The sequence below is a fragment of the Panicum virgatum genome, chromosome 1K (genome assembly GCF_016808335.1).
Source record: "Panicum virgatum strain AP13 chromosome 1K, P.virgatum_v5, whole genome shotgun sequence".
Classification (NCBI taxonomy): domain Eukaryota; kingdom Viridiplantae; phylum Streptophyta; class Magnoliopsida; order Poales; family Poaceae; genus Panicum; species Panicum virgatum.
The window spans coordinates 1,414,344-1,551,365 of NC_053136.1; the positions used below are offsets into that span (position 1 = coordinate 1,414,344).

General features: G+C 46.3%; 12 protein-coding genes, 1 long non-coding RNA gene and 3 pseudogenes across 21 annotated transcripts; 9 read left to right on the top strand and 7 right to left on the bottom strand.

The window, feature by feature from the left end:
* Nucleotides 1–11,756: 11,756 nt before the first annotated feature.
* On the top strand, nt 11,757–20,108 carry LOC120647645. The gene is made up of 5 exons (XM_039924521.1): nt 11,757–11,822; nt 11,941–12,160; nt 12,328–12,398; nt 12,481–12,575; nt 19,662–20,108. Exons 1-5 carry the CDS (start codon nt 11,757–11,759, stop codon nt 19,813–19,815), a joined length of 606 nt encoding a protein of 201 aa, XP_039780455.1. The 3' UTR covers nt 19,816–20,108.
* Nucleotides 20,109–23,824: 3,716 nt separating this feature from the next.
* Nucleotides 23,825–29,300, top strand: LOC120699408 (glutamate receptor 3.1-like). 3 transcript variants are annotated; one of them, XM_039983487.1, is made up of 8 exons: nt 23,829–23,985; nt 25,268–25,612; nt 25,715–26,827; nt 26,984–27,063; nt 27,155–27,432; nt 27,808–27,839; nt 27,924–28,330; nt 28,602–29,300. In XM_039983487.1, the coding sequence occupies exons 2-8, from the start codon at nt 25,348–25,350 to the stop codon at nt 29,073–29,075; spliced, it is 2,649 nt and encodes an 882-aa protein (XP_039839421.1). In that variant the 5' UTR covers nt 23,829–23,985; nt 25,268–25,347; the 3' UTR covers nt 29,076–29,300. The 3 variants fall into 3 exon arrangements, with proteins under 3 accessions (XP_039839356.1, XP_039839421.1, XP_039839482.1); XM_039983422.1 differs by having other exon boundaries at nt 23,825–23,985; nt 25,715–27,063; XM_039983548.1 differs by lacking the exon at nt 23,829–23,985 and having other exon boundaries at nt 25,723–27,063.
* Nucleotides 29,301–29,689: 389 nt separating this feature from the next.
* LOC120699871 (peptidyl-prolyl cis-trans isomerase FKBP18, chloroplastic-like) lies at nt 29,690–31,287 on the top strand. The gene is made up of 6 exons (XM_039984005.1): nt 29,690–30,000; nt 30,168–30,238; nt 30,325–30,411; nt 30,509–30,658; nt 30,768–30,827; nt 30,915–31,287. Exons 1-6 carry the CDS (start codon nt 29,760–29,762, stop codon nt 30,975–30,977), a joined length of 672 nt encoding a protein of 223 aa, XP_039839939.1. The 5' UTR covers nt 29,690–29,759; the 3' UTR covers nt 30,978–31,287.
* On the bottom strand, nt 31,197–35,319 carry LOC120699599 (UTP--glucose-1-phosphate uridylyltransferase-like). 2 transcript variants are annotated; one of them, XM_039983637.1, is made up of 22 exons: nt 35,215–35,319; nt 35,018–35,128; nt 34,840–34,887; nt 34,616–34,707; nt 34,455–34,545; nt 34,283–34,343; nt 34,113–34,190; nt 33,991–34,041; nt 33,814–33,887; nt 33,644–33,716; nt 33,496–33,553; nt 33,359–33,405; nt 33,215–33,280; nt 33,011–33,043; nt 32,853–32,905; nt 32,707–32,782; nt 32,537–32,593; nt 32,373–32,456; nt 32,193–32,291; nt 31,996–32,100; nt 31,704–31,775; nt 31,197–31,397 (listed from the first exon to the last, which is right to left on the bottom strand). In XM_039983637.1, the coding sequence occupies exons 2-22, from the start codon at nt 35,074–35,076 to the stop codon at nt 31,371–31,373; spliced, it is 1,404 nt and encodes a 467-aa protein (XP_039839571.1). In that variant the 5' UTR covers nt 35,077–35,128; nt 35,215–35,319; the 3' UTR covers nt 31,197–31,370. The 2 variants fall into 2 exon arrangements, with proteins under 2 accessions (XP_039839571.1, XP_039839637.1); XM_039983703.1 differs by lacking the exon at nt 35,215–35,319 and having other exon boundaries at nt 35,018–35,171.
* A 1,346-nt stretch (nt 35,320–36,665) lies between these two features.
* LOC120699804 (autophagy protein 5-like) lies at nt 36,666–40,163 on the bottom strand. Its single transcript, XM_039983905.1, has 8 exons — nt 39,837–40,163; nt 38,926–39,050; nt 38,727–38,793; nt 38,051–38,140; nt 37,881–37,968; nt 37,619–37,762; nt 37,282–37,413; nt 36,666–37,176 (listed from the first exon to the last, which is right to left on the bottom strand). Exons 1-8 carry the CDS (start codon nt 39,969–39,971, stop codon nt 36,854–36,856), a joined length of 1,104 nt encoding a protein of 367 aa, XP_039839839.1. The 5' UTR covers nt 39,972–40,163; the 3' UTR covers nt 36,666–36,853.
* A 419-nt stretch (nt 40,164–40,582) lies between these two features.
* LOC120699723 lies at nt 40,583–42,536 on the bottom strand (annotated as a pseudogene).
* Nucleotides 42,537–50,355: 7,819 nt separating this feature from the next.
* Nucleotides 50,356–54,408, top strand: LOC120699945 (probable serine/threonine-protein kinase PIX13). Its single transcript, XM_039984095.1, has 6 exons — nt 50,356–50,652; nt 51,121–51,497; nt 52,184–52,319; nt 52,581–52,717; nt 52,800–52,923; nt 53,692–54,408. Exons 1-6 carry the CDS (start codon nt 50,586–50,588, stop codon nt 54,165–54,167), a joined length of 1,317 nt encoding a protein of 438 aa, XP_039840029.1. The 5' UTR covers nt 50,356–50,585; the 3' UTR covers nt 54,168–54,408.
* A 1,281-nt stretch (nt 54,409–55,689) lies between these two features.
* On the top strand, nt 55,690–59,548 carry LOC120700020 (sialyltransferase-like protein 4). Of its 2 annotated transcripts, XM_039984207.1 has the most exons (12): nt 55,690–55,872; nt 55,982–56,055; nt 56,701–56,790; nt 57,037–57,114; nt 57,382–57,482; nt 57,574–57,766; nt 57,844–57,934; nt 58,019–58,083; nt 58,174–58,334; nt 58,418–58,499; nt 58,633–58,742; nt 58,942–59,548. In XM_039984207.1, the coding sequence occupies exons 1-12, from the start codon at nt 55,764–55,766 to the stop codon at nt 59,135–59,137; spliced, it is 1,350 nt and encodes a 449-aa protein (XP_039840141.1). In that variant the 5' UTR covers nt 55,690–55,763; the 3' UTR covers nt 59,138–59,548. The 2 variants fall into 2 exon arrangements, with proteins under 2 accessions (XP_039840141.1, XP_039840216.1); XM_039984282.1 differs by lacking the exon at nt 55,690–55,872 and having other exon boundaries at nt 55,985–56,110; nt 58,942–59,424.
* Nucleotides 59,549–60,524: 976 nt separating this feature from the next.
* LOC120647655 lies at nt 60,525–66,125 on the top strand (annotated as a pseudogene).
* Nucleotides 66,126–86,727: 20,602 nt separating this feature from the next.
* Nucleotides 86,728–89,169, bottom strand: LOC120700151. The gene is made up of 3 exons (XR_005685791.1): nt 88,736–89,169; nt 87,731–87,967; nt 86,728–87,596 (listed from the first exon to the last, which is right to left on the bottom strand). It is a non-coding gene; the product is annotated as an uncharacterized LOC120700151 (long non-coding RNA).
* A 2,358-nt stretch (nt 89,170–91,527) lies between these two features.
* Nucleotides 91,528–92,824, top strand: LOC120647665 (annotated as a pseudogene).
* Nucleotides 92,825–103,143: 10,319 nt separating this feature from the next.
* On the bottom strand, nt 103,144–106,868 carry LOC120700202 (AUGMIN subunit 4-like). The gene is made up of 13 exons (XM_039984451.1): nt 106,664–106,868; nt 106,524–106,571; nt 106,352–106,441; nt 105,785–106,138; nt 105,470–105,569; nt 105,264–105,309; nt 104,946–105,039; nt 104,757–104,828; nt 104,584–104,642; nt 104,371–104,439; nt 104,184–104,235; nt 103,538–103,615; nt 103,144–103,463 (listed from the first exon to the last, which is right to left on the bottom strand). Exons 1-13 carry the CDS (start codon nt 106,799–106,801, stop codon nt 103,386–103,388), a joined length of 1,278 nt encoding a protein of 425 aa, XP_039840385.1. The 5' UTR covers nt 106,802–106,868; the 3' UTR covers nt 103,144–103,385.
* A 948-nt stretch (nt 106,869–107,816) lies between these two features.
* On the bottom strand, nt 107,817–110,962 carry LOC120700280 (uncharacterized protein At5g43822-like). Of its 3 annotated transcripts, XR_005685883.1 has the most exons (8): nt 110,620–110,961; nt 109,930–110,115; nt 109,477–109,595; nt 109,194–109,370; nt 108,721–108,768; nt 108,469–108,533; nt 108,195–108,362; nt 107,817–108,159 (listed from the first exon to the last, which is right to left on the bottom strand). XR_005685883.1 is itself a non-coding variant. In XM_039984619.1 (7 exons), exons 2-6 carry the CDS (start codon nt 110,059–110,061, stop codon nt 108,461–108,463), a joined length of 549 nt encoding a protein of 182 aa, XP_039840553.1. In that variant the 5' UTR covers nt 110,062–110,115; nt 110,620–110,962; the 3' UTR covers nt 107,817–108,362; nt 108,460. The 3 variants fall into 3 exon arrangements, 2 of the variants coding, with proteins under 2 accessions (XP_039840553.1, XP_039840473.1); XM_039984619.1 differs by having other exon boundaries at nt 107,817–108,362; nt 108,460–108,533; nt 110,620–110,962; XM_039984539.1 differs by having other exon boundaries at nt 107,817–108,362.
* Nucleotides 110,963–114,225: 3,263 nt separating this feature from the next.
* Nucleotides 114,226–116,747, top strand: LOC120700451 (probable acyl-activating enzyme 1, peroxisomal). Its single transcript, XM_039984735.1, has 2 exons — nt 114,226–114,759; nt 115,132–116,747. The coding sequence occupies exons 1-2, from the start codon at nt 114,550–114,552 to the stop codon at nt 116,599–116,601; spliced, it is 1,680 nt and encodes a 559-aa protein (XP_039840669.1). The 5' UTR covers nt 114,226–114,549; the 3' UTR covers nt 116,602–116,747.
* A 1,314-nt stretch (nt 116,748–118,061) lies between these two features.
* On the top strand, nt 118,062–123,573 carry LOC120700533 (carboxypeptidase A1-like). The gene is made up of 11 exons (XM_039984814.1): nt 118,062–118,333; nt 119,021–119,078; nt 119,173–119,283; nt 119,566–119,703; nt 120,504–120,573; nt 120,659–120,714; nt 121,406–121,531; nt 122,293–122,432; nt 122,557–122,629; nt 122,712–122,786; nt 122,868–123,573. Exons 1-11 carry the CDS (start codon nt 118,206–118,208, stop codon nt 123,180–123,182), a joined length of 1,290 nt encoding a protein of 429 aa, XP_039840748.1. The 5' UTR covers nt 118,062–118,205; the 3' UTR covers nt 123,183–123,573.
* A 1,665-nt stretch (nt 123,574–125,238) lies between these two features.
* On the bottom strand, nt 125,239–129,257 carry LOC120700626. 3 transcript variants are annotated; one of them, XR_005685950.1, is made up of 3 exons: nt 128,680–129,257; nt 128,256–128,589; nt 125,239–126,710 (listed from the first exon to the last, which is right to left on the bottom strand). XR_005685950.1 is itself a non-coding variant. In XM_039984904.1 (3 exons), the coding sequence occupies exons 1-3, from the start codon at nt 128,405–128,407 to the stop codon at nt 126,600–126,602; spliced, it is 318 nt and encodes a 105-aa protein (XP_039840838.1). In that variant the 5' UTR covers nt 128,408–128,670; the 3' UTR covers nt 125,239–126,599. The 3 variants fall into 3 exon arrangements, 1 of the variants encoding a protein (XP_039840838.1); XM_039984904.1 differs by lacking the exon at nt 128,680–129,257 and adding an exon at nt 128,090–128,144 and having other exon boundaries at nt 128,256–128,670; XR_005685947.1 differs by lacking the exon at nt 128,680–129,257 and having other exon boundaries at nt 128,256–128,668.
* Nucleotides 129,258–137,022: the final 7,765 nt, after the last annotated feature.

Here is a 137,022-nt window from a genome sequence, read left to right on the forward strand (position 1 = left end):
GATCAATTAAAAGGAGCCAAGTACTTTTCCAAGATTGACCTAAGGTCCGGATATTTTCAGCTCAAGATTAGGGAAAGCGACATCCCGAAGACAGCCTTTGTCACCCGATACAGACAGTTTGAGTTCACAGTGATGTCCTTTGGACTGACAAATGCACCTGCTTATTTCATGAACCTCATGAACAAAGTGTTTATGGACGAACTAGATAAGTTTGTCGTAGTCTTCATTGACGACATACTTATTTACTCGAAGAGCATTCAGGAGCACGAGCAGCACCTGAGGGTAGTTTTGGAAAAACTGAGAATGCATAGGCTATACGCCAAATTCAGCAAGTGTGAATTTTGGCTGGAGAAAGTAGCCTTCCTTGGTCATATTTTGACCGCAGAAGGAGTGGCAGTAGACCCCGAGAAGGTCGAAGCAGTATCCAACTGGCAGCCGCCGACCAATGTGAGTGAGATCAGGAGTTTCCTTGGATTAGCTGGGTATTATCGGAGATTCATTGAGGGATTTTCTAAGATAGCCCGGCCCATGACAGAGCTGCTCAAGAAAGAGAAGAAGTTCACCTGGACGGAGTCGTGTGAAAGAAGCTTCCAGGAGTTGAAGCGAAAATTGACGACAGCCCCAGTGCTAACTCTGCCGGATATTCATCGGGATTTCGTCATCTATTGTGATGCATCCCGACAAGGATTGGGTTGTGTACTGATGCAGGATGGGAAAGTCGTTGCATATGCTTCCCGTCAGCTCAGGACTCATGAGCAAAATTACCCGACCCATGACCTAGAACTTGCAGCCGTAGTGCACGCACTTAAGATCTGGAGGCATTATTTGATTGGAAATAAGTGTGAAATCTTCACCGACCATAAAAGTCTGAAGTATATCTTCACCTAGCCGGACTTGAACTTGAGGCAAAGAAGATGGCTAGAATTAGTCAAAGATTATAATCTAGAAATCCATTATCACCCTGGTAAAGCAAATGTAGTAGCTGATGCCCTAAGTCGGAAGTCCTACGAGCCCAAGAATGACCATTTACAAAAAGAAATGGCACGATTGAATGTGCACGTTGTCCCTCGAGGCTTCAGCCAAGTGCTGAACGTTCAATCCATTCTAGAAGAAAGAATCAGGAAAGCCCAGAGATCGGACAAGGGACTGATGGAAATCCGGAGGCAAACCGGAGAAAATAAGGCCCCAGACTTTCGAGTTGATAATAAGGGAACGTTGTGGTATAAAGACAGGATTTGTGTGCCCCAGAAAGGAAATTTCAGGCAGATAATCATGGATGAAGCCCACAACTCAGCCTACTCAATTCACCCAGGATCCACCAAAATGTACATGGACATAAAACAGAAGTATTGGTGGAATGGGATGAAGGCCGATATTGCACGATTTGTCGCCTGTTGTGATACTTGCCAGAGAATCAAAGCTGAACACCAGAAGCCGGCAGGATTACTGCAACCCCTACCCATCCCTGTGTGGAAATGGGATGAAGTAGGAATGGACTTTGTGGCGGGCTTGCCCAGAACCCAGAAAGGACATGACTCCATATGGGTAATAGTGGATCGTCTTACTAAATCAGCTCACTTCATACCCGTACGGACCAACTATGACGGAGAGAAGCTAGCTAAGCTCTATATAGAGAACATAGTAAAATTGCATGGTGTGCCCAGCCGAATCGTTTCAGATAGAGGGACCCAGTTCACCTCAAGATTTTGGAAGAGTTTGCATAAAGCCATGGGCACCAAGCTAGACTTTAGTTCCGCGTATCATCCGCAGACGGATGGTCAGACGGAAAGGGTGAATCAGATTATGGAAGATATGCTGAGAGCGTGTGTCCTCACTTATGGCAAAGATTGGGAACAAAGCTTACCCTATGCCGAGTTCTCATACAACAACGGGTACCAAGCAAGCTTGGGCATGTCACCGTTTGAAGCTCTCTACGGAAGAAAATGCAGAACCCCTCTGATGTGGTCAGAAGTTGGAGAACGTGCCCTAGTCGGCCCCGCACTCATAAAGGAAGCAGAGGAAAGAGTCGCCGAGATTCGAGAAAAGCTAAAAGCAGCCCAATCCCGACAAAAGAGCTACGCCGACAAGAAAAGACGCGAAATAAGTTTCAATCCAGGAGATTTTGTGTATCTCAAGGTATCACCCATTCGAGGGACCCGAAGATTCCAAGTACAAGGAAAATTGGCCCCTCGGTATATTGGACCATACCGAGTTTTGAAGAAAGTTGGAGCGGTAGCATACCGTTTGGAGCTACCAGAAGAAATGTCGGATATACACCCAGTATTCCATGTCTCGCAGTTGAGAAGGTGTTTGAGGATACCCGAAGTGGAACATGTGCCGGTTGAAACAATAGATCTGCAGCCAGACCTGCGATATCAGGAAGTACCGGTCAAGATTCTAGACACCGTCACCAGGAGGACCAGAAACTCCGAAGTACGAATTTGCAGAGTTCAGTGGAGCAGACACGGAGTAAAAGAAGCTACGTGGGAACGCGAAGATGCTCTGAAGAAGGAATTTCCCCACCTATTTAGGAACCAGTCGAATCTCGAGGACGAGATTCATTTTAAGTGGGGTAGGTTTGTAACATCCCAAAAATCTAACAAAATTAAATCACGCGCTAATCCTTGTTTTGTCGTTGAGCTCGATCCCTTCTTGTTTCATCTTCCGCCTGACTTCCCGATTCCCCAAAGACCCGACACCCGTATTCGACACCCTGTTTCCCCTCGACCTGCGCGTCGCGCTCTCGCGCGCCCCGGACGCCAAGCGTGGCCGACCGGCTCTGCGATCAGCGCCGTGATCCCGGCACGGATCCCTCCCTCCCCCTTCTTTTTCCTTCCCTTTTCCCTCCTTTTCTTTTTCTTTTTTTTCCCCATTTTCTTTCTCTTTTCTTTTCTTTTCTTTTCCTTCTTTTTCCTTCTTTTCCCTTTCCCTCTTCTCTCTCCTCTTCCTTTCTTCTCTGCCGCTCGCGCCTGGCCCGCGCCTTCTCCTCCTGCCCCCCCTCTCTGCGCTGGCCCGCTCCCGAGCACGCCCCGCGCGCCGCTCGCCGCGCACACCAAGCTCGCCCCCGACCTCGCCCACGGCCACGCGCACCCCGGCACGTCGCCACGCAGTGCACGCGCCGCCCTGCAGCGGCTCGGCGCGCACCGGCCCGCGCCCCGCGCAGTTCGCCTTCGCCCCGCTCCCGGCCGCTGCACGCACCCACCCGCGCCCGCTGCGACGCGCGCCCCGCCGCCTGGACCCGCTCGCCTGCGCCCTGCTGCACCCGAGCCGCTCCAGCGCCGCCAGCCCGTGCGCGTCACGCCACGGCCGACCGCCGTTGACGCTGCACAGCAGCGTCGACCGCGGCACAGAGCCGCCTGCAGCGGTCGCCGCCTGGCCGTGGTGTCACTTCGCCTCGCCGCTCCGGTTCTGCGCCCCGTTGACGCCTCACCAGTGCCCCCCCCCCCCGCGCCGTGCCGTCGCATCACCATGGTGAGCCTCGCCGTGCCTCTAACGCCGCCGACAGGCCTGCCCCGCCGGCCACCACCCTGCTCCCACCGCCACCGCCTTGGCCGCCTATAAAGGGGGCCAAGGAGCACCCCCCGGCGCTCCCACGAACCGCAGTGCCACCGCCCCACGCCCCCTCTCCGCAACCCTGCACAGCCGCCGCCGCTCACTCACCCTTGCCGCTGCTGTCTTTCGTGGCCGGACCGCCACGCTCCACCCCGGCGCAAGGTGAGGCCGGGGATCGGTTCGCCTCCCCGCCCTCTCTCTTTTCCCCTTGATCCGGGCCGCCGGCGAACCCCTGGCCGCCGGGATTTGGCCGGCGCAGAGGCCCCCTCCCCCTCCTCTGTTCCCCACCGACGGGAGGAGGAAGAAGGGGCAAATTTGCCCCAAACCCCCTCCTTTCCCTCTTATTTGGTTAAGAGTCCCCCCCTTTTAACCAATTTGCAAAGTAAACCCTGCCCTTTTACCTAATTCCAAAATAAGCCCCCTTCCATGTAAACTTAATTACAAATAAAACCCTGACTCTTTTTAATTAACCCAAGAAACTTCTAAAATATAAACCAAGCCCTTACTTACTTAATTATAATTACAATTAGGTCCCTGAACCCCTGTTTAGGGCCTAAACGCTCCCCTGACCTATCATTTTATGTGCCTAACGACCCCGGATTAACCTAAAATTTTACCCCGCCTCTCCTAGCTCAGTTGCGGCCATACCACTCAGAAACCATCCAAAAATAATACTCTATGCTCTATATTTCATGTGTTCCCGTTTCGAGCTCGACGACAAATCTTTGTCTTCTGTGTTTTGATTGTGTGCCTGTTTGTGTGCGCTGTAGACCACGGAGCGAACGAAGGAGAACCCGTTGACGAGCAGTGCTGTGAGCAGGTGAACGAGGACCCGTTCCGCGACCCCGAGCCCGAAGGACAGGACTTCCCCGAAGGCTGCGAAGACGGCAAGTTCAATCCCATCCTTTGATGCATGTTTCTATCCTAGTTTTTATAAACACAACCCAATGGCCTGTTTTATAAAGTTGCATATGTTTTACTTGCGTGAAAACACGGTTGGATAGCCACCCCTTGACTTGTGATGACCATTCCTTGACCACCTAGATTAATGTCTGATTTTGCTTGGACGTTAATCGATATTAGAACGCTCAGGACTTTACTCATAATATGATTTATTTGATAAAGAAAATGTGTGCGTGTGGGAAGGGATAAAATGTGGATTTCGAAAGATGAGTATGGACGGGATGGACGGCATTTCTGTGTGATTTGCCGATTGGTGTGCTTGTGCCTGTGTGGCAGAGCAAGGAGGGAGATATCCATCTTGTCGTGTCTAAGGACCGAGTTGGTGTGTCATCTCACCTAACTCCACTTTCGTGCAAACCACTCGACCGTTGAATGGGCAACGGCGTAGCATAAATCCCACTAGTTGGTGTGGTAGCCATCAGGAGAGCTGAGAGCAACGGGTGACTAAGGAAAAGGGATAAGCCCCGAGTGACTTATGCCCGGTTATACCTAAGTGAACGGTCAATGACCCCTTGGTGCGTCCCGTGATGGCTAGTCAGACTTAGCTATGGTGGGTAATGGCTATGTTGGGATCTACACCGACACGACGGTGTTCGAGTTGTGGTATCCTACTTGTGGGTAAAGTTGCACACCTCTGCAGAGTTAAGAATCTATTCGAATAGTCCGTGCCCACGGTATTGGGCGAGTTATGGTGTGGTCACATAACTAGTGTTTCTTTGGGATGGGCTGGTGTGAGTTGTTTTGGAATTGGTTCCGGCAGTTGTGCCGTGTGCTACGACGGACGGGGAGTCCGGTAGCAGTTTTAAAACCTGAACTCTGTGTTACTGCAAAAACTGATTTCTAAAAGGTTTTTCGTAAAATAAACCCCTGCATAAAATGCTGTTTTTCTGCAAATTAAACCGTAACCTTATCCTTATTTTACCTATGCATATTATTCTGATATAACCCCCTCCGTGGGTGTGGTTGGACTTGCTGAGTACGTTTGTACTCACCCCACTCTTACTTTTTACAGAAGAAGACCCGGACTTCGTACCAGACGACGCCGAGTAGGGTTACCGTTCTACACCCAACCTTGCCTGTGGAACCGGCCCTGTTGAGATGCCTCCGCTGTCGCAGTACTCTGAGCCCGTAGTAGACCCTATGTGGTTCGCGGTCTGGTGTTATGTCGTAGCCTGGTTAATTATTATTATCATCTGTATCGAGTGTCCGCCAAGGTTTGTAAGGTTTTGAACCATCTGATGTAATAAATGTGGCATCAGCCTCCTGGGACTGATGTTTTGTATCACATTTAAGTCTTCTCTTATGAGGGGACGCTTCAGTAGATGTCCACCCTAGGTCATTTTCTGGGCTGGCTTCGCCACTGCGCCGCATAGAAGGAAAAGGAAGGGGAGGCGACCGAGGCGGCGCACAGGGGCGGTGGAAGTGCTGTGCTGCGGGGTGTCGAGGCCCGGAGGAGCAGTGCGGGCCTGTGGCCGTGCACAGGTGGCGCGGCGAAGCAGCGAGCGGCGCGGAGAGGAGGAAGACGACGCCGCTGACATGCGGGCCCGACGCGTTAGCGACTCGGGGAAAAGAAAAAGAGGAGGGGCGGATTGGGCCGCGCGGGCTGGTTTGGGCTAAAGGGAAAGGGAGGAGGGAAGGTGGGCTGGGTTGGGTTTCGGCCCAAGCCGAGTTGAGTTTCTCTCTCTCTTTTTTTGAATTCAAACCAAGGTTCAAATTCAAACAGAATTTGTTCAAAAATATTGAGAAGCTTAGCAAGATTAATTTAGTGCTTTAAGATTTTATGTAAAAGTTTGAGAATTTATTTTATTACTCGTCTTTTAGCAATATTTTTAAACATGCTCAAGGAGGGTTACTAATGCATAAAACATGAGAAGAGCCCAATAAAAATCAAATCAAGCATTGATTTATTTATTTGTTTTAATTTTATTTATATTTGAAATTTGGGCTGTTACATCATCCCTCCTCTCTCCTCTCACTATGCATTTGATTCAAAATTGGAGCTCAAATTTCACCCTTTTGGAGAAACTCAGCAATGTGTGTGCACCGTGTAGATTTATATTAGTGCAATATCAGTGCATAAAGGCTAGTTAGAGAGGTATGGACCTAGGTGATACAAATTACTAGTTTATGGACCTAGAAATGGACTTTCGAAGTTTGGAGAACTAAGTGACAAATTATAAGTTTATGAACCCAGAAATACAATTTTGAAGTTGATAGACCTAAGTGACACCCTCTTACAAGTTAATGGAGCTCTGGTTCATTTTACTCTATATGTATGCTCTCATGTTAATGTAACAATTAATGATTTTGTTGCTTATGCAAGTTTCTAGTCTTTGTTTTAGCTCTTATTTGATTATGCCCTATGTGTGTTTGAAAATATGCTTTTGCATTGACCGGCATTTCATATACATTCATATAGAATCCGTAACCGAAGACGCCACCTACGAATTGGTGGTGAAGCCCAGAACCGGCGAAGCAGGCATAGGAAGGAATTCATGAAGATCCAGCTCAAGGCCGAGAATAATACTAACCTCGCTCAACAAGAAAGGCAAGTCCCGGAGCATAACCTTTTATTTCAACTTATGAAATATTATCTATTTACTTATTTATGCATTAAGTTCATAGGCGTTGAATGAAACTCTAGTTGCATGATTCCTAGGTTCCATTGGTCTAAATACTAGCATGTGTAGGTCGTTAGCACTGCCATGCTTAAATAGGACTCGGTAGAAATCGAGTAATTTTTTGTTACTCGCAAGACATATGATGCCTTTATAGTTTGGTATATGAGTTACTAAAATATAACTGGGATGAATGGAAGTGAAGACCGGATGGGGAATAACATTGAGATGTAGGTTATGGCAACAGAACAGGGTTTCTGAGTATCTTAGCTCCGCTCGTGTCGAGTTTGAACGGTACTAACCGCATGCCGGAAGTAGGAGGTAGTCGAAACCGGTAATCCTAATACTGCTTCGCTTCGAAAGTTCGGAACTCCTACCCACCCCTTAGGGCAAGTCGAGTGGCCGCGGAGAATAGGGGATGTATGCATTTTATTTTTGGCGGTCTCTCGTAGGACTCGGCTGACTATATGCCGGTGGGGCGGTTCCGAAGTTCGAGGCGGAGAGGGAAAAGGTTGTGACATATAGTCCGACGGGGCATATATGTGTCGTGTGTATTAGGTCCACCTTGCAAGGTTAAATCGAATCAATTCGCCGTCTCTCTCGGTTAAGAGAACCTTGATCACTGCATCACATCGTAGTATAATGATATGGAATATAGATGATATATGATGATGGTTGTTTGAATTGTGATTTAATGCTTTACCATGTTTGCTCTAGTTAGGTTCTGCAAATATTAGCTGATAATTAACCTATATAGAATCTTGAGCTAAATATTGAAAATAAGGATCCACCTTTAGCAGCTTTTTGGCAAAACCAACCCCAGAGCTAAAAGCCTTGCATATTAGAAGTCGGCTAAGTATATACCACTAGTCGGGTAAGTCTTGTTGAGTTTTAATATACTCAGAGTTTGTTATTGATCTTGTTTCAGGTATAGGAGCTAATCAGGATTCACAATGGTGGGCTCGATGTGACGTCCTCATGCCTTCATAGTTATCAATTTGTTCTCTATTAAAAAATTTTCTCAGATTAGATTCTTTTCCGCTGTTGTTACTTCTTAAGTTGCTTATAATTTGAAATCTGTTCAGTAAATATATCTTAATGTTATTCTCTATATTTGTAAAACTGTATCATGCTGGTACTATCTGCGCTCGTCGTCGTGTGAGACTTCTGGTGTTTGTTTCGATCAGTTATTGGTTGAAAATAGGTTGTCAAGCTAAACCATTAAGCTAATGCACATGATGTGTTCAAATGATAACCATTACACTTAATTAAGATAGCTTAACTTGACGGTTCGGTCACATAGGCCAATCAGAAATGGAGGTGTTGTTCATATAGATAGCTAGTGCCTGCACATACTTTTGGACCTGAGATACATCATCTTTGGGCCAATTTACACATTCTTATATAGGAAACTAGTGATTGACGCGCGCCCATGCGCACGAATAAGGCGCGCCGCCCATGCGCGGGAATAAGTGGTACGTGTGCGCGTGAATAAGGCGCGAATAAGTGGTATATGAAAAATGATTACAATGAAGATGTTTAGAAAATAATGTAATATATTATTACATGCCCCGTCACATAAAAAGTGCAATTCTAATTTGTCTGAATTTGTTTTCAGATAAATTAGTAGTAGTAGTGACGGACTCCCATACCCTTATTTGTTGACCAGTTAGTTTTTTTGACATGCAAAGCAAAGCTGACCATTTAATTACAATTTTTCAGGATTGTATTTTTTGTGGAATTTTTTTTTTCAAATGTGGGATTGTACTTTTCATAGGATCACTCTTTGTGGTATTTTTTTTTCAAACGCAGAATTGCACATTCCAATAGGACGAAGGAAGTATATGGATGGAAGGTTTTCCAATACAGGATAGTAGTACTTGTACAGGAATAAAAAAACTAAGCACCAGAAGCAAGAACGGATAAATAAAAATAGCAGGACCAACCGCACAGGAACAACGAAACGACAACAAGACCAACAAAGAACGCACCAATATTGGAGCGGATGATGAAAGCGATAGAGAAAAGCAGCCACCAGAGGATGTAGCGGACCAGGGGCGGACACAGTATAGGTGTATGGGTGTACACCCAATAATTTTGACTAAAGAATTTTAGTATGAACACATATAATATGTGTAAATGTAATTGGGTCGGATTATGCCTAATTGAGCCCGGATAAGAGAGAAAAGCCTCGAACCGCCTATTTGCTCCATTGGTTAGCCTGCGACTGCTATCTCACGAGTCACCAGGACACCCAAATCGGAACGGGCGGAGGCAGGGGGAGTCTATTCCCCGCATATGCGGGGGGTGAGCGACGCGTCGCACAAGCGTGCTCGCCCCCGCCTTCCTCCGCCTTCACCGGCTCCGGCGGCCTCCGCCGCCTCCGCCGCCGCCACTAACTACTCCCGCCGCCGCACCGCCCTTCCATCGCCGGCGTGAACGCCTTCTCCTCGCTCCCGCCGCCGCCCACCGCCCACCGGATGTCCGGCCCAGCCCGGCCGGCGGCGCGGGAGCGCCGCCTCGCCCTCCGGCCCCCTCCTCTAGGTCCGGTGGCCATTGAAACCCCGGCAAGCCAAAATCTAAAGGCGGCCGCTCTCCCCCACCAACCGCCCCTCCCCGGCAGCCGCACCTCCCCCTCCTCCTCCTCCCCTAGCTCGCCAGCGGCAGGGTTGAGAGGAGGAAGAATAACAATGTTCTTCTTCCTCCCCTGTGCGACGCGACACATCGTCCCCGCATATGTGGGGATCGGAATAGATTTTTCTGCGGAGGCAGAGACCCAGGGTGGCTTAGCTGGCGGCGACCAGGCCACACCAACGCTGAGCGCAGCAGCGACGAGCATAGGAAGTTTTGAGGCTGCGGCCCCAAAGGTCCATGTGAAATGCCAATTGGCAATTAAGTGCTATTCGTGTTTGTTGCAATTATATTGGTTAATGTTCAATGACTTGATGAATCCAGAAATTGGTTCAGAAGTTTAATGTAGTTTATTTGTTTAACTGCGGGCACAGAAAAGAGTGAAGGTTATTAATTTGAAATCTTTATGGACTGGAGCAGCAAATAAACCGAAATCATCTATAGCCAGTGCCCTTTCGCTAACATGTATGTACACCTAATGTTGAATTCCTGCGTCCGCCACTTGAGCGGACGATGAAACTGATAGAGAAAAGCAGCCCCCGTCCATGGACGAGAGCGTACAGGGAGCGAGCAGCGGGAGGAACAAGAACACCCTTGAAGGCAAATATAAACCAAGCGAAAAGGGTGAGAAGCGAATACAGAAGCGCAGAACTTAACGCACCTGAGCTGCTGAGCAGCGGACGAAGGCAGCAAGCGCAACACGGAAATGACACGGAGGCAACAAGCAAGGCACGCGGCAGGCCAAAAGCCCAGCACCGCATCGCTGAGGGCAGTAACAAATATCTAATTTTTGGTTGCTGAATTTTTTTGAATTTTGACACTGTAGCACTTTCGTTGTTATTTGATAATTAATATCTAATTATAGACTAATTAGGCTTAAAAGATTCGTCTCATGCTAATCAGTTAGACTATGTAATTAGTTATTGTTTTCAACTATATTTAATACTCCACGCATATGTATAAAGATTTGATGTGACGAGTACTGTAGAATTTTTTTTGAAAACTAAACGGGGCCTAACCAAGGTCCTGTTTGGTTGTAGTGGTACTACTAGTACTACAAAAAGAATTTTATATACATGGAGTATTAAACGAAGTTTATTTGCAAAATTTTTTACGGATGAACGTAAATTTTCGCGACGAATCTAATGATAGTAATTACTCGATGATTGGCTACAATAATACTACAGTAACGAACCTCTAATCATCGATTAATTACCGTTATTAGATTCGTCTCGAAAATTTGCGTCTATCCGTGAAAAATTTTTACAAATAAATTTTATTTAATACTTCATGCATACAAATTTTTTTTAGTACTAATAGTACTGCTACAACCAAATAAGACCCAAAACGAGCTGGTCGACGCTGTAGACCAACCGATCAGGATCGTACGAGCGAGTGACGTGCCCAGGCTGCGCAGGCGCCGAGCCCACCCGGTTTGTTACCCGAGATTAGAGCCAAAGGCTGCGTAGCGAGTTGTATCTGTTGATTTTAGCACCCTAGCGATGAAAAATCGTCGAGTTTGGCAACGGCAACTGTATAGAGGCAACCTTTGTTGATGATAGTATTATGAATGGAATACATGCCTGTTTCAATTTTTTTGTTTTTCCAGATTTCTCTTGTCATGCTTTACCGTATCTTCTGGCTGCCCTTGAATTGAGTTTGCAAGGAAAGTCCTTCAAAGGTCAGCATAAAATTCAAGTTTTCACTCAGAAATGGACAGTGACAAGTGGACACTGAAATTTTGAAGCTATATAATAGCAGGACCTAGAAAATGAAGAAATAAAAATATAAAATTAATGGAATATGAAAAGGAAACTTGTATAAATGATGGGAAATGTTGGTTTCAAAATAAACAAACAAGTGGGGAATGGGATATTCCTGATACCCATCCACCAGGAGCTGCCTGTATGGATATGATGATGAGGTAGCAGTTGTTGGCGCGCCATTTCGACCCCTCGCATCACCCCTCCCCTCTTCGACTTCCACTCCCCCATGGCTTCCTCTGTCCTGCCTTCTAGAACCTTCCACCCAGGGGCGAAGCTACGTTCTCTTTGCCTGGTGCACATGCACCATGGTGAAATGGAAAATTTCTACTAATTAGCTAAATTTTATCATGTAAATTATAGTAGCTTCCTACTATCCAATGGAGAGTGCACCAGAGTTAATTCTAATCTAGCTTCGCCTCTGCTTCCACCGCCACCCGTTCCCCTCGTCTGCTCCTTATCCTTTGAGGGAGACTTGCGTCCCGTGCTGCCTCCCCGGCGCCGTCTCCCGGTGGCGGGCTGCCGTGCAGCTCCTCTCCACCGGTTTCTTGACCGCCGTCTTGCCGCCGCCGCTTTCGCTCGCCGCGAGGAGGGGACGCATTGTAGTGCCACCGGAGGACTATGCCACTGCACGTACGTCGGTGTGCCTGCTTCCTTGCGCTCTTGTTCAATTTCATGGTCTCTGCATCTGTGCTGCAGATGTTTGCAGAGCTATAGGCTTGCTGAACCTTGCTAAATTGACTAATCGAGCTCAACTTTGTGTTCTCCGAGCAATCTGATCTGATAGCTTTTGGTAGCAGTTGATGGACTGAAGTACTATGATCTTGTTCAAGGGAAGGGTCCAACTGCTGAAAAAGGCTCAACTGTGCAGGTAAAACTTGCCACTTCCGCACACTTGCAAACCCATGCATCCTTCTTAACTGAAACTAATAGCTATCGTCTCAACTGTGAAGGTTCATTTCGACTGCATATACCGTGGGATCACCGCAGTTTCAAGCCGCGAGTCCGAGCTCCTGGCAGGGAACCGAAGTATCGCGCACGTGATGCGGTAAACTGCTCCTGATCGTTGTGTGCTCGCAACGGTACTGCTCTAGGGCAACTAAGAATTAAGATGTTATTTGTGTCTTCTTCTAGTAGACTTATGAGTTCATTGTTGGGTCACTGCCTGGGAAAGAACGAAAGCGGGACTTTGCAGACAATGTCAATGGGCTAGAAGTCTTTTACAGCGCACAATACTACCATTTATTTAGTAGTATGCAGTATAAAACAGATCCAACCATTCATTAGAAGAGGTAAGATTGTACTAGTAATTGAATATAAATTGAGGAGAATTTTTTTAGTAGTATGCAGTATAAAACAGATTATCTCTAGCCTACCCCAACTTGCTTGGGAAAAAAGACTATGTTGTTGTTGTTGTTGTGTTGCAGTATAAAACAGATCCAACCATTCACTAGAAGATGTAAGATTGTCACTAGTAATTGAATATAAATTGAGGAGAATTTTTTAGAGTAAAATCCATCATCAGTCTCTAAATTTGTACCGCTGTGTCATCCCAGTCTCTAAACTTGCAAATCGACCGTTTAGGTCCTCAAATTTATTCAGTTGTGTCGTCTCGATCCCTAAACTTAGAAATCACCCGTTTAGATCCTAAAACTTGTTCAGTTGTGTCATCCTGGTCCCTAAATTTAAATTTGAGTCTCATCTAGGTCAAAATAATACGATCTAAAAACTCTATATCAAAAAATAATTCATAACTTTTTCATATAAACTCGAATGAACACAAACTTTATATCACAATTGTAGCCCACGACGCGATCTATAACTTTGTAGTTGAAAAGTTTCTGAATCAAAACTATTTAGGGTCCCAAAATATTGCAGTAAGTCTATATATTTTGAAATATAAAAATTTAAAATTAAATTTTAGGGCACTAAACCACTTCAAATGAAAAACTTTTCACAAAGTTGTAGATCGTGTCGAGGGCTATAATTTTGATATAAAGTTTATCTTCATTCGAGTTCATATGAAAAAGTTATAAATTATTTTTTAATATAGAGTTTTTAGATCGCCCTGTTTTGACCAGATGAGACTCAAAACCAAGTTTAGGGACTGGAATGACACAACTGAACAAGTTTGAGGACCTAAATGGGTGATTTCTAAGTTTAGGGACCGAGATGATACAACCGAACAAGTTTGAGGATCTAAACGATCGATTTACGAGTTTAGTGATCGAGATGACACAACTGAACAAATTTAGAGACCGGTGATGGACTTTACTCATTTTTTTATTTATTTGTATTTTAGCCCTCCATCCAGTCCGTGTGGTCCTCTCCATTTCGGCCCGCCACCCCCCTCGTCGATCTCGCGACTCGCGAGACTCCTTCCAGGCCGCCGCCAGCTGTCGTGCCTCCTCCACAAGGACTTAGGCCGCCTGCTGCCATCGTGCCTCCTCCTCCTGGTGCTCGTCCACCCCTCACGAAGGCAGGCGCCGCTTGACTCCTCGTGCCCGCTTGCGTACCATGGAATGATGGCTTTGGCGCCGCTCACTATATAAGAAAAGCCCTATAGTGATGGGCATCATCTTCCTGAGATGACGGGTATCGTGCCCGTCACTTCTACTGTTCACTATTTTGAACTGAAAGGTGACGGGTGTTTGCCCGTCACCAATGTGACAGTCTTCAATAGAGTATCGTCACCTTTTATGGTGACCAGGGCCCTACATATGAAGTATCCGCCCGTCACCTTTGTCAAATACAGGTGACGGGCGTAACACAACGCCCGTCATCTATGATTCTTAAGTGATGGGCGTAGGATAACGCACGTCACTTGGAGTTTTGCAAAGGTGACGGGCTGTGCTTCCAGGAGCCGTCACCTGGCGATGTTAAAGGCGACGTGCTTTGGTTGTTGCCCGACACCTTAGACTTTAGACCCCTGCAGGGCCATTTTTGCTTCCGGCTGCATCTTGGAGCACTGCCAGGATTTGGCAGCCGCATCTTGATCCTGCAAATTAACAGACAGAATAGAAGACCGTTGCATTTCTACTGTATTGTGACAAACTTTTGTGAAACTGTACAAACTATTGTATCTTTCCACAACAAACAATACAATAATCACATGAAAGTGTACATGAATATATCCAGCATTACATGAAAGAACTCAGTTCAAAATCAATGACAGTGGAAATCGCCTTTGTCGCTTATGACATCTACCAGCAAGAAGGAAACAACTTTTTCTCTAGTAGCCATGAGCTGCTTCTTCTCCAATATGTTGTCCTTGTCATTCCGCATGTCCAAGCAAGAAGTAGAGGGATGAGCTGCTTCTTCTCCAATATGTTGTCCTTGTCATTCCGCATGTCCAAGCAAGAAGTAGAGGGAGTCAAATGATGAGTGTGTGTAGACACACACAGTAGTACTATATTGTACCCTGGATACTGAATATTATTCAGTACCCCGGCCCCAACCCGATCTCCGTCGAGCACGCCTCTCCCACCCCCTCATCGCCGGTTCCCCTCGTCCGTCCATTTTTATTTGCCTTCGCCAGCTCTAATAGATCGCGGAACCATGATTCAGTTTTCTGCCGGACCTCGCTTCCACACCCAGCATCGCCAATCTACGCAGCGACCCCCTCTGCCACCCCCTGCCGCCGCCTACACGCCGACCTCTGGTGCCCGGCACGCGGCTCCACTACTGCGCCGCCGGCTCCCGTGCTGCCGCAGCGAGCTGTAGCCTGAAGACCCATCGCGGCAACCCTTTGGTAGTTGTGCCACACCGACCAGATGTAGACGAGGGCTCCATCCCAACAAGGCCTTGCGCCGCCGGCTCCCTTGCCGCGCTGGCGATCTACAACATGAAGATCCATCGCCGGCGACCCTCTGGTACCCGTGCTGCATTGGCCAGCTGCAGATGAGGGCTCTGTCCCGGTGAGGCTCTGCGCCGCCAGCTCCGGCGCCACCCCGGCGAGCTGAAGCCTGAAGACGTCCGCGTCGGCCGCCGTTTCAGAGGTACCCCCTCACCCATGGTGGTTTCTGTTCTGCAGCTCAAAGATTAGATCGGTTTTGTTCACATCACCTGTAACAGAACTGTCTAAATTAAACCGGCTTAAGTGCGCTAACTATCATCTTAATGGTTAATCAAGTTACCACGCACTTAAAATGGTGTAATCCGGTCATCTGTCGGGTTAAGGATCGAAAAACACTGGAAGTCTCGCACGAAGACGAGCACAGATGATTACAAGTAGACAAAAGTTCTCAAAGTTAATTTACAATGCGGAGTTTTACAAACAAGTTTATGTAAAATATCAGAGTTCAAAAAGCAGCGGAAATTAAATAGAAGTTTAGTTTAGAAAAACAATGATAACTACGATGACGTGAGGACGTCACATCGAGCCCACGATGTGAATCCTGGTTAGCTCCAACCAGCAGCAGTTATCTGAAAACAGAGTGACAGCAAACCCTGAGTATACTAATACTTAGTAAGGTTTATCCGGCTATGGGTATACTTAGCCCATTAGCTAGACATGCAAAGCTTTTTGGCTCTGGAGTTTATCTTGCTAAAAAGGCTACTAGTGCTGTGTCCTTACTTTCAATATTTTAGCCTCGCTTAGTTTAATAATTAACCTCTAGATTTGCCTAACCAGCTAAGCACACATGGTTGATAGCATTATCTTTTCAGAAAACCACCACCACAAATCATATGCTCATTTTCCATTCTCATCTCACACATTTACTATGATATGATAAAGTGACCAAGGTTCTCTTAACCGAGAGAGACGACGAATCGATCCGATTTAACCTTGCAAGGTGGACCTAACTCACAAGACACTTGCAGCCACGCTGGACCACATATGTCAACTGTTTCCATCATTACCCCGACGTTTGAACCACGCCTGCCAAAACCCTGGTGAATGGGCCCCTCCAAAACCCGGGTGAATGGGCCCCTCACGGTGAACTCCCAGAGAACCCGAAGACGACATACATTCCATCACAAGCCATCATACCACTCCCAGAGTAGTAGGTCGCAGTTCAAAGTATCATTGCAAATTAGGTAATTAGCTTACCGGTTTCGACTACCTCCTACTTCCGGCATGTGGTTAGTACTGTTCAAACTCGGTCAACACTGCCAACAACGGTACAGTCCTCAATCGACACAGGCGGAGGCTACTTTCCATCCCTTTTCATATCCATAACCAAATTCATCTCCGCCTGGTCTCCATTTCTCTTTCCTCATTGGTTCATTCTCAAGTAACTTTGACAGAAGTAACAAGGTCCTATATCTCGCGAGTGACAAGAATCACTCGACTTTTACTGAATCCTAATTAAGCATGGCAATACTAACGACCTACACATACTAATAGATACTCATAGGTACCTAGGGAGAAACATGCATACTAGGGTTCCATACAACTCCTAGAAATGTAAGTGCACAAATATTTAAATAAACATTGAATACTGAAATTAGGGGTTATGCTCTGGGGCTTGCCTGGGATAACACTGAGTCAGTGTTAGTACTAACAAGGCCTTGGGCCCTTCTGACTTTGAGCTGGGTCTTCGGTTGCTCCAGCAGGTCATTTTCTCTTCAGGATGCATCCACCCAACATCGTCTTGTGGTTCAGTTCCGTCAACACGTGCTTCACTTCCATGCGTTGTACATCTAGCGTACCTAAATGAGATACAACAATGCATATGTATGAATGCATGGAAGTGCAACACACAAGGCATTCATAAAAGTACAACCCACTAGCATAAGCACCTAGAGCTATTTAACTTAACCATTACTCAAGCATCTCATAGGAGATGGAAAGCACATCAAGCATGCCATACAAATTAACTTAAATTAGACCATTGCAAGCATTCACCAATCAGGAATTAGCCAAACCTTCTAGTCAACAAAAGTTAACATGATTCACCCGAAAATGACATAACTTGATGGATTGAATCATGCAGAAAAGAATTGCTTAGCAATACTTTTGGATAGTGAAAGCTATAGCTAGAAATTAAACAAATGCAAAAACATAACTTGAGGACATTATCTAGTAAAATTTACCAGCATGATGAGCTATTGATAAAGCATGCAACAATATTTTGCCAACATTTATTGATAACAAAAAGTATTTATTTTAGCCTCAACAAGACAAACTAAACAAAAATAGATTTACAAACATACACATAGCTTCTGGTTTTTTTACAGTGAACTAAACATGCAAATATTGAGCTACTACATAAATTTCATAATTTTTTGACTTTCAGAACTGCAGATATTAAATAAACAAGCTAAAACAAGCATTACTCATGATTAAATCAATACATCATAGAAACATTAAACAAACAGAAGGTTAAATATTTTTCCTAAGTTCTACATGTCAAAACAAAACTAACCCAACTAGTTTTATATTTTTACCATTTTTCTACTATTTACTATACATTTTCAAATCTTGCAACCACTTAAACTAGAGCAAAAACTATTTAAAAACTGAAGATCAAACTGTAAGGAAAGTTGTAGATCTTTGAACAAGGAATCCAACAAATTTTAGTTTGCATTTTTTTTTATTTTTCTATGATTTACTGTGATTTTCCAAAGTTTCAGCGAATTTATTACAAAAGAACCCTGCGCAGTACTATTCATCTGAGTCTATAGATGTGCACTTAGCCCCCTGGATTTGTCCCTATTGCTGTCTGGGGTCCCTGGTCGCAAAAACTGGGGAGGGGCGGCGCTTGCTGGCCGGATTCCGGCGAGGGGGCTCGCCGGCGGCTAGGGGCTTGAGGTGGAGAAGGTGGAGGAGACCTAGGGCTACCTTTCGGTGGTCTTGACGCGAGCTGAGGTGGCCGGAGGGGGTGGTTCCACGGGAGTAGGCGGCCGGCGGCGGTGAGTGGCGACGGCGAGGTTCCGGCGGCCGATTCGACACTGGCTCGGGCCGAGGAGCAATGGTGGGCGCGCGAGGAAGCTCGATGCGGGCTCGGTTTGGGAGGAAGAGGGCCGGAGGGGGAGGCTCCACGGAGCAGGGCTGGCGGCCGGCCAGGGAGGTGATGGCGGCGGCGCTCCGGCAGGTCTGGCGACAGGGAGGGGGTCGGCGAGCTTCGCTGCGGCGAGTGAATCCCGTACCCGGGGTCGATTGGAGCCGAGGAGAGTCGGGGAGGGGTGCTCCACGGTGAGTCGAGGCGGTAGCCATGGCGGCGGGCGGCGCGCAGGCGTGCGGTGACCGAGCGGCGGCGGCGTTCGCGCGCGTGAGCAGTGGGCTGGGGAGCTCGGGCTCGGGGTGAGGGCGAGAGTGGAGAGGCGAAAACGAAATTGGCTTCGACGGACGGTTTTAGCGGCGACGCGTGGCTCAGCACCGACGTCGAGACGACGATGGCGCGAGCGGAGGACAGCAGGAGCGCGTGGCAGCCGCGCGAGGTGCCAGAAAGGAGCGGTTTCGGACGAAACCAGGGGCGTGCAGGGCGGGTTTGGCCAGGGGCACGGCGCGTGGCCGGCCAGTGGCCGCGCCGGCACACGGACGCCGTCACGGCGAGAAATAGAGGAGGAAGAGATGGAGATGGAGATGGTGGTGATGGCAGTTTTGTAAATAACTCAAAGTTTCAAAGTCCAATTTGTAAACTCAGCTTTTCTCCATTTTCATGGCCTTAAATAAAAAACTTTTGAATACTAAACTTGCTTAAAATTTCGAGATCTACAACTTTCGCTTTAGGCACATTTCCATTTGAACAATGGTTTGAAAAATAAAATTTGAAACTTGAGTGCATTTGAAAATATCCTATACACTTCGGAATTCAACTTTTTCTCCCACTTTTGTGTGGCAACTCGAAAAAAAAAATTGAGCATGAAAGTTGTTCATCATTCGAAAACCTATAACATTGGTTCTGGGCAAAAGTCTATTTAAGCAATGATTTGAAATTTATTTTTAAACCTGTTTGTTACAATTTGATATATAATTTAAACATTTAAAAACTGTACTTTGAAGAACTCGTCATTTGATGTGCTAAAGTACTAACAAACTTTATTGAATGTCTTTACATATTAATATTAGTACTAATCATCATGTTAAATATATGATTAACCCTAATTACATGTGATTAACATCTGGGTGTTACATCACCGTTGCTCCTTCGTCGACGCTCCTTCTTCCTGTTGCCATCTCCCCCAGGAGAGTACCTGCCGACGGCGCCGGATCCCGCGACCAAGTCCTCGTTCAGCCTGCCTTTCCTCAACACGCCCTCCATCTCCAGTTGCTCGCATCCGCCCGAACGCCCGAGCTCAAATGCTGCCATTCGCTGCTGATTCGAGCCCATCCGCGCTGATTCATCGTCCTCCAAACGAGGTCCTCCCCCGCTGAAGCTACCCCCAACGCCGGCTCGATCTTGGATAAATCGCTGCCCACCGGCGTAAGGTACCCTTTTATCCTCGCCATGATTGATTTCTGTTGTTTTGGTCGATTTCACTCTGAGATGCCGATTATTTGTGGAGGATGTAGTTCAAGTTAGGATGAATGAAGATGTTGAGTTTTTGAATTTTTATAATAAACATGATGTAATAATCTTTGAACTTTATTGTAAAACATAATATCAATGCACAATCTAGAGATTTCTTATGCCGTAACTTTCCACGATTTTAGCTCAATTGCTGAGATTCTCTGTGGTGGAACTTGTCCGCCTTATTTTTTTCAGCTATTTTCTTTTACTTTTAGTTAGACAGTCTATCGATACGGTGACTCTTTTCACAAATTTAGTTTAGCTGGTGAGATTCTCCGCAGTGAAACCTGTCAACCTTATTTTCAGCTAATTCGTTTTAGTGGTAGACAATCAGGTTATCGACATTGTGACTTTATCGAACTTAAGATATATCAGCCTAGTATTTTGTGTGTGTTTTTCAGAAAATTACTTTCCGATATGTGAAGTTAGGATGGATCATCCATATGAAATTGCATTACTATATGAGGCTATCCAACAAAAAAAAAAGAGGCTATCCATATAGCCGATTACTACTGCTGTGATAGTCTTCAAGATCTGTTCTTCCTAACTACTAGGCACTTCGATTCATAATAATCTGGTGCGCTGCACGATCACAGCTTGGAAGAATAATAATTTTTTTCTTGCAACAAGTGAGTCTCACTTTGACACCCCCCTCCCTAAAATGTCTTTATTCTCTCTTCACACTGGAGGAACTGGAAGTCAGCCGATGCACGACCGAAAACGATCAACTTTTGGCTGCTGGTATGATCCAGCTAGCAGCTGGTTGCGTCTTCATTTGATTTCCAGCTTTGTGATGAGATGCCAAACATTTTCATTTGATTTCCAGCCTCACATTATATTTACATCTCTCTCTGTCTCTGAAGTCTTCACATGTTATTGGCTAGTTGCTTGTAAAGCCACGCAGAAATTTCAGGCAGCATCTGATGCCACTCGCATCTCGCATGCATGTGACGTGTCAGCGTACGTCGTATTTGGTCTTTTCCTGTTCCGAAAGGGGAAAAACAAGGACATATTCTCTGATTTGGCCAGCTCAAAGATCGCTAGGGAGTTTGTTCGGTGAACTTTATTCTTCATGAAAACGCCTTTTCCAAATAATGGAATACGAACAATGTAGTTCGTTGCTCAAGCAACGCAAGATCGATCAGCAAAATGCAGAATCGCCTGATGTCTTGTTCCCAAAAAAGAGATGCATTGCAAGTTGCAACTGGAAATCATGTTTTAAATTGTATAACTTCACTTTCACCTACCAAAATTATGTGATACAGACCAAGAAATGATGGCATTTGAATTGGAGAGTATATGCTTATTAGCATGTAGAGTAGAGTGAGGCAGAAATGTAAATAACATGCTTAATTAAATAATTTTCTGTTGACTGATCAGCAAGAGAGAAACGGGCGTATATTCTTGCTTGATGCAGACTGCTCATCATCAACTCGTGTTGCACGTTATATTTGTCGTCCTACGTCGTAGCTGTTGGTTTCTTGCGAATCCTTGTCGACCCACGCACGTATGGCCTCTGCAGATTTAGTAGCTACCTTTCGTCATATCCATGCAATTTGGCACCTGTCCTTTTCATACTCGATCGATGTGTTAACACACTGCCTCGCACTGCAGGTTAATCCATGTTGACTAATGACTAGATCAACTCATACTTCAAAGGGATGCTACGGTGAGATTAATTAATTCATAATTTGTTACAGTAACCTTCTACTAATCATAGATTATTTGCCCTCATTAGATTCATCTCATGAATTAGCACCATCTATGTAATTAGTTTTGTAATTAGATTTTATCTAATTTTTACAAATAGTAAAATTCTCTTTGATGTGATAGAGGCTAAAGTTTAGTCAATGTCATGGGAATCTGCTTTACCATCTTGACGTGACCGAAGAATAAACGAAAAAGAGTAATATCTATTCTTTTTTGAAAATTACATATCTATTATCTGGTGCTAAAGTAGAGAGAGAAGAGAATCTCCATTCCTTTCTTTGCCCAATCACACACTCCAAGCCTGAATGCCTCTGGAGCATCCGGGGATTACGTGTGCCAGTCACAGCCTGCCTGCTACAGTAAGCTACTTGTGTCTAGGAGGAGCTGCCTGCACACCATGTGGAGCTGCAAACGAGTTAGCGCGTTGGTGGGGCCCGGAGCACAATGCCCATCCACCACTGAGCATGTGACACGTGGACGCACGGCCGGCCCTGGTCCGCGTCGCTGGTGCACAACGTGGGTCACCCCATCGTTGCTGTGACTGAGCATGCGAACGGTGAATGTGTTTCCTTTAAAAAAAAGAAATTTGTCTGTGGCACATCCTCAAAATGTGATTTTGTGCACAGCACACTCTATTCTTTGATTTTATGTACAACACATTGTGATTTTGTGTTTTTGTTTCCAACACACCGCATCACATAAAAAGACTTCTTTGCCCTTGCAAAAACCGGGCCCACTCGTCAGCTTTCTCCCTCTCCTCCTTCCTCCTTCCCCTCTGAACAAGGCGTGGCGGGCGGGGCTTCGGTAGGAGCGGCGAGCCAGGCAAGGTGAGCACGGCGTTCGGCGAGGCAGGCCCCTGGCGGCCTCCAGCGAGCCGCAGGGCCGCGCCGCCCCTCTAATCCCTCTCCCCGCGAGGCACGCCAGCCTTGGAGCTCGCCGGGGCAGCGAGTGGACGGAAGGCGCCCCCCTCCATCCTCCCCTTCGCCGGTGGTGGACGGCCGCCCGGGGTGTCGGCAAAGCTCGGCGCGGCGTGCAGGGGCCCCGCGAGCTCCTCGTCCTCCTCGGCCTGCAGGGCCCCTTTCCACGGCGCCGGTGAGCGCATGGCCACGAGCGCATCGCCCCTCCTCTGCTCCTCGCCCCTCTGCTCCCTCGCGCGCTGGCCGCCGGAGCTGGAGCTCGCGCGCACGCCGGCCTCGGTGGCGAAGCAGGGAGGCCCGCGCGCCGGCCGCCGGGCGGAGCTGGAGCAGGCGAGCCGGCACAGCTCTGGATCTCACCCTCCCCGCAGTTGCCGCCCGAGGGAGGCCAGCAGCGGCGTGTGGGCGTGCGCTCACCTGCGCTTAGGCGCGGGGCAGGCATCCCCGGCCGGTGCAGCTAGTAGCGCCGGCGCTAGCCCTCTACGCAGCTGGGTGCGGCCCTTGCCTGCTAGCAGGTCAACACCCTGCAGCGGCAGGGTGCTGCCCACGCTGGCGAGCGGCGGCCTGCCACTACGACGCCTGGAGCCGGGGCAGCCCGGTGGCGCGGGCAGCAGCAGCTCCAACGGAAGGAGGAGAGGGAGAGAGCTGACGAGTGGGCCCAGTTTTTGAAAGGGCAAATAAGACCTTTTATATGCTGCGGTGTGTTGGAGACAAAAATACAAAATCACAGTGTGCTGTGCACAAAATCAAAGAATGGAGTGTGTTGTGCACAAAATCACTATTTGAGGATGTGTCACAGACAAATTTTCCCAAGAAAAAAACGGTGAATGTGATCGTGAAACTCCATCTCTTCATCCTTAATAACCCCCTTACGGTAAAGTTCAAAATATGTGCTTCTCTATTTTATTTTATGTACAGTTGGAATGGAGGGAGTATATTTGATATATCAATCGATAAAAAATATAGTTCGGGTAATTTCTCACTAGATCCAAAATTACAGTAACAGCCTCGGGTAAATTATAGCACCCTGTCCCTGTTAAAAAGACAGTTTAGCAGGTGCTCCTTCAACAGAAGGGACCCCACTGCAATGATGAAGGGCTCACGGATGACGTGGCACGCCGTGTCCACCCAGGTCATCTGGTCCCGTGGGCCCCACCTGCCATCTCCATCTCCCTCCCCTGTCCCCTGCCTGTCCCTCTCCCCTTCCTATAAACAGCCCGACTCCAAAATAAATGATCCTGAGAAAATGAGCTCCAGGGAAGGCCAGCGCCGCCTGGTCTCGGGTTCCTGAGGAGGAGACGAGGAGTCAAGCAGCGGCCTGGCCCGGAGACGACGACCAAGATTTCCTCTTCCGGGGGAGCACCGCAGCGAACCAGTGAGTCCCCTTGCAATTCTACCTCCTCTGCTGTTTCCGCGTCAGAACCAACCGACATCCAGTTCTTTCCTGGAGCGGAGCAAATCCCCATGTCCCCGGCTACCAATGGCAGCCATTTCCGCTCATTCCTCGGGTTTCCAGTGATTCAGATCAAAGTTGTGTTCTTTGGTTGTTTCCTGCAGTTCCTCTGTCCATCTTTCTTGCTCCCAGTTTCTTTTTTTTTCTTTTTTTTCTTTTTGGCAAGCTGCTCCTAGTAATACTAGTAACTCCTGACAACATTAGCACCTGGCGTTTTTTGGGGGGTTTTGATTGTAGTTGGAGTAAAGATTTCGCTACAACGCTTCACTTAGGTCCATCCTGTTGAAGCACAAATCGCATGAGTGGCTGAAGAAGCTCGTGTCTAGTTCATTCGGTTGCTTGATAATTGAGGCTTTGCTGCACTTTTGCAGGAAGCACCCTTGACAGTTGCGTCGGAACACACTAGTGTGGAGTGTACCTCGTGGCAACCGTGCCTAGCAATACCAAAATTGTTTGTTTGACTTAAAAAACACTAGTATGGGACGTGTGTTTGTTTCTTGTTGTCTGATTATTCCACACAAGGAATAGAATAGACACCTTGATTGGTTGGTTCTTATGCCTTGCACACTGTGCCAAGGTATGAATGTCCAGCATTTGTTCTTTTCGTTCATAGCAAAAGGGTGTGCGAATTGGAACAGGTCAGGTGGAGTGACTGGGACAGCCACAAGATTATCTATCGCTATTAACTAATGGACCACATTGCATCTGGTTTCTGGGATAGATCCATATGAGCAAAGTTAGCTCTGGATGATGCTTGCCGGAAGAATCTAAGGCCCACTTTAGGCTTCCTTTAGTTGAATGTTTCACCAATGTTGGGATATCATTTTTGTGGTTTCCCTTCTTTCTAGAAATAGGATAAATATATATATCATGATTGGTGCCTCCCAGAACATTTTGTACCATACTATAATGAGTTTTATCATTCATCATATATTACTGCAATCGTCAGTAATTTTTTTGATTAAAGGATGCTTTTATTAATATCAAAATGATCATCACTATTTGTTCTGTATAAGTTGCTTTCTTTGGATTCTTCAATCCATCTGTTCATTTTATTCCTATATTTTCTTCCGTCATGTGTACATTTGTTGACATCCTTTCTTATAATTTTTCTCTCAATTTGTAATATCTATATGTTGATTCTCTTGCACATTTCTATATGTTCATCCTAATAACAGTGTCTCTGTCTTTTCTCTTTTGACAGGAGTCCCACTTTCCAAACTCATTGATAATTTACCAACATCTGCATAAGTTCATAGCAGCCTTTGAACAATTTGAGCCAAAATGAAGATAGTGTTTCTCATGTTGTTGCTTGTCTCCCTGTTCCTCTTCCCTAATGAGATCCACAAGAGCTTAGCTGCAAGGCCTTCAGTTGTGAGTATTGGTTCTATTCTTCGGTTTAACTCCACCACTGGAGGTGTTTCAGCAGTTGCCATCCGTGCGGCCTTGGAGGATATAAACTCTGATCCGACAGTTCTAAATGGAACAACATTACAAGTTGACATGAGGGATACAAATTGCGATGATGGTTTCCTCGGAATGGTTGAAGGTAGGCCATGTTTAATACCACTACCATTTATTTTGCACTCTTTAATAGCGTGTGCTTGTATTCTAGAATTCTGGTCATGGCCATGAGTATTCCTTTTTTCAGCTTTGCAGTTCATGGAGACTGATGCTATTGCAATCATTGGGCCACAATGCTCTACTATTGCTCATATCATTTCGTATGTCGCAAATGAGCTCCAAGTCCCTTTGATGTCCTTTGCATCCGATGCAACTCTATCATCAATCCAGTTCCCATTCTTTGTACGGACTATGCCCAGTGATCTCTACGAAATGGCAGCCGTTGCAGCAGTTGTTGATTACTACCAGTGGAAGATAGTGACAGCCATATACATTGATGATGATTATGGTCGAAATGGCATTGCTGCTTTGGATGATGAACTTACTGCTAGGCGCTGCAAAATTTCCTACAAGGTTGGGTTTCCCTCCAATGCTAAAAGAAGTGATCTTCTAAATTTGTTGGTTACCGTTAGTAATATGGAGTCTCGTGTTATTATCCTCCATACTGGTGCGGAACCCGGACTCAAGCTTCTCGCACTTGCAAACGGACTGAACATGATGGGCAATGGCTATGTATGGATTGCAACTGATTGGCTTTCTTCTTATCTTGATGCTAATTCATCAGTTCGTGCTGAAACTATAAATGACATGCAAGGTGTTCTGACTGTACGTCCACACATCCCTAAGTCAAAGATGAAGAGTAATTTGATGTCCAAGTGGAACAGCTTAAGCAAGAAATACAACCACAGTGATCTTCGCCTAAGTGCTTATGGTTTTTATGTTTATGATAGTGTGTGGGCAGTAGCTCGGGCCCTGGACTCCTTCTTTGATGATGGTGGAAGGATTTCCTTTAAAAATGACTCAAGATTGCGTGATGAAACTGGGGGAAGTCTTCACCTTGAAGCCATGAGTGTTTTTGACATGGGAAAAAAATTACTGGATAAGATTAGACAGGCGAACTTCACTGGGGCGTCTGGGCAAGTGCAATTTAATGCTCAGGGTGAACTTATTCATCCTGCCTATGACATCATAAGTATAATCGGAAATGGCGTGCGGACCATTGGTTTTTGGTCTAACTATACAAGATTGCTGTCGACCGTCCTTCCAGAAGACCTATATTTGAAGCCTCCTAATACTTCTCTTGCCAATCAACATCTCTATGATGTCATTTGGCCTGGAGAGACTGCACAGAAGCCTCGAGGTTGGGTCTTTCCTTCCAATGCCAAAGAGTTGATAATTGGTGTCCCCAACAGATTTAGCTTTAAAGAGTTTGTCACCCTAGATAACGCTACTGGGAAAATGACGGGCTATTGCATCGATGTCTTCACTCAAGCATTGTCTTTGCTTCCTTATCCAGTTACATACAGGTTTCGAGCTTTTGGCACTGGTACTGCAAATCCTCATTATGATCAACTCATACAGAAGGTTGTGGACAATGTAAGTATGAACATGCAACTTTTTTGGTGTTTTTTTTTCCCTCCAGCACATTTCATCATGTGATAATGATCAGAGTTAACTTATCCTGCAGGAGTTTGATGCAGCAATAGGGGACATTGCAATTACAATGAACAGAACTCAAACTCTTGATTTCACCCAGCCCTTTATTGAATCAGGCCTGGTTATTTTGGCTCCGGTCAAAAAGCATATAACGAATTCCTGGGCATTCTTGCAGCCATTTACATTGGGGATGTGGTGTGTTACAGGGTTGTCTTTTCTTGTTGTGGGTGCGGTTATTTGGGTTCTTGAGCATCGAATCAATGATGATTTCCGTGGCTCACCACGGCAACAATTAATAACAATTGTTTGGTAAGGATCTGAGCTGCACCTTTTTGCATTCACTATATGTACCTGTTCATTTCACTTACAAATATTAAGATTTCCACTGTTCCCATGCAACATAGTACACATATTTAGCAGCCTTAAACTTACAAATATTAAGATTTCCACTGTTCCCATGGAACAACTTGCAATTAACAAGGAACTTAAATCTTGTAATTTTAGATTGGTCAAAGAAAAGATGTCTGCATTTGCATAATCTATTTCACGTGATACTATGATGTATTGTCTTCTATTTGTTAGTTTTGTCTGTCAAAGTACTTATCGACATGTATTGTGCTTCTCTGATGGCTTGATTTTTTTCCCTATGAAATGAGTGCTTATGATCTGCTTTATTCTCTGCAGGTTCAGCTTTTCGACTCTATTTTTTGCACATAGTGAGTAAACTAGCCTTTCCTGTTCTATCTTTAAGTGCAACCGACCTGTTCTGACATGTCACCTCCATCTTTATCTGTTACCAGGAGAAAACACTATGAGCGCCTTAGGACGTGGTGTTCTGATCATATGGCTATTTGTTGTTTTGATCATTCAATCCAGCTATACCGCAAGTCTTACTTCCATCCTAACGGTGCAACAACTCGATACTTCTATAAGAGGACTTGATGACCTGAAAAATAGTGATTACACTATTGGTTTCCAAGTTGGTTCTTTTGCAGAAGAATACATGGTCAAGGAACTCAACATCTCACGGTCAAGGTTAAAAGCTCTCGGTTCTCCTGAAGAGTATGCTGAAAACCTCAAGCTAGGCCCAAAGAAAGGAGGTGTCATGGCCATTGTCGATGAGCGGCCCTATGTTGAGCTGTTTTTGTCAACTAACTGCAAGATTGCTGTAGCTGGCTCAGATTTTACCAGTAGAGGATGGGGCTTTGTAAGTACATTGAACTTTATGTTTTCTTGAAACATATATTCTACTCTAGGAATATAAACAGAAACAAATTTGATAATTCCTTACAAGATTATCTACAGTAACCTTGCATTAACTGCGAGAATTTGAACAACTGTTCACATAGCTGATGGCCACACTCTTAAGATTATGGAGCCTTTCTTGCACTTGTTAGCAGCAGAAGTCAAATATCTGAAGTGTAGCGTACTTTATTCCATTCATTCTAACTTAGCATCTTAAAAACTCACTCTTTCAGGCATTTCCAAGGGATTCCCCTCTGCAAGTAGACCTGTCCACCGCAATCCTAACATTGTCGGAGAATGGGGAACTGCAGCGGATCCATGACAAGTGGCTCAGAACAGGCGATTGCTCAGCTGATAATACCGAGTTTGTGGACTCGAACCAGCTCCGCCTTGAGAGCTTCATGGGCCTGTTCCTCATTTGTGGTGCAGCATGTGCCCTCGCACTGCTCATTTACTTCGGCATCATGCTACGCCAGTATCTGAGACATGAACCGCCTGAATCTATCTCCACAGAGCCAGGGTCATCAAAATCAAAGTGCAGCCTCAAAAGATTCATCTCATTCGTCGATGACAGGGAACCACCAAAGCAAAAGCGGTCCTTGCGCCTCTCAGGGAGTTCGATGCCAACAACGCCTACCAGTAATGTTGACATAGAAAGGCCGGGGAGGCCAACCAGAAATGGAGGTGTTGTTAATATAGAGAGCTAATGCCTGTGCATACATTTGGACCTGAGATACATCATCTTCGGGCCAATCTACACGTTCTTATATAGGAAATTAGAGCCAAAGGCTGCATAGCGTATTGTATCTGTTGGTTTTAGCACCCTAGCGATGAAAAATCATCTGAGTTTGGCAACGGCAAAATTGTATAGAGACAACCCTTGTTGATGATAGTATTATGAGTCGAATACATGCCTGTTTCAATTTTTTCTATTCTTCCAGATTTCTCTTGTCATGCTTTATAACGTATCTTCTGGCCACCCTTGAATTGATTTTGCAAGGAATGTCCTTCAATGTTTATGCTTCAAATCAAAACAGATTGCAAATGTTTGAAGTTCAGAGAAAAGGTCAGCATACAATTCAAGTTTTCACTCAGAAAATGGACAGTGACAGGTGGACACTGACAAGTGACAAGTATATAATAGCAGGATCTAGAAAATAAAGAAAAAATATAAAAATTAATGGAATATGAAAAGGGAATTAATATAAATGATGGGAATGTTGGTTTCAAAATAAACAAACAAGTGGGGAATGGGATATTCCTTATACCCATCCGCCACGAGCTGCCTGTATGGATATGATGATGAAGTGGCAGTTGTTGGCGCGCCATTTCGGCCCCTCGCATCACCCCCTCCCCTCCCCTCCCCTCCCCTCTTCGACTTCCACTCCCCCATGGCTTCCTCTGGCCTGCCTTCTAGAACCTTCCACCACCACCGGCTCCCCTCGTCTGCTCCTTCTCATCCTTCGAGGGAGACTTGCGTCCCGTGCTGCCTCCCCGGTGCCGTCTCCCGGCGGCGGGCTGCCGTGCAGCTCCTCTCCGCCGGTTTCTTGACCGCTGTCTCGCCGCCGCCGCCTTCGCTCGCCGCGAGGAGGGGACGCATTGTAGTGCCACCGGAGGACTATGTCACTGCACGTACGTCGGTGTGCCTGCTTCCTTGCGCTCTTGTTTAATTTCTTGGTCTCTGCATCTGTGCTGCAGATGTTTGCAGAGCTATAGCCTTGCTGAACCTTGCTAAATTGACTAATCGAACTCCACTTTGTGTTCTCCAAGCAATCTGATCTGATAGATTTTGGTAGCAGCTGATGGACTGAAGTACTATGATCTTGTTGAAGGGAAGGGTCCAACTGCTGAAAAAGGCTCAACTGTGCAGGTAAAACTTGTCACTTCTGCTGTTCTGGACACTAGCAGCTACATCCTTCTTAACTGAAACTGATGGCTATCGTCTCAACTCTGAAGGTTCATTTCGACTGCATTTACCGTGGCATCACCGCAGTGTCAAGCCGTGAGTCCAAGCTCCTAGCAGGGAACCGAAGTATTGCGCAGGTGATGTGGCAAACTGCTCCTGATCTTTGTGTGCCCGGAACAGTACTGCTCTAGGGCAAGTAAGAATTAAGATGGTTTGTGTGTCTTCTTCTAGTAGCCTTACGAGTTCATTGTTGGGTCACTGCCTGGGAAAGAACGAAAGCGGGACTTTGCAGACAATGCCAATGGGCTATACTCAGCGCAAGCAGCACCAAAGCCTCCAGCAGCCATGTACACGATAACTGAGGGGATGAAAGTAGGGGGAAAGGTATGCAGAAGGACAAGTAGCACAAGTGAAGTTTAAGAATTTAGTCTTTCACCTCTACTATTTTTTCTGACTCTACCCCTGTTATGCCTAAATGTCGTTGGTCATGCAGAGGAGAGTAATTGTCCCTCCAGAGCTCGGATATGGGAAAAGGGGGATGAGTGAGATACCGGTAAAAAATTTTCATTTATCAGAATCCTAGCTTGATTAGCACATTCATATACTGAAGTGACCTGTTTGATTCCATGATTTGTTACAGCCTGATGCTCCTTTTGAACTGGATATAGAGCTATTGGAAGTGACCTCTCCTGCAGAAAAATGACCATTTTTGTTTGCAGTCGATGGGGAGAATTAATGTACTTATGAACCGTGCGAGTTTCAGAGGAATGGATTAAATAATTTACTGACATTTCAAGTTCATGTTGATCAGAGTGCAATTGTAACAACCTAGTTGCTGGGACAAGATTTTTTGTGCCAGAACACCCCCCCCCCCCCCCGTTCCAACCACCACCACACATACACACACAAAAAAAGTTGGACATATGTAAAACATTTCCCTCAAAAAAAATATGTAAAATACATGTGATTGTTTATATTGAAACAAAATTGAGTAATGAATATTCTCTGCGGTATCATGGAGCCTGTTCAAATCTACAGGGAAAAGGTGAACGGCAATCTGCCACTTGGTGAATGAAGCTTGTTTGCTGGTGCTCATTTAAAGGTCCTCAGGGCCATTTATATCCTGAAATAAAAGAATAAATACCGTATTGTTAAAGACATCAACTGTGCTATCAACTAGTTTTTCGTCAAGATATGATAATGTTACATTTTAAGTTTTTTGTTCCCATTATTTTCTATTCAGAAGTGAAATGCTAAATATCATCTGGGAATTCTAACTGGCATAAGCATGTATCTCTCTCCCCTTTCGAAATTATCCTGAAGGTAATATAAATGCTGGTAAACATCAGAGCAAAACTAAGGTATCTGTTTGCTTTAAAACTGCAAAATTCTGGAGACATCAACAAGAGTGCCTCTTGAGAAAATATACCTTGTTCTCAATCACAGCTCCATCTGGGATTTCTAGCTTGACACCAGGTTTCGCGGTGATGGTTACTTTCCCCTAAAAATTACACAAAAGTGTCATTACTCCAAAGCTAAACTGTAAGGTATGCATCTTCATAAACGAGTCATAGCAAGAACATGGGAAGGGGTGCTGCAAATTGTCCACATAAAGTTTATCCACAAGTATAAAATGTAGCATGATAAATACAGGCTTTGAATAAATAAGTGACACTAGTGCGAATGAAGGAAGACGTTCTGTAACTTATTAGGAGATGTACCTTCAGCACAATGCCAGAGCCAAACCAAACATCACCAGAAACTTTTAAGCTCTCAAGCTCAACAATGCTAGGAATTGACTTGAAGCGACCAAGGAAACACCCAACCTGTCATTATGTGAAGAAAGAAAACCATCTTATTTGTATTTGGACCTTACAACTTAATGTTAGAACCGCTTATTGTGAGGATTGAGCTTGACCTTCTTGAACTCAGGACCCAGTTCAATTGAGGGATTCGATGGATTTGTTCTCGCTGAATTGCGTGTGACGAAGCCATCAACCAAGGTGTATAGATCAGACTACAAGGCCCAAAAAAAAAATCAATTAGACCGTCAGGGACAGCATTAGCTGCATAATTTTATTCAACATATTATACAAACCTGAACTAGCTGCAAATCTGACGTTGCCTTGACCGGTAGGAACCGGGACCTTGGAACGTTGATACCGATTGCGTGGTCAAAAAACTGGTCCAGTAAAATATTGTTTGTTATCTTTAGTTGTAAGATAAAAATGTGGCGATGCATATAAGGTATTTTGGCAGTACCCTGATTGCTGCACCAGCTGCTGTTTCCAGCTGAAGAACTTTCACTCCATCCACTTCCTGAAATTACATGTTGTCCATTGTGATTATAGTTAGTATTCTTCACAAATAATATTGGACACCGGTTATAAAGTTCAAGTTCATGAAGTGACCCTGATAACATGAATTTTTACCTTTGGATTCGGGATGATCTCCATCTTGAGTGCTTCAGCTTCAACAAGGCGTTTGATAGCCTTCAAATTCACCCATCTGCCAAAAATCAGTAATAATATTATGAAATTTTCTTTCAAAAATTAATATTAGAACTACGGTCACTTACAGATTGTTCGTGTTGAATATCTTGAATTTCTCAATTGATTTGAATTCATTCACCTATGTTCAGAAGTTTTTGGAAATAATATCAGAAAAAGCGCTACAATTACTTCATCAATGTGGCAATTAATTGTTTCGAATGTGCTATGCTATCTTATAACTTACATGAGCATCAGGAACTTGTGCAATCTCCAGAAGCTGCAAACAGAAAGAATATAATTTTTATTAAAGAAGTAATCAGATGTCAATGAAAAACTTGAGAAAATGCATAAAAAAGTCTGAGAACATCTATTTATGCATAAAGTATTTGCAATGTAGAACATCATATGAGGACGAAATTGTTGATCTGGTAGTACAAGACAAGCTAACCTGAACCCTTCCTTCGTATGAGATCAGTGTGCCACCTTTTACATCAGCCAAAGTTTTCGGGGTGACCTGAAATGAGGTTGTAGTACTTCCTTATCAGCCAACTCCAAGTAATAAATCTTCATCATACATCAGGAAATCACATACCTCCATACAGTATTCATTCTGCTTGTGGATCAAATGGTTCAATATCTCTATTAAACAGTTAAGTACATTGCAAAGTGGCTCTTTATTAACCAGAAAACTTGTAAAGTTAATAATGATGCTAATTTACATAAGGATACTCATGTCAACAATAGCACCCAAGTTATCCGAGTTTGCAATGAACACATACTCTTTTCCCTGCAACAGGGTAAACAAAAGAAGGAATGTTAATGCAAAAACTTTGGATGAACAATGCGAGCTGAGGATACATCTCAGATTAACGCAGACCTGTGAGAGTAGTAAATCTAGCTTTCCACTGTTCATCAGTGATGGGAAGATATCACCGTGGCCAGGAGGGTACCTGAATATTTTTTTAATATAATGCAAACGTGTTCAATATTGGTACTTGTGTTCATGCCATGAATGTCCTGATTCAATTATATATGGTGATGTCTTACCAGCCATCCTTGTCGGTCTTCCCCTTGGAAGGCCATGGCAAAAACTCGTCAGCTACCACACGAGGGTACTGGCTCTGTAATGATAAGAATTGTTTTATCGTCAGCTTAGCATATTTTTGGAGTTGGTAAACTAGCAATAGCAACAAGTTTCCACCAACAAAATTTTGCCTAGGGTACCTGGTTGAATGTGTGGATCTCAATGCTTGAATTTGCATATTTCTCAACAATCTGCAGGACAAGCATACTTGTTATCTTTTGGTCTCCAATATGAAGAGGAAGAACTTGTGACGAAAATTTACCTTCAAGGTGTCCTCATGGGTGTTGAAGGAGTTCATCAGAAGCAGTGGCACATTGCTGCCGTACTTCTTGTTGAGTGACTGAAAGAAATGACATCACTGAGTGTCAACCATGCAAGATCACATGGTGAAGTTTGTCGGAATGCTGCATGGATCATGATGTTTTAACCCACCTCGATTTGGATAACAATAAGGTCAAGGAAAGTAAATCCGTTGCGCACTTCGATGACCGACCTGCATTATTGTTAATTTCAGACAGCATGATGATGCCACTGCTGAAAGAAAAATTCTTCTATAGTTTTAGTGTTCCTGAAAATGAACGGACAGATCTGCCATGCAACTTACTTGGGCCCGGTGCATCCCATGGTCGTTCCCAGGCCGCCGTTGAGCTTCAGCACGGCCAGCTTGTCGAGCAGCTTCTTGGTCGCCTCAATGTCTGCATTTACATGGATCATGACTAGGCTGAAGAAGGACAAGGATTCACGAAGCAACAGGTGATGAGGCACCTTCAGGCGGGGACTCCAGCGTGTCGTACGGCACCACCACCTCGTCGGTGGGCGTGTGGATCTTGGCCCACTCGATGAGCTCCTCGTCGCCGCTATAATTGAATTTGCCGGCACGATCAAGCGCAGACGCTGTCAGATCGGTGCCGAAACTGGCCGACATTTCTAACTCGAGCAATTCTTGATCATGATGAGCTGATGCATGGTGCTAATACACTGTTACTTACCTGAGGTAGCGAGCAACGAGGCTGAGGAAGCCGGACTTCTCATTCTCGCTGCAGACCAAGAAACCAAGCGGTACCAGTGAAACACATTAGGAAGAGGAAGCAATGGCAGGGAAGAAAGGATCAAGATCTCATCAGCCATGACTGATCTGCTGAAACTGAAAGCGTACGGGGAGATCACCTGATCTGCGCGAGGCCGGCGACGGCTTCCTTCAGCTTGGCAAGCTTCTCGTCCGCCATTGCAAGATGCGCCTGACCGGAGCGATGGATCTGGGAGAGAGAGAATAGGGGGCTAGGGAGACGGGGAGATCGGCAGGAGGAAGTGCCGGTTATTATAAGGCAGAGCGATAGATGGCGGGAGGATGAAGATGAACCAACCAAAAACGGAGGCAGACCGCGTCGCTGAGCCACCCGTCACCCGCGGAGGAGGGAGCACTAATTTTCTCTCATTTTGTTAAGGAAAAATCTAACCGCCGACCGGTCCGTCTAACCACTGCGCGACCTGCACGACCTGCTTATGGCCTGATAAAGCATCATGGCCTACATCCATCCTCCTGACAAGATCCCACCTGCATATTTTTCACCCTAACACAGTTACCTCCGGAGCCTATTAAACATAAAAGGTTTTGGACTAAAAAATATTCTATCTCATTCATACTATCTTTATTTCGATAACCGACGATTGCACGGTTATGTTCTATACGACAAGACGAACAAAATTAGACCCCACTTGTATATATTTTGGCGATATTTTGCACTAGTAGAAACTTATGTATAAATTTAAGTTTGAAGGTTATTGAAGAAGTTGCTACAATATACATATATAAGTTGTTACTATGTCTTTCCAAAATAAGTTGGTACTATGTGTATAGTGGCAACTTATGTGCATGACCACGCCCAGCGCTTCCATACAACCCCCATGTGGCCCATAGCCTCCCTCTAGCGGCCCTTCATTGCTTATGGCCTTTCAATTCAAGACTCATCTGGTATATACAAGTGGTTTTGATTTGACATGGCCTCACTCTTGTGGTATGCAGTTCTTTTATGTGGCAATTTATGTGACGACTTGTTTTCTTTCTCTAGCAATTTTATATGTATCGACTTGCTGTGGTCATAACTTATGTGTATAATAACTATTTTGTGTCAACTATATATGTACGAGTATATGCTAGATTTTGCTTAAAGTAACTTATATTTTATATGTGTGCAACTTATGTTTATAGCTTATTATTTTTTTGTTACAACTTTCTTCTATAATAAATTATAAATATTTTTATGGCAACTTATATCTTATATATGTGTCAACTTATGTGTATGAAACATTATATTTTTGTGGCAACTTATGTATGTAGCATATAACAAATTGCTATCAGTGCAAAACATCTTCAAAATATATACAAGAAGGATCTCGTTTTGACCGTCTCATTATGTAGAACATAACGGTGTAATCGGTATTTAAAACAGAGTGTGTATGTAAGAGATAAAATATTTTTTAGAAAGCCATCTCATACTAAAAATGATAGTATAGTGGACATTGATTTGATAGGACAGAGTTGCGCGTGGGTAGAAAGAGAAGGGAAGAAGGCGTCGCGCCGGTCGCGCATTAACACTATCCTTTTGTTAACCCATTTTTGTTCCTCGAAATGTCCTTCCCTACCCCCCTAAGAAAAGACACTGAGTTGGAATTTATCTTAGTTTATTATATTGGATCCGGAGAGATAATCAGAATCATATGGTTAGGACACCGAAACGTCCTGATGTACTGCACATTACTTTCCTGTTCCTCGTAAAAATTTCCAAACCAGAAGAAAAAGAACACTCCAGGCCAGTTTGTCGGCTGAAAAATGAACACTCCATCCAATTCCATCCTTGCATCATCGTGCATCAACACTTGGTTACGAGTTCAGCGTCTGTACAAAGAATAACAGTGTAACGCCTGACCAAAGAACAAAGCCAACGATCTCTGGAATAAACTCCTACGTGCAGTATCTAACATTTTTCATCTACTCTTTTTGAGCTATTGTTTTCTGGTAGCGACGTATACACAGATATGGAGGTAGTATTCAGGGTTCCTCAAGTTGTTGGCGACCCAGAGGAACGGGATGTCCATGTCCAGCTCGATGCCCTGTACCCTTACTAGCTTCACTTTAGCTTTCTTGGTGATATCCGCCTCTCGCAGACTTGCCGAAGCTGGTTCCACCTCCTGAGAACTTCTTGAAGGGTTCATGGTATCTGAATCACCAGCAGCTGACTCCACTTCTCCCGCAGTTTGGGTGTCTGAGTTGAAGAACTCAGGAAGCAATATTTGTAAAGCATGCTCCAGGGTAATGTAGCTTCTACCTGCACCATGGAGTGAATGGACTGCATGTTAAGGAAAACAACTACTCTAGCTGTAAAATAAAATACCATAGAACGTAGCATGCAGTTCACAATAGTGCTACATACCTTCAACCTTTCGAATCTCGAATGGTCGATTTATGTAGGACACAATTTCCCAGTCACGAACAGGCAATGCATCTTCTATGTCCTCAAGGTCTTCTTGAACACCACGCACATATAATCGAACAGGGACCCTGCCTAACCATAGATTAAATTGATCAGAGCCAGCAGGGTATATATATGGGTGTATCTTAACATGGCATCTCTTAATTGCTATGTAATTTTGACATGTAGGTTGAAGCTATGAAAGTTACGTAAGCATGGGTTATCATATCAATTCCTGGTCAGTGTGGGAATTTTCAATCACGAATTCCAGTAGAAAGTCCAGAGCAAAAGAGCATACATGGTTTGCCAGATCCAGGAGATTCTGGCTCATCAGAACTTTGTTGACGTTGACGCTCTGTGGAGGCTGTTCGTATTAAGCCATCCTCCTCAAATGGTCCAAGCTTAAGCCTGGTGGAGATATTCTTATACCCATCTAAGTTACCTAATAACAAATAACACAATAGCGGTGAAAATGTGGCATTAAAGGCATTCTGAGCATTTGACCATTCAGCGATACATCTGAACAAATTGAAATTTTATTGTTTCTGCCTGGAGAGTACCTTTCATTACAGATTCCCACAGAGCAACTTGATCAGCCTGGGACATGTTCATCACACTCTTACTGTTCCCAGTAATGACGAAGGTGGCCTGCAAAAAGGAAAGGGAGAGGATTACAATCGTGCTTTGTTATGGGAAGAAAGTGGCAATAATTTTGGTTCCCAAGACAAACCTCTTTCAGCGAATTCATGTAGCTCCACTTCACACTCTCTTCACCCTCACATGGTGACAAAATTTCTGATGGGTATCCCCTAAAATGGACCTGCATTTTGATACATAAGTTTAGTGGATACAAGAACAAGAGGAAAGGGCACACCGGAACAGAAACAGAAAACTAATGCAAAAGAGTTTTCGTGAATTCAGACTCCCAACTGAAAATCGTCACATATATATAAAAAATTTAAGTCTGAATTAATCATATTACCCCAGTTAAGGTAAAGCATCATAAACACCTGACCCAATGCTGCTCCTTTTAACTAGACTAGTAAATTAACTTACTAGTGAGCCCCAAGCACCCTTTGAAACATTGATGCCTCATGACTGCTATGTGCTATAAAAAAATATTTTCATTATTTCCTAATTCGTAATTTCGTATTGATCTAAATAGCAAAGCTGAATTATGAGAATATGGTCCAAAATAAGACAAAACAGATGTAACTTTAAAAGGCGTAGAGTTGGTACAAAATGTGTGGTAATAATTCAAGCTAACAAGAATATAAAACATAAATTTAAATGGTTTATAAGATCCACCCTTGCAAAAATATATCAACAAACCATAAATGACGGAACATTCAGGTAAACAGAAGTCTAGTCAAAGACAAAAGTAGAAGTGAAAAACCTAGCCTTACTATTAGATTCCATGGCCTTTCTGGATCTGCGCATAGAAGGTCGAAAAGAACTCCAATTGGTACATACCTAAGTTTGCAAAAAAAAAAAGCAGTCAGCAATTTGAAGACTGTTGAACAATAGCATGTGCTTTCAACTTTAATAATTAATCTTATGTGCAAATGGCCATCACAAATATATCAAGAAGGTAGCATATGTTACCATTTTAATGGCAGCCCTTTATATTCAAACCAAACAGTGTCAACACCAGGTGGGAGAGCATTGCTGAAATGAGCCTTGATGACAGGTATCAAAAGCGGCAAGTACCCAATTCTTGGCCCCAATGTCTGTTCAATCGAAAAGAGCTCCATAAATGAAACTGATAAGGTAATGAAGCACTAAAAGGGTATGCAAAAACTCTGCATATACTACTTAACATGAGGAACAACTGCATCGTAAGCGGGAAAGATGAGTCTTTCCGTAGAAACAAAAAGTGAATAGGACCTTGTATTTTGCTGCATTAGAGGGTAGGAAGGTGTAAGTAATGGTGATCATGCTCAAATAGATATTAATGCCAGACACAATGAATTGTCTTGTGTTCTAACAGCAATGCAGTAAACCCTTTGCAGAGAGGGGTAGCACTAAATTCAAGTCCTTACACAAGTGGAATGAGTTTGAGTCGCGAGCCATGACGACCAACTGGCATTTAACTGAGCATATTACCCTAGCCATACCCTGTTAAGCAAAGGCAGATGTGAAGTTTTGTTTGGCTTGGATTCTGAAGTTCTGGGCCAGAAGGTGAAGACTTTACCAGGGCTAAAGGCCACTGGAACCTTGTACTGGGTCGATACATTGGAAAATCCTACAGCAGTATCTGAATTATATATAATCTGACACCAACAACCCCTACAGTACTGCCCTAGGAATTCAGCAGTTGTGATCCTCACAGCCAAGCCAAGCATTCCAGAATCGAGTACGGCGACCAGTAGTTCTTAGAAACAAAGCGCCTCAATTTGGACGACGGCGCCAGTTCAGCTGAAGTTCTTCGGACCCCAACAGCGACTAGAGGACAGCAGCAGCACCCGGTACGTTCCGAGGGCGGCGAGGGAGGGAGGGGGGGGGGTATGGCATACCAGGAAGGGCGGCGGCGGCGGGAGCGCGGTGACGTCGGCGTCGTGGAGGTGGACCTGGAGCGGCACGGCGCCGCCCCAGACCCGCCGCGCCGCCTCCTCCGACCACGCCGCGGCCTCCTCGTGCGCGGCAGCCATTGCCGGCGGCGGCGGGCAGATCTCGCTGGGCGGGCCGGTCCCCCTGGCTCGCCGGCCTAATCCTCTTCGCGTCGCCGCTGTGGCGTGTCGCGCACGGGAGGGAGTCGGCGGAGGAGATGTGGAAGCAAGCTGCTCCACCTCCGGGGCCGAGCACGCAGCCACGCACAGGGTTGAGTTGGAGTTGGGTTCGTTTGTTTGGTGGGGAAGGGCGAGGGGTAGGTGTCCTTTTCCGGAACGGAGCACGACGCCACCACGCGCTAACGATTCTGTTTCTCATGAAATTCTTCCAAAATTTTATTTTTGCGATTCAAATCTCCTTGTACAAGGTTTCCATAGAGAAAGACAACAGAGTTATCAGTTTCTACACTTTGCTTCATTCTTAAATGCAATGCAGTGCTCTTGCTTTATTTCAAAAAAAAAAATCAGTTCTACACTTAGGTTGCTGCTATTTCCCTCTCAACAGATTAGTGGAAATAGCAGCAAAATTTGAAGTTTTCAGTTTGAAATTCAGTCCTGTGTACTGTGCTGTGCAAGCCGAGTTTTAGCAACCTTTTTCACCTGAAAGGCTAAAACCTAACTTGTTTCGATTCTTTTAACGATATTGTACCTGCTTGATGAAACATTTTTTTAAGAGAGAAACATTATTCTTTTCATATTGAAACAGATAGAGCTTTCCTTCCTTTCCCCCATCTACAAACAAAACTGTCAGCAAGCCAATCATCCTTTCCCCATCTTGAAGTAATGCAAGATCTGCGCGGCCAAGATGTCGACCCAGGTGTCCGGCACACCAGGCACACACCAGTGCATGCAGTCCTGCCCGTACATGGCCACCGCGTCCTTCTTCCCCAGCCAGGTCGCCGGATGGGCGTCGGCTCTGAACTCGCTCATGTACGTCAGGTTCACCAGCCGGAACTCCGATCCGGCCAGGGCTTCCTGGATCGCCAGATTCACCGTCCTCGCGTCCTTGTTCACTCCCCCGAACCGCGGATCAAACCAGGACTCCAGCTGCGCCAAGAATGAAGAAATCATTCATTCATCATATAGACTAAGGAATCAGCACACCAATTCATCAGAACTCTGATGAAAATGCATGGTCTGAATCGAAAAGGCTTGGCATTCAGGTAGGTACCTCGTCTTCTTCGAGGAGCCTGTCGGTGACGCAGCTGCCGTTGCGATCCCACTCGCCTCCGAAGAAGTGCCTGGGCGACTGCGTGCGCCACAGCTTCAGGGTCTTGCTTGGCATCTCCCTGTCGATGTAGGAGGCCATGCTCTTGAGTCTTGATCACTACCTTCAGGCCGTCGGGTATGCTGAGCGGAGGCTCGATCGGCTCTCCTCTGTAGAAAACGAGGGGGGGTCTCTTTGGGGAATTTGTATGTTCCCCACCTGCATTATGATAGGATGAATGTAAATCCCATTGCCTCCAACAGCCCGGCTGAATGAGAAATGGACTTTGCACTTCACCAGTAGACAACAAGAGAAAGTTCAGTTTTTTTTTTTGGAAACTCACCAGTTTCCAGTGTTTACAATTAGCACGTCATAGAACTTGGTGACATTTATCCACTCATCAGCAGGAATGTCGACGTCCACTCTGTAGATGCCTTTTATTCCATCCTTCTGAACTTCTTCCAGATTCTCCATGGGCTGCCACCTTTGAATCATTAGTTGTTATCACCATGTGAGCTTCACAATTTTATTGTATGAAGTACAGAAAAAGTGCATTACCTTGCTCCAAAGATAAATACAGTTTTATGAATAACTACTGCTGCAGTATTCATGGGCAACAGTATTCACTTTTTTGCTCCAAAAGAATGAAAGATACAGTAAGTCCCTCAAATATCATCATATCTTCAGATTAAACACTGATCTCATAAAAAGGTATCTTTTGCTGAAGCCTGAACCAGAGCCAAGAAAGCGGCAGCATTGAGCAGAGATCACTCACTCACGTGTACTTGGCGAGTAGCACGGCGCGGTGGAACGCGACGGTGACGTCCTCCCTGGGGAAGTAGCCGCCGCGCCACGCGCCCCGCCGCTTCCACTTGCGCGCGCCGGGGTCGGCAGAGCGGAGCGCGCACAGCAGCGCGACGGCGAGGTTCTCGGACAGCGAGTCCCCCACGAGCCCGACCCGGCGCCCCCTGGCCGCGGCGAGGAAGCCCGCGGCGTCGATCCTCGGGACGACGGCGCCGCCGCAGCGCGTGGGCGCCCAGGACAGCGCCGCGAGCGGCGGCCGGCCGTTGCGGAGGCAGTTGTAGGAGTTGCGGTGGAACGGGCAGGACGCGGAGTAGAGCGGCGCGGCGCGGGCCGCGGGGTGGGCACCCAGCGGCCGGCGGTGGCGTCGGAGGGCACGGCGCCACAGGGGAGCGGCAGCGGCAGCGGCAGCGGCGGGGACACGCGCCGGGAGAGGAGGATGAGGATGGCGGCGGTCACGGGGAGGAGGAGGAGAAAAGGGAGGCGGAGGCGCCGCATTGCGCTCGCCTCCGGCGACGACCCCGCGGCGGAAAGGGACGCCGCCGCCCTCTTCCTCGTCATGCTCTTGCCGTCAATGCTACAGAATGCAGTATGATGTAAAAAAAAAAAAAAGGGAAAAATCTATTTTTGACCATCCAACTATAGCCCGAGTTTAGTTTTGGCCATCGAACTCCAAAATTGGATATCCTTGACCACTCAACTCTCAAAATCGTTTATTTTTAGCCATCGGATGGTTTTGGTGGGTGGTTTTGCTGACGTGGACGCCACGTGGCGGTGGGGCCCACATGTCAGCCTTTCTCTCTCTTTCTTCTCTCCTCTCCCTCTCTCCCTTCTCCTATCGCTCTCCTCTCACCCTGTGCCGCCGGCCGCCGTCCTCCCCTAGCGCGCCTCTCCGGCTTGCCCGCCGGCGGCGCTGGCCCGCGGCGGAGCTCCAGTTCGCCTGGCGGCAGCGCTAGCCCGCGTCGCCCCTGCTCCTCCTTGCGCCGTCATGCGGGCCGACCGCAGCGCCCCTACAACTCCATCGGAGCGGCCGGCGAGGCGCCCCCGCTCCTCCTCTAGTCCTCCATCCCCGAGCCCCACTCCTCGACGCGTGGTCCACCGCTGGCCAAATCGAGCCTGGCACCTCCTTCCTAGCCACCCCGAGCTCGAGCATGTGTTGTTGCCGGCGAAATCGAGCCGCGCCACCCTTTCCCCAAATCCGCCGGCCTCCGCAGGGAGCTTTGAGTGCTCTGGCGCGCGCACGAGAGAGGTGGGGATGGGCAGGGAGGGCGGCGCCGCCGGGGAGAGAGAGCGGGGAAGAGAGAGAGAAAAAAAATTAAGCTGACATGTGGGCCCTACCGCCACGTGGCGTCCACATCAGTAAAACCACTCACCAAAATCGTCTGATGGCTAAAAATGAACAGTTTTGAGAGTTGAGTGGTCAAGGATATCCGGTTTTGGAGTTCGATGGCCAAAACCAAACTCGGGCAATAGTTCGATGGCCAAAAATGGACTTTTTTCTAAAAAAAAGGAAAAAGAAAATAGATGCCAAGGATTCTGTATTTCTATTCTTTGGTAGGATATTATTGAGAATTAATGCATACTACATTAATGATTTTTGTTCTTAATGCATACTAAATTAATGCAAGAGATATCGAATTTCCATTTTATAACAGAAAGAGATCCCTCTGGAAGGGGGGAAATGTAAAGAGAACTCCTTTTTAAAACAATAAAAGTAAACAAGCCTCACATGCTTGGTGTTGTGTCAACTTTTAAGCTGATGAGGTGGATGATCAAAATTGGAGTTACCTTGAGGAAAACTTACTGCAGTTACACATTGCTTGTGTCAAGGTCATTTCCTTAGACTAATAGATCTGCAGAGGATGTAGTAGGACTGAGGGGTTTATCCATCTGAATTCTGCAATGAACAGAACACTAGTTCTGCACTGAGCAACCACGCTGAGAGATTGGATTCGCACGGCTATAGTAGATTTGTATCTTGGATATCCACCATTATCTTTCGTTTCCGTTTCCATCCTACTTATTTGGTCGGCGTGACCTTTGTGGGCTGCACGCGAATCTGATTGGGCTAGTGGACTGTTAATTGGCGAATGGCGATCCACGGAGCAGCTAGCCAGCCCATTGGCCCTACAATATTCCACGAATGAATTCATTGTGCTAGTGGGCTATTGATTGGTCGGCATTTGTTTGGTTCATGAATGAATTAACCTGACTGCTAAGTTAAAAAAGAATTAACTTGACTGGTGGGCCCTCTAGGAATCAAACAATTTCGGACAAAGCTTGTTTCAGTCGCTGCATTGCATTGATCAACGCACGCACCGACACGACCGTCCCTACACAGTACACGTACGCATCCATCGACGGGACGGGACGGGACCAGGTTCTCTTCTCGTATCCGTCCATTATTTCATTTAATTAATTTCTGCCTGCATAATAATATCCGATCCTCTGGTATTATACGTACGGGTGTATGCATGTTTGAATCGAATTTATTACTGATTCAAAACGCACGGTGTGTTCATTCTTTTCTTCCTCAATCTATCGTGTACTACTCCATGCTTTATCTGTTCCAAATTATAATTCATTTAGCTTTTTAAAAACTACTCATCTTATTAAAAAAATTATGTAAAATATCACTTTTTTCGTTGTAGTTTTTTTATTAATACAAATTTTTTAAGAATGACTTAAATTTAACAATATTTGCACAAATTTTTCAAACAATACAATTGGTCAAATTTAGACTAAAAAAATCAAACGAATTATAATTTGAAATGGAGGGAATAATATCCAAGGCTAAACTAGCAATTGCGTGTCGACCATGCCCCCAGCCGCGCAATGCAATCGCGCTGCATTTAATTACTGTTCCAGCTGTCCACGGCCATGGATGATGGATCTGCAAGAGATGCATGATGGAGCGAGTCTGGTCAACGGCCGGCGATGCTTAGATTAATTGCGGCGTTGACTTTTGAATCACTTTTGAATCAAGGCTTTGTTTGGTTCCGCAAGATTCCTAGCGCGCACGTTTTCTGGAAAAAGAATCTCACATGCATGAAGCATTAAATAAAGTCTATTTGCAAAATCTTTTTAGGGGTAGGTGTAACTTTTCGCGACGAATCTAATAACGGTAATTAATCGATGATTTGCTACAGTTATGCTACAGTAACCATCATCTAATCGCGCGGTCAAAGGCCTCGCTAGATTTTTGTGGTCACTAGTGCAGGGGGTCTGAAGTTTATTTTGTAAACTGATTTTGTTTGACACCGTAATTAGCGGTCAAAATTGTTACTATTCCTAGCACGCTACAATTCTAGCACCAACCAAACAAGCCCCAAGTCCAAGCGACTAGTACTGGCTGATCATCCGACACATCCCAGGCTAGCTAGCTGGATGCCTGGATCCATCAAGGCCAACGTTGCCCCCTGGTGATCTAGCAAACCAAACAAGCGTGGCTACTCAAGCACAGAACGAACGGCCTGTACGTAGTACGTACTAGTTGGATATCTGCCATCAGAAGGAGCTCCAGTAATCGACCACTTCATTCGGATTTGGTTCACTTCTGAACCGTCTACTAGCAGTGGCTTATTACAGTATTGGCTTCTTCTTCAGTGCTTGGCCAATGCAAGCGGCACTAGTGATCTGCTGCATGCTTGTAAAAATAAACTGCCAAGAACCGGCCGCATACAGACATACTCCAAATTAAATTGAGTTATTCGTCAGACTTGAGACCCAGCAGACAGGTGCAAGTAGAAGTAGAGATAGATGAACTGTGCGCGCGCTTGAGATCGATCAATCTCCAGCCAGATAGGCGATCAATCTCCAAATTAATGTAACTCCATCAGGTACGGTCAATCTCCAGCCACTTCTGATCGACTCTACGTGTGAAAAAGGGCGAGGAGAGGCCTCTCTGTTTTTCCTCTCTCGCCCTGCGCATGCGGTCAACAAACCGCACCAGATAGGTGATCAGTTTGATTAATTTCCAAGTCAATCTTTCAACAAGCCTGCTAGAGTTGATTAATTGCTTGGACAAGATGATGCATGGTTGGTTGGCATGTCGCTCTCCATCCTATTCCCCCCTAGTTTTACTTATTACTTAACTAGATAAGTACGTAGATAGTCCCCAGGTTGAATTAGTTGGTTGCTACGTTCTCTGAAAGTTACTTGCTTCCTGCACCCTTCCTTGAGGTTGTCAGGTAGCCGCGTAATCAGCTTGCTGCGCATGCATGCCCAAACTGACAGCGCTAGTTACTACTTTGTCAATTGCCAGTCCTAATCTGCATCCTCCATCTGTTCCAAAATGTGACGTGTCCTAGTTTTGTCCAAAGCTTATAGAAAAATGCACCAAAATCTATGAATACCAAATTAGAATTTTTTTACAATTTTGGTATTTAATATATTTTTCTATAATTTTTTTTTACAATTTTGTTATTTAATATATTTTTCTATAAATTTGGTCAATGCCTGACTTTGGGGGTAGAGAGGTCTGTGGGGAAATCAAAACACCTTAGATTTTGAAAGGGATCTCTTTCAAATTTCCCAGCAACTTCTGCATGAGCTTCCATGACAAAACAAAAGGTGGACACACATGCACTTCTTGGGACAAGTCGGGAAGTCTGGTCGTCTGCTTTTTTCTCAAGATCTTTTATTGGCTCTCTCCCTCCAAGTAAGCTACCCTTGTATATGTATATATATGAAACCTAAGTAACCTACCTTGCCAACCTTGCAGTTGGTTGCCGTCATAATCTGAAATCTCTTCTAGCCCACTATAATTAACAAAGCGCAAGTGCTTCTTCCGTTCAAAAAGCGCAAAAGTGAAAAAAAGGGAAAAGTTGGCATTTTCCTCCGGCCGGGTAGTGTAATGCACCATCAGTAGATGTAGTAGTAGTAGTGGCGTTTGGGCCAATCATGCTCTGCTCCTCTTTGTCTCCGTCACCTGGTTTTTCTTTTGAAAGAAAAAAAAATTCTGTCACCTGGTTTTTTCAAGTCAACCCCATCCAACGAGGCATACATCCCTACGGGCATGAGTTTTCTGCATGACTTCAAACTACATGCTGTTAGGCAGTCACATTTCCCCACTTATACAATCTTCCTTAGATTCCTCCTAATCACGCGCGGATCAGTATGGGAAGCACTAGTGCTAATTTGTAACTTTTAGGTTTGTCTTTTTGCTATATATATTAGATAATTGTTTTAACCTGAAATAATGCAATGACAAGATGTGCAGTTTTGGTGATGGAGGTAGCACTATTCCGCATGTTCGGTGGAGCTTATAAAGATTGAAAAAAGAGTGGTTTTCCTATTTTTCCTTTTCTGTGTGCAAATTTATTAAGTCGTCATCAAAGAATGGTTCTACGGCTGCTACTTGTTACTACCTCCATCCCATAATATATATTTTTAGATTGTCTCCGAGTCAAATCTTTTAAACTTTGACTATAGATCCTAAAAAACTATAAAGATTGACAACATAAAAGTGATATCAGTTTATTCATAATGAAACCACATATCAGAGCATGTAATATTTCTTATTCAAAAGTAATTATTTTTTAATATATTATTGGTTAAAGATGAAAATGTTTGAGTTTGACCAAGTCAAAATGTTGTTATATTTTGAGATGGATGTAGTACATGAAAATACTTGATTGGACAACAGGATTATCATTTACTAAATCGGTGTTTCTACTTGGTGCTGAACAACCTCTTTTAGAAGCATCCATTTAAATTAAGTCCAACATTTGCCTCAACCTTAGATGGAAGATGCTGCAAAGTCAAGTCAAATGTCCTTTTTCTGGGACGTCTGAACACATGAAAGAATATACATGACATAATGTTGAGATTGGGTTCATGAAGTAATTAAGCATGATTTTAGATTTGTCTATATTTAAACCAATGAAAATACATCAGTCCAATTTGATACTTGAGAGAAATCAACAACCCACAGTTCAACACCTCTGCAGGTAGTACTACTGTCAGCCTCCGAAAATCTCATGACTGGGAGCACTGTAGTCTATTCCTTTGTCTTTCTGCTATTAGAATAAGAGGAAGTGTGTTCGAGGAAAAAAAAAAGAATAAGAGGAAATGGATCTGCAAAATAACAAACTATAAATTCAGCATGCATATATAGTGCATGAGACCTAATTAACCTGCCATGTGAAGATGATCAGAAGATACAAAGAAAGCGACCGCGGGGATCGTGTAGTTTGTTGTAGTCACCATCTCATTTTGTTACTACTATAATCGCTAAGTGCTTGTTTTTTTAGGGTATTTTTAGAGGTTGCAAAGTGCTTCTTCTTTTCAAAAAGGGAAAAGGGTGAAGTTAGCATTTTCCTCTGGGTTTTGTTATGCATCAGCATCAGCAGATATGCCCCTACTTGTGTCATATTTTTTTAACACTTACTCTAGTGGCGTTTAATTGGGCCAATCATATCCTCGCATCTCCTTGTCTCGCCTGGTTTTGTCAAGTCAACCATCGATAGTTAGCCAGCATGCGTTTTTGCAGACTGCAACTACATGCTGTTAGGCAGTCACCGTTCGCCACTTACATAATCTTTCTTTATTTCTTACTACTGATCATGGGTCAGTACACAAAGCACTATGCTAATTGTGACTTTTAGGTTTGCCGTTTTGTTGTATGCATAGTATATGACATGATCGATGCAAATTGCAACCTGAAATACTGCAGTTGCCAAGACAGAATGTCAACTGTGAGTTGCAGATGATGGAGCTAGCACTACTATTCCCAGCAGCTGGATAGTTACAGATGCAGTGCAGTGCGTGCATCACTAGCTATAAGATTCTCTTGATGTTCTCCCTCTAGGGCATCGTATAATTAACTGATGGACGAAATGGACAAGTTTGGATTAACCGATCTATTGGCGGTAATGTAAAAAGAAAGTCATTTTACTAAAATTTTGCTCGCTGTCTGTCAATCTATTCAGTCATCATGGAAGACCGGTTCCACGAATGCTACTTTGTGTTTCAGAGAGCGTTATGATGAACCGTCAAAGGATGTAATTCAAATGGACCTGACAAAAGAAATGATAGCTAATTTACCATGATTATTTGAAGTCACATATCTGACTTAACCTTCAAGTCTGAGGCAGCTGATGAAGCGATGCTTGCTTGCATCATGGTCTTGTGATCGCTTGGCTGCTCGTGTTTTGTCTTGTACCCAACTTGTCTTTTTTTTAAAAAAAAATTAATACCCAACTTGTCAGATGAGAACTCCTATGAGGATAACATAACTCACTACTAATTAAAAATGATGATACCAACAGTTTTAGCAAGTTTTCACGGGTTACATTGTTGCTGAATACAGTAGTTTTCAATTCTTTAGGAAATTTCTATTTCAGTTTACTCCCAACATTTTGCCTCAGCCTGAGGAGACGGAAGATGCTACAAGATCCGGTCAAATGCTTTAAAGCGCAAGCCTCTATAAAACTACACTGCACATACCCTTTTGTAGAATGTGTGAACACATCGGAAAAAGGATAAGATGAGATGTAATGTTTGGGTTCATGAAGTAAGCATGGATTTAGATTTGTCTATACTATTTATACTCACGAACCAATGAAAATGTACATAATGTACCAGTTTGATGCTTCAGAGAAATCAGCAAAACGCGATCAATTTGTTTGACGCAGTCAATCACCTGTACGTGTCACTATTGTCAACTTCTGAAGATCTCATGACTCAGCGCTCTGCAGTCTCTGTTTCTGCTTTTAGAAAATGGGGAAAATGACTTTCTCATTTTTTTTAAAAAAAGTTATTTGCTATAAGGTAAAAGGTTAGAGTGGCTGGTCAAACAATCCATTGGCTGGCTCCCTGTTGGACTCAGTCTAGCCGCATGCCAACAAATCCCAAGTCACTAGCATTTGTGTGTTTTTGTTAAGAAAAACTATTCATCTATTATTGTTTGCAAACATAAACTTTTGGTATTGCTTTTCAATTTTCACTGGAGATATAATGAATCGGATAGAATTCTTGGAACCCCCCCCCCCCCCCCCTCTTTTGTAGCTTGTGTCATTCAATACACACATTGAATTATTTGCTTCCCATAAAATTTCCATCAGATTCAATTGCCCATATTTCGACATCAGAAAGTGGATCTCTACTGCTGAACACAAGCTGGTTTGCTATTGTTATGTGGTTCAACCTCTTTTTTTTTAAAAAAAAGATTTATGTGGTTCAACATGTCTTGTCCAAAAAGGAAAATGCTGTTAAGGTTGCCAAATGCCCAAATCAGTGTATGCCAGCACTTGTACTGTTCAGCACGCACCCTTTTTCAGGCATGGTTTTACATTCTGGCTAGGTTATGCAACAAACGAATCCATGGAAAGTACATGGGAGAGTTTTCAGTCTGAACTCTGAAGGAAAGGGAAAGCAGAGAGCTTAACTGGGCTCCGGTCCAGGGTTGGGCAGCCACATGCACAGAACTGAAATGGGGCGGAGACTTCGTCTTGCCGGCCGAGCTCTGTTCCTCGGTCTGCACTCGTTTCGTCAGTCAGTCGTCGCGCATACTTATATCCCCCCTCCTTGACTTCGCCATCCCCCCCTCTGCTACGACGCCTCTTCCTCCTCCGTCCTCTTCTTTCCCTCCCCTGTAGAGAGAGGGGGAGAACTCGGAGAGACCGAGCTCGGAGAGAGAACCGGAGATGGGGAACATCTGCGGTGGCTCCGGGAAGGCTGATGTGGCCGAGGATTTCAGGCCATCTAGCCCAGGTGAGGAGGGCCGGTCTCAAGAACCCGTTTTTATTAGTCTTTCTCCTGTAAATTTTTCATGTGATCGATTCAATTCCTGGATCCTCCTGAGGTTTGGACCTATCCTGGGCAAAAAAGGTTTCCTGGCGTCTTCTCAAGTAGTTTTAGAAGTTTCAGACTGCAGTTCCCCTAACTGAAGATACATGTTTTGCTTAAGAGGGGCTGCTTAGAAAAATTCAGTAGATTCTTTTGCCTAGTTTAAGATTTATTGTTCCTTTCTCTTGGCAGTAGAGACTAGAGACAGGATTTGTGTTGTGATCAAACTATAGTTCTCCAAGCTCAATTCTTCCTCTTCACTTTTGTTTATCAGAAATTTGCAGTTTTTATTCTGGAAGGTTGGGAAAAGCCCAACTTTTAACTGAATAATTGCCTAGTCTTCCGCGAATTTCACACTTATGGTTTATGAATTGTTGCCTAATCGTGTAACAGGGACAACTATGACCTCCAAGACGAGCGGCAGCATAACCACCAGCCAAAGCACCACAGGAAAGCTCTCCTCCGTGGGCAGCAGCTTCATGGCGTCCGCCGGCAGCCGCAGCACCGGCAGCGGGTTCGAAGAGGGGGGCAAGTACCCCGACGGCCAGATCCTGGAGGCGCCCAACCTACGCACCTTCACATTCATCGAGCTCAAGGCGGCCACCAAGAACTTCAGGCCAGACAGCGTCCTCGGTGAAGGGGGGTTTGGGAGGGTGTACAAAGGCTGGGTGGACGAGAAGACGATGACCCCGACCAAGAACGGCACCGGAATGGTTGTTGCCGTCAAGAAGCTCAACTCGGAGAGCCTGCAGGGGTATGAGGAATGGCAGGTAAAATTTAGAGCCTCTATTTCTTTCTTTGGTCAAATAATATTTTTGATTAAAGGATGCCAAGTTGATGAACATCAGTATAGGCATCATGACAATCTGGGGTTTGACTTAGCTTTGTTTGCTCTTGCTGATGGTATTTGGTACCAGCACAGGCATATGAGCCTAATATTGTCTTGTTAAGGAATCATGTAGTTCAATTCGGGTGATACATCACTAATGGACAGGGCTTAAAAGAAGCACGACGATTTTGAAGATTCTCCTGGTCATTGCATGCCTGTGGCTCTTTATGCTTTGTTTAACTTCAGATGACCTGGCTGTCAGTTTTGTACATGTGTGATGGATAATTGTTTAACTGGGCTGTGTTATCTTGGTTTTGCTGATGGTCCAATGCTGACAAGAAAAATATGGTTGGAAATGCTATGGTGCTAGACTGTTCAGCTGCTGAACGCTGATTAGAATAATACAACTAGCCACATGTTTATCACAATGCAGTTTCTTTTTGTTTAATGAGCTGTGCCATTTTGAGAAAAAGACATGGTTTCAGGCTTTCAGCAACGTGCCACTTATCCTTGCAAATTGTGACCAATGACTCATTCAATTATATTGCTTTAGTGTTAACAGATGTCTGTGTGTTGCCAAATGTTAACTGGCATATCTAATAAGCATTTCTCAATGTGTACCTGCAGTCAGAGATAAATTTTCTAGGAAGGCTGTCGCATCCGAATCTAGTCAAGCTCTTGGGCTACTGCTTTGAGGACAAGGAACTTCTTCTTGTATACGAATTCATGGCTAAAGGGAGTTTGGAAAACCATCTTTTCAGGAGTGAGTTCTTACTGCTGATCATCTTCATTATCCTAGAAATATCCTGGATTATTTTCCTTAAATAATTTACAGATCAATCTTTAGTCTCGGCGATTATTTTGTAGTATAGGTATATAGGCTACATTTGGTGGCAACAGCTTTGTAATGGGAGAATTCTAAAACTACATAAATGCATAATAATACTAGAATTTCTTTTTTTGAAGTAATAATACTATATTTTCTTGGTGGGAACCACTTACTGACGAATGTGTTTTCCTTTAGGAGGATGTGCCCCGCTGTCTTGGGAACTGAGGCTGAAGATAGCCATTGGTGCAGCTCGAGGACTTGCATTCTTGCATGCATCAGAAAAGCAAGTTATTTACCGTGACTTCAAGGCTTCCAACATCCTCTTAGATGCAGTAAGTTCAATGCTGTGCAATGTACCTGAGATATATTTAGTTCTATGTCAAACACTGACAGTGTTCTCTGGACTCTTGACAGACTTACAATGCTAAGCTCTCCGACTTTGGCCTTGCTAAGCTCGGGCCAACTGGTAGCAACTCACATATCACAACCAGGGTGATGGGCACATATGGTTATGCAGCTCCAGAGTATGTAGCTACTGGTATGTGTCCTCATGCCTCCCACCAGTTGCTATTTATGAGCTGATGTTGCTTCCCAGCAATAAACTGTCAACAGTCCATGTGCTAGTCAATGTGCATATTGAAATGGAAATATTCTTAAAATAGGTTTGGTTGCCCCCCCCCCCTAATCAATACCACGGCGTTTTCAGCCTGCAGACCTCAATACCATGGCACTTTCAGTCTGCAGACTTTTCTAGGTTTGATTTCCATGAAATAGGCTTGTGAGTACAAGTCCACTAAGAAAGAGAAGTTGATTGTGAAAACTGATGTTTCCTAACTAAAATGGAAATAATTTCAGTGTCACTGAATTCTTAAGAGTAGTGGGGCACTAGCTGGTGCAGGAAAGTATGCTTGTGACTGGGAGCCTCGTGGTCTTGGATTCGATATCTATGATGATCAGCACATGCTGCCCCCAAGTGGATAATACGCCATAACAATCATGCATGGCCATTCCTCCGCTGTCACTTTCTACAAAAAAAAACCATGATAATAATTTGCCATCGATTTTGTTGAAGTATGAGTGAATTGCCCACCTCTTCATATTAACTTAAACTTTTAAGTTGAATTAGTTGGTGCATGCAGCTCAATAGATTTCACCATTCCCCGCCCGCCGTGATGTTTACATCCAGTGTTTCTTCCCGTCTGAATAGTGTAGAATCTACAAGAAATTGCCACTACTTTCTTGGCTGTTGCCTGTTGATGGTCTTGCTGACTTTGTACATGCTCCAAACTGAACCATGTGTGTGCAGGCCATTTGTACGTGAAGAGTGACGTGTACGGGTTCGGAGTGGTGATGCTGGAGATGCTGTCCGGGCAGCGCGCGCTGGATCCCAACCGCCCGAACGGGCAGCTGAGCCTCGCCGACTGGGCGAAGCCGTACCTGGCCGACCGGCGGAAGCTGGCCCGGCTCATGGACCCCCGGTTCGAGGGCCAGTACAACTCCAAGCAGGCCTTCCAGGCGGCGCAGCTGACGCTCAACTGCCTCGCCGGCGAGCCCCGGAGCCGGCCGTCGATGAAGGAGGTGGTGGAGACGCTGGAGCAGATCGAGTCGATGAAGAGCCGGGCGCGGGAGGCCCGGGGAGGCAGCGGCGGCGGCTCGTCGCGGGACCGGCACCACGGCCGCAGCGGCGGCGGCGCGCACCAGCGGTCGTCGCCGCGCGCGGGCGGCGAGCCGCGCGGCCGCGGGTCGAGGGCCGCCAACGGCCACGCCGGCAAGGCACGGTGACCCGAGCCGGAGCTGGAGACGTTGACGACGATTCTTCCTGTACATGGCCTAAATTTTTTTTTGCCTGATTGTGTGATGCCTGCCTGCTGCCCAAGATGCTGCTGCTGCTGTTGTCATGATCACGACGAGGTGTAAAATTAGCAAGAAAAGAAGGAAATGTTGTAAGCTGTAACCAGTAGGAATAGAAAGAATAATCATTCTTGAAATGTCTTGAGAAAAAAAAAAGTATAGATTTTGCCTAGTGTTGGGTTGATTGTTGCTGGTTTTCTTATCAGGTGGATCATTAGTCCATGACTCCATGAGTGCACAATGCATTTGCTGAGCTCAGATACAACGCATTTGCATAAAACCTATGCCGATCTTCTTCTACGTGTTGCCAAACGTAGAATGCCAAAGAATGATTCGAGTAATAATATAAAATGAAATACCAGTCTCTCCTTGGAAATGAAATAACACGCAGATCTTCTTCTTCTACGTGTTGCCAAACAGAAAGAAAAAGAAATCGACTGAATAAATAAGGTTCTGTTTAGTTGATGAAAAAGTTTGGATTTTTAGTACTGTAACACATGCCCGAATGGACTAATTAGGTTTAAAAGATTCATTTCGTGCTAATCAGTTAAACTGTATAATTAATTATTTTTTCAACTACATTTAATGCTAAATGTATGTGTTAAAAAATTCGATGGAACATGTACTGTAGAAAATTTTTTGGAACTAAACAGGGCCTAAGAATTGGAAAATTTCAGCACACCAAATCTTGGGGAATCTGTGCGGGTGTTGACCAAGTAATGCAGGGCTGGGAGTGGTACAGGCAGGCTGTCTGAACTCTGAACTCTTCCTGCCCAGCTGGCCGCCCATTTTGACGCCCAAGGAAAGGTCCGCCCCCCATGCTCCGCGCATCCTGTCTCCGACCTGCCAACCAACCAAGCAGCCCCACCCCATCCCATCCGTCCCGGTCCAGCCAGCCGGCCATCACCGGAATTCAGCCACGACCCGCGGCGAAGACTTCGCCGGAGACGACCTGACCTGGTGCGTCGGCCGTCAGCGTCGCCGCTTTTTACCTCGCTGTAACACTGCGTGCACGCTCACGGCTCACTCCAAAAGGACAAAGAAGAAGAAGAAGAAGAAGAAGAGGAGGAGGAGGAGCATGGGTCAATTGCGTCGCGTCGCTGGTAAATTCCAAGCCCCCGTTTCAGACACGGGGAGGCGTTTTTCTACGGAGAATCCTGCAGGAATTAAACCGTTTACCGTCAAATTCCGGCGAACACCATTTTTTTTGAAAAGATCATCTGTTCCTACACAAGAGTTTCACATGAATTTTGCAGAAATTTCACAGTAATCTGTGCAAGAAAAAAAATCGCAGGAATCGGGTACTGATACACAGGAAGCCCATGAAAATCTCGCGTCTCTAACTACTGGGCTGATTTGCGGCTCTATTCTTTGATGGGCTGGCCCACTTAAGGCAGAAGAGAAGGCCCACACAGTGTTTAACACTAGACATGCAGTTATGCGAGTAACCCCTCCCACTCCTCGGAATTAGCAAAGCGAGGCGCGCCGCCCTTCTCCCCCTCCGGCTCCGGCGAGAGGCGCGAGCGCATGGCCCCTAGGGTTGCGCCAGCCGTGCGGGTGCTCCCCCTCGCGCTCGCCGCGGCCATCTTCTCCGGGGTGACGGCCATCCTCATCTACCTCTCCGGCCTCTCCTCATGTAATGCGCCCACCCGCTCCCCACGAGCTCTCAATTTCCTTTTCGTGTTTCGGTTTTGCGTGTGGTGCGGGAGATCCTGACACGGGATGGGGTGCGTACGTGCGTGCAGATGGTAATGCTCGGCTCTCGGAGTCGGACTTGGCGGCGCTCGCCGCGCTGCAGGGCCGCTTCAGCAAGTGCGTGGTACGGCCTCGCTCGTTCATCTGCCTCGTCTGTTGATTCCTCTCATCTGATTATGGTTCGATTTTCTGCCCATCTGATGCCGCATTGAGACTTCTGGGTCACTAGCTTCTTGAATCTTCGAACTGTTGTAGATTGGCAGGGTAGTAATTGCCTCAGAATTCTCGATTCCAGTGGGACAATTCTTTTGATGCTCACTGTTTAGTGTACGAGATAGCTTAAAAGAGTGTTTTTTTTGGGTCTCCGCATGAATACATTTTCTGGGAACTATCCATATTTATATTGGGTCCATCTAGTGCATACCTGGGTGCTGCCTCAAAAATTCTTGAATTCTTATGTCCGTCTAGTTTTTTTGTTTTGACTTGTTTGGCTTGCAGACTCTTGTGCTCCCACTCGTGATCACAAAGTCTCCGGTCTGTAAACTTTCTTTCTCCTCCTCTTAATGAAATGTGCTCAGGCACGGCCGCTAAAAAAAAGCATAGTGAGAGTGAATCTTTTGTGTATTGGGCTGAATACAAATGTTTGGGGGTTATCCATATTTGTGTTTTAGTGGCAATTGTTGCTTATATCTCAAGTGTTAGCACCTTGAGGATCTACTTTATTGTCTTGGTTTGTATAAACCTTACTTGCTTAAAAACAAAACTGCAGGATGCAAATGGCCTAGGACTGAAAGTGGTGAGCGGGAAGGACTACTGTCGAGTTGTGATACAATACCCAAGCAACACAGTTTCTAAGTGGGTACGTGCTTGTTTGTTGTGTCAGGCAAAGTTTTTACTTGATTCAGACCTTCCTTCCCATTTCAGCTTTAAGAAGCAGCTTGCATAATACATTTGGTTGTGCACTTACCTGGCATTTTATGCTTTTCAAACTCTACTGCATGTTCAACTAGAAAATATAGTACTCTGTTGACCACCTCTTGTAACCAAGCTTTCTTGTCTGATGCCTATGCTCATTTTTGTACCTTTTATGGACTGAAATTTTCAGACGGATCCGAGTACTGGACAGGTTGAAGGTTTGTCGTTTGAGTTCAATCTGTGCGAAGCTGTGGCCTCGTGGGAGCAGGTGACCATGCTTTCTGTTGATAAGTCTATGCAGTTTAATGAGATCAATGAATCACAACATCATTTGTTGCTGCTTTGAAAAGTCATATGATGAGTGCAAGGCACATTAGCAATGTCCACCAAGTTGTAGTAGGCTCATCACTCTCGACTTCCCCACCTGCATTCATAAACACCGTAACATAAACTATACTGCAATGTTTGGTCTAAAGTTTTTCACAGTTGCATGATTAGCTATTGATATGGTCACCCAATTGTCTGTTACTCCTAGGTCCGAAACAGTACAACGGTACTGACAAAGGAGTACATTGATGCTTTGCCAAATGGCTGGGAGGAGTATGCATGGCGCAGGATCAACAAAGGAAACCTCCTGTGGGTAGATACAAATATTTGCCGTGTCACCTAGACATTAACTGTGGCTAACTCCAATAGACTACTAAGCATATTTGTTCTGAATTTGCAGGAATAAATGCCAGAACAGAACTCTGTGCATGGAGCAGCTCTTGCTAGTTCTACCTGAGACATCACCATATGTGCCTCGCCAATTTGGTAGATGTGCTGTTGTTGGAAACTCTGGCGATCTTCTTAAAACTAAATTTGGGGATGAAATTGATTCCTATGATGTCGTCTTCAGAGAAAATGGTGCACCCATCCAGGTTTGTTAAGTTGATGTGTTAGATTGACAGTCTCCCCCCTGCATTTGGATATGCCCCAACTCCTGTCCATATTGCAGAATTACACTGAGTATGTCGGTTCAAAGAGTACATTTCGCCTTCTGAACAGAGGATCTGCAAAGGCACTGGACAAAGTTGTTGAGTTAGATGGTAAGTCTACCATCGACCTTTTTAAACCCCTATCAGTGCAATGAGATGTCAAGGTGAAAAGGCATATTACTTTTATGGTTGCAGAAACGAAAAAGGAGGTATTGATCGTTAAGACGACAATACATGATATCATGAACCAAATGATTCGGGTAATTTCTGTGTCATGTTTTAGAAACTAAAATCACATTGGATATATGTTCTATGTTATCTCACCTGGCTGCTGCACTCTTGTTATGTAGGAAGTTCCAATAACCAATCCAGTATACCTCATGCTAGGCACATCATCATCATTTGGTTCGTCCGCTAAAGGAACTGGGGTTAAAGCTCTTGAATTTGCTCTCTCCATCTGTGACAGTGTGGACATGTATGGCTTCACAGTAGACCCAGGTTACAAGGAATGGTTGGTGACTGTCGAGCTTACATAATGACGGTAAATAATGTTGACCTGCAGTTTTGCTTACAGTTGATGTTATTTTCTTCCAGGACAAGGTACTTTTCTAAGGCCAGAAAGGGTCACACGCCACTCCATGGTAGAGCATATTATCAAATGATGGAATGTCTTGGTGTGAGTTTCTTTCTTGCCGTAAAGCTAGCTAACAAGAACTGTTTTAAGCTTTCGCATGTTAGCAAATATATTTGTCTGTTAGTTTGTTATTCATGATGAGATGATGTATTAATGTAAGAAAAATTCTGCACAGCTGGTAAAAATCCACTCACTGATGCGAGGTGATCCTGGCAGGGCAGTGAAATGGCTGCCTACCAAGGATATCATTGAAGCTGCTAGAGTTGCCTCTGAGAAATTGTTGAGGCAAGTTTTGCAACTCTGCTCTTCAGCAAGATGCTTTATCTGGTCCATCAGTATTATCAACAGGAATCTTACTTGGGTTATTGTCGTAGTTGACACTTCTATTTTATATGCTTGAGTGTGAATGATGTACAAGATTAATTTTATCTATGATGGCAACTTGTATAAATTGTAAGTTCATTCATTGTGAAATTCGCTGCAGGAGACCTGGAGCTGGAAGGGATGGCCCTATGGGGACTTGCACCATGATAAAGAAGCGTAAGAAAGGAAAGGAACCAAACAGATCCGGTCTGCGAGATGCTGCCATGAAGCACCTTGAGTACATGAAAGGTGCCACCAGGTATCCCTTGGAGCGAAGTGCCGGGGGTGGCTATCTCTGTATGATTAACGATACATAGGACCACAGTGGTCAAATTCCATTAGATGTAGAGAAGAAGGACAAGGAGACTGAACAAAACACAACATAAGTCACGACACCATTAAGCAGCAAGATCAGATGAGCTATTTGGTGTCAGTTGATGTGGTGGGACAGTTTTGAAGGAATTTCGGAGCGGTTAAGGTGTGATGCAGTTTTGGTGTATGGGCAGTATGAGTAATGAGCATGGTTTGAAGCTTGTCAAACGGTTACAGGTCATGTTTGTGTGTAGCGGAATGACCATATCCTATGAGCTGTATGCTGAGCTTGTCGCCACTGTAACTAGATGAAATGCGTCATGACTGGAATTTGTAATGTGTTGATCGATTTTTTACTGGAATTGAATTCTGGAACTGCTGTGGGAGAGTAAATCCATTGTTTGTCCGATGTGCCCTGCGAGTTGTCTCGTGCCCATTCCTTCTTGGGATAGATTTATTGAACAATTGTTTCTGATTGTGATACGACTACAGCCAGCAGGATCGTCTTCGCCTCTCCTAGATTCTTGACGCTGATATCAATGTTTGCAAATAACAATGGCATTAAACGCGATGTGACTTGGAACAAGTGTCCCGTATGATGCCGACCTTCAAGATATCTATGATAGCGGGTGCCAATATGTTTGGCATGGCAGTTACAAGAACTTACATATATCATCGCGGAAGAACCAAGGAGAATAACATGAGATCGGCAAAGCCGAAAAGAGAAAATTACGAACAGCAAAGAAAGAAAATAAGGTTGAGCACATCTCCAAGTAACACCCTGAGAGTAACTGCCGATCACCGAACAACCCAATTGTTGAAAGTCTTGCAAAGAAGTAGATGTAGAATTGTAGATCCCATCTCCTTGCCCATGAACAAAGAAGAAGAAACGCATGGATTTGACAAAGTGCAACGAGACTTGAAGTCTTGCATACTAAAAATGGCTTGCTTAAGGGTTAAGGTCTGGCAAAGAAACAAATTGCAGTTGTAGAATTTTAGTCTTGTAGTGGCAGTTTTGGCATTTGGCCCGCGGACTACGCGTGACAGTTTTGGTATTTAGCCAGGAGAACCTTACCTGTGAAGTTAAAATTTCACAAAAGGTTGGTGGCAGTTTTGACATTTATCCCACAAACAATGCAGGACAGTTATCCTCGCAAAAAAACAATGCAGGACAGTTTTGGTATTTAGCAAAACAAATTCTTTTACTTAGAGTGTGTTAAGGTTTCATAGAAGAAACTAAATAAATCCTACTCCTCTGCAGGGCCCACTTAAGGGAGAAGGGAGGCCCACAATCTTAACATCACTAGCGTAGTGGGCCTCAACACTATAAATGGGAGTAGTGACCCCTCCAACTCCTCGGAATTAGCAATGGCCCCTAGGGTTGCGCCGGCCATGGCCCTCACGCTCGCCGCGGCCATCTTGTCCGGAGTGACCGCCATCCTCATCTACCTCTCCGGCCTCTCCTCATGTAATGCGCCCACCCGCTCCCCACGAGCTCCCTCCCCTTTTCGTGTTTCGGTTTCGCGTGTGGACGTGTGGTGTGGGAGATCCTGACACGGGATGGCGTGCGAGCGTGCAGATGGCAGCGCTCGGCTCTCAGAGTCGCACTTGGCCGCGCTCGCCGCGCTGCAGGGCCAGGCCATCGCCGGCGCCATGAGAGACCAGGCCGCGCTCTGCCTGCTCCTCCTCAGCCACTTCGGAGGCCTCGGCCAGGGAATGCCCACTACCAACCTCGCCTTCTCACCAATCTCCTTCAACTCCGTGCTCTCCCTCCTCGCCGCCGGCGCCTTGAGCGCCACGCGCGACCAGATCGTCGCCTTCCTCGGCCCCGCGGGCGCAACGGCGCACGCCACGTTCGCATCGAGGGTCGCATCCGTCGTCCTCGCCGGCGGCGACGGCACCCGGGACGACTGGGAGGCCGAGATCCGGAGCGCCACCGCCGTCTGGGCCGACGCCTCGCTACGCCTCAGCCCCGCCTTCGCCGACACGGCCGCCGCCGTCCACAAGGCCGAGGCGCGATCGGTGAGCTTCAGGGACAGGCCCAGGGAGTCTGCGGCGGAGATCAACGCGTGGTTCGAGCGCAACACCCGCGGCCTCATCAAGAACATCCTCTCGGAGTCAGAGTTCGAGGGCGACGACTCCACGGCGTTCGTCCTCGGCAACTCGGTCTACTTCAGCGGCCGCTGGCGCTCCCCTTTCCGGCCGGACATGACCGAGGAAAGCCCGTTCTACATCGACGCCTCGCCGGACCACGCCGTCCGCGTGTCGTTCATGAGGGGGAGCGTCGGGCTCAAGCAGATCGGCGTGCACCCCGGCTTCAAGGTCCTGCGCATGCCATACCGTGGCAGCGGCGGCGAACGGGAGTTCGCCATGTACATCTACCTCCCCGACGACCGCGACGGCCTTCCGGCCCTTGCCCGGGCGCTCGCCGCCGCCGGCACCATGATCAAGATGATGGCGGGTTCTGCCAGGCTTGTCAATCGCCCTGTGGACTTCGTGTTGGGGATCGGACCTTCGCCTTCTTCCTCATGGAGGATGTCAGTGGCGCGGTGGTATTCGCGGGCCATGTCGTCGACCCTTTGCGCCACTGATGATTACCAACTAAATCTGCTAGCCTTCTGCTCGAGTAACTGAATAATCTGTATCGTCATGTGTAAGTGCAAGCGAAATGTCGATCTGTATTCTAAGTTTAGGGAACAATCGATCTGCAGAAACAATTTGATTCCTGTCTTATAAATAAAACCAAACTGTTCTTCATGTAGCATTCAGATCGAATGACTCTATGAATTACGTCGATACTTCCACATATTATGGGTAACGTAGGAGACATCCCTATTTTCACCCGGGGGTCTTAATTACCACTGCTTAGCTTTCAATTTGCCTCTGACCCTCAAATTAAATGTGAATAACCCGTCCTCCTCTCTTTGAAATAAAGGGCGCTTCCGGTTCGGTGCGTGCTTCAATTAAGCCATTGCAACTGTTTCCGCACAAGGTTAACAGAGAACAGTTGAGCAGAACCATATATCAGATTGCCGGAGAGAAATTGCATGCGCATTCCTGAGGCAAGGGCCAACTACCCATACACAACGTCGGATGCGTCACCGTCGAGCTGAGCAACTTAGCGGCGCAGATCGATCACCAGAGGCGGAGTCCACGCCATCGGTGTCGCAGTTGCACGGCGCTTGCCCCGGCCAGCATCGCGGCGACCATGGATATGTCCGCGTGCAGAGGGGGGTCGAGCACACTCGACGGCGGCATCTCGTGGAGAGCGGCCTGCCCAAGCATGTGCCGCCGTCCACAAGCAGCTGCTCCGGCCAATCGACACCATCCGCCATTGTTTTGGTCCCCCCCAAAATTTCACTGCATGCCCTCACACTCTCAGAAAGAAGAAGCCGCTAGCTAGCCTCTTCATCGATCAAGCGCATGATGTTCTTCGCTCTCATCGCTCGTTGATGCATGGTGGCATATATATGGCAAGCATGCGCCGCAATTGAATGACCCATCTGAATTGCTGCAGTTAGGTAGGGGGTGCGGCACGTACTGGCTGCAGCCGTTTTCTTTTTTGCTTTTTTTGGAGAATGTGCATGCAGTTGATGAAAGAGACCAATGCAGAAAAATGGATTCATTCACTCCTCCAAAGATGGATTTCGTAAAATCACCACCAACCCAAATCGTTGACGACTCCTTTCCCTTACAACTAGCAAGGTGGCCCGCGCTAATAGCACGGGTAGCTAGTTTTTTATTTAATTTTTTAAAAATATTTACATTGACAGAAGAGATGTATTTTGTAATTTATTTACCTCTCGTTTGCTCTTGTTGAATATTATACTACTTGCAGCTTTCTATGCATAGGAGTTCATATCAATCATCACTTTTTATGTTGCTTTGTTCTATATTATAGTTGCATATTTTAGTACTTAAACCTGCAAAATCTAAATTTGCGGATTGAATTCAATTTTGGGTCACCTTGAATACGGAGCAAATTGTACATAATTGTATTCATATAAAGTTTTTTATAATTATGAAATATATTTATATGTATTTGATAGTTATGTTTGCCAACAATCTGTAACTTAGATGTTGGAGTTCGATTTGTATCTTGCAATATTTTGATTAATATTTAGCGAAAATATATCTAGTGTAGTTGTTAGAGCACTTAAGTAGCATCTAGCAGATCTAGACCTGACTCATCATCGGAGCGAAATAAAAATGATCATGGATTAGACAAAAAAAAGTTATGCTAAAAAATAAGTTGAGGCCTCCTGCTGGCTTTGGTAAATAAATATTATGCAAAACTTATATATATGTGTGCTATGTTAATGCATATATGTTTTAAATTTTTTATTTAACCGAACCTATTATTATTTTTCCCACTTTTGTTACAGCACAATTTATTTGTTTTTAGCCCATATGACTGCATATATTGGTCTACTTTAGAGTTTTGTCATCTCGGTGATAGATAGTTCCATATATATTTTTGTTGTTGTTTCTAACTCTTTTCTTTATTTTCCATTTTCTCTAGCAATTTTATTGATTTCTCTGTCTTCTATTTTGTTCCTCGGTATATTTGAAATCGATTAGTGTGTATCGCATCCGATGCATCTAATGGAGAAGTTTCCTATTTAGTATTGTGCCTCAGGGTTTTTTTTCCTGAGCGAAGAGGAGCATCGACAACGTACATTTGTTTGAATCATTTGATTTTGTACTGTAGGCAATCGACTTTGAGATAGATTAGCAGGGCTTCAGGCCTGTATCTGTGGCTAAAATAACTCCAGTTGTAGCTTCTTTGATGGAGCAGCTTTTTTTATGGATATAGAGATGTTTTGAAAACCGTTCGGTAGAACCGTTTCTTCTAATTTTTCATGAATATATGAAAGATGTCAAATGTCCAACATGACATGGCTATAATTTAATATTTTTCTCATTCTAATGATATTATTTATAGACTAAACCAATAAATTCACTTTTGTCCTTTTCTTTTGCCCTCATTTTCCCATTTTTCCTGCCTTCTTTTTCTATTCTCCTTTTTCTACTTTCCTTACCCGTTCAATCTTGGTGCTTCTTTATCCTTTTCTCTTTTCTTTCTCTGTACTTCTTTAGAGGTATCGATCACATTTGTGTTCCATGCCTAATGTGTACTTATAGAAGATTAGATGGGGATAATAATGTTAATAATTATCTATGCTATTTGATTCCTCACATGACTAACTCCCTGATTTTTCCCATGCATCTATTTAGATTGAGCTAATAATAGTCACATTTATTTGTAGGTTTCGGTGCTTTACCCTTTATCCCAGTGATTATTACTTGTATGGAACTATTTATATGCCCATAGAATCATAATTCTTTGTTGACCACCATCAGATTAGTTTGTATAACTAAAGTTGTTCAAGAATATACAATATTTATGATAATAATCCTTGCTTGGAGAAAACATTGGTTCTTTAGCGGATATTTCTCTCACATTGATTCGTCTGTGTATTCATTGGCCCACACTTACAATCATAAGGTGCAGATGGTCTTGCAATAGATTGCAATATGTGAAACTCTGCGCATCATCATTATTTTTTCGTCTCTATCTTGACGTTTGGTTGCTCCAGAAGAAATGGATTGATTGAGTTCGGCAATGATTTTGAGTAGAATCCAGTGTGCTTCATGCAGCTGCATGTACTGCAGGACGTTCTTGAGACTCAAAAAGTTGTGATTCGGAATCTCGGGCAAAAACTATGGTCGCGTCGTAGTGCAGGGCGTTCCAAAGGTTTTTCAAAGCAATTATCTCTTTCAATAGTACCAATACAATACAACTATGGTCGTGTTGTCACGCTTATGCTATTGCTATTTTTTTTGCATCTTTAAGGAATATTAATGCGAGACATAGATGGTAACATGAGTTTTTATGTCATGCGGACCCTGTATTTAACTTTAATTAGATACAGACACTTTTTGGTAGTTTAAAATATTGCATCTCATTAAATTGGACATGGACTCTTTTGTCCAATTTAGATCATTAGATCTTCATTAAATCGAATGGTGTAAATCCTATACACAAATACTATTTAGATCTTCGTTAATTTGGAGTATTTATTAACTTTATTTTCCATGAAACTCAAACTTGGATTTTTATTATTGCATTTGATACTATTTATTTAGCTATTTTTCTTCTTAATATGATTCATAATTACTACACACATCAACAATAATTTTTTTATTCTAGTTCTTGCATTTATCTATTTATTAATCATATTTGATGCCAATTTTTTTATACTTTTAATTTTAATTTAGCTATTTGGCTAATAATAATTTTTTTGTCGTGTGCCAATGCTAATTTTTTTAATTTTATAATTCCGAATTTGCCTATTTAGTAATTGTATTCAACATGGACTCTTTGGTTAAGTCCTAATTTCCTTATTTTTTCAATTCCAAATTAAGCTATATTTACCAATCGTATTTGGCATGGACTCTTTGTCATGTTTTTTTTTTAATTTTTTAAATTCGAAATTAACTACTTATTAATCGTATTTGACATCTCATCGCGTTTCTTTACTACATCATCATCACGAAATCATCCGTCCATCCATCTTCAACATCCCTTCACGTCGGGGCAGTGCCACGACACCGGGGGCACATCGCGTCGGAGGCTCCCTCCGCCAGCTTGTTGCCTGCGACCACCGTGCTGCTAGCCACCAGTAGTTGCTAAATAATATAATAGATTTTCTCCCTTTTATTCATTTTTAATTTCCTTTTCCATTTATACAAGCACAGGAAAGGACCGTGTCGTCCGTGGTGCACCAGCGAAGTCGTCAAGGTCGACGTACGAGAGCGGCACCTCCGCCGCCGCCGGCACCGTGATGCAGGAAGATGATGGGTTCGGCCATCCCTGTCAGACGCCCTGTGGACTTCGTGGCGGATCACCCCTTCACCTTCTTCCTCATGGAGGATGTCAGCGGCGCGGTGGTATTCGCGGGCCATGTCGTCAACCCTTTGCACCTCTGATGATATAAGTACCAACTCTGCTAGCCGGGCATGCATGTCGGAATCCATGAATTAATAAACCTTTTGCTGGAGTAACTGTATAACCTGTATCGTCATGTGTAAGTGCAAGCGAAATGATCTGTGATCAGAGGGGGGATTGCTAGTTCAGGGATCAATCGATCTGCAGAAACAATTTGATTCCCGTCTTATAATAAATAAAACCTTATACTACTCCCTCCGTTCCAAATTATAAGTCCTCCGTTTCAAAAAAACAGAATATACTGGCTGTGAATGAGCACGCCTCTAGTTGACGCACTCAGCTTTGGATAGGCCAGAAGCTGAGCTCACGCGTCGGTGCACAAGTTGCTGCTCCGATCAAGTTGGACCATGCCACGGTGACGAGGAGTGAACCATGGCCTTCCTCCCCTGCCGGATCTCTCCAGACTCCAGGCTCCGCTTGCTTCCTCCGCCTCCCTACGCTCAGCTTTGGGCTGCCATTTCCCCTAGTCGCCTCTTGCATTGCTTGGGTGTGAGCCGGAGGACTGGCTGCTCACTCAAGAAGGGAGTGGGCCGGGTCGATCCATTGGATAGTTGGCCCGACCCACGTGAGCAAGGCCGATGGGTCAAATGAGCCGGCCCCAAATCAAAGAATGGGTCTAGAGAGCCGGAGCCTATAGACCCGATGGGCAATATGGGTCGACCCATCTGATGCAAGAAAGCCACCAGATGGATGGAAGAAACTAGCGAGCCGCCGGCGGTGGCGTGATCTGCTGGGATTAGATCGGGAGAGAGGGGCTGATGTTGGAGGGATGAGGTCGTGGGTGATTGGTCGCTGGGTTGCAGGCGCGGCACGATAGGCGATTGTTTATTGCGCTGCGTTGCGAGGAGCCATGCGGGCGATTGTTTGGTCTGCTTCTTCCTAATCAATCGATGCAGTAGCCAACACAAACTTAATTCAGCGAGGTGAGCCTGTGTTGCGTTGTCTTTGATTTCTCGGACCCCAGCAAGAATTCGGCGGAGAAGGATTTCAAAAGACAGGCATTGGTGGATCTCGTGGATTATGTTGAATCTGCTAGCTCCCGCTTCACAGAGCCGATGGTTGCTGCCTGCTGCAGGATGTTTGCTATCAACTTGTTCAGGGTGTTCCCTCCCAACTGCAGGTCCAGTTCATCTGGCGGTGGTGAGGGTGAAGACGAGGAGCCAATGTTTGACCCTGCATGGCCCCATCTGCATCTTGTGTATGATCTCCTACTGAAATTTATTGGCTCCTCATCTCTGGATGCAAAGGTAGGAAAGAAATATTTTGACCACACATTCATCGTAAGGTTGCTTGAGCTCTTCGATTCTTAGGACCCAAGGGAAAGGGACTGCTTGAAAACAATACTGCATCGGATCTATGGAAAATTCATGGTGCGCCGTCCTTTCATCCGCAAAGCAGTGAGCAATATATTCTACCATTTTTTATTTGAGACTGATCACCATAATGCTATTGCTGAACTGTTGGAGGTTTTTGGCAGTGTTATTAGTGGGTTTGCAATGCCTCTGAAGGAGGAACACAAAATCTTTCTTTGGAGGGTGCTAATTCCTTTACACAAGCCAAAAAAAACAGTCGGTGTGTATCTGCAGCAGCTAACCTACTGTGTGACCCAGTTTGTAGAGGAGCCAAGCTTGCAAGTTCGGTGATACTTGGCTTGCTTAGATACTGGCCAATAACAAATAGTCAGAAAGAGGTAATGTTTCTGAGTGGGATTGAAGAGTTCCAGAAATGCATATGCATAGGTTTGATTGGGCCGACCCATGATGCCCATTGGGCCATTAAGACCGTAGGCAAAATGTTGATTTGGGTCAGCCCATGGCCTCAGAAGTTGGCCTTGAGGCCATGGGGCAGGTCCAAGGCCAGGTTCGGGCCGACCCATTCTCATCCTGACTGCTCAAGGCCGGCGCGGAGGCGAAGGGACCACAAGTACTCTTGCTCCAACCGCAACTCATGACAATATGCTGGATGTGGTGGTTGCATTGCCCCCAAAAGCCGCCTTGTTTTGGTCCCCTCCAAAATCTCACTGCTCTGCACTCTCTCAGCAGCTATCCTATCCCTCTCTATAAATCTCCATCCTCAATTCCTCATCACAAGCATGTTCTCTCTCATCGATCGCTGGTGCACGCAGCCATGCACATGGTCGTATATATACACATACGTTGTCAGGCACGCATGTGCCGGGAATGAATGATCCATCTTCGTTGCAGTTAGGTAGGCGGTGTGGCACGTATTGCCTGCACCCTGAAGGCCTCAAGTTTTTCTTTCCATTTCTTGTTTGCAGTAGATGAGAGAGACCAATGCAATGCAGAAAGATGCATGTCATCGGGTCTTTGAAACAGTTCGAATGATTTTCAGTCATAATAATCCGTTTGGTTTCCTCCAAGACCTCAGTCCTCTCCGGTCAGTCAGTCTCCCCCATCCTGTTCTCCGGGACGATGCAATGAGAGGAGGGTGGACGTCATACACTGAGAGGCAGTGGAGGCCTGCTCCTTAGTGTGATGAGTGATTGCCAACACGTGGAGTGGACTAATGACGTTTAGTCACGACTCTGTGGAGATTGTGCCAGTTCTTGGTCTGTGGTGTGCAGGTACACGGATGGTGCGGTGGCAGCGAGATGGTTTGGACAAGAGCGTGGCGCGTGCCGATGTACCATGCGGCGGCGTTGCGGTGGCGGGAGCCCGACGACCATGCGGAGGCGGGAGACCTTGCGGTGGCGTGGGAGGCCCGACCGGACGACCGTGCGGTGGAGAAGGGCGGCCCAGATGCTTGGGCCACTGCTGGGCCGTGTTGCGATCCACTCCTGGCGCCAAGGCGGGACGGCGTGGAGTTTGTTGGTAGCTCGGGAAAAACCAACGGCTGGGATGCGTCGACGTCGGCCAAGTCGGAGAGGGTCCGGCGGGAGGTCGGACACGTGGCGACATCGGGCTTGGCGGGTGTGCCGGAAACATCGCACGGGAAGGTTTGGCGGTTCCTCCAAAACCGCCCCCGAACTCGGTTTCGGCAGTTTTCCCAAAACTGCCCCCGTGAAGATTCCAGAAGGACGCGTGGCGACATCGGGAAGATTGCGTCGGGTCGAAGCAAATATCTCCAAATCGTCGCAGCCGTCGGATGGTCTTCAATGTATCTTTTCCGGTTTTGCCCCTAAGGGCTTTCTAGTTTAATTCTAGCACTTAGGGGTAGTTTAGTCTTTTAGTGGAAGACTTGGAGGAGAAGCATTGGGAGTGGGTGGCGTGACCTGAAGGTCACAAAAGGGCAGGCGCCATCCCCTGGCTGGAGTGCGCTGGATAGTATAGAAGAAACTGAGAAAGAGCCAGGGTCTGCTCCTTCTCTTCTCCCTCCATGTCCTTCCTCCTTTCTCTCTTCTAGGTAGGATTTTAGCCATGGATTTGTGAAGACCTTGTACTGAATTTTCGCGGGAAAGGAGGCCCTTCCCTCCTTGTGCCATCTGGGAATTTGAGTAAGTTTTCAATCTCATACACTTCATGTTTTGACTGTGACGATTTGTGATTTCGTTTGTTGGATCATGAAGTGCGAGATTGGTGTAGTTCTTTGAGCTCTTTGACGTGATTCTAACCCTTCTTGCCTAGTGCAAATCCTCTGGAAATCACGAGCTCGTTAGGATCTTAGTTCTTGAGTTTTTCACATTTTTGAGAAAACCCCGTTCTTGTTCTCTAAACCTGCGATTCCTCCTAAACCATGGAGTGATTCGTCAATTCCTTGCGTGGACATGTTCACAAACCCTTTGTGATCATGCCTACAAAATTTGGTAAGGTTTGGACTTGATTTGATCCCTTGAACTTTGAGTTTTGGATCGAGCCGAGAGGAAAACAGAGTTTCTGGGCTTGGACTGAATTTCTTCCTAACACCGGTTAAATCGACGCTCGAGTTTGAGGTCGTCGGTTCAACCGGTGAGTAGGTTTCACGCTCGTTGGGGTTTTCTGTGTGTTGTTGGATTGCACCGGTGCTTTCTCTCTCTTGAGCATCGGTTCATCCGGTGTTGCTTCTGTGTGTGCTGTTTTGGGTCATTTAACCGGCGTATTGACTTTTCTTAGCTCCGGTTGAACCGGTGCTCTGCACTCGGCTTTGACAATTGGTGCACATCGGTTTAACCGGTGCTCACAGCATGGTTTTGGTGTGTTTAGTTGCCCCTCTGGACAACTGCACCGACGTCAGTCTCTGATTTTGTCGGTTAAACCGGCGTCACACACCGGTTGAACCGACGCTATTCAAACCAGGGCGTCGGATCAACCGGTGCTTGCTGTTTGCTGCTGCCGGCTCTGTACCACTGGTTAGTCCGACGTATTCAAGTTCTCTACTCTTTTCAACCGGTGTTAGTATACCGTGCTGTTATCAAGCTGATTTCGTGTGTTTGCTTCCGCGCTCGATTTCACTTGTTCCTAAGGTTTTTAGTGTTCGTGCAGCTCTTCTATAGCTACTCTGCACTACGCCTAGGACTCTAGGGTTGGGGTGCGCTTTTGGATCTTGAGCCGAAGTTTTCGATTGCGATAATTTTCGAAGGCTCCCATTCGCCCCCCTCTGGTCGCATTTCTCGGTCCTACAATTGGTATCAGAGCCGGGACGGTTTCTCTATCGCCTTCTCCGGTTTGAAACCGTTGTGCGACCATGGGTTCACCGGGCAAACCCCCGATCTTCGATGGATCCGATTACGACTATTGGAAGGTGCGCATGCGTGCCTATCTTTTGAGTCTAGGTTCCGAGGTCTGGGAGATTTGCGTGGACCCTGATTATGTGAACCTTGCGGTCCGCACGACCGAGCTTCAAGTTAGGAGACATGAGGTCAATAGCAAGGCGTACAATGCTCTCATAGCCTGTCTCTCTCGTCCTGAGTTCGATCGTGTCAGCGACCTTCTCACAGCCCGGGAGATCTGGACACGGTTGGCCAATTTCCATGAAGGAACCAACCATGTCAAGTCGATGCTGTATGAGACTCACCGGCGGGAGTACGAGAACTTTTCTCAGTTGCCGGGTGAGAGCATCGACACCATGTTCAGTCGTTTTCAGTCGATTGTGAACAAGGTGCGTGCGAACCAGCCACAGGGCACCCAGGCCTACTCCGATCATGAGAAGGCTATGAAGCTTCTCTATGCTCTTGATCGCAAGGTCTGGGAGGTGAAGGTCCAGACTATCATAGAATCTGCTGGCTATGAGACCCTCACCGTGGATGAGCTGTTCAGCAAGCTCAAGGCTTCGGAGGTGGAGAAGCTCTCTCGAGCTAAGATGGAAGGCAATCATGTTGATGCCTCCGCCTCCAAGTCTATGGCCCTGGTAGGCACTTCTGGAGCTAACTCTGACGCTTCTCTTGGAGGCTTTTGCTTGTCTTCCCTTGTGTCTGTTACAGATGAGCAGTTGGAGGTGCTGGGAAACGAGGAGCTTGCACTGATCATTCACAAGTTCCAGCGCGCCTTCAACAACAGACAAGCACGAGCGAAGACCTGCTTCAACTGCGGCAAGACCGGCCACTTTGCCGCTGAGTGCCCCAAGAAGAAGAGCTCCAGGGAGGAGGACGACCGCTCCAGGCACGAGGAGTACCGCGAGCACCGCCACAAGCACAATAGTGGGGACTCCCACAAGAAGAAGGGCGGACGCTCCAAGCGGTACCACGAGCGGAAGAAGAAGAACGTCGGCAAGTACAAGAGCAAGTAGGCGTTCGTCGCCCAGAGTGAGGATCACTCCTCCAGCAGTCAGAGTTCGACGTCTTCGTCTTCATCTAGCTCCAGCGACTCCGACTCACACCACCGCGGCGAGAAGAAGCGGAGCTCCAAGAAGAAGGCCACAGAAGGCTTCACTAGCCTTTGCCTCCACACTGGGAAGGCGGCTGGTTTCTGCACCATGGCCATCGACTCCGACGCCGACGGGACTCCTTCTTCCACAGTAGAGCCTGTACCTCAGCCAGAGCCAAGCTCTGAGGTACATCCTGAGCACCCCACTCCTGAGGAGTTGGAGGATCTTTACACTGCTCTAGATAATCAGGACTTGATCATTAAGGATGCTAAGAGGCAGTTTAGAGCTTTGAGACAGGAATTGAAGGAAGTTAAACTAGCTTTAGAGATTGCTCAGTCTGCCCCTATTGTGGAGGATTGTGTTGAGGAGGATGAATGCAGTCAGTGCATCAGTTTGATGTCTGACCTTTCCGAGCTCAGGAGCAAGTATGATGAGAACTTGCTCAAGCTCGTGGAGGGCAAGGAGGCCTTGGACGAGCTCAAGTCCCGGCCTACCCTCTTGGGTGCTTGTAAGGAGTGCCCAGCACTTAGAGAAGAGCTTAAGGAGAAGAATGCTTCTTTGAGGAAGTTGGAGAAATCCGCAGTCCCTAGCTCTTGCTCTGCTGATTGTACTGTGTGCCCAAGCCTGATCTCTGAGCTTGAGGAGGCACGGAAGGACAAGACCCGAATGGAGGAGGAGAACTCCCACCTTCGGGAGATTCTCAGTTGGGTGTCTGCCCGCGAGTCTCAGTTGGGCATGATGGTTCAGCAGTTTAAGCGTCCTGATGGTGTTAGGGTTGGTTTTGCTTTTACTCCTGCTGATTTTGTCCAACCCTATGGGAAGATTGGTGAGATGCTCGAGCCGAGTGTGAGTGCACTTTCTTCTTCCACAGCTCCACCAATTCCTAAGCCAGCACCAGTTAAGGATGGAATCCTCACTGAGCCACCCAAAGCTCCACCTAAGAATCCAGTGTGGGTTCCCAAGCCTAACCATCTCAAGAACCGACTGGATACACTCCCTCCTAGTGGTAAGCCAATTCCTAAGCCCAAGGTGAGGACTCGGCCCCCCAGAGTACCTCAGAGAGCCCCAGCACCTACACTACAGCCTACACACAAGAGAGAGCCTTACCAGTGTGAGTGGTGCGAAAGGGAGGGTCACTTGGCAGAGTATTGCTTCCGGAGGTTGAGGTTTGAGCGCAGGCAGCCTGAGAGGCGCGCTCCGGAGGTGTTCCACCAGCCTACAGGTGGACACGCTCCAGCTCGACGTGGGCAGAGGCGGGATGCCATGCCACGTCGTGTAGGTGGAGGAGGGGGAGGCGGTGGTGGTTACCGCGCTCCTGTTGGTGGTTTCGCCAGCCCTGTTCCACACCGTGCTTTCGGTGGTGGTCAGCGTGGCCGAGGCTTTGGTGGCGGAGGCGCACCACGTTTTCCTCAGCGTGATGGTCGCCAGCCACAGTTTTTGTTTGAGGATACTTACCCTGCTTTCGAGCAGATGGCACGACACTGGTTTGCTTCTTTCTGTGCTAACCCCAGTGTCGGGCCATTTGCCCGCTCCTTTTCTTCCTACTGAGCAGGACACTCGAGGCCTGGAGAACATATGGCTCATGGACTCCGGTTGTTCGCGCCACATGACCGGGAGTCACAGATGGTTCTCCAGCCTCACCCCGACGAAGGACAAAGAGTACATCGTCTTCGGGGATAATAGCAGAGGAAAGGTACGTGGAGTTGGCGCTATTCAGATTTCAGACGATTTCACCTTGAGAGAGGTTGCTCTTGTTGATAAATTGGGTTTTAATCTGCTCTCTGTTTCGCAACTTCTTGATGATGGGTTTGAAGTGAGTTTCAAGAGAGGTTGCTCGCGTGTTCTTGATTCCAGAGGAGAGTTTGTGTGCGGCATTGTTCCTCTTGGTCGTGTGTTTTGCATTGACTTTTCTGGATCTTCTTCTAGCACCTCTCACTGTCTGGTGATTGGTCAGTCTTCTGAGCTTTGGAAGTGGCATAGGAGGCTTGGTCACTTGAGTTTTGACCTACTAGTTAGGCTCAGCTCACTTGATTTGATCCGAGGATTGCCCAAGCTCAAGTGGGACAAGGACCTTGTTTGTCACCCGTGTCGTCACAGGAAGATGGTTTCCCTTCCGCACCCACCTGTGAATCAGGTGATGACATCGCACCCAGGCGAGCTTCTTCACATGGACACCGTTGGTCCTGCTCGTGTGCGCTCTGTCGGTGGGAAGTGGTACATTCTTGTGATCGTGGAAGACTTCTCGCGATACTCTTGGGTTTTCTTCTTGGAGGCTAAGGATGAGGCTTTTCAGTACTTTCGAGACCTTGCTTTGAGGTTACAGAACGAGCTTCCACAGGCCATGAGGGCTATTCGCAGTGATAATGGTACCGAATTTAAGAACGCTCATTTTGATGACTTCTGTCGTGGCTTTGGTCTTGATCACCAGTACTCCTCTCCTTATGTTCCTCCACAGAATGGCGTGGTTGAACGCAAAAATCGGACCCTAGTGGAGATGGCCAGGACGATGCTTAATGAGCATAGGACTCCTAGGCGTTTTTGGGCCGAGGCAATCAACACCGCATGCTATGTTGCCAACCGCATCTTCCTTCGCTCATTCTTGAAAAAGACTCCGTATGAGTTGCGGTTTGGTCGACAGCCCAGAGTGTCCCACCTGCGTGCTTTTGGTTGCAGATGCTTTGTTCTGAAGGAGGAAAATCTTGATAAGTTCGAGTCTAGGAGCTCTGATGGCATTCTTCTTGGCTATGCTCTTCAATCCAGAGGCTATCGTGTTCTTATTCTTGAGACTAACCGGATCGTCGAAACTTGTAATGTAACCTTCGACGAGTCCACTCCCTCTTTGTCTACTTCTTTGGAGTGTGCAGGTGATGATGAGTTTGGCCAGGACATCTTTGAGGATGAGGATGAGCCTAAGGCCTTTGAGGGTGATGGTGGTGTCCTTGCGCCGGCTGCAGGCCCACTTCCTGGAGATTCGAGTTCTGACGACGATGGCGGCCCGCTCCCCACAGCTTCGACTACGGCCGATCCACGTCCAGCTCAAGGTTCTTCCTCCGGGACTCATGTTGAGGGCGGTGGCGAGGCGACTTCGTCAAGAGAAGCACCACGACACATTCAGCGTCGTCATCCACCTCAACAAATGTTAGGTGACCTCAACGAGCGAACTACGAGGTCCAAGGTAACAAGTATCGCTGGCTTTGCTCATTTAGCGTTTGTTGCCTCCTTTGAGCCCAAAGATATTGGACATGCTTTATCTGATTCTAACTGGGTCAATGCCATGCATGAGGAGCTAGAAAACTTTGAGCGAAACCAAGTCTGGGTCCTTGTAGAGCCTCCACCAGATTGCCACCCTATAGGTACCAAATGGGTTTTCAAGAACAAACAGGGTGAGGATGGGATGGTTGTGAGGAACAAGGCTAGGTTAGTAGCTCAGGGTTACAGCCAGCAGGAGGGGATAGATTACGAGGAGACCTTTGCACCTGTAGCTCGTTTAGAGGCCATCCGGATCTTTTTAGCCTTTGCAGCTTCGAAAGGGTTCAAGCTGTATCAGATGGATGTGAAGAGTGCATTCTTGAATGGGTTCATAGAGAAGGTCTATGTGAAGCAACCTCCTGGCTTTGAGAGTCCCAAGTTTCCTGACCGAGTCTTCAAGCTTCAGAAGGCTTTGTATGGTCTGAAGCAAGCCCCTAGAGCCTGGTATGCGAGGTTGAGAGCCTTTTTGCTTAAGCAGGGGTTTGTCATGGGATCGGTAAATAAGATTTTGTTTCTCCTCAAGCGTGGCGCTGATTTTCTGTTGGTTCAGATTTACGTGGATGATATTATCTTTGGTGGCTCCTCTCACTCTCTTGTTTCTAGCTTTTCTGATGACATGAGCAGGGAGTTTGAGATGTCGATGATGGGTGAGCTTCAGTTCTTCCTCGGATTGCACATCAAGCAGACCCGGGATGGCACCTTCGTCCACCAGGCTAAGTACACTAAGGACATGCTCAAGAAGTTCGACTTCGGAGACCTCAGTCCCATGCCGACTCCTATGGGCACTTCTACGGCGCTGGATGAGGACACTGAAGGTGTTGCTGTGGACCAGAAGGAGTACAGGAGCATGATCGGCTCGCTCCTGTACTTGACGGCCACCAGACCCGACATCCAATTCGCGGTCTGTCTCTGCGCGAGGTTCCAGGCTTCTCCGCGCACTTCTCACAGGAACGCTGTGAAGAGGATTTTCAGGTACCTTCGATACACTCCTGAGTTTGGCTTATGGTACTCTGCTTCCTCTTCTCTTGCATTGGTTGGCTTTTCTGATGCTGATCATGGTGGGTGTCGGATTGATCGCAAGTCGACTTCAGGCACCTGTCAGTTTCTTGGAACTTCTCTTGTGTCTTGGTCTGCCCGCAAGCAAACTAGTGTAGCTCTTTCCACCACAGAAGCCGAATACATAGCTGCTGCTAGTTGCTGCTCCCAGATCCTTTGGATGAGACACACTCTCAGCGATTTTGGCCTAACCTATGGCAGAATTCCTATTTTCATTGACAGCACCTCAGCCATTAGCTTAGCCAAGAACCCGGTCTTACACTCTCGCTCCAAGCATATAGACATGAGGTTCCACTTCCTGAGAGATCACTATGAGAAGGGTGATGTCGAGCTGACCCATGTGTCCACTGAAAATCAAGTAGCCGACATCTTGACCAAGCCCCTAGAACAAGCCACCTATGCTCGCTTGCGGGGAGAGCTTGGCGTGTGCTACCCATTTTGAGTTGGGTAGTTGTTTTTGTAGTTTAAGAATTGTTTTTCCTTCTTTTTGCTTTTTCTTGCATTTTGTGTACATACCATCTTGCATTGCATTTGCTCATATGCATTACACTTGCACTAAGCTTCTCATGTATGATATCTGCATTTGCTTGTGCCTTGTGCTATGCTATGAGTTGTATATATGCTTTGACCATGAGTAGCTAGCTCTTTTGAATATATTGTATATTGGCTCTGAGCTTAGCTATGTTATTCTTTGAAAATCATAAACCAGGGTCACCTTCAGGGTCTGCTACTAGCATGTGTAGGTTTGTGTGCTTATGCTATCTTGATCATGCTTAGTGGCTAGGTCCCTTGCTCTCACATGCAACATGATGCCCTCTTTTCTGTTGGAATAAGTTTAATTAGTATCTATTTTCAAAAAATCCAACAAATTGGTATATCTTGGGTTGCTTTGAGTGAAAAGATCCAGGTGGGATTGCTTGCACCACTGTTCTTGATCCGAGACTGCTCCTCTGGAGAACTTGGACAAGGCTGTGGATGACTGAGAGTGGTGTCTTAAGCTTCTGATGGTCCTTGACCTAGGCTTGGCACATTCGCTAAGTTAAGCACTTGCAAGTTTTCAACCCCTGGCACCGAAATTTGAAAGTTTTTCATTTGGTATCAAGGTTGCTTGAGTGGCAGTTGCTGTGATATGCTTTGGATAGCTCACCTGTATGCTCTTGCTAGCACTAGCATGCTTGTTTACCTTCTAGTATGCTAGGTCCTTTATGGTGATGCTTTTCTTTTACAAATGACAAATGCTTGCTCATGATCTGTATAGATATATTCTTATGAGCTTCTTCATGTATTGTCTTTGTATATGCACCCTCATATGCTGTGCTGATTTGACCCTTGCAAATGCTCTTGTTCTGTACCTGGAAGCTTTTAGGCACGCATGCACTTCATGGCATATTTCCAGGGGGAGCATCTAGGCAGGGGGAGTTTCCTTGACGTGTGCTTTGTCAACAAGGGGGAGATATTGTTGTTTGGGGAAGAAATTGTTGCTTCGTGGCTCACCTTAGGGGTTAGGGGGAGAGTATCTTGGTCCTTGCTCTAAAAGGGAGAGTTCCAGTTTTTTAGTGTGCACACGTCGGGGGAGAATTGCATAGTGAGGGGGAGCTGCATTTCAGGGGGAGTTTTTGAGCTTTTTCATGCTCTTTGCTGGTTGCGTTGAGCTTAGCCTCTTTCTGGAGGAACCAGCTTTGCACATGCTTGGCTGTGTTGAGCCTTGCCTCTTTCTTGAGGGGTCAAGCATGTTTTGGAGTCAGTGCGTCGAGCCGTTGCCCTTGTCTTAGGGGCTGACTCTTTTGGCTTTGCTATCTTCAAGTGATCTTTTCTTGATTTCATTGGCTTTTGGTCACTTGAGATAGTTCTCTCTTGTTTTCTATTTCTTTTTGGTTATCCTTTGTGTTCACCAGTGCCCGTGTGGGGTGTGGTGTTGACAATGCACTCATCAAGGGGGAGATTGAGGGGCAGTGGAGGCCTGCTCCTTAGTGTGATGAGTGATTGCCAACACGTGGAGTGGACTAATGGCGTTTAGTCACGACTCTGTGGAGATTGCTCCAGTTCTTGGTCTGTGGTGTGCAGGTACACGAATGGTGCGGTGGCAGCGAGATGGTTTGGACAAGAGCGTGGCGCGTGCCGATGTACCATGCGGCGGCGTTGCGGTGGCGGGAGCTCGACAACCATGCGGAGGCGGGAGACCTTGCGGTGGCGTGGGAGGCCCGACCGGACGACCGTGCGGTGGAGAAGGGCGGCCCAGATGCTTGGGCCACTGCTGGGCCGTGTTGCGATCCACTCCTGGCGCCAAGGCGGGACGGCGTGGAGTTTGTTGGTAGCTCGGGAAAAACCAACGGCTGGGATGCGTCGACGTCGGCCAAGTCGGAGAGGGTCCGGCGGGAGGTCGGACACGTGGCGACATCGGGCTTGGCGGGTGTGCCGGAAACATCGCACGGGAAGGTTTGGCGGTTCCTCCAAAACCGCCCCCGAACTCGGTTTCGGCAGTTTTCCCAAAACTACCCCCGTGAAGATTCCAGAAGGACGCGTGGCGACATCGGGAAGATTGCGTCGGGTCGAAGCAAATATCTCCAAATCGTCGCAGCCGTCGGATGGTCTTCAATGTATCTTTTCCGGTTTTGCCCCTAAGGGCTTTCTAGTTTAATTCTAGCACTTAGGGGTAGTTTAGTCTTTTAGTGGAAGACTTGGAGGAGAAGCATTGGGAGTGGGTGGCGTGACCTGAAGGTCACAAAAGGGCAGGCGCCATCCCCTGGCTGGAGTGCGCTGGATAGTATAGAAGAAACTGAGAAAGAGCCAGGGTCTGCTCCTTCTCTTCTCCCTCCATGTCCTTCCTCCTTTCTCTCTTCTAGGTAGGATTTTAGCCATGGATTTGTGAAGACCTTGTACTGAATTTTCGCGGGAAAGGAGGCCCTTCCCTCCTTGTGCCATCTGGGAATTTGAGTAAGTTTTCAATCTCATACACTTCATGTTTTGACTGTGACGATTTGTGATTTCGTTTGTTGGATCATGAAGTGCGAGATTGGTGTAGTTCTTTGAGCTCTTTGACGTGATTCTAACCCTTCTTGCCTAGTGCAAATCCTCTGGAAATCACGAGCTCGTTAGGATCTTAGTTCTTGAGTTTTTCACATTTTTGAGAAAACCCCGTTCTTGTTCTCTAAACCTGCGATTCCTCCTAAACCATGGAGTGATTCGTCAATTCCTTGCGTGGACATGTTCACAAACCCTTTGTGATCATGCCTACAAAATTTGGTAAGGTTTGGACTTGATTTGATCCCTTGAACTTTGAGTTTTGGATCGAGCCGAGAGGAAAACAGAGTTTCTGGGCTTGGACTGAATTTCTTCCTAACACCGGTTAAATCGACGCTCGAGTTTGAGGTCGTCGGTTCAACCGGTGAGTAGGTTTCACGCTCGTTGGGGTTTTCTGTGTGTTGTTGGATTGCACCGGTGCTTTCTCTCTCTTGAGCATCGGTTCATCCGGTGTTGCTTCTGTGTGTGCTGTTTTGGGTCATTTAACCGGCGTATTAACTTTTCTTAGCTCCGGTTGAACCGGTGCTCTGCACTCGGCTTTGACAATTGGTGCACATCGGTTTAACCGGTGCTCACAGCATGGTTTTGGTGTGTTTAGTTGCCCCTCTGGACAACTGCACCGACGTCAGTCTCTGATTTTGTCGGTTAAACCGGCGTCACACACCGGTTGAACCGACGCTATTCAAACCAGGGCGTCGGATCAACCGGTGCTTGCTGTTTGCTGCTGCCGGCTCTGTACCACCGGTTAGTCCGACGTATTCAAGTTCTCTACTCTTTTCAACCGGTGTTAGTATACCGTGCTGTTATCAAGCTGATTTCGTGTGTTTGCTTCCGCGCTCGATTTCACTTGTTCCTAAGGTTTTTAGTGTTCGTGCAGCTCTTCTATAGCTACTCTGCACTACGCCTAGGACTCTAGGGTTGGGGTGCGCTTTTGGATCTTGAGCCGAAGTTTTCGATTGCGATAATTTTCGAAGGCTCCCATTCACCCCCTCTGGTCGCATTTCTCGGTCCTACATACACTAATATGTATCCTGTTCTCCGGGAGTGCTCAGTGGCTAAATTTCCATCAAAATCTAGCCAAATTTCATTTAGAAATGAATTCATTCACCAGTCAAACAACTGATGAATCCCAGTTCAAAAGTTTCCAAACTTTTCCAAATTTGCCCATTTCAATGGCATCCAATTTTTTTCGCGTTTTGAATAACGCGGTGCATCATACATGGCATGCTCCCGGCCGTTGGTTGCAACGCGGATAATGTGATCCATCCGAAATTGCCATTTGTTCTTCTTTAGCAATCGAGGCCCATTGGAACATAAACACAGTCACACTCAAAATCACCTCTATTCTGTGTCGATTGATGGATCCAGTTAAACATTGGTAAAACTGTATGTATGCATTATATTTCCTTTTGCTCAGATATGAGGAACGAAAAAGGCAAAATGTAGATGAATCATACACGGTGAACTTTAGAGTAAACATGAAGCATGAGCTGATTATTTTCATTTTATTTATTATTACTATAGATCATCCTTGAGCATTCGGTATTACTACTTCATTACACTGATGGAACTCTGTGTCGTGACGACTCTGACGCCACCGTGCATGCATGATCAGTTCGCAGAGGCTCCGAGGTTCTTGGTGCAGTCAGCCACACAAGCCTGCACATCATCAGCTGGCGCTGGTACGGCAACGATCAGAGTTCAGACGAATTCAGATTCATCTCACATCAGTTGCTGCAGAGGGAAGGACTCAGAAGAAGTCTGCGGCCGTATTGGAACTCGTATTCGAAAGGCAAAATTGGCAGCTGCGAGCATGTCCGAGGCAGAAATTGTACAAGCAGCGAGCCTGTTCTTTTGGCAGCTGCGAAACTTGAGGCGCAGATCACGGGCTACAAGCGGAGCATCATGGGGGTACGGTACGGGGCTGGCCCCGGCCAGCATCGCGGAGTGTGGCGACTATCACTCAGTTCGCTGTAACCAACCAACAATATTTTTCTCTCATACCAAATCAGCATCAGCCACCAGCCAACAGCCACCAATCAGCCAGCAGTATTTTTCTCAAATAACAAATCAGCACAGCGAATAAAGTGTATATAGTTTTGTGCACAGGTAGCTGCCCAGTCAACTTGGACCATGTCCGTGCCACGACGACGAAGAGTGAGCAAACGACTCTATCTCCGGCATGGACACGACCTGCATATGAGAAAAATGAATTGCAGCAGCACGGCATGAGCAAGATCGGATGGCAGCGCGCCTACGAACCTTTCAGAAAGAGTAAAATGCATCAGCCCTTGAACTTGGCATCGACTGTCATCCCTATCCTTAACTTACAAGAAATAACCACATCTAGGTACAGTAACTCACCTTTGGCTGCGACACGTGTCCTGCGTGGCGCCAGCGCGGCCCCGTGCGCCTCCGTGGCTTCCACTCTGGACCCAGACGAGAGGTCGTTTGTTCACGTGTTTTTACATTAACCCCCTCTCTCCTTTCTCCCTTTGGTGGAAGCGGCGCTCCCTGCCAGCGATGGTGGAACCCTAGCCCATCCATGCTTCGTCTTCACAGATTTGTCGATGCAGAACAAGTATGGCGACGGCGGCCAACAGTGGCGGAGCTAGCCCGGAATTTTAGCTGGGGCAGAGTATGTTCGCCGCAAGAGCAGAAAAGGAGCAAGCCACGGAATCGGCGGCAATTCCATCCGATTCCGATTGCTTGCCATGCCATGCGGGTGAAGGAAGGAAGAACGAACAACCGGAGATCCTCACCTGGTCGAATTCCCCACCGCCACCGTGCTCCCGAACTGCGGCTACGCCCTCCCGCGCCGCAGCTTGTGCCGGCGGCCCTCCCGCACGATGTCGTGGTTCTCCCAGAGGCTGGCGCCCAGCTGCCGCACCGAGACCGACGCCGAGCTCCTCCTCGCCGCCGCCAATGCAGCGCCCGCAGGCGCCGAATCCTCCCGAGCTCCCTCGTCCTTCATCTTCCACGAGGGCGCTGGTGTGCTGAGCTCCGCCCGATGCCTGGCCCTCCCGAGGCGCAGCCGCTGCGGCGCTGGCGTGCGGCCCGGGCTGCCGCACTCCCGAAGCCCCCGGAGGGACCCGGCTGCTGCTGCACCGCCCCCACTGCGCCTCTGGCCCCAGGAAGAGGAAGAAGCGGCTCCTCCGCGGCGACAGGCTCAGCCCCTCCTGGCATTGCTACAGATGGAGGGAGGGAATGCAGGAGAGGGGGCGAGAGGAGCTAGTAGCCGCCGGCTAGGGTTCCTTTGCCGGCTCCCGATCGGCCATCGGCGACTCGCGGCATCGGGCGGAGCAGATAGCAGAGGGACGGGATGCAGGGGAGGGGGCGTCGGGCCGCCGTGAGGAACATGAGTGTGGTCAGTGGGCCAAAAACTAAATGGGCCACCTGCTCGTCTTGACTAGCTAACGGCCCAAAAACATGTTGTCTTCCTCCTCCAGCGAATAGACAGATCTCGGCGACGCGGTCGCCTAGAACACCACGGCCATGGCAGTTGGCAGGGGCCGAAGGGAGGGGGTTCTGCTCCGCGGCTCCACCGGTAGCTGGGGCAGTTGCCCCACCCTGCGTGACGGGTAGCTCCGCCTTTGGCGGCCAACCGACACCATGTGCCATTGTTTTAGTCCACTCCAAAATCTCACTGCTGCAGTCTGTCTCTCAGCAGCTAGCCTCTTCCTCTCCATCCTCATCATCAGAAACATGCTCTCTCATGCATGAATCGTTGATGCACGCAGCAGCAATGCGCATGGTCATATATATACGTTGATCCGGCCATCAGGCACGCATGCGCCGGAAATGATCAAATGAATGATCCATCTGCATTGCAGTTAGGTAGAGTGCAGCACGTACTGGCTGCAGCCGCCTGAACTTTTTTTTTTCATTTTTTTTGGAGAAATGCATGCAGTTGATGAAAAAGACCAATGCAGAATAATGGATTCATTCACCATTAAAAAAAATACTGAATCTCAGTGCACAATTTCTGAAATTTTCCCAAATTTGCCCAGCTGGCATCTCGACAACAGCCCTGTCCCCCCTCCACGAAAAAGAGAGGAGGGCGACGGGTCACTGCCGGAGGCTGTTGATTGGCGGAAGAAGGTGCGGTTACATGCACAAGCGGACCGACAGCGCCACATCGACTTCTCTGATTTCTGTCATTCTTCAAGAAGTACAGAGGCGGCATGATCTACAACGGGCTGTGCGCGGCGAGCAACAAGGTTCGGCATGACTGTAGTAGGATACGGTGCCACCAGGAAGCAAAGAAGCCACCGAGTAGCTGAGTCTTCCTCCCCTGTCGGATCTCCCCAGAGCTGCAGTGGCTCTGCTGGTTGCATTGCCCCCAGGGTTAACAATTTCGGCGGAATTTCGGTAAAAATTTCGTTTCCGCTAGTTACCGGGAAGTGAAATTTCGGTATTTTTCGATAAATTTTGTTTCGAAATTCAAAAAAAATTGTAAAAAAATATGACAAAAATATGATAAAAAAACTAGGTGCTTTTTTGAGCGAGTAGCACTTGAAATCGTTCAAATATAAGATGATTTGGTTGGTTAAAATCACTAAATGGGTTTGGACCCGTTAACATTGAGTAGACCCGAGCGGATTTCGGTGATTTCCCGGCAAGAAACCAGTGAAATCGACCGGATTCCGCCGCGGCTCCTGGAACTTAAGGTATGAGAAGTTTTTTTTGATGTTGATGCTTGTTGATGCCGATCTAAGTTAGTTGATTTGAGATTCTAGAGACCATGTAACATAGAATGCATAGAAAAAATCAGTTAGTTGATATGTATGAATTTTTTCATGTTAGTTGATATGTATGAATTGCTAGTTTTAATGAATTGTTAGTTTATGTGATATTCATGGATTGTTAGTAGGTATTCATAAAAAAGAACACGAGTTGCTACTTCATGTGATATTCATGAACTTACACCTTGCTATTCATGAACTTCATGTGTTAAATGGTGTATTTGTCATTGTTTTGTGGAGTTATATATATGTTATGCATTATAAACTCTCAATATACACATAATCAGGTGAAACTCTGCCAAAATTTTCAATTTTTTCATATATACATAACACTGACATCATTTTCTGTTAATATGCATCATTTTCCGGTAGAAAAACCACGAATTTCGGTCGAAATCACCGAAATTTCTCCCGGAATTCATCGGAATTTCGTTTTTGAATTCAAAAGCCCCTTTTGTTCGGAAATAGTGAAATCCGCCGAAATTTCGAAATAAAATTCCTCATGTTTCATCGGAGGCTAGTCGGTTGGGCATGAGTTATAACCTTTAAACTGCACGGGGAAGGTATTCGGGGCTCTCAGGCCCTGTCTATCGCCCTACAGGGATGAGCGCCAGATGAATCTTTCCTATATGATCCTTCTAAACGTGTGGAACATGTTTGGGCAAAAATTCTCCAGTTTCATCGGAGACTAATCGGTTGGGCGGATGCAACAGAGCCACCTGCTCATAATAAAAAACGGAAAGATTAACCCTGATTGCCCCTCGAAGCCTCCTTGTTTTGGTCCCCTCCAAAATCTCACAGATCTCACTCTCTCAGTAGCTAGACTCTCCCTCTCCCTATCCATCCTCACCCATCATTGATGCACGCATCAACACGCATGGTCGTATATATATATGACCATATGTTGTGTTGGGGTGGTTTTGCTTGGTGGATTTTGGGTTATCGAGAATTGATGGAGCGGGTGAACGAAGCTGCGTCTTCTGAGGTACCGCAAAGGTAGTAACCAACACATACATATAGAGATTCTTCGGAAAGGCCTCGTAGTGTCCCTATGTAATCACACCTCGAAAGTGTGGTATTGTGCCTAGCTAGAACATTGCGTGGTTGGGTTCAAAGTTCTTCAGAACTTTTACGCGAATTGTGGTGAAAGTGTACAACCTCTGCAGAGTGTAAAACTGATATATCAGCCGTGCTCACGGTCAAGAGCGGCTTGGACCCTCACATGATTAATTTAACTTAAAGATGGATTTAAATCATTTTCTGGTTATTTCTTGTGGCCTTGCTGAGTACCAACCATAAGTGTACTCACCCTTGCTTACTGCTGCTCAGAAGGAATTGTGGTGAAGTCTTTTGAAGATGCTGCTGAGTTCTAGGCGTATGCAACCCCCAGTCGATTGCCTGTGAAGTTTGAAGCCTTCGTTTTCAGGATAAGCTGTATAACTCTGATAGTCTTTTAATTGTTCTTGTGTTTCTCTTTTTCGTGATACTGTTACTGATTATTCATTTATAATGTCTCTATATGTATGAACCTTGATCCTGGCATACATATAGTTATGCATTCGGTTTTGTTCTTAAAACCGGGTGTGACACCAGGTTTGTTAAGTTGATGTGTTAGATGCACAGTTCCCCCTTGCATTTGGATATTTCCCAACTTGAGAGAAAATGGTGCACGCACTTGTATAAATTGGAGGTTCATTCATTTGAAATTCTCTACAGGAGATCTGGGGCTGGAAGCGATGGCCCTTTGGGGACTTGCGCCATGATAAAGAAGCGTAAGAAAGGAAAGGCACCAAACAGATCCGGCCTGCGAGATGCTGCCATGAAGCACCTTGAGTACATGAAAAGTGCCACCAGGTATCCCTTGGCGGCGGCTACCTTTGCATGATTAACGATAGTCGATAGATAGGAGCACAGTGGTTCAAAGTCCATTAGATGCAAGGAGACTGAACAAAACACAGCAGAAGTCACGACACCTTTAAGCAACAAGATCAGATGAGCTATTTGGTGTCAGTTGATGTGGTGGGACAGTTTTGAAGGAATTTCGGATCGGATGGGTGGGATGCAATTTTGGTGTATGGCTGCAAACGGGCATGGTTTCAAACGTGTGTCAAGACAAATGGTTTCAGATCATGTGTGTGTGTCAAAAAAGCCCAATGCAACCGGGATAGATACAGATAGAGAATAATAACAAGAGATACGAGATCGATCGATGCCATCCGCCTATCTAGCTATTAGCACGATGGTCGTTGCAGGCAAGCAAACAAACCAAACCGCGGCGGCATTCGATAAGCGTGTTATCTCGATCTTGTAACTACCTAGCATGCAGCAGCCGTAGCCGCAATGAAGAGCGCGTGCGTGTAAAACCTCCAGCTAGCTAGGCCCCCTTTATATATTACTAGAACATTTAACGCGTGTTGCGCGCCCTATCATGATCATCATAATAATTATGAATATGAATGCTCTATTGTTTTTACTGCAGATAATCATGTCATCTTAAAAACTCTTATATTCTATTAGCCATTTAGCGTATACTTATGCTCAATAATAGAGAAGGAATAATAGTAAAAAAGCAATAGTGAATGCAGAATTATAGAAATGATACGGCACTATATTGAGATCATAGCAGCACAACAACATCAATCATGGTATAAACCGAACAATTTTTCATACTGTTTCAAACATATCAAAGCACACATTAATTTGACAATATCGCAATTGGTGAAACAGGAAGTGAGAAATTGATATCTTGAGCTATTCAAAAGATCTAGAAACAGAAAACATTCCGAAGATAGTACGATAATCAATCAAATCAGATTAATATATACATTTTGGACCATCAATATCTACAATTTAGAAAGCTGATGAGTACAAAATACATATAATTCGCCATTCTTGGCAGCTGCATTTGATCCCCTAATATTTACAAATTGCATACCATCTTGCACACTGCGTATTTAAAAGAACAAATGATAAAGACCTACTGCCGGCGCTAAATAATGGGGCCGATCTGCATCTCCATCTCTCAAGAGGTCTAAGATCAAATATAAGAACACAACGTGAGTCTGGATGGAATGTTAAATGCTTGCATGAAAACACTGATGAAAATGACAAGTGAGCTCGTCATAAAAGAAAGGGTAATGCTATAACAACACAACGAAACAGGAAAAATGAGTTGAGACAACCTCAACAAAATACCATGGAAGCATTATGAGCAAACCTACACCTAATTCAAGAAGAAACTAATAGAACTTAGAGGTTGGCACAGAGTTAAAAAAAAGCAAAACATCTGAAGAAACCGTACTGTTAGAAGTTAATCTAAAGAGTAAAAAAATGTCAGCTGTATGTCTATGATTTGGAAGATGTGAGAATAAACATATCTCAACTGAAAGAGTATCTAGATTGAAGAAATAGATAAATTAGCCTATAGTGTCAGATTCTACCTGTATCCAAGGTCCCTTGACATAGTGCTGTCAGGACCATCTTTCATAAGAGCAGATTTCTTATCAAGTCCGGTAAATAAATTTCAATAGTTGAAACCTTTATGATCGCAAAGTTCAGAAAGCTTACACTTTGCTATTGCAATCGCTAGAGCTTTGTGTCAGGCATCACCAAGAATGAAAGCATTTGCGGGTGAGCAAACTCCTAAGAATAAAAGGAGGATCAAAGATAAGCAGATAAACAGATAGAACCATGAAACCAGCAGAAACCATTTTATTATTGCTAGAACCAAAGAATGAAGAAAACTTAACACAATTATGAAGTCTCCTCGTTGGTACCTTCCAAAGACAATATGCACAGGAGAATCACCTGCCATGCATGAGAGTTTGGTTGGCACTGAAGGCAGTGATGCAGGTCACTTTTCAATAACTAAGCTAGAAACAGTTGAATCATTGTCCTCTAAATTTTGCGGCCAAGGAAGTGCTTCTGAGCTCAAGGTAAGAAACATTGAAATATCATTCCCTTATGTGAATTGCCTCCTCCATTGATCAACACAGCAGTACTGCTTTTGCACCCTAGCAGTTGATGATAAATTAGAGAATACAATAACCTAAATTACATGTAAGAGGATAGGTTGTTTCGTACTTTTATTCATAAAGTGTTTAAGAAAAATTGTAACAACGATATTAGGAATTGATTAATACAAACCATTTGTGGCCAAAGTTGACTACAATTTCTACAACCCTGCGTAACTTACCTTGCAGTAGGAAAAAAGAACCTGAATAGTAAAATATTTGTAATCCACATATGCTAATGCTCCAATGGATGAGAAGGACCTGAACTTAATCCTTATGCAAGGTAAATTCCTTCTAACATTTCAGAAGAACTTAATCCTTGGTTTTGATTCTTTTCTTGGATTTGATGTTTTTAAGCAATGTATACTGACCAACGTTGTCGAATTCAGGCTGGTTCATTCTGAATATGCATGGATGATCAACGGATCAAGGTGCTCTAACAGTACATAAGATGACTTAAACATATAAACCTAAGACTTTGGACCATGAAACTACACAACTCAGTGAGGGACAAAGGAAGCTGATTCAGTAAAGGATCTATTTGCAAACTTACTAATATCACGAAAGGGAATATGGCAGCTTTATCTATCAAATAAGATGCATGGCTAAAACAGTGTGGATGGAATTACCTCATAAGTGTTTTGCAATTGCCCTAAACTCATTGAACTTATGTTAATCTCTCTACTAAACTCTAGACTTAATAAATATGCAAAGCACAATTGGTAAACAGGTGTAAGCAAAATTGAAAGAAAAGAAAACAATGTATACATTTATGCCCATTTGATCGAACACAATGAGGCCGTCGTCCATGGGAGGTTGACGGCGCCAGCAATACGGAGCAGGAGGGGGCACGGAAGCTGCAGATGCACGGTTGGTGACCACCTAGCCGAGCTATTGTACAGCACCACGCTGTCCTCCTCCAACCTCCAGCCACGACCACCCGGTCCACGTGCGCCTCTGACTCGCCGTCCTCCTCCAACCTCCAGTCCTAGCGCCGCCGGCCTCCGCCATGGCCACCCGGTCCCCGTGCGCCTCTGCCTCCGCCTGGGCCTTGGCCTCCTGCTTCCCCACACGGGCCTCGTGCCCGGCGGCGGCCTCGGGAGGAGGGGGGATGCAGCGTCAGCGACCAGGAGCAGGGAGCCGAGGACGACGGCGGCGGAGCGCGGCAACGGAGAGAGGGCCGCAGGGGGAGAGAGAGAGAGAGAGAGAGAGCGGGGGAGGGGGTTGTTTAGGGGGGTTTTTGAAAAAATGCCTTTGGGGGTTTCTGCAAAAACAACAACACTCTCGATTTCTTCTTCTTCGCATTGAAATAAATTTTAATTTGAGGATCTATTTGAAAAATATTAGAACGCGGTTGGCTTACGATCCAGATGATCTGTACTTCATTGTGTTTCTAGGAAAGTTGGAGGACTATTTTGTAAAATATCCAGAACGCAGCACTGATCGACACGCGTCCATCCTTTCGCGTGGAGCGCGGAGGGAGCAGCAAACAGTGGTAGTTTTTAATCAACCGGATTGGAGTACTGAGGAATGTTGAGTACCTTCTCCTGACTGTGATGAGTGAATTGTCAACCGTGCGGTGTGATCGTGCGCTTAGTCTTTGGATTGCAGGTACACGGGCGTCAAGTGTCGACGGAGAGCTGCTATGGTGGTGCTGTGGCCGATGGACCGTGCGGTGGACGGCGGTGAAGGGCAGCCGGGACCGGAGCTCGTGCCGGGCGGTAGCTGTGGTGTCCACTCCTGGATCGAGGGCGCAAGCGGCGACGGAAGGCGGGTTTCTTGGTTTGCGCCACAAAACCAAGGAGGCGGACGGCGGTTGAAGACGCCAAGTCGTGGAGGCACGGAGGCGACGGGCGTCGACGGCGTCTAGGGCCTCGCTGCGGGCAAGGAGGTGACGGGCGTTGGGCGGCGTCTAGGGCCGTCAGAAGGCCGAGGCGGGAACGACGTCTAGAGCCACGACGTGGAGGCGGGAATCTTCCCGCGCGTGGAGTTTTGCCGGTTTTCTCAAAACCGGCCACCTACCCGGGTTTCGCGGACCCACCAAAACCGCGAACCGGATCTTCTTGGACATGGCGGCATCGCATAGAATGCTTTAGGTCGAAGAAAGAGACTCCGCCGTCGGATGAGATCGTGTACATGTTTCCGGTTTTGCCCCTACGGGCGTTTTAGTGTCGAGTTTGAGTCGAGGGCATTTTGGACCCCTGCGTGGGCACCTTAAATACCCCCTCACCCTCTCTCTCTCCCCCCTCTCTCTCTTTTCCCTTGCCTGGCGCCCAGAGCAGTAGCTCTCTCTCCCGTGCGCCACCTCCCTCTCTCTTGTTCTTCCTCTCTTCTCCTCTCTAGGGTAGGATTTTGGAGATGGATTTTTGAGACTCTTGTACTGAGATTGTGTGGGAAAGGAGGCCCTTCCCTCCTTGTGCCCTCGGGGCTTTTGGTATCGTGTTAATCTCGTTCATCTTGTGCCACGTTTGGATGAATTTCGATTTTCCTTTGTCGATTCTTGAGTATGAGATGAGAGGTTGTTTCGTGGTGATTGTGTGACTCTTTGAAGTGATCCTAATCCTTCTAGCCAAGTGCTAAAACCCTCGGAATCACGAGTCCCCTCGGATCGAAGTTTTTGGGTTCTAGAGAAAACCCCAATCTTGGTCGGAATTTCTTCGATTCCTCTCAAACCATGGAGTGATTAGTCGATTCCTTCCGTGGACGTGTTCACAAGTCCTTTGTGATCATGCCTTCGAATTTTGGTGAGATTTGGACTTGATTTGATCCTTCGATCATCGGATTTTTGGGCGAGGCGCGGACTGGAAAAGCGTTTCTGGACTCGAACAGAGTTTTTACCTATCACCGGTTAAACCGACGCTTGTGGTCATGTTGCGTCGGTTCAACCGGTGAGTAGGCCGTTCTGTGTTAGGGTTTTGGGCGTTTGACTCGTTGCACCGACGTTTAGAAATTGTTGAACGTCGGTTCAACCGGTGCTTAATGCGATTTGGTTTGCTGGTTCTCTGGACAATTGAATCGACGCAAGGACTTTGATTTTGTCGGTTTAACCGGTGCATTGAATTTCAATTTTATGATCCCTCTGGACAACTGCACCGGCGTTGTTGTTTGATTTTGCCGGATCATCCGGTGTGTAACACCGGTTGAACCAACGCTGTTCAAATCCATCCGTCGGATCAACCGGTGCTCACTTTTCTATCTGCTGCCAGCTCTGCTCATCGGTTGAACCGACGCTGTTCAAATTTGTGCATCGGATCAACCGGTGAGTTATACCGTGCTATTTCTCACACTGTTTTTCGGTGATTGCTTCCGCGTTGGATCTTGTTTGTTCCTAGGGCTTTCTTGTGTTGGTGTAGCTCCTCCATAGCTACTTTACACTGTGCCTAGGACTCTAGGGTTGGGCGTATACTTCGGGACTAAGCCGATCTTTCCGTTTGAAAGATTTTTTAATCAGCTCCCATTCACCCCCTCTGGTCGCCCCTTCGGTCCCTGAAGTACTATACAATTGCTTCCTTGCTGGCATCAAGATATCCATGGATCCATCCATAGCCAGCAACAGCAACATGGAGGACCAACAGGTCGCGGCTGCAGCGCGGGACCTCGCCGCATTCTCCATGCTGCTCCTCAGCCACCTCGGCGGCCACCACCAGGAAGAGCAGCACACGAACATGGCCTTCTCGCCCATCTCCTTCCACGCCATCCTCTCCATCCTCGCGGCCGGAGCCACGGGCGCCGTGCGGGACCACATCGCCTCCTTCCTCGACCCCGCTGGCGGGGACGCACATGCGGCTCTCGCCTCCAAGGTGGCCTCTTACGTCCTCGTCACCCACGAAAACTTCGTCGACGAGGTCGTCGTCGACGACGAGGACGAGGGCCCCTGCACCACCGCCCGAGGTCCGGTGCGCCATGGGCGTCTGGGTGGACTCCTCTTGGCTTGTCCTCAAGCCCGCTTTCGCGGCCATGGCACCCTCCAAGTACAAGGCCGAGGCGCAAGCCATCTCCTTCAGACGAAACACGGCCGAGGCCCGAGCAGAGATCAACAGGTGGTTCGAGAGCAAGACCGGCGGCCACTTCCGGCGCCTCCTCCCGGCGAGCTCCATCAGCGCCTCCACGCTGCTGGTCCTCGCGCAACGCCCTCTACTTCCGGGGCTACTGGTACGACCACTTCCTACCGGAGATGACGCGGGACGGAACTTTCCACGTCGTCTCGCCGGCCGGCCACGAGGAGGTAACCGTGCCCTTCATGGAGGGAAGCGAGCTCCACGCCCGCATGCAGATCGGCTGCCACCCCGGCTTCAAGGTCCTGCGGATGCGCTACGCCGGCGTGCGGCGCGAGCAGAGCTTCTCCATGTACATCTACCTCCCCGACGACCGCGACGGGCTGCCGGCCCTGGTGCGCCGGCTCAGCTCCGACCCGGTCGCTCTCCTTCACGGGAAAGCCGTGCCCGACCGGCTGGTCCCCGTCGGCGAGCTGCGGATCCCGAAATTCGACGTCTCCCTCAAAGCCGACGTCTCCCGTCTCCTTGCAGACCTCGGTCTGGACCTGACGCTCTTCCGTCCGGCTTGTTTCTCGGAGATGGTGGCGCTGGCCGCCGACGATGAGGAGGATACGGATACGACGCTGCCGCCGATGGCTGTCCCGTCGATGGTCCACCAGTGCTCTGTCCACGTGAGAAAGGCACCGTCGCTGCAGCGGCCGCGGCGCTAGAGATTCTAGGATTTGGGATGGGCTCTCCGGAACCTGTCGTCGACTTCGTGGCGGATCACCCATTCCTTTTCTTTATCAAGGAGGACCGTAGCCGCGTGCTTGTTTTCGCTGGCCAGGTCGTTGACCCTTCTTCGTCCCAAGATATTAATTAGTTGTTCATCGATCCATCGATCAGCATTAAGCTAGCTAGCCAAGTCGTCCCCTCCTTTATTTATTCATCTATTATTATTAGCAGTGTCTAGCTATGAATTTACTACGAGTCTGTATCACTACCGGAAAACCAATAATTGCGGAGTGTCGCGGCATTTGCCGAGTGCCAGACCACGGGCACTCGGCAAACATGATCTTTGCCGAGTGCCAGCCAAAGGGCACTCGGCAAACACGTGGCACACGGCATGACATAACTTCGCCGAGAGCTGGCCGTCGGCAAAGTATGGCACTCGGCAACCATTGTTCTTTGCCGAGTGCCACCGGGCCTGCACTCGGCAAAGACCGCGCACGTGTCCAGCACAAGCGCCCGCCGTGCGCCGGCCGTTAGGGTGGCTCACGGTGTTAAGTCTTTGCCGAGTGTCTACACGTGGCACTCGGCAAAGATCGGCAAATCTTCTTTTGCCGAGTGCTCGGGCTCCAGCACTCGGCCGTGGTTAATTTTTTTTTGAGCTTTCAAATTTTTTTTTTGTTCTGTACTTAAATTTGAGAATGTAATGCCTAGTAATATAAATACTTTTATTGATTGGTTTACTATTTTTTTTGTTAATTTATTTGTTTGCGGGGAATAATCGGTCGAAGTCAATTTAAAATTAGAAGTGGGTCGAAATTTCGAAATCAATGAATGGAAATTTGATATTGATGTACGTGAATCAAAACTGATGCCGTACGCGCGAAAAAACTTAAAAGTTGAAGCATCTTTACTCGGAAACTTGATCACAAACGTGTGCACGGATGTTCGGAAAAAAAACAAAAATAGCATACAACGTCTGAAAATCATGGGACTTGTGCAAATCTCTTGGTTTCAAGCGAGGATAGAGTGGAAAAAATTGACAGCGTTTCGGACACGTGACAATGTACGCCGCTTACAAGCCGGAGAATCTCCGGAGAAGTTTCAAAGAGATTTGTAGTATCCGATTGGATTTGTGGTTGAAATGAAAGTCGCATATGATTTTCAACGTGAAACTTTTTATATAGAGAAATAACAATAAAATATGTGTCCACTGAAAATTTGGTTAATTTTTGATTTCGTTATGTATATATAAAATTATTTTTGGGACACATTGAAAATCAATATATATATATATTTAGTTTCAACTTGATCTTTAAACGCATGAAATAATAGGATTTTTGCATGAAATCATGAACCATAAATTTTTGCATTATTTTGGTAAATTATTTAGTTGATAGTCACTAAATTTTTGTTACATACCTCATCAAAACAAATTTGTTGATATAAATTAAATTCGACTTTAGAAACACATGAAATAACAGATTTTCTCGCATAAAATCAAGAAACTTGAAATACAAATTGTTATAATTTGAGTTTGAAATAATTATGCATGAAATAATATTTTTTTAATTCATGGTTTATCTGCATTCTAATTCGCAGTTTATTGTAAAAAAAAAATTTGCCGAGTGCCACCCGACCCGGCACTCGGCAAACATATGAAAGAATTATTTTTTAAAGGGCTTTGCCGATTGCCAGATCGGGGGCACTCGGCGAAGTGGGGGGTTCAGGACTTATCCCGGCGCCTTCCACACACACGCACGCCACACACTCGACACACAGACACGCACGCTCACGCTGCCACCGTCCCGCCGCCGGACCGCGCCCCCACCCTGTAGCCGACCCGCGCCGCCCACGTTCCGCGCCACGCCGCCGCCGTCGAGCCCTCGGCCCGCCGCCGACCCGTGCCGCCCCCAGAGCGCGCCCCCGCCGTCGACCCGAGCAGCGCCGTCGCCGCCCCAGCCTCGGCGTCCCGGCTTCGCCCTCGCCCCGTCGTCCCGCCCCGCCCCGGCGACCCGCCCCGCCCGGGCCCGCGCCAGCGCTGCCGCTGGTCCGTGCCGCCCCGGGCCGGACCACCGCTCGTCACCGCCTCGGCCAGCGCCATCCTGCGCCGCTCCGGCCGTGCCGCCCCCGGCCCGCAGCGCCGCCGGACCGCGCCCCCGGCCCGCGTAGCCGGCCGCCCGAGGTAATTTTTTAAATATTTTTAGTTTATAATTTAAATGTTTACTGTTTATAGAATTTAGTTTTTTTATTGTTATTTATATTTTGTTTATATCGAATTTAGGTTATTTAGTTTATTATTAGATAGTTATTTATAGTTTGTTTATATAGAATTTAGTTTATATATATTCTTAGTGTGTATTTTTAATTTGTTTGTTTATTTAGTGAAGTAGATATTTATTTAGTTTATTTTAGAGTTTATTTCGTTTGGATATTGATATGTATTTAGTTTATTTAGTAAATTATGTTCGTAGATCGCGTAAACCAGTTAGGCGTCTCCCGTTCGGAAGAGATACGACTGGAGATATGCAGTTTTTTCTGCATATCTTTAATCGTATATGTTTCGAATTGTCCACGCTTCTTTGGACAGCCCGAGGATGTGTAGATGGGGTCAGGTTCTATGGTCCACTCTGATCCGAGTCAGAGTTTCGGCATCACCTCCCTGTTGTTCTCGGGATACATAATCTCCCTTTCGGGACGTGTGTCTGGAGAACAGCGGGGAGGTGCTACCGAAATTCTGTCTCAAATAGGAGTGGATCATGGAAGCTGATCTTATCTATGCATGGTCGGGTGGGATTAGGACCTATCTTTACCTACTAGAGTCTAAGCCGAATTTTGATAGTAGTCGCTGATATATTGGAAGATGGATGACCATGAGTGGATGTACACTGGCCGGGTAACTCGAGCTGGCATGACCAATGAATGGATTGAGAAGACTAACGAGTTCTTGGAAGGGGCATGGGCGCAAGCTGAAGGGTCGAGATTCATGTGGTGTCCCTGCAAGAGTTGTGGAAACTATAAACGAAAGACAAAGAAGGTCATGGGCGAACATCTTGTCAATTATGGATTTACGCCAGACTATACCCGGTGGATCTTTCACGGTGAAGCCCATCGTACGAGGGACGAGGTCGTGAGGCAACGCATCGATGAATGTGATGCTGCTGGTGGGATTGGAGACATGTTAGACGACTATGAGGAGGCACATTTCGGTGAAGGACCGCAGGAGGAGGAGCCAGAGGCAAGCACAAATGCGTTTTACGAGATGTTGGAGGCGGCACAGAAACCTCTTCACGTCCAAACAAAGGTTTCTCAGCTAGACGGCAATGGACGCCTTATGGCCTTAAAGTCCCAGTTTGGCCTGAGCCGAGACGCCTTTAATAGTATGTTGACCGTTTTTTGGAGCATGCTTCCGAAAGATCACATTCTGCCCAAGACAATGTATCAGGCGACGAAAATCCTTAGTGCACTGAAGATGCCATATGAGCAGATACATTCTTGTCCTAATGGGTGCATCTTATTTAGGAAATAGCACGAGTCTGAAACTTACTGTCCAAAATGCAAAGCCTCAAGATTCCTGGAGGTGGATGCTAGTGACGGTCAGCCTAAGAGGCAGCTCACGATTCCTGTGAAAATCGTATGTTACCTTCCGTTCATTCAGAGGATCCAAAGACTCTATATGACCGAGGAAACCGCGAAACAGATGACATGGCACAAAAAAATTGTTCGATACAACCCAGATAAGATGGTGCATCCCTCCGACGGTGAGTCATGGACTCATTTTGATGAGATTCATCATGAGAAAGCTAAAGAAGCTCGTAATGTACGTGTTGCGCTGGCAACCGATGGGTTGAATCCTTATGGTATGATGGCCGCATCGTACTCATGTTGGCCCATGTTCGTTATTCCCTTGAATCTCCCCCCCCCCCCGGCGTTCTCTTTCAACGACAAACCATATTTGTGTCGTTGATTATTCCTGAGCACCCAGGGAATAAAATGAGTGTTTACATGGAGCCTCTAATCGATGAGTTGATCAAAGCATGGGAGGAGGGGGTGTGGACGTACGACCGAGCGAGAAAGACAAACTTCAGAATGTATGTGTGGTACCACTACTCTCTGCATGACCTCCCAGGAGGTCGAGGAGGGGGCGGCAGGAGATGAGCGGGTGGTGTGGTTGCGTGGACCGTCGCAACTCCCGCGACGTCCGATACCTCTAGCGAGACGCCCGATGATTTGGCCACTAGAGCAGGGGGTTTGTTGCTACGGTTTGTTGCTACGGTTTTTAAATTTAAATAAATAAATGCAAGTTAATATCCGTCCTACACCGAACGATTGAAACAATACATGTCTTATAATAATTTTGATTTTGATAAATGATGACATGTGTGTCGAGAAAGTGATGCAGGGTAGTGGTCTATTTTTCTGTTTACTTCATTTTCCACACTGAACCCAAATAGAAGGTTCGCTTAGTGGGAACAGTTATGCAAATACTTGAGTCCATTTTCTAAAAAAATAAAACCTAAATTTAGCAATAATAAGGTCTGCTCTTATTATATCTTTGACTATGACCCTGCTCTTTACTCCCTCCATATTGTAAAGAAAGTCGTTTTGAGTTTATCTTTAGTCAAATATTTTACACTTTGACTATAAATAATTTTTTTATCGAGTTTGAAAATATGACAGCGATGCAAGTAGGTTCATCTTAAAATGTATAATTTCATAAAAGTATATATTGACTATATTTTATAATTTTTTTATAGAAAAAAGATTGTGGTCAAAGTTGATTTTGAAGACTGTGTCAATGTCCGAAACAACTTCCTTTACAATATGGAGGGCATTTTGGTCTAAGATTTTTTATAAACATCTCGAAAGGGTACGTAATGGTATGTTTGGAACAAGTGTGAAATTGTAATGGTACCGGCATAGTTTCTCGAGAAGTAATGGCGTGCTTCAAATACGGTAGAGTCCTGGCACAGATCCAATTAACCCTTGAATATTAAGTGTGCCGTCAAATTAATTTTCCTAATGAATGTGGTTAGATTCCTAGGGAGACATCTGATCGTTCCCTAGGAAAAAGTCTTTCTCTAGAAAACTTCGTATACTCCTAGGGCAACATGTGGATTCCACTAGTGTACGTTTAATTGTTAAAGGAACGAAATATTGTGCAGAAATATTTTCAAAGTTGGCGAAAACCCAGTGAGCTCCCACCAGAGCAAGCCTATAGCGAGTGATTGAATGAGCCAGTTCCAAACAGTTCTCTTTATCTATTCCCAGGTCTGATAAGGTTTTTTTTTTACCTTTTTCTAAAATCTTAGCAAAGGGCTTCCATACTCATGTAAGAAGTTTTCATTAAATTAAAGTAGCAAAATAATATTTATATTAAATTAAAAATCACATCTTGAGAATTTAGGGACCTGCATGACGACACTACGAGACAAGTTTATGGATCTGAAAATGCATTTTAAGAGTTTAGATAACTATGCGACATATTCAAATAAGTTTGAGGATCTGAAAATTATTTTAAAAATTTAGGTACGTAGATGACACATCTGAAAATGTCGTGTGCTTTACTCCACGACATATGTAACAACGGCGTTGTTAAATTAATGCCTGCAGCTTGACAGACGACGAAACAAGTTGAAATCCGTATGAAAAAGGCTTTAAATAGATGTCCCCCATGGTGGACCAAGTAACCTTTGCTTGCAACTTAAACATCCTGCCCAACACAATTGTCCCCTTGCTGCAATTGTGCTTCTGGGAGGCGAAGCGGAGCTCATGGGTGCTCTGCTTCCTGACATGCCCACACCCACGTTCCTCCGAGGCTATCTCAAATACTAGCTTCAATTCACAGCCTAATTCCACGGCCACCACTGCAGCTGCCACAGCTTTCTTACCCTGATCTGCAGAAGAAGGTGGTGACGGCGCAGACGCGTCGTATAGCACAATCTTATCAGAGTATCCACAAGTGTATGCTGCTACGGTGTTGAGGCTGTAGCCTGCCCTGGCCCTCTTGACTCTGACATCTATGGTCGCCTCCACAGCAAACCTGAGAAGAGCGAAGCGGATGTCAAGCGGCCCAAGAGGGCCAAACAGACGAACTCTGTGCAGCTGGACATTCGGATCCACTCGTGCCTGCGTGAACTCAAAGCATCCATCCATGAGCACACCATCCTCCTCCTCCTCGGAGGCATCAGCACCATGGCTGCTTTTAACCTTGAGACAGTATTCAACAATGATGCTACAAGGGGCCGATATCCCTCGAGCAGGAGGGGTCAACAACAGATCACGTGCATCCTGTTTATTAATTTCCAGAAACAGTTAGCTGGCATTAGTAAAACGGGACATACTAAATCAAAGTTACAACAAATAATTAAGGTGAATTCAAATCGCAAACACGATCCGATATTATACTAACCGGGGTAATTTCTTGGGCATGATCCGATGATCGGTGAAAGGTATAATTCCGCAGCGGATCAACGTATACATCGTCCCGCACCGCGATGAAACCATAAACGCTCATCTTCTCACCATGAGAGAAATCACCAGCAAACCTGATTGAAAAGAATTGAGCAAGATCCGACGATACATATATTGACGTGCACAGGGCTTCGTAAAGCGCTTGCTACCCAGAGAAGCTAATTAAGAGAGTTGGCAAAAGTAAATTCATGAGTATAAGATCAAACTGATATAGTTTGGAAAAAGGGCCGAGAGAAGGAAAAAAAAGGTAGTAGCATTATTAGAAGCAAGGTATTACGTACTAGGGTTAGTGTTTGTCATCCGGAATTCCCTGTGCCACCAATGTAAGCACCCAGGATAAGGATTACGTGGCATAATGTTGACGAAACTAAACCAATCCTCGGGGTTATCGTCTTTCAACTCACAAATTGTCTCATGATAGTCTGTGTTATCTTGTGAATATTTGAGAACATTCTTCAAAGCCAGCTCTGTGGTAATAAAAAAAAGTATCATAAGCGGCGCTTGGTAAAAATTAGGATGCACAGGGAATAAACCAACCCAATGAATGTACATGCAAGTCATACAACATTGCATACCACCAAATAAAATATGTAGTACAAAGTATGATTTTAAATAGCGGGCTATGGGCTATGACAAATAGCAGCGTATTTTTTCTGAGGCTAAGAGGCTATAGCGAGCTATGTCAAATAGCGGCTTACTATTAAGCCATGAAACACTGTGTTCGGCAGGCTGGAGCTGGAGTGCTGTGAGAGAAAAATACTGTTACCTGGCTGATGGCTGGAGGCTGGAGGCTGGAGCTAGAGGGATGTGAGAGGGAAGTACTGTACGGCTGGAGGCTAAACCACCAGCCGAACGCAGTGAAAGTATATACCTGTTGTCGGTCAAAACTCACCGGCGAGTAGCGACAGGCAACACGAAGAGCCGGGAGGTCGCCGGGGCGCTGACAGTCACTGCTTCCTCGGACAACGGCCCGCAATCCGGCACACGCCGAAGATTCCGGAGAATGTAAGGCGTGCCACCTGACCTATACCCGATCAGGAAGGTGCGAACGTGCTTGCGACGATTTGACTGCATACACAAACACGTGGAAACATGAGTCCGAGCCGTGATCGGCTCCCCGGGACGACTCTTGCATCGGTTTTAAAGAGCCGATCGAGTCCCAGTGTCAGATTGGATCTGCTTGTATCCGGATATTGATAAATAAGGCAAATAACTATAAAACTACTTCAATTAAATCTAGCTGATCTAATCCACGACAGTAAAAGCCTCACTGTCAGATCGGAACATCCTACATGTAATTGAGCCTAATGAGCGTAATAAATAACTAAACCTTAACCAGAATAGAGGCCTAAGAACAAGCTAAAGCCGATTCCCAGATCAATTCCCTGTTAAGACTAAGGCAAAGCATCTAATACGTCACCGGATCATCCAACCCGTTTGCAAGGCCTAACCTAGCAGATATTACGCCAATTCTTAAGTATAAGAACAAATCGTAACAGATTAGATCTACTAGATGGAAAAGAAGCAGAGTGTTGTCTCCGTGCAACTAATTCTATGCAACAAGAATTAGTATAAGATTAAAATGTGGCTGCACAGAAACAACATGATATTCGTAGATGGTAAGCAACAAAAGCATAATGAATCTACTAAAAGCCATGCTACGAACATCAAGATAACTAGTAATACTCGCCATAAAAAACACTTCAGTACGAGTAATACCAAGGTAAAAGCAAGAACAACACTGCCCTGATCGCTGAAGCGATCAGGGCAGCATGGCGCTTACTTGGATGAAACCCTAGAATTAGGGGTGCAAGTGCGCCGAGAGTTGTTGTTTACAAAACGTGATGACGTTCCCTCTTTACGAATATCATATGACACATATTTATAGTCCGGAGACTTGGAAAACAATCTAAACTAATGTGTCCATATCAGACTCTACCTCTAACTCAATCTGAACTAAATCTAAGGATATATGGCCCACATAGCTCAAATGCTCACGCAGGAGCCGATTCGTAAGGCTTCTTCAATTTCTTCGTGGCATCACTGTTGCAAATCATAGATTAAGTAGGCTCATTAGATTCGTCTCGCGATTTACAGCCCATCTATGCAAAAGATTTTGTAAATATACTTCATTTAGTACTCCATGCATATATCGAAACATTCGATGTGATGGTTTTTTCGTTTACAGGGTTTATGGGGTGGCAACTAAACAGACCTAAGTTGGCTTACCAGCCAAGTCTCTATAGGTCTCTGAAAACTTGTTAGTATTCCGGTTCCAACGACCCGGGTGCACTCCAAGTACAACCTCCCAGAACGATTCCTCGGCCATGTACTCTTGTTCTTCGAGATCCAGCTGCGGCGGAGTCCCCGGCGGCGTTGAGAACTCCATGTTAAGATGAACTGTAACTTTGGGGCCGATTTGATTCTCACGACGATGAACAACGACGACTTCGGGTTTGGGGCCGGTTCGTCGGCGGTATGGCTTCTTTCCGGCCATGGCGCGCGCTAAGTTAAGGTTAGGTTGGCGGCCGGATTAACAGGCTGTCTCGTTATATATCACATGCATATATAGCATAGGAGTAGGTCGCGGTTACATCCGGCGGCGGCGGGGAAGCAAGGGACTCTTTGCACACGTGGGCTGGCTGTTGCAACGTTTCCTAACATGCTAAGCCCTCGTCAGCAAAGGATTGCCGCCAAATCAAGCCGAACACAGGCCGAGGCCCAACCGGAGCCCTCGTCTGCAAAAATCTGAACAGCCGGCCCCCGAGCTCTAGCGATGCCCGTCGAGGTTCGGCGAGGCCTCGTCGGCGCTCAGCCGCTCAGGCTGCCGCCACTTCATGCTTCTCCGTCCAGAGCACTCGCTCGTTTCTCCATCCCCAAAGCTGCGCGAGCTCAAGCTTAGCGCAGGAGGAACAGCGTCCTCGCCAGCGTGGCTCAGACCATCCAGATCCTACGCATGTTGACCTTTTTTTTTAGCGACCGCGCCGGAGCGCATTTTTCATTAAGAGGAGAATAGAGAAAGTAGCATTATAACACCCTGTGATCACGATAGAGATCACTGCGAACCTAAAGAAATTTGAACACTATTATACAGTGACTAAATCGCGACCAAGATGTGTTAGACCACATAGCACCACATTATTCTCCAACTGGGGGAACAACTGAAGATGTGTTAGACCAGCATAGCACCACACTTTTGCCTCGTCTAAAATTAAATCTGCCACTTCAGCAGGTGTCAACTTCACCTTTCGAAAGATGTGTTTGTTTCGTTCCTTCCAGATCGATCAGGCTACTAGTACTATCAGGGAGTCAAAAGCTTTTCTCTCTTCCTTCCTGATTTGTTTTCGTGCTGAGAGCCACCAATCAAAGAAGTCTTGAAGTGTGCCCGTGGGAGTGAGTCTTTGCAAGTTGCATCTCCTTAGTACTATAAACCAAACTTCTCTAGCCAATACGCATGGTGACCTCTACACCTTATTCCGGTAGGTGCCGGCGGCGGCTGCTCTAGGGTCTGCCTCGCTTCCATCTGCGGCGCGGCGGCCGGCGGAGAGTCGGAGACGGTAGGAGGCGCATACAGCATTTGGTCGTTTCGTGTTCGTAGGTCCAGCGACATTGTGCTGAGTTTTCCCTAACAAATTGTTTGTTCTTGGCAATTTTTCATGAGTCAGGATCTCACGGACAACTGAAGCTGACGAAGCTGCAGCTTGAGCTCTTGATGACTGCACAAACTGGAGCCATTACAATTCACTATAAGATACATACAACGCATTATTTTTCTTCTTTTGAAGGCAGATACAACGCAATTGAGATGTCATTGTCTGTGCTGATGAATAATGATGGCTCGTGCTTTCTATGTCCATGAACCATGAATCAACTGTCAATCACTGACCACCGATAATTAACAATAGAAGTACGCCATGCTATCTCACACCAGTCTACTCTGATGTTCTACTGGGCAGCTTTTCTGGCGTGATATTCTTTGCTACTCTACTCTCGGCTGTATGACTGCATCATCAATATATTCTGCATCATAATATTAATCTTCTGATAATACACTTTCACAGCACAAACAGAAATATTCTCCGTGTACATTGCGTGTTCAGATGAAACTTTACAGACCTATCCAGCCTGATCGGTCTGGAGCAACAAAACAACACATCGTCAAGTCAAATCACATGCACTAACTTACATGATTACATCCACAGCATTCAGGTATCAAACATGATCTACAAGAAAAATGGCTTTCAGACAGCCGCATGATCATGGTGAGGTTTCAGATCCATTTCCACCTGGTGAATTGTCCACTGCATGCCCTCCAGTTTCTGCAGCTCAACCAGGTTAGCAATGACCCATCAACCATATGTTAATTCATGGCAACAAAACTGAGCCAGATTACCTTTACAATCTCATGGTACTGCCTTGCAATCACATCGAAATGTGGATCCACACCCTGATACTCACGTAATCGTGAAATCTGACAGACCAAATATAATAGCAAACAGTTAAATGATGGACAGAAGATACTGGATTTAATGATTTCTTCTCAGATGAAATGGATGCAAAACAATTGCTTCCACTCTTTCTCCATAAATTATAATGTGCAGAAAATACTGGGATTCATTATTTCTTCAGATGTAATGGGTGCTAGTAAGATGGCATTAGTTCTTTCTCCAAACATGCAGTTAAAAGCGGTAACTACTGACAAGCAGATCCCAGGTTCTTGCTATGAAACTGCATAAACTCCTGAAAGAAGCAAAAAAATGTACACAAATTGCCTCCAAAGCAGGACTTTGTTCAACCATGCATGATTAATATACTAGTGCCTCTGATGTTAGCTCCTCCATACAACCTCTAGGTACCACTTAATTCCTTAGATGTTTTTTTTTTCCACTCAAAAGCAGCTGCAAGGTATTGGCTCTACTGAAGTTGTGGTTTCTACAGCCCTCTTTGTGAGCAGAAACCAAAATTTGTGGAAAGTGCATCCGCGTGTGTTCATTTTGAGAACTTTTGGCTATTTAGGGACGAAATTTTTTGTATCTTACCGCTTCATTATAGGAATTGGATGCCTCTTTCGTGGCCTCTACAAGATACTTTCTGCACAAGCAGTTGATATGTTAAGAAGTTTCTTCATCAAAATAACAGTGCGCCCAACAAATCAAATCAATCAAGAGAATAACAGGTGCAACTTAACTATAACACCAACTTAAAAAACAATTGCCTTAACCTTACCTGATCCTGTGCAGTGCTGGTACAGTATCCTTGGTGTAGGTGTCACGCAACAGATGATGCTCTAGATAGCTGGAACCAAATATAGAAAATGTTAATCTAATCTTTTAATGCTTCAGCATTTGAAATAACAAAGAACTGTTGTACAAGGGAGAGTCAGCTACATGAGTATAGAGCAACATCTGCAATACTATGGTCAAAGATGCAGGTGCCAACCTTAATTTAGCATTCATTGTTCGGCACCTTTTGATAAGCCAGGTCTTCTTCAGATCATCCTGTTAGCCAATAAAAGAGGTTAAGCACTTAAACAAGAAATACTAACCATATGAAAAGATTGCATGTTTTATCCAAAGAAATTTAGTCGCGCAAAGGAACATGAGAAGGCTTACATATTGGTGCTGATGCTCAAGTTTCTTGTCTTTAACAAACTGGATAAGCACAGCAAGAATTTGCTCCAGGACCTTTTACATTTTGAGAACCATAAGTAATTAATTAAAACTCAGAGAAAGAAATTGTGCTAAAATAAAGTGGGTGCACTTCTCAAAATTTAATCAACTAGGAAAATCAAACACACATACATTATAGTGTTCAGCAAATTTTCTGTCCATTGAGGCAAGATCCTCCAGTAAATGTGCCTCTTCCTTCTCTATCTCTTCGATGATTAATTTCACCCTGTCAAATGGGAAGAAAAGATAATGGTAAATACTTATCCCAGATGCATGTTCAACCATCACAGGCTCCACATAAGTTACAATTCGAAACAAGATGGAAAATTGAAGAAAGTTAGCTATGTAAATGGATGTGCTTGCCCCCGAGAATGGATGGTAAGATGGTATTGATAATACTAAAAATTTGCTCGAAACAATCAGATGGAAATGTAGGGCAAGAAAGTTCACCTTTCTGGAAGCCTGGCACTTGATATTTGACTGATTGATGATGAATCTGCAGCAAAGACGTTGCCATGAGACAAAAACAACAGCCAAAACAAGAATTCTGAGTGTTTGTTTTTTCTTAAATAGATCTACCCAAGATATTTTGCATAATAAGGAGGAAGAGAGGGTGGCAATTTATAAATATGCAAATATAATATATTCCCACTGACCCCTTTCATCCATAGCAAATAGATCAGCTAAAGCATCACACTTGGCTTCTAACCGGGCTTCAATCTCCCTAGCCAAAGTTCTCTGATAATCAACCATGTCCTGCAATCCATACCAAAGCAGATGCTTTCAAAGTTCTCATGACCATTTTTCTACTTTTTTTCACTCTTTGATAAAAATGATAAAACCCATCATAGGTAATAAATAACTAATAAGTGATCAGAAAATAGGGTCACATTTTGCAAGGTACATATTGGAATCACCAAATCAAACAAGGTAAGAATTGGCCACTTAGGAAAAAAATTAGCTGTTCTCACCACAGACATGGCTGGCTGCTCTTGTTGCACTTGGTAGAGATAATCTGATGTGATTCCGAGAAAACGATCAGGAACACCACCAACTCCAGGTTCAACTGCCTCCGAACTGCCACTGCCAAGGGCAGCACCAACAGTCACTGCACTAGCGGTGCTGCTATAGTTATTGTAACTTGTCGACATTGAGCTTGAGCTGGGTGTGGCACTCGCCAGAGTACTATCAAATGAGCTCCTTGACAAGGTGCTCAGCTTTTCAATCTCCTCCTCATGGACCTCCCCGTCCTGCGAGAGCAGTGGGAGCCTCAACCTCTGTGCTGCCTCCGCGACAGCCAAATGGTGCTCCAAAGACTCGTACACCTGGATTCAGAATGGAAATAGTAAGCTCGGTGACTAAAGAGCATTTCTGTCAGATAATTTGTTGATGATTGCTGTGTCAAATAAATGGAATCAACAATGAAGAATTCCCACCATCTATTAGTCACTGACTACCCGCCCAGCTCACATTTCAAGCTCTTTTTACAGCAGTGAATGAAAAATGGAGAGTGTTGGGAGCACGAGAGAATGCATAACCTGCGGGGAGCAGTTGAGCTTCTTGCCGGCGCCAGCACCAGCTGCCGCATGGTACTCCTCCACCATGGCCACCGCCTCCGCGTACACCGCCTGCCGCATCGCGCCAGATCTGATCAGAACCCCGGAGTAAACCCTAAAATGCAGATCCGACGAGCGGGCAGGGGTGACTCACCAGTGCCTCGAGGTAGAGCGCGCGCTCCGCGGCGACCTCCTCGCGCGCCTGCAGCGGCAGCAGGCTCAGATAAGCAGCGGCGAGCGCGGGGCAGGCGGGGGAGCGGCGCGGGGCAGTCGGGGGAGCGGAGCGCGACGTACCTGGAGGAGGTCGGCGTGCGCGGAGTTGGAGAGGAGGGACGCGTCGGGGGCGAGGTGGTGCCGCTGGAGCTGCTCCACCAGGTGCGCCACCTCCGGCGGCGGCGGAGGGAGGGACGCTGCCGCGGCGGCCTTCGACATCGCGGGCGTCGGCGGCGACGGTCGCGGCGGGTTGGTTGCGAGGTTAGCGTTTGAATGGGAGGGGGTGGGCTTGGGGGATGGCGGTTGGTTGGTGGCCGTTGGATCGGGAAATGGACGGGTGAGATTGCGGCCGGCCGTTTCGGTGCTCCCGAGAATATTGTGCCGCGGCCGTCCGGTCGTCGCCTGTTGCCCCCTGACAGTGCTGTGCAGACGATCGGTTTCGGACAGCTAAAATTTGGACACTCCCTCCACCGGACGACGGCGGTAGACACTCAGATGTTTATTTAGTGTGAAAACTCGTTTCTAATCCTTGAAAAAAACTCGTTTCTTGCAGTTTTGGGTTGGTTGCTACTCTCTCCATCTTCAAATATAAAGTATATAAAGTATTTTAGTTTGTCCTAAGTAAGAGTAGTCTAAGTTTGACCAAGTTTATAGAGAAGAATATTAACATCTAACACATCAAATATGTAATGGATTTAATTATTCTCATTTCATATTTAAAATATTATTTTTTAAAAAACTCAGTCAAATTTGAAATAGTTTGACTTAGGATAAACCAAAATGCCTTATTTTTATGTCCAAGGGAGTACTAGTTTGGTGGTTTGTAATAACTATGAAAGTTTTCTTGTAGCTACATAGTTGTAATTCATGTTTTTTTTATGAAATACCTGCGTGAAAAAAGGCCACAGCATGTTTGCTCATGCAATCTGTTTGGCAGCTCCGCTGACAGTGAAATCTTAGTTTGCCATTTGAGTCAGCAAATTTGCAATGTATATGAATCCATATCGTTTCCATCATGCCGGTAAAAGTGCCAATCAACCTTGCCCCAGGTTACACCCTTGCTTGTGCGGGCGTGCCGCAAATCGTCGCATAGTCATATCACTTTTCGAATGGCAGCAGTTATCTACACGCATAAAGTTTGAGGCACCAGTGCCAGGACATAATAGGTTCAAAGCTAATGGTTGTCTGCTTGAGTAGTTGGGTTAAATTCTCCTCAGGTATGATTAACTTCGTGGACAAACTGAAAGTGCCTTTCAAATAATTTACAGAGGTGCACACTGCGAATATTCCCAATGCAACAAGAAAACAATGTATGGTAGATGAGGGAATGAGAAAGAAGATTAGTTACCAAACAATGTTGTCCTTGGTCATTACGGGTATGCAAATTTCAGGCAACTATTTCACTTGTGTTTGTACCTGCAGCAGGTCTACCAGACCATCACTGTATTTTTCTAAGATCCTTGTATGCGACACAACACCAAAAGACATTAATAGGCCATTTGCAATATGTTTAACTACATTGTGGATTGCTTTTTCCTATGCTTCAGAACTAAACCGATGGCAGCTCCAGTTCTCCAACCACTGTTGCTGGTGGAAACAAAGACAGATTCCAGGTGTTCAATAACTGTTGCTGACGGAAATAAAGACATGGCTTGGTCGAACTGCTTCAACAATCAGGATCATTGAACATGAAATTTCATAGGGTCCAAGGCTTCAACAGTTCAAATACGAGCTGGTTAACAAATTTCGTCTGCAAATATAATGTCGAATATGTATTGAACTGCAAAATGAGGAAAAATGAATGTAACAGTCAGCTGTGTATTTGGACACTTATAATTGGCATAACTGAAACTAACTGGATAATTTATTCTGTTTACATTACTCGCCTTCATCTTTTGGTATGTTTGGCTGGTCAACTAAGAGTTGGCGGAGTGCAGCAATGTCACTGGAACTGCACATGAATGAACACCACCGTTGCTATAGTTAATAGAGTACCAATGAAAAATTTTGAATTGCAAGCCTTCTAAATGCTAATTTAAGAAATATTACTATTATTTACAAGAAACTAAAGAGAGAATGAACTCCAGAGAGAACAAATCTATGAGTTGAATAGGGTAAGCTGAATCCATCGAACTTGCCTGCTCTTCCATGTCAACAAGGAGATAACTGATGATTTTAGTGCAAACCTGTCAAATGGCAATCAGGATAAGTTCGTAGGAAAACAGGAAGAGAGAAGGTGTGGGGGGGGGGGGGGGGTACTGTGGAAAACTAAGGTTACATGTAATGCGAGAGTAGACTCAGGACAAATGTCTATGACATCCTAGACATATGATTACAACGAAAGAATATAAAAAACATGTCTCAAGTTGTGGATCGGCAAACCAAAATTAAGTTGAAAATAGTAGCCAGAACTGAATGTACAAATCAGCATGAACTGAACTTCTTAGTCATAGTTACTGCTATGCTCGGATTGGGTCCTAACAAATCAGGTCCAGGAAAATGATCTTAACAAAATACAACTCCAATGAACCAATATAATTATTGTAAGAGCAAATGCAAGCTACACATGGTTAATTTGGGCACTTGCAGGCATAAAGAATTCCTTTCTTACTCAGCCTGGTGCATCTCGCATAATGTCCGAAGCCCATCCAAGCATTCTGCAATAGTTGGCAAAATTCCCACTTCTAATTGCATCTGTTTCACTGTGAGTGCTGACCCGCCTCTCACCATCTGCTTAGTATCACGCAGAGCCTTATTTAGAGCTCTCGCAACGCCATTTAACTTCTCCCTGAGCACTTGGCAGCATTATCATCAGGCCTAAATGAATTGAAAAAATTCCCTTTGCTTGTTCATTTCAAAATTGAAGGGAATGAAACAAAAGTGAAGCAGCTTACAGTGTCTCCCTCATAGAAACAAGCATGAGCTCCAGACTCTCAATCTGCTTCCCCATGAGGTCATCTGGGATGTTAGCCACACTATGCAAGGCACCATAATTCTTGTCCTCTCCAAGCACCTTACATCAAATGATGCAAGAATTAGTTACTCCAGATAGTTGGATTGCTAACATGACAACGCAACCACATGTCACGGCAAGTTATACACATTCTCCATGGAATTTCCAACTACACTAGTAATCCGCCGTCTTGCTCACAAAGTCGCAATTGCAAAATTGGTAAACAGAATCCCTACAGGTTCTGTGAAGCCATAAAATGTGCTGTTGCCATCTAAAAAAAATGCTGAAGAACAATTACGAGAGTAAATACTCTCCAATTGTATTGTGAAACCTTGTGCTGCCAAACCGGCTGTCACAAGCTGGGATTGCTCAAGAGGATGGTCCAAGAAGGTACCGGAAGGCGACCGATGACTACCGCGGTCCTGTCGAAGTTAGTAAGGAGGCGGGAGTTGAGGTCATCCCACAAGTCCATCTCCTCCCGCACCTTCCTCACCCGCTGCTGCACCTTCCGCACCACTGCCTCCATCTAATTGTTTGCTGGCTTGTCTGGCTCCCCTCGTTCCCAACAACTTCTTGAAGCCTGTGCAGTGATGGACAAAGGATTTTAACTCCGGGCATGCCTAGCCAAAGCTCCAATGCGCAATTCGGTAATACAACTACAAAATTCTCCAGGCAATATGGTATATAAGTGTACAATAACCAAAAGTAGGATAACACATTTAAAAAGGACTAAAAATACCTAAAATTCAACAAAGAAGTTCAAAACTTGCATAAAGAACAATCAGCAACCAAACGAATGCTTAAGGCTCAAACCACAATGCAGCAGCAATGACTATACATCCGGTTGAGATGGTTGAATCCCTAAGGCTCAAATAACAATGCAGCGGCGGTGAGGTGAGGGGAGGGGGGCAGAGAGAGAGAGAGGAGAGAGAGAGAGGGGGGGGGGAGGGAGGGGGGGAGGGGGAGGGAGGGAGGGAGGGAGGGAGGGAGGGAGGGAGGGAGGAGAGAGAGAGAGAGAGAAGAGAGAGAGAGAGAGAGAGAGAGAGAGAGAGAGAGAGAGAGAGAGAGAGAGAGAGATGCTCACTTGCAGCAGCGCGCCGGGGCTGCCCTTGAGCGGGAGCGTCACTGGAAGATCTTGTCCTTGCCGGCGGGGAGGTTGGTGACCTCCAAGATGGGGGCCGGCCGCCGGCGTCCTAGGGAGAATCGCAGCGGCGGCGCCCACGGAGACCGTGCCGGCAGCGGCGAGGAGAGCGGGGTCGCGAGCACGCGCTGCTGCAGCGGGGGCGGGCGCGGGGACGCGGTGAGGACTGAGGAGAAGCTCCTGCGCGAGGAGGCCGGGGGCGGCGCCGGCGACGAGTGGAGCGGGTGGAGCGCGAGCTGAGGAACCCAAGCGGAGCGTAAGGCAGCCCAACGGCTGCAGCCCACCAGTCGAACGGGTGGGCTGATCAGCCCAGCCAGCATAAGGACTGGGTTTGTAACTTTTTTTTTTTTTTTGAGAGTGTCTTTGTAAGAATCTGGATGTAACCATCAAAAGATATTTATGAATATAAAACCGGTGTGCTTAAAAAAATCTAAAGGGAAAACATGAGAAGTCACCTCTTAAGTTGATGGCAGCGAAGAAGGCTAGGTCCTGTCTTTTTTTTTCAGTAATGATGGATACTTAAAAAAAGATGGTATTTATGGATTATCATGATACATATGGCGATTTCCAATAAATGACAATTACGACGTGACAAAAGGCATTCAAAATAGAAGAGGCAGTGACACGGGGTCAGGAATTCAAGATGAGGGAGACGGCAAATATCCAACAAGTGGGCAAGTGTAAGAACATAATGGAAAGCATCAGACACAATTATATTTGAGTACTAGATGAATTCCCCGCGCATTGCTGTGGGAATATTTGGATCATATGAAATAAATAAATGCTGGAATAATTGTAGAGTAAGTACATAGATATAAAGAGAGCCATGCATACATGTCAAGAAGTGAAAGATGGATCTCTTTAGTACTATGTTGGACATACAAAGAAAATCATCAGTGACAAAATAAATAGAATTCAGGTGAAACCTTAAAGTTGTTCACTATAGAGAGACATGCTAATAAAATAGACACTGGTTGTAAAGAAAAAATAAGTAAAAGGTCCACTAAATGCTAGCATTTGAAATTCTTAACTTTATGTAATGCTACCTTCTTCTAGTTCTTCAGCATGGCCTAGAAAAAGAGAGCTAGTTCTCGTGCTCCAGAGATACAACTTGGCAATTCAAAAAATAAGAATTCCAGACAAACAATGGTTTTTTCATGTAGCTGCATCAACATAAAGAGGGTCATCAGATGATTAAAAAAAATTCCCTGCCAAAATTACAATAATGATAGATGAAGAACTACATACATTGGAAGGAATTGTTGTTGGAGTATCTAGATGGATAACCTGGGTATAAGGAATTACCTCAATGCAGTAGATCAGGAAACTTGGTGCTCTTGCGCGCCTGCTGAATCTACCAAGTGAGCATACATGAATTCTATCATCGAGGACATTGGAGAATTGGAGAATGATGAGAGGGTCCAGAGGTTGATCTCAGACGCATGTGCTAGGAGAACAGAGAAACACATTGGTAATTATATACTACTATGATTCTTAGTGGCCGCAACCTGTGGCTTTACTGAAAATTGGAATGTATGAGAAGATGGAGAGACGTGGTGGCTAACTATTTGATTCGTTCTCCATGAAAGGCACCCAAGGGACAAATGACGTGAGTGGGAAGGAGAGCATTTTCGTGCCCCTTTAATTATTGGTAGGCAAAGCACGTCAAAGGCACGAAGGAGTGAGAATATGGATGGTTGATGGAGGCCTAATGCAATAGTGCCATTAGCTATGGCGCTCTCTTGATCTGCCAAGGTGCTAAGTAAAGAAGAGGGGAGGCTCTTGATCTTCCAAGGTGCCGAGTAAAGATCAATTGCAAGGAGTGGGAATGGGAACAGACTCGGTAGTGGGGAGAGAGCATTGCATGATTAATTAAATATGGGTGACGTGACGACACAATGTACGACCAGGATTAGATAGACGGTAGTGGGGAGAGAGCATTGCATGATTAATTAAATATGGGTGACGTGACGACACAATGTACGACCAGGATTAGATATCTATCGAAGATCTAATGGTTCATACAAAAGTGATGATGTGGCTTCACGTGGTTGCAGAAAAATCAAAGTTAATGATGTTTAGTGAGGACCAACTATATAAGTTTTATAGATAAGTGGTTCTTTAGTGCTTGTGCAGGAAAAAGGAAAGCATAAGCATTTCATGCGCTTTTTTTATTTTTGCGATTACAGCATTTCATGTGTTAAAGACAACCACAGAAAGGTGATACCATGAGAGAGAAAAAACGCATTCATGATTTTGAAAAATGCAATTATGAATTCTGCCCTCACCTGGCTTTTAGAAGTTGCATGTTGGTGACAAGGAATATATTCTTATAAAATAAAAATTATTCAAATCGCTTAGTATTTCTTTTACTATTTATTTTTTTTAAAAAAAACGAATAAATCATAGATCCGTCGCTACCTCACTGGATCAAAATTGCACCGGAAACAAGAGAAGGCAGGCGATTTTTTCGGATGAAGAAGACAGCCTTGGCAGTGACACTAATACCGTACCATCCAAGTCGAGAAACACGACGGCGTGCTTTTTTTCCCCCCCGAATACAATCGCATTTCTGAACCCGACAAGTGGCTTCTAGCGGCTCCACGTCACTAAGGCTGGTTCCAACGGGGGTCGGTACCGACCCCCGCCGGTCGGTACCGACCCGGCTACCGACCCGCGCCGGTCGGTAAGCGCGGAAACCGAGAGCGCGGGGGCGGTAGCGCTACCGACCGGCCGGGCGGTCGGTACTGACCGGCGTTGGAGCCGCGCGCGGTCGGTACCGACTGGTCGGTACCGACCCTGCCGGTCGGTACCGACCCCGCGTCCGGTCGGCTGCCACGCGGCGCTCTGTGATTGGCCAACGGCTGCCACGTCAGCGCCACGTCAGCTAGCTGTTGCAATTAGCCGTTTTTGACCGTTTGGACTCCCGCAGACGAGGAGAAACTGGTACGTCCTCATTCGTTTCTCGTGTTCGCTAATGTCAGTTGAAATATAGTTTTACTAAGTTAGTTTTGTATAGGTTAATGCTTGGTTGATGCACTCGGTCGATTGCGTGGACGGAAACAGCAAGAGCGGCCCAACCTTTTGTTGCCAAATAAGCGACACCTACAACGAGTAGATTTATGTAATTTTTATATTTTTATGTAATTTTCTTTATTTTAAATTGTCGTGTAATTTTTATTTCGAATTTTTATGTAATTTCTGAATTTTTAAATTTAATAAAGTGGTTTTGCTGTGTCAATTTAAATCATAGAGCAACGCGTTCTGAAATGGTTAAGTCTGGAATGGAGAAGCTGACGTGGCGCTGATGTGGCTGTGGGCTGAGGTTGCAGGCTGACTGATGGAGCGCTGGGGTCGAGTGGGCTGGCGAGAGCTGACGTGGCGCTGACGTGGCTGTGGCTGTGGGCTGGGGCTGCAGACCCGCTGTTGGAACCAGCCTAAGAGACAGACGGGAGTGACGCGAGCTTTACTTGTGCATCAACCACTGTCCCGTTCTTTCTGCTAATCACGACTCCTCCACTGCTGGATGACGATGACGCGCGATTAAAGCAGCAGGTTGTCGATTGTCTCGCGGTTGATGATGGATGGATATGGATGATGATGGATGGCGACGTCTCTAATCAGCACCAGCATCAGGCATCAGCTGCAGCTTCAGCTTGAGCTTGAGCTGGAGTGGCCTGCGATTACACGTCGTCGTCTCCGCGCCTGCTCCTCCACTGTCCACTCGATACGATAAATTCCCCCCTGGCTCTCCCTCGGGGAGGAAAAGGGAAATCTTTCTTCAACCAGCTCGCTCTACCAGCCTATCCCTCCTCCAGCAGCTAGCTAGCGCGGCCCGCCCCATTGAGTCAGGGCCTCGCCGGAGGCGCGGCGATGGAAGGCACCGTGCTGTGCGCCGCCAACCACGCGCCGCTCACGCCCATCAGCTTCCTGGAGCGCGCCGCGCTCGTGTACCCGGACCGCCCCGCCGTCGTCGCCGCCGGCTCCGCCGCCGCGCCGCCGCGCACCTGGCGGGAGACCCGGGCGCGCTGCCTCCGCCTCGCCGCCGCCCTCGCCGGGCTCGGCGTCGCTCGCCACGACGTGGTGAGATCTCGAGCCGCGTCGCTTCGATTTCGATTGGCCTCCCTCTTCTCCTTGCCATCCTCCTCTTCCTCTGTTTGTTTCCTTCTGTTACATGGCAGCCATTCCTTGAGCATTGATGACTTTTACCTTTGAAAACTTCAATTCATCTTTTTTTTTCGTTTAGCTAGTTACGCGAAGTGGATTGAGAGCACTCACTTGTTCTTGATGCCGGAATCAATTTGTCGGTCCTGAATTTGTTCGCGCTGTCCAGGAATATTTCAGAAAGCTAATCGGTTGATTAATCTATTTGTCGGTCCTGAATTTGTTCGCGCTGTCCAGGAATATTTCAGAAAGCTAATCGGTTGATTCGGGAGTACTGTCGTTGTTGCGCAGGTCGCTGTGTTCGCGCAGAACATCCCTGCCGTGTGCGAGCTCCATTTCGGCATCCCCATGGCCGGCGCCGTGATCTGCGCGCTCAACTCGCGCCTCGACGCCGGCATGGCGTCCGTCCTCCTCCAGCATTCCGAGGCCAAGGTGGTGTTCGTCGACGCCGCGCTGCTGGGCACCGCCCGAGAGGCTCTCCGCCGCATGTCCAGGCCCCCCACCGTGGTGCTGATCGAGGAGGTCCTCGACGAGCCAGCCGTTCCGTCGGCTGATCTCCAGTACCACGAGTACGAGGTCCTGATCCTGAGCAGCAGCAGCGCCTCACCTGCGGACATGGCGATCCGGTGGCCGGCCGACGAGAACGCGCCGATCGCGCTCAACTACACGTCGGGCACGACGTCGCGGCCCAAGGGCGTGGTGTACAGCCACCGCGGCGCCTACCTCAACGGCCTCGCGTCCGTGCTCCTCAACGACATGGCGGCGCTGCCCGTGTACCTGTGGACGGTGCCCATGTTCCACTGCAACGGCTGGTGCCTCGTCTGGGGCGTGGCGGCGCAGGGCGGCACCAACGTGTGCCTGCGCAAGGTGACCCCGGCGGCCATCTTCGACGCCGTGGCGCGCCACGGGGTGACGCACATGGGCGGCGCGCCGACGGTGCTGAGCATGGTCGTCAACGCCACGGCGGAGGAGCGGCGCCCGCTGCCCGGGGGCAGGCCGGTCACCGTGATGACCGGCGGCGCGCCGCCGCCGCCGCAGGTGCTATTCCGGATGGAGGAGCTCGGGTTCCTGGTGATCCACTCGTACGGACTGACGGAGACGTACGGCCCGGCGACGGTGTGCACGTGGAAGCCGGAGTGGGACGCGCTGCCGGCGGCGGAGCGCGCGGCGATCAAGTCCCGGCAGGGGCTCCACCACCTGGGGCTGGAGGTGGGCGTCAAGGACCCCGCCACGATGCGGAGCGTGCCAGCGGACGGGCGCACCATGGGGGAGGTCATGTTCCGGGGCAACACGGTGATGCTCGGGTACCTCAAGGACGGCGCGGCGACGGCGGAGGCCATGGCCGGCGGGTGGCTGCGGTCGGGGGACCTGGCGGTGCGGCACGCCGACGGGTACGTCAAGATCCTGGACCGGTCCAAGGACATCATCATCTCCGGCGGGGAGAACATCAGCACCATCGAGGTGGAGGCGGCGCTGTTCGCGCACCCGGCGGTGGCCGAGGCGGCCGTGGTGGGGCGGCCCGACGAGTACTGGGGCGAGACGCCGTGCGCCTTCGTCAGGCTCAAGGACGGCTCCGGGAGCGTGGGCGCCGAGGAGGTGATGGCCTTCTGCCGGGCGCGGCTGCCGAGGTACATGGCGCCGCGGACGGTGGTGTTCGTCGACGAGCTGCCCAAGACGGCCACAGGGAAGGTGCAGAAGTTCACGCTCCGGGACAAGGCCAAGGCCATGGGCAGCATCTCCAGCTCCAGGAGCAAGCTCTAGCATCAATGCATCATGCTGTGATTCATGTAAATTAAATAAAATCAGTTGGTTGGTGGCAGGCGGTAATTAAGCGCTCTCAACTGTGGTAGTATCGTTCTGCTGCATTGACAAAATTCATGGCAGTACTAATAAACAATTTACATCAAGTGAAGTGTATCTCATCCTCACCTCCATTTCAAACTTTCAAATTTAAATTGCGGCGCACAAAACTACAAAGAAACGACAAAAAGGCGTTGGCATGTTAGTGACATGGACCCACCCAAGACCCAACCCAACAGATGCGCGCCCTGCCTGCCCAAATTTCTCTTGGTAAAGTGGAGGTGCATCTGATACGTGATACGGTGATAGCAAGTAGCAAAAGCCAACAGGAGTGCACATGGACCCAACCGTGTTTGTTAGAGCTCCCCATCATTTTTTCCGACAGAAGTGGTTTATCTAAAATTATTTCTCTATAACTCTCTTTGTTAAGATTTGAATATGAAGTAATTTTGAACGGGAAGTGAACAAAGAGAAATTAATTCGAGTAATTATTTCATAAAATTAGTTTACAATCATTTCTTTGTAAAAAAAACTATTTTCAAAGCTTCTCGTAAATTCAACATGGAAGCTGCTCAGTGCTCCAGAAGATTGGCAAAACTGTAAAAGATCCCTCAATCTCTAATTTCTTTTTTTTTAGATCTAAAAATGTTTTGACCAAAAACATCACATCGAATGTTTGAATCTATGCATCCAGTATTAAATGTGGACAAAATAAAAAAATAATTGCACAGTTCATGTGTAAATTGCGAGACGAAACTTTTGAGCCTAATTGCGCCATGATTTGACATGTGGTGCTACAATAAACATTTGCTAATGATGAATTAATTAAGTTTAATAAATTTATCTCGCAGTTTATGGTGGAATCTGTAATTTGTTTTGTTACTAGTCTATCTTTAATACTTCAAATGAGCATTCGAATGTTTCAAAAATTTTACACCTAAAGAACTAAATAAGGCAGAAGGCACGAGTTGTAACAGTAAGCATGCGCAACAATGTGCATGATGCTAGCGATCCTATAATCTTTTCTCAAGACGTAACCAGACTTTGTTCAGCAATATATATCAATAGTAAATGAAAATATTTTTGATAAGATTAACTCTATGTCATGAAACCCACGTATTCCCTACTTTGTCAAATGTAGAACGTGCTAAGCTAAATTCATCTAATGCTGATCAAGCGTATAGAAAAAAAATATATTATTAACATCTTCAAAACCGATTTGATATCGCATCATTTTACAAATTAGATTACATTTGAAGAGATTTGGTTTATGATAAAATTAAACCGACTTAGGCTTTACACAACTTTATAACTTCAAAATGAAAATGTGGAGAATCGATACACACGGGCCGTTAGAATGGGGGATTGGATTGTCAAACTCCCCCCAAACCCAACGTAAACCGGTCAAGTTCCACTCCACTTCGCGGCTCGATTTGGTTCTGCTAAATTTGACAACCGCATCCAACCCCATCCGCCTCCAAACCAAAGCGACAGGCACGAGCTCGCCGCCGACGAGCCTCCCCGTCCAACCCGGGGAACGGAAGCAGCGAGGGCCGTCAGCGGCGATGGCTGCCTCCCCTCCTCGTCCTCTCCTCCGCCTCCTCCTAACCCTAGCCCTGGCTCTCACCGTGGCCGCCGCGGGCAAGATCTCGGCCCCCCGCACCCCGATCTCGCGCGACATCTACCACTCCAGGTGAGCCTGCTCCGCGCCTCCGCTCCACACCACACCACCCCCCGGGGCACCCTCACGCCTCCCCGTTCACCTGAATTTTTGCCCTCCCCGGCGCCAATTCGTCCCGCGCGCCAGCAGTAGCTGCCTGCTCATCCACGTTACCTAAGTGCTAATTCAAATGATGGATGGGATTTGGGTTCGTCACAGCTCGTGCGTGATCGATTTTTACTGAGATTCTACTATCGCTTGCGCGTCATGATCTGGGTCTGGCCATTGTAAATTCGTGTTTGTGCCGTCCGCGGCGGGTTTGGACCCCGACTAAGCGCATCCGGCCACATTTCTTCCAAGTAGTTGATGCAAGCTATGGCTGCGTCGATATGGCATGGTTCGACGTTGCTGCTGCTACAATCTGTGCATTCATTGGCTCACCAATTGCTGACGGATTGATTGTTTGTAATCAGGGTGCATAGTTAAGTGTCTAGGACTTGAGAATTCTCAATTCTTCTGTTTTGTTTGGTAACTAGCTGAAATTGAAACATGAAAGCTGCTCCCTCTTTAAACCTTGCCTCGATAACTATCCATCTCTGAATTCAAGGAGCATACTGATACTATATTCCTATTGTTGTATTGGCTTCTCAATTTTGGAAACTCCTTTTGTTCATATGTGTTGCCTAGTAGTGACTGTCTTCTTCCTTCTTTTCTTGCTAGTGATTCTCTTCTGCGTGAAATCAAGGCTTTGGTCGCTCAGCATTCAGACAAATTGAGTGTGAGTGATTTACCTATTCTTCTCAATTTTTCATTCGTCAGTTTGCTTTGTTTCCACTAGTCCCATCTATTCTATGCTGAATAATGTGTTGCAGATGGACACTATAACAACAAGCAACAAAGGCTATTCTGCAGATCTGTTTGTTGTTACATTTAATCACGTGAAGGAGAGTGTGGATAATGGCTCAAAGGTTCATATCCTTCTGGTCAGTTTCCAACTAAATCTCTTCACTCTTTTCCCCCGAATTGTATGCAATACTATGCTTCACTTAATCAGTTGCACCACATTATAGATCCAATGTCTCAGGTTCAAATATGAACCATCCCATCCAAATATTCTCCACAATTTCACCTCTGTAGAGAGGTGCACATCATAAAAGAAATGAAACTAATTAGCGCATGTCTTTCCAATTAGTATTTGTGTGTTGATTTGTAAATTAAATTATTGTTTTCTTGCGGTTTTGACAGAAAGGTTCATTGTCTTCCAGAGCTTTGGACAGCATGGCAGAGAACTTGTTACCTCTGAAGTTGCATTACGCCTTCTCTATATTTTAACGGAGAAGCGTAAGATTGCTGGTGTGGATCTTTCATCCTTTGAGAGAGTGCTGGAGAACCTTGTGATCAAAGTAAGTTCCTTTGAACTTATTTTACATTCAGCTCTTAACTAACTGTTAATAAATTATTAATGAAACACATTTGCATGCAAATGTGCCTTTGTCCTGCTATGCCCTATTGCCCTGCACTGGACTAGCATAATTTTGAGGGCGATATTTATTTGAAATTGAACCTAGGTAAAAATATGTTTGGTAGGAGTATGTTTTTTTTCTTGAGGTGCACTGCCCTTATGCCAGCATTATGATCTTGATCTGCATTTGCTGTACTCATGCTGTTAAAATTTAGTGTACTATCATTAAACGCTATTGAAGGGTGGGCCTGGTGCTGTGGTAGAGTCTCCACTTGTGTCCTGGAGGTTCTAGGTTCAAACTAGACTTTTTGAAAATTTTTGAAGTTTGGGGCTGTCTAGAAATCCTCTTTCCCAGATCCCATCTTGTGTCGGAACTTTCAGCATTGGGTATTACCCCCTTTATTATTAACTGCTATTAGCCTATTACTCAATCTAAGTTGCAAGGAGAACAGAAGGCCTGATAGTTAGTATGGTGGCTGTAAAGGTATTATGTCCTTAATACTCCTGATGGATAACCAGGATGATTATGATGTTGTTCTAGTTTTAAGAGGATGGACTTTGGCCTCAAAAGCAGAAACACTTTCCTTAGATGGCATCCTTAGTATTGTCACCTTTACTCCTGTCTTACCCTTGTTTCTGCTGCCACTATTTTGATTATATTACTTCTGTTCTATATCACTACAGAATCATATCTTGAAGTAATGAAATATTATATTGTTTACTTGTGCCTTTCTCTTTTAGGTGGTCCCGATGGAAAATTTGAATGGTCGCAAACATGTTGAAGAAGGGGAGCTTTGCGATAGGAGAAATGGTGATTGGTCTTCACCTACAAATCCATTCATCTAAATCCGTTTTCGTGCCAACTATTTTTAAAATATATCTTCCCCCTTTGGCAGGAAGAGGAGTTGATCTTAATAGAAATTGGAGTGTGGACTGGGGAAAGAAAGAAAAGGTCAGTATCTTGGTAGTTTCTCACTGTGCAATGGAAAAAATCAAATTGATATATTTTAAAAGAATCAGCATACATCTCGACTCGCGATTAGTCGCGCGGAATCGCGCCTAGGCGAGCGCCTAGCGGAACAGGGCTTGAGATCAAACATATAAGAGCATTGCCCTTGAAAACTTGAATGATTGTTTTGAGTGCAATGTTATATGTATCCATAAGGATTTAATGGACTTTACTCATGCACTGTATTGTGTATTCAATTGATGTTTTCAGTTGGGTGATCAGAGTTTTCCGATCTTTTATGAATGTCTAACTTTTTTTGTGGATCTGTGTGGAATTACTAGATGAACTTTTCTAGTTCAATCAAATCTACTATAGGATTGCCCCATGAAAACTTGTCTGCTTGACAAGTAGGATCACTAACTTCCAGTTGAAGATTATGTCTATATAGACTTGTACTTGACTTTTGCCATGCTTTACCATGCATATTCCTTGGTCTCTGTTGGGTGTGGTGATCAGAGTTCTGCCATTGGTTTGTGGACTTTGAGCTAGTGACCTTTATATGTGACAGGTTCATTATTAATTTTGTCTACATGGTCCTTGTTGGTTGTTGGGTCCAGTCAGAAATTTTACAAATATGCATATGCATACTATTAACATATTGAACCTTTTTTATGTGTGTTTTCTTATTTTATAGGACTATGACCCATATGAGGAGAATCCTGGTATCGCTCCTTTTAGCGAACCTGAGGCCCAAATCATGAGGGAACTATCCAGGTCATTTAAACCTCATATTTGGGTGAATGTGCATTCTGGAATGGAGGTAATGCAACTGTTTTGCTCTGTTGATATCCTGTATGTGACACGTAATACCAAAGTTAGATCAGAGTATATATGTACGTAATCCACAAAAGAAAATTGTCATTTTGACCCACAAGGACAAGTCAGGCTTTCATGGTTGCCCCCTGTCAGTAAGCTACTTTCATGCATGTTTGCCATCTTGGCACTTACAAATCTTGGTGACCTTTTTACTCCTTGACTTCGGAAAAATCCTTCTTCTTTATTCCTATTGTTGAACTCTCCTGCCACTGGTTAAACCCTGAATCTCTTATATGCCACTGTTAGTGACTGTGGGGGACCCATATGTCATATTTATCATGTAGTCACATGCTAGATTGTCATTAACTATGCACAAATTTGGAATTAAAAAACACGATATGTTTTAGTATCACAAATACACCCTTTTCTTTATTAATGTGGGTAAGAATATGCATATGGTTATATTTACTTATATATCTGGTTTTGGTTCATGATATACATGTAGTATGAAATGCTATGGTGTCTTGTTTGCTTTATTATTTATGGAGTGCAACTACCACCATCACTAAAGTTGTGGAGTTCTGAAATATTAGTGATGGACTAGGATATGCTTTAGCAAGAATCTCATTTGGCCTTAAAATCTGAACATATTGTTTAGAAAGAGAAACTTGTTCCTTGCAGTTGCACATAACCCTACCGATGTACATCTTGATGCAGCTAATTCATCTCCATCTCATTTTTTTTTCTCATTCTGTTCAACTGCAGGCCTTATTTATGCCATACGATCACAAGAATACCACACCAAATGGAGCTTCTGCACATTTGATGCGGTCTGTTTTAGAGAATTTGAACCATCGCCATTTCCAAGATAGCTGCCTAGTTGGGTCTGGCGGTGGATCTGTTGGGTATGTACATGTCACATGTTTCCTGTTTTCATTTTTGTACTTATATTCCTTTTGTTGTTTGTCACCCTGTGAAGTTCGTTGACTATATCGCTTATTATTTGTTTTTAATCCTTTCCCTTTGCAGATATCTTGCACATGGGACCACGACTGATTACATGTATGATATTGCAAAGGTGCCAATGCCGTTCACCTTTGAGGTCAGACAATCTATTGTCTTTGTTTAGAGTAGGAGTAGAACAGAACTGTAAGCACTAAGCTCATTTTTTTGCTGATACCCAGATATATGGAGATGAGAAAGCATCTACTGACGATTGCTTCAAAATGTTCAATCCTGTTGACAAGACAACATTCGACGTACGGAAATCTAGCATCTCTGTACCTACAGTATTTTTAGTGGTGTGATTTCTGTCTGATAACCATTGTTTCTGTCAACAGAGAGTCATCAACAAATGGTGCATGGCATTTCTCATACTTTTTGAGGAAGGCTTGCGAAACTTGCGAGATGCCCAGATAGTATCACGAGTCACACCGGACAACTGGGTCCCAATCGGAGGAGACGTTGTCGAGAGAAATGTAGCACAGAAGACTGCCCGTGAAAGGAGGAAGCTGGAAGGTCTTGACCTTGGAATGCAGGAGCTAAGAACATACTTTCGTCTATTTATGGTATCTACATTCTTGTTGATGTTCATGTTCTGCACAAGGATATCAAAGAACAGAAACAGAGACTCAGGTAACGTCTTTGATCCTTGAATACCAAGAAAGCGATGATTGGAGCTCGCTGCTCAGTTGAGTTTCAGTTGATGGCCATCTGTTGCCTCGGATGAGCAAAGCGTGTGAAACATTTGATGTTGGAACACAATTACACAATTCTGTGCCTGCCACTTGGAGTTGGAGACGAGGCTGCTAGGATCAGAATTGTATCAAGCAGTTCCTGTTCAGATTTTAGTAACTGCCAGATGCAGATTTGGTTAATTGTTAAGAGATTGTACCTGTAAGTTGTAAAAATTGTCCATATCAGCTTTTTTTCGAAGCATAGTTTTTTACATTTTGAAGGTTGGTGCACCCAAAGCTGGATATGAATGCTAGTTTCGTGACATGAATGAACTGATTAACGTGTCACTGCTCGAGTGATTTATGATGAGTTGGATGTGAAACTGTGATTGCCTAAATTAGTGAGTCCCAAGAATCATCAAATTTGGATTTTAAGCTCCACAAATATGAGATGGCGAGATGTTTCACTGGAATCGTCAAAAGGCATGTAAGAATTAACTACAGACAGCCGGAGTTCAACTGTTATGAAAACAGATGGATTGGTTGGTATTCAACAGGATGGGGTTGCAAGCATATGGAAATAAAACTCACTAGAGAAGCTAGAGAGATCCGAGAGTTAATACGAATGTATGCCATCCTCACTCAGTTGGGCCTATGGGCCATGGCGGCCTGGCCCGGTAACGGCCGAGTCCATTCCTCACCTCACCGTCCCCCCCCTTCCTTTCAAGGTCTCCTGCAGAGTGATTTAAATATTGTTTCTGTAGAATTTCTTGTTTTTAAGAAAATGTAGAGTTTCTTTTGGCTGCTGCGTTTTGTACTAGTGATCTTTTGGAATTAAGGTGATCTAGTTATGAAATTCTACTTAGCATCAGGATTAGCTGACTGCGACCCCTTTTTTCGAAAGAAATATATACTTAGAGCTTTGCACATCTTCTACATAGATCATTGCTGAACGGATAATCCTATTTTTCTTTGTGGTGATAGATGCACATAACTGCAGGTCTTTCTGATTAATCAAAACACGCAACAGAGCACAGTGTGCTTTTTTTGTCGTCTTCTTTTATGGCCTTGTGTTGCTGGCTTGTTTGTTGTACTTGCCCTTCATCCTTGTCCTGGTATGCAAGGACCAAAGGAACATTTATCATTCGGTAGCTTCTCGGCTAAACAGCTAGCAGTTCTCCGATCAAATCAAATCAGCAGCAACCATCAGCCACCAGCCAGTCAGCAATATCCTCTTATAATAAATCAGCACCAGCCACCGACCACAATACTCGATTAAGTCAATATGAGGGCCGGTAATGGCAAGATGGATTTATTTTATTTTATTTTTCTTACCTGGCTTTGCTGTTCTGTTTCCTCGTATATTTATAAAATAACGGTGTGTTTGTCACATTTTTATGGCAAGAGACATGCATTTTCCTACTGTTCCAATTGTAATTGCAATAATGTTCCTGGCACCTTTTTGTGTTAGCCATTTGTAATATTCTTTATACTGCAGAAGATGCTTGATGATGCAATGGTACATGACTAGATAAGCATGGGGAATTTGGGGCCCCTGGATTTGAAGTTTCATTTACCTGGAACATTAGGCCCACTGTATATATGGTCGTGTAGTTTAGTTTGAAGTAGTACCGTTTATTTGGGAGTTGTGTACTTGTGTGACTGCTACTACTGTTGTGTTTGACTTGGCAATATAATCAAATCGTACGACCAATATGCGCCACTGCTCGCTCGTGTGGATTCCATCTATTCTTGCCAGCCATATGGGTGGTTTTGGATATACTAGAACATTCGGCGCGCGTTGCGCACCCTATCGAAACAACAGCAAAGATAAGACATGGGCAACAATAGGAACATTAGTATGAAAATATCGAATCAGGAGTGGAAGTAAAAAAAAAACAAATATACAAAGCTAATATAAAGATCATCTGCAAATTGTATTACAATCATGGTGATTAATTGAACCTTAGCATTTCTGCATCTAGATCGTCCTCTTATAGTCTTCAACATGAGTGTAAGTATTCCATGTTTTTTTAAAAAAAAGAGTAACATAAGAGTAATTATGTGAGCCAGATCTTTACAGAAGTTCCTGACAGAGGGAAGATATAAACTACAGCCGACACAAGCAGCAACCATGTGCGCTGTGCACTACATGTCCTTATATTCACTATCTTTAGGCAAAACCAATTGTCACATGGCATGCCCAATCACAAATCACAAGACAACGGATCAAACTATGATCAAGAGAAGAAAAAGATCCCTCAAAATAATATAGGTTACAGGACAACAGTTCCGTTGTTTGCAAGCCAAAATAATATGGTGAATTTGAAGGATCTGAACATGTATGCCAGAAGCGATGAATCCAAAAGTGCCATCAGAGGTGCAAAAGGACTAAATTAAGGAGGTACAAACTGAATTAAGCAACCAACAAATGATTAGCATGCTAAAAAAAACTGACCTTATCAGCAAAAGGTATAATAAGGGAAAAAGAATGAACAAAAAAGTAGTCTCCTATCAAATCATTCCTGCAACTCAGCCATTGATGCAGGGACAGAATACCTGGTTGTATACTTGGTGCTTGCCCAAGCTTAATGTAAGTTCAACCTAGAGATATCACAATTTCCCTCAAATCAATATTTCTCTACTAAATTCAGAGTTTGATATAGTGGCACTCTGCTCATGCATATATACTGAGTTTGATATGCACTATTTATTTGTTTAAATAAAGAGAATGCTACAAAGCAGAAGTGTCAATCTTGGACCTTCTAGGAATAGTAAAAGACATAGTATCGTTTTCTAGGAACATGTGCTTTGCTTTCTCAAAGACAGGAGAGTAATTACAGGTTGTCATGGTGAGGAGACAAGGTAAGAAAAAAAATCTAATAATAAACCAAAACCAAGACTGTTCTTCAGTGCAAGAAGTACTGAAAACATCAACACACTTTAGAAGTACTGAAAAGAATCATGAATATATTGATCTTTGTAGAGTCATTTAACCAAAGCAGTTTAGTGAATGGTGAGTCAGTAATTCCATGAATAATATTTGGTTCTTACATGTCCTGCAGTGTCAAAAGAATCACATGATACAACAATGCTAAAAAAGCATCTTTTCCCATTAGTCTTTTCTAACTGAAGCTATTATATTATTTTTTCGTGCCCATAATTGGATTCAGGCCAAAATTGTTTCTCACCTAGCAAGCGCTCAAGCAACATCCTCCTACTACAGGACTGCAGCTCTGAACCACCCCTCTGCCTAACCTTGCAGTCACCAACTTCATGTGCACCGATAGGATCAGACCCTGTTAGCATATACACTCTACATTTTTCTTACTCTGTCTCATTTCTATCGTTCTTCTGTCATATACCAGGCACGTACGAAGGACGAAATGAAGAAATCTATTTTGAACAAACCAGAGGATCAGATATTTGGGGGCTTCTTGACCATGTTCTTGAGAAACATGACATAGAAACGCCCTGCAGCATTGCTCCAACCTGATGACATCCCAGCTGCAAATTGACATAGAACACAATCAGGTTTACTTGCACCTATTAGGTCATATTTGCAAAGCAAACAGAAAGATTCTAGAATGTTAAAGCATGTACCTAGTCTTTTTTTTTTTGGTGCTAATCAGCTGCCTATGACTACTATTATATACTCAAAGAAGCATATTCATAGAAACCACAAAAACAGAACCAGCACTGCACACAAATGATCAAACAAAGTCTTATCTCCAGACTAATTCATTAATATTGAAATCCTTGTGTTATAAGCTTTGTAGACCTACTGACCTAGTCCCTTTTTTTCCCGAAGGCCTAGTCCCTTTTTTTCCATAGTGTCAAAGTAAATGCTTGGTATTGAAACAAGGGTTTTTTTGATTCATACCATTGCAATTCTTGAAGTTTGGAGAAACACCATTACAATTCGCCTATTTTGAACCGCGCCACTATAACTTTTGCTTTTCTAAAAAATGCCACGGAATACGTATGAAAACGACTTGGGCCCAGCTGCAGATGTATTTGTATACGTATATTTCATTGAAGCCATCTCCCCTGTCACCGACATGTGGGCCCCACATGTTATGTTCTTCCTCCTCCTCTTCCCATCTTCCTTCCTGCATCCAGGCGGCTTCTCCCTCAAGCACGGCGGCAGCGGCTTCTTCCTCAAGCCCGGCGGCGGCGTCTTCTCCCTAAAAGCACGACACATCCTCCAGGAATGGGGGCTGCTCCTCGCGTCGCCTGCCGCCGTCCCGAGGCCGTGCACATCGAGGCCAGCCGCGCCGCTGGGGCCGCCCACTCGGGGCTGACATGGGGCCGTGGGAGGTGCGGTGGGGGGTGGCCTGGGACAGCGGGACATGGGGGGTTGGGCAGCGATTCGCCGCGTGGTTGTGGACGCCGCCGTCGGAGGCCGCGCCTGTGGGGGCTTGCTGTGCCCGTCGGCCGGGGCTAGCCTGGTGCCGCGGGAGGCAGGGGCGGCGATTCGCGCGGGAGATGTGGAGGCGGTGGCCCTCCGGTGGAGCTTGCGCGCCCCGCTGAATGAGCTGCGCCGCCAGAGTTGATGCGGAGGAAGATGTGAAGAGGAGGAAGAAGAACATGACATGTGGGGCCCGCATGTCAGTGATAGTGGAGAGGGGCTTCAATGAAATATACGTATACGAATACATCTGCAGCTGGGCCCAAGTCATTTTCATATGTATTCCGTGGCATTTTTTAGAAAAGCAAAAGTTATAGTGGCGCGGTTCAAAATAGGCGAATTGTAATGGTGTTTCTCCAAACTTCAAGAATTGCAATGGTATGAATAGAAAAACCCTTGAAACAAAAGGTGTACAAAAACATGATGTCAAAGTCGAGTCGTAAATGCAGATATATAAAAAATGTTCTGTCAATACATTAGCTGTTGGATGGATGGCGCATGGTAACTCAATGCCATGGATGGTGGCGCAGCTGCAAAATTACAATGGATATGTGCAACAATAAGATGAATGTGTGCCACTGATTCACATGGGTTTTCACTTACCATCTGTACTTTGAGCTGTTGGAGGACGAGGACTGTACCTTGGGCTGCTGGAGGACGAAGATGGAGGAGGTGTGCAGGAGAGGTTGAACCGGCGGCTGAGGAGGTCCACGATGTCATCGTCGCACCCTATGCCCCAGCAATGTAGCTGCGTCTGCCCAAGAAACAGGTGATGCGGCCCGTGATTCCCCATGACCAGCGCCTCATACTTGAACCAGCTGAACTTGCCAATGGTAAATGTCAGGTCGGCATTTCCAGCATATCACTATGCCATGCGGTGAGGCAGCGTGAAGGGAGGAGAGGGAGACGAAGGTGGCTAGTGTTTTCTGCGCCGCCCAAGTCACCCGGCTCGCTTGCTACCGCCGCCGCTGAGATCTGAGGATGGGAGAGAGAAATGGGGATGAAAGGAGGAAGAGAAGCAAATGTGTCGTGCGTGCGAGAGAGAAAGGGGATAAGGTAGGGCACCAGCACTGTCAGGCATTGGTCGCCGGGGAGACCACATGCGAAACCTTGCGGCTTCAAATTCGACGAAGTCCGCCATCACTGCTCAGTGGGGCACTTGTGCCAGGACGAGTGCCAGTGGGTGAGCCCCAGCCCGCCGCCTCGCCCTCACCCCAGAGCCGGAGCTGCGCGTCCCTCCCCCACTCCGGAAGCCGCGCCGCGCCGCCCATCGGGAGGAGGAGCGCGAGCGCGAGGATCGAGTGGAGGCGCACAAGACAACGGGAAGATGCGCTCCTTACTGTACTGTCCACCATGGCCATCACGGAGGCCGGTGAGGTCTGCTCGATCTCATGCCGCCAGATCCCTAACCCTAGAGAGACCCGGATCTGATATCGTGGGAGAGGGTGGGGCGGTGGAGGCAGGCTGAGAGGGAGAAAGGGAGGGGAGGTGGCGGCGGAGAGCCAGAGAGCTGGGAGGCCCGTGCCGCGCGGAGGAGTGAGGGGTGGGGAGGGGAGCCGGAGAGGAGAGGGGAGGCGGCGGCGCCCGGCGGGGAGCAGGCAAGGAGAGGGAAGCGGCGGCGGGGAGGAGCGGGGAGATGGGGAGGAGAGAGAGAGAGCGAGTTAGAGTTCGGGGCGGTGGGAGGGGTTTATTGCAAAAGTGCTTTGCGGGGGCTTTTCATAAAACGACAAAATTCTCGATTTTTTTCTTCTTTGTGTCAAAATAAATTTTAGTTGGAGGTTCTCTGTGTAAAATATTTGACCGTTGGTAGGGGCAAACTAGGTTTAGTTGCGATTTTCATAAAGTATGAGAATGTTTTTGCAAAGTGACCAAAGCAACGGCTTAGCGCCACGCGTCCCGTGGGATGCGGCGGTGAGGGCAAAGGTGTAACACCCCGGTGTTAATTTTTACGCTAATATCGTGCTTAATCGCTAATCGAGGCTAATCACCGTCATTAGCGCTAATCGAGTTCGCATAGTAACTTTTGACTTAGCTACGTTCGATCTCGTTTTTCTCCTTAATCCGAGCCCCAAATCAGCTTTCGCCCAAAACAAAAGTTGTAGATTTTCTTTTCCTCTACAACTTTTATTTTAGCCAAATTTCAAGTTCCTATATCAAAATTTGAGTTTTGGAGGGTCAAACTCGAGTCAAATTGATTCAAATGAATTCACTGTGCTCTCCTGTGCTCGGCACTGTGACGCCCCGGCACCCATACCACAGCCGGCGACGCGCCGGCGATGCCACGCGTCGGCCATCGCGGCAAACGTCGCGCCTCAAAGCTTCGCCGCTGTCCTCGACGTCCGCGTTCTGGTTCATTTGCTTCCCTTCGCCCTCCTGCTCGAGCTCGAGACGAGCCAAACAGAGCCGTGCCGCCGCCGCTCGTCGCGCCGGCCGTAGCTCGCCACCCCGCCTCGATCCCTCGCGCCAGAGCCTCCCTCGCCTCGCCCTTTGCCTCCTCCAAGCAGTTCCGAGCTCAGCCGCGCCCAAACCCGGCCGGAATCGGGTCGCCACCGCCGGCCGCCATTGCCGTCCCCGCCGAGCTCTGCCCCTCTCCGTCAAGCTCCCTCTCCCGGCCCTTCTCCGCCCAAATCGAGCCCACGGTGAGCTCGGCCGCGACTTCGTCTCCCTCCCCGAGCGAATCCGCCGCCACCGCCGTCAGTTTGCTGCCGCGGGCGCTCTGCGTGCAGCGCACGCACACCGCCGGGCCTCCCTGCGCAGGGCTGTGCGCCGCCGTCGCGCGCCCCGAGGCCACCCGGCCATGCTGATGCTCACCCCGCCTCGCTATCCCGCCGCTTGGCCCTGCCGCGGCCGGAACGGCCCTCCGATTGCTGCGCCGCCGCCGTGGCCGCCATAGGCGCCACCGCGCCGTGCTGTGCCACCCCGCGCGCCCCCTACGCTGCCTCGAGGGCGCCCCCGTTCCGCCGGTCTGCCCTGGCCGCGGTCCGGCCAGGCCGCGCCGCCGGCGGAAGGAGCCGAGCCGCCGCCGAGCCGCCGCCGAGCCTGGCCGTGGCCACGGCCCTGGCTCGCGTGCGGGCGAAGCAGGGGAGGCGCTGGGAGCTGGGCCGGCGTCAACTGACATGTGGGGCCCGGCTGTCAGCCCCTTTTGTTTTATTTTAGTTTTTCAATTTCAATTATTTATTTTAGCTTAAGCTTTGAAAATGCATAACAAATTATAGAAAAATGCTAAAAATGCAAACTCAATTTTGTTAGGTTTCTAAAATTGAGATCTTCAGAAGAAAAATACTTGTGCATGGGAAATATCACTTTTGCCCTGATAAAAATTTAGTTTGTGTTTAAGATAGTTTATTTAATACCGGTTGTTCAGTGGCTCTAAAAATTATGAAATTTATTTAGTAGATTACTCTTTGTATGTGTAGTCCACTGAAAAATTTTCAGGTGCATGGCCTATGTGCATATTTGTTGATCTATTGTTGTTTGATTTTCTTTTCTAGGGTTAAAGTAAATACTTTTCTATATCAATAAATGTTGGTAATTTATTTATGCACTCCTTATCAGTAGTTTTTCATGATAGAAAAGTTGTGCTACTAGATCCTTGCGGCTTGTTAAGTTTTTGTGTTTAGCTAGTTCCTAGCTTTAGTCTTTCTTTGTTTTCGCCGTGGTTAAGCAATGCCTTATTGCTTCTTTCTGTTTATGGTTAGTCTTTCTTTGTTTTCACCGTGGTTAAGCAATGCCTTATTGATTCTTTCTGTTTATAGTGCATCTAGCTTTCTTAAAGCAAGTTTAGTAGTGTTGTTGAAAGGAAACACTTCAGGCTAAACTAGGTTGGAAACTGAACCCTCCTAGTGGCGCCATGTCCTTCTTTTGCTCGATTCTCTTTAATTGCTAGATAAATGATTGCCAGTCATGTCTCTCTTTTAACCGCATGGCATTTCATCATTTTGAAATGCATCACATCTTGAGCACTCATGCGTCGCACTTTGTCCTAACTGTTGCATGGCATTCTTTTTCATACGTGTAGACGCCGCGAACGAAGTCGCCTACGAGCTGATCGCCGAGCCGATCCAAGAGCCGCAAGCGGGAGAGCAGCAGGAGGACGCAGTCGAGCCCACTTCCGAAGAAGTTGCTAACCCCGTTGACCTGCAAGGCAAGCCCCGGAGCATAACCCTAATTTAAGTATTCAATGTTTAATTAAGTATTTGTGCATTTACGTTCTAGGAGTTGTATGAAAATCTAGTATGCATGTTCTCCCTAGGTAACCGATGGTCAATAATAGTATGCAAATGTCGATAGAAATGCTCTGCTAAGTAGGATCTCGGTAGAAGTCGAGTGATTCCTGTCGCCCGCGAGAATTAAGATCTTGTTACTTGTGGCAATGTGGTTTGAGAGTGAATCAATGAGGAAAAAGAAATGAAGACCGGGCGGAGATGAAATGGGTTCTGGATATAAAATGGATGGAATTTAGCCTCCGCCTGTGTCGATTGAGGACCGTACCGTTGCTGGCATTGATGATCGAGGATTGAATAGTACTAACCACATACCGGAAGTAGGAGGTAGTCGAAACCGGTAAGCTAATTACCTTATTTGCACCGATACTTTGAATCGCAACCCGCTACTCTGGGAGTGGAATGATGGCGGGTGTTGGATAGTATGTCGCCTCCGGGTTCTCCGGGAATTCGCCGTGAGGGACCCTTCACCCGGGTTTTGGCAGGCGTGATTCAGACGTCGGGGTGATGATGTGAACAATTGACGTGTGGGGTCCGACGGGGCTTACATGTGTCATGTTGGTTAGGTCCACCTTGCAAGGTTAAATCGGATCGATTCGCCGTGACTCGCGGATATGCGAGCCTTGGTCACTGTGTCACATTGTAGTAAGAAAGTGGAATGAGAACGGAATGGAAAAGGTTGGTTGGTGAGTTACTGAAGGATAATCTGATCCACCATGTGTGCTCTAGATGTTTAGGCGAATTTAGTTAATACTCGCTGTACTAAATGGAGCTAAAATATTGAAAGTAAGGATTCACTTCTAGCAGGCTTTCAGCAAAAGAACTCCAGAGCCAAAAAGCTTTGCATGTCTAGGTAATGAGCTAAGTATACCAAAAGTCGGGTAAGTCTTACTGAGTATTAGTATACTCAGGGTTGTTGTTGTAACCTTCCTAAGCAGGTTGTGTTCCCGCTGACTTCGAGGAGGTCTGTGCGTCCTGGATTGGACAACCACTTCCTCCTGGGTGGACCGTCGAGTGGGCCCCGTCTTCCCCGTGAAGATTGGGCAGGTTGTCATCACATCGGTGGGCAGGATGTGGAGCTCACCTGGTATCGTCGTCGTGGTTATCGTATTGTATTTCGAACTCGGTTTTAAACTTCCGCTGTGTTTTGAACTCTGTCGTTTGTACTTAAAGCTTTTATGTAAAACCTGTGTTGTAAATTAATTTGAAGATTTCTGTATCTGGTATCACCTGTGCTCGTCTTCGTACGGGTCTACTAGTGCAATTAAGATTCTGGAGTACAGTAGTTTAATCGGGATTTACCCGACAACCTGTCAGATTACACCGTTTTAAGTGCACAGTAACTTAATTAAGTATTAAGATGATGGTTAGCGCACTTAAACCGGTTTAATTTTAGCGGTGCTGCTACAAAAGGGCAGGGGACTTTAATCAAGCTGATTCGTTTGCGTTGCAAACCCATGGAGCCTGGACTGGAGTAGTTGGATTATACAGTAAGAAGTACTGTGCATAGTTGATACTAGCTACTTTTTACGTTAATTATCCCAACCTTTAAGTAGTAGTGTGCGCCGGCGCGTAAAGAGAAAAACGAAACGAAACAAAAATCTACGTACTCCCTGGCGTCAGAGATTCAGAGCATATGAGTTGTTGAGATTGAGAGCATTTTTTCGCCAACGTGGCTGAGCACGTATTTCATTAAGAAGAAAGCAGTTTATAGACAATTCTTACTGTAGGCCAAACAGAGGTTGACCTACCCAAATACACAAAAGACTAAAAACAGAGAAAAACTTGAAAAAGGCCAAGAAAACAACAGCCTGCAAACTAGCTAAACAAAGAAAGCGGAAGAGAGGAGGCCCTCCACACAACCCGCCAAGCCAAACCAAGCGACAAAAGGCATCTGAACCTACACAAATTGCACCAACACCAAGTCGCTGACTAAGACCCTGTAACAACAAGAGGGTGGCCAAGCATCCACTAGAACAGCCCCACGACGGCAAAGCATCTGTCGAGAACGACCAACAAGTAACAACCATGACGGCAAAGCATCCGTCGGAGTAGGAATAGCATGGGCGGCCAAGCATCCACTAGACGAGCGACGGCAAAGCATCCATCGAAGAAGTCGTAGCTGCAACATGGTGATGACGCCTCGATAGAGCATAGGTAAGTGATACAAATGAAGACGACCACCCGCGGCAGGCCGCAAAGAAATCAAACTGCCAGCGACATGAGCATGAAGAAATCCCCAGACGATGCCCTCAACAGGGTTATGACGCACCAGGCGCCAACATCGCCAATCCGAAGCATCGGGCATAGTTTTCACCAGGGATCCAACCACATGCCAAGGGCCGCCGAGAGCAGAACATGAAGCACCGCAGCCGAGCCAAGGAGCACGACGACATGGGGCCGGGCCGGCAGAGGAGGCATGAAGGTGTTCCGTGACGACGCCCCCAGGAGGGACATGACGCACATTGCACCATCGTCGCCAGTCCAGAATACCGGATATGGTTTTCACCGGGGAACAATCTCCATGCCCGAGACCAGAGGAGGGCGAGCCGCGTCGGCAGCCAGAGCAAGGGCGCCCACGCGGGCAGAGGCGGCGTGTTCGCCGACGCCCACCCAAGCCACTGGAGCCACCAGGAGAGACGCCCGCCTAGAGGCAAGGGGCGGCGGCAACCGTGTGGCCACCCCCAACGGACCAGGCAGCGCACGACAGCGGCAACCCCGGCCGGGCAACCCCGACCGCGGCAAGGCAGCGCAAGGCCGCGGCAACAGACCACGGCGAGGCAACGCACGACGGTAGCGACACCGGCCATGGCGAGGCGGCGCACGGCCGCGGCGACACCGGCCGCGGCGAGGGGCGCTCGGCCACAGTGACCCCGACCTCGGCGTGGGGCGCCAGCGGCAACGGCCGCGGCGAACCCGAGCCGAGGCCACCCGGGCAAAGGGCCGGCCGAGAGTGGAGGGGTGGCGACCCCTGACGGGAGCGGCCAAATCCAGAGCGAGAGGGGCCGGATCGGGCGAGGAGGAGGCCGAATCCGGCCCCGGCGGACGACCGTGGCTGAAGTTTGGGGATCGTGGGGAGGGGTGGAAGAGAGGAGCGAGAGGGAGGAGAGGAGGCGGGCTAGGCCGGCTTCGCCCTAGCCGCAGGCCGCCGCAGGCGGCGGCCGGAGGTGACCTAGAGACGGGGGCTAGCTGGCGGCGGGCGGAGTCGTCCTCAAGCTGTCTGGGAAGGCGACGCGGGGTGGGGGGTGGGGGTGGGGGATTGAGAGCATGCTTACTATATATGGCTGACCTGTTGAGATGTGCTGAGTATGTACACATATGGGTCGGGTCTGTCTGAAACCAGCGGCGTCTAGTCTAGCAGTTGCCGTCGCGATGCCTGACTGGCCTTGTCTGTCCGTCAGTTCGGTACGGAACTGTAGCCGGATTACATATTAATCTCACATGTCATTTTTTTTTAAAAAAAACATTCATCTCAGCACATGTGCACATGCGCGAGCACGATCGAATCGATCGATGCAGCAGCCGAGCCGAGCAGGGGAGACGACCAAGCTAAGCAGAGGTGTCGGCGGCCAACCCTCTAATGATCTGATCTTAATGAGTTGTTATTTTATTTTATTCAACAGCCGTGGAAGTGGAACATTCATTGTCCTGCTTGTGGGTTGTTTCCTGATTGCTAACCGTACGCTTCGCAACCATAGTATAGTAAAAAAAGAAAAAGAAGAAGAAAAGAAGATTTAATTTGGTCCATTAGAGATATTGTATAGTACTCCAGTTTGTTGTTGGGATCTCAACAAAACTTGCTCTTGTCAAACAGCTGTAAGAAACTTGTACGGAAATTACACGTTAACTGAACGAGTGTAAAAGAAACACGTACGTACAATCGCCCGAAAAGATAGTACCACACGGAACGGAAGGAAACGTGCATGCGCCTAGGGGTGCAAATCGGAGACCTTGAGGGGGGTGCAAACGCGTTGTTCCCTTTTAACTAGTGTTGGGTCGTGTTTGGTTGCCTCATGTAAAGTTTTTGAAAAGACATTTTTTTACATTTGAAGTACTAAATATAAACTAATCACAAAAAAATTACAGAACTCGTCTGTAAATCGCAAGACGAATCTAATGAGCCTAATTAATCCGTCATTAGAGGTTGTTTACTGTAGCATTAATGTAGCAATTTAGCATCTAATTACAGCCTAATTAGGTTCATTAGATTCGTCTCTCCATTTACAGACAGCAGTCGCAATACGTTTTTTATTTCGTCTAGATTTAAGTCTCCATGCAGGTGCCGAAAATTTTTTTTGGAATTTTGATTTTTTAACTAAACACGGCCTTGGTCAGACATGAGTTATGGCCGCTGACCCGTTCATATCAGACAAGACAATGCGAGCGTGTGTGGTCTGTAAGTTGCCGCGGAATGCAAGCAACCAGCTGACTGGCCCCGCTGTTGTGTTCGTTTGTGTAGGACGAAAGTGCTAGCTGGGCCGGGGTTGGAACGTTCCAAGCAAGCAATTTGATTAATCGATTTTTTATGCTGCAGGCTACAGCAGTACTTGGGTTGAGTCCAAGGCTTGATTTTGCTTCCATCAGATGAGATGAGGGACCTGCACATGACGCACGACGGCACGACGATGCAGCAGCCGATCGAGCTGGGAGACTAGGAAACGGTTCCTCTGCAGACTCGGTGCCACTGGCACGCGGGCCCCCACTGCGCTGGGCCCACATTCCTTCCGGAGTACCTACCACTGGCCAATCGAAGGCGGTTCTGCTCTCGATCGCCGTCAGATCGAAGACCACGTGCGCTCGCGAGCTAGGACATACGACGACGACTTTTAATTAGATTTTGTTGGAATTTGCGCGGATCGCGAGAGTTTAATTATTTGTTAGCAAGCGGCCGATGGACATGTTCATGCCTTCATGGGAATTGGGATGGGATCTCCCCTCCGATCCGTGATCCGTCGTCGTACATGACATGGTAGCCCACGCCGAGTCTTCCCCTCACCAACGCATCCCTCCTCGCTCCCAACCGGCAGCGGCAGCCAGCAGCCAACGCGGGCGGCGCCAACCCGCTCTTGTAACACCTCAGGTGTTAATCACCATTTGCGCTCGTCTTCGTGCAGGATTTTTAGTGTATTTTGATCGGTCTGTGGGTTGGAAATAGCCTGTCAAATTATACTTAATTAAACTAATG

Bases quoted from the DNA above. Each gene is read 5' to 3' on its own strand.
- LOC120700020 (XM_039984207.1), top strand. From the start codon at position 55,764: ATGGCCCCTAGGGTTGCGCCAGCCGTGCGGGTGCTCCCCCTCGCGCTC. The intron at 57,115-57,381 runs GTGACCATGCTT...TGTTACTCCTAG, and splicing joins CTGTGGCCTCGTGGGAGCAG to GTCCGAAACAGTACAACGGT. The intron at 58,335-58,417 runs GTTGGTGACTGT...ATTTTCTTCCAG, and splicing joins GACCCAGGTTACAAGGAATG to GACAAGGTACTTTTCTAAGG.
- LOC120699945 (XM_039984095.1), top strand. From the start codon at position 50,586: ATGGGGAACATCTGCGGTGGCTCCGGGAAGGCTGATGTGGCCGAGGAT. The intron at 50,653-51,120 runs GTGAGGAGGGCC...ATCGTGTAACAG, and splicing joins TTTCAGGCCATCTAGCCCAG to GGACAACTATGACCTCCAAG. The intron at 51,498-52,183 runs GTAAAATTTAGA...GTGTACCTGCAG, and splicing joins AGGGGTATGAGGAATGGCAG to TCAGAGATAAATTTTCTAGG.
- LOC120699408 (XM_039983422.1), top strand. From the start codon at position 25,348: ATGAAGATAGTGTTTCTCATGTTGTTGCTTGTCTCCCTGTTCCTCTTC. The intron at 27,433-27,807 runs GTAAGGATCTGA...TATTCTCTGCAG, and splicing joins CAATTAATAACAATTGTTTG to GTTCAGCTTTTCGACTCTAT. The intron at 28,331-28,601 runs GTAAGTACATTG...TCACTCTTTCAG, and splicing joins CCAGTAGAGGATGGGGCTTT to GCATTTCCAAGGGATTCCCC.
- LOC120700202 (XM_039984451.1), bottom strand. From the start codon at position 106,801: ATGTCGAAGGCCGCCGCGGCAGCGTCCCTCCCTCCGCCGCCGCCGGAG. The intron at 104,236-104,370 runs GTAAGGTTAAGG...CTGCTTGTGCAG, and splicing joins CCAGCACTGCACAGGATCAG to AAAGTATCTTGTAGAGGCCA. The intron at 103,616-104,183 runs GTAAGATACAAA...TTGGTCTGTCAG, and splicing joins CCAATTCCTATAATGAAGCG to ATTTCACGATTACGTGAGTA.
- LOC120700533 (XM_039984814.1), top strand. From the start codon at position 118,206: ATGGCTGCCTCCCCTCCTCGTCCTCTCCTCCGCCTCCTCCTAACCCTA. The intron at 119,079-119,172 runs GTGAGTGATTTA...AATGTGTTGCAG, and splicing joins AGCATTCAGACAAATTGAGT to ATGGACACTATAACAACAAG. The intron at 119,284-119,565 runs GTCAGTTTCCAA...ATTGTCTTCCAG, and splicing joins CAAAGGTTCATATCCTTCTG to AGCTTTGGACAGCATGGCAG.
- LOC120700626 (XM_039984904.1), bottom strand. From the start codon at position 128,407: ATGGGGAATCACGGGCCGCATCACCTGTTTCTTGGGCAGACGCAGCTA. The intron at 128,145-128,255 runs GTACAGTCCTCG...GTAATTTTGCAG, and splicing joins TCGTCCTCCAGCAGCCCAAG to CTGCGCCACCATCCATGGCA. The intron at 126,711-128,089 runs GTATTGACAGAA...GTCAATTTGCAG, and splicing joins CCATCCATCCAACAGCTAAT to CTGGGATGTCATCAGGTTGG.
- LOC120699871 (XM_039984005.1), top strand. From the start codon at position 29,760: ATGGCTTCCTCTGGCCTGCCTTCTAGAACCTTCCACCACCACCGGCTC. The intron at 30,412-30,508 runs GTGATGTGGCAA...TTCTTCTAGTAG, and splicing joins GGAACCGAAGTATTGCGCAG to CCTTACGAGTTCATTGTTGG. The intron at 30,659-30,767 runs GTATGCAGAAGG...TTGGTCATGCAG, and splicing joins GGATGAAAGTAGGGGGAAAG to AGGAGAGTAATTGTCCCTCC.
- LOC120647645 (XM_039924521.1), top strand. From the start codon at position 11,757: ATGGCTTCCTCTGTCCTGCCTTCTAGAACCTTCCACCCAGGGGCGAAG. The intron at 11,823-11,940 runs GTGCACATGCAC...ATTCTAATCTAG, and splicing joins AGCTACGTTCTCTTTGCCTG to CTTCGCCTCTGCTTCCACCG. The intron at 12,399-12,480 runs GTAAAACTTGCC...TCAACTGTGAAG, and splicing joins AAAAAGGCTCAACTGTGCAG to GTTCATTTCGACTGCATATA.
- LOC120699599 (XM_039983637.1), bottom strand. From the start codon at position 35,076: ATGGCGGACGAGAAGCTTGCCAAGCTGAAGGAAGCCGTCGCCGGCCTC. The intron at 33,888-33,990 runs GTACCCTAGGCA...TTATCATTACAG, and splicing joins AGATCCACACATTCAACCAG to AGCCAGTACCCTCGTGTGGT. The intron at 33,406-33,495 runs GTATCCTTATGT...ACTGTTTAATAG, and splicing joins GGGTGCTATTGTTGACATGA to AGATATTGAACCATTTGATC.
- LOC120700280 (XM_039984539.1), bottom strand. From the start codon at position 110,061: ATGGAGGCAGTGGTGCGGAAGGTGCAGCAGCGGGTGAGGAAGGTGCGG. The intron at 108,769-109,193 runs GTAAGAAAGGAA...GCCATTTGACAG, and splicing joins TGCGAGATGCACCAGGCTGA to GTTTGCACTAAAATCATCAG. The intron at 108,363-108,468 runs GCGAGTAATGTA...CTCATTTTGCAG, and splicing joins AAACATACCAAAAGATGAAG to TTCAATACATATTCGACATT.
- LOC120700451 (XM_039984735.1), top strand. From the start codon at position 114,550: ATGGAAGGCACCGTGCTGTGCGCCGCCAACCACGCGCCGCTCACGCCC. The intron at 114,760-115,131 runs GTGAGATCTCGA...GTTGTTGCGCAG, and splicing joins GCGTCGCTCGCCACGACGTG to GTCGCTGTGTTCGCGCAGAA.
- LOC120699804 (XM_039983905.1), bottom strand. From the start codon at position 39,971: ATGGCTGCCGCGCACGAGGAGGCCGCGGCGTGGTCGGAGGAGGCGGCG. The intron at 39,051-39,836 runs GTATGCCATACC...TCGATTGAACAG, and splicing joins CGCCGCCGCCGCCCTTCCTG to ACATTGGGGCCAAGAATTGG. The intron at 37,414-37,618 runs GTATGCTCTTTT...ATCTATGGTTAG, and splicing joins TCCTGGATCTGGCAAACCAT to GCAGGGTCCCTGTTCGATTA.